This window comes from Phyllobates terribilis, unplaced genomic scaffold (assembly GCF_046119375.1).
Source record: "Phyllobates terribilis strain yellow unplaced genomic scaffold, ASM4611937v1 Scaffold_2__4_contigs__length_985480577, whole genome shotgun sequence".
In the NCBI taxonomy this organism is placed as follows: Eukaryota; Metazoa; Chordata; class Amphibia; order Anura; family Dendrobatidae; genus Phyllobates; species Phyllobates terribilis.
Genome location: NW_027362762.1, coordinates 306,316,802 through 306,460,980, shown reverse-complemented (window position 1 = coordinate 306,460,980; position 144,179 = coordinate 306,316,802).

Below are 144,179 nucleotides of genomic sequence, written 5' to 3'. Positions count from 1 at the left end.
AACCACTCAATCTATCCTTATGTTCACACCTTGATTTACCTTCTCCACGTAACTATCCTTAATTAACGTCCCACTCTTTAAAATTACTATAGGTAATATTTTAATTAATATCACTTTTTATTGCTTTTAATTTCGGTGGTCCATCTACAAAATCAGCCTTCAGCCCTGAAACACCTACCTATCTACCAGGTAACACCCACCATTCAACTTATATACTTGCCATACCTATCTCTACAAACCAATAACTCCACACCTCTCCGTCTCCACCAGGGAAGAAATTATTAATGATTTGAAACAGGCACTGCCTGCAAGATTTATCTACTCATACATTCATCTCAAGATACTTCTTTGCCACCACGCATCTGGGGAGACCCCCTCCCACCAACGCATGTTTCTGTGAACAGAGATGTATATCTGAAAAGTTTTATGTACTCTTTTATTCCTTTAACTATTTAATAAATATTTGCTTTTATTTCACCCAATTTTACCTCATTTTTGGTCAACTAGACCAGAGCGAATCAACTCCTTTTTGGTCAACCCATGTTTTTACATCATGTAAACTGTATTTTAGCAAAGCTCAACCCTTCTGCACTTCTCAACATGGCAGTTTGTAATAACTGGTCAGTGCAGAGCTGAGACACAAGCTGATCTGTTTTCATTGTCTGCAGCTGACAGTTCAGTGATGTTTAACTGCAAATTATGCTCTTTTGATGCATATTGCAGAGTAAGATCTTCTGCCAAATACATAAACAGAGTAGCATATGCAGTTTCACATCACTGAGCTGTTACTGAAGGCACATTACTCAGCCAGCACATGAAATGGCTTCAATTTTTCATGTGGGGAAAGCAAACTGCCCAGCAAGATGAGTAAAGCTCAAGCTGTTCTCCTTCCTCTCCTCATAATTTAATTTGCAGTCAATGTGTGCTAGGATGTTCCACCACTCAAGACGATACAGAGAACTTGCTATCATGACAAACAGCATTAGAGCTTTTAGGCACTGTTGAGTCCCCTACATCAGCAACAGTTATAGTTTCACCTGAACCAGAGCTTACCATATGTAGACACAGAGCCCAGGTATGTAATATGACATCCCCAGAAGAAGCTGGTGGTGAAACACGCGTCAGAGTGAGGGGACATTGGACCGGCTTCATAGGACAACTGTGACCCCCTTTGTGTCTTGTCTCCATTACCCACAAGTAATTTTGTATAGTCCTGAGGGACTACCATATGGGATTTCACTTGAGTTACATACCTGGGCTTTGTGTGTACATTTATACTTACCATTGTACTAACTTGTTTCCCTATTTGGATTTATTCCTGATTACCTTTACCCAGTAGCCAATTTGGGCTTTGGATTATCAATGTATACATATATCAACTGCTACTAAGTCTATTTTTTTCATTTTAATTGCATTTGCTTTGTTATCATTGATCAAAGGGTCCGCTATATTCAGTATTATTATTATATTATCGCTTTCTGTATATACAACCTCTTTATTTTGGCCGTCCCAGTTTCCCCTAAATGGTATTTTGCTGTTGTAATTGGTTTTAAAATTTTTCAGTAAAGATTGCTGTTTTTATCACATGGATTGCTTCCTCACTCAGTCTTCAGTACCAAAAGTCTGGGTTCGTTGGTGTTTTCCATAGTCATCCATATAGTATAATGCACAAACCATAGTAATCCATGTAGTATAATGCACAGCCCATGGTCATCCATGTAGAATAATGCACAAGCAAAAAATCATCCATGTAGTGTAATGCACAGCCCATAGTCATCCATGCAATATAATGCAGTCACATGCACGCCAACGTCAACTGCTGTCCTCTGTTTGGCCAGCAGTCTGTATTGCCGCTCTCAGAATCGATGGGTCTGTGTGCCACAAAACACTCTAGCTGAATGTGTGTCCGAGGATGCACATCCAGCTGGAACATTTGCTGGCATTGGCGGGCCCCTCATCCACAGGGCCTGGTTGCAGCCGTAGTTACGCCTTGCTGCCATGTTGTGATTTTTTACTCTGAAACGCTGAAACAACCGAGCAGCATGAGAGACTGGTCAGACAGGTGGTTCCCCACTCACTGCCTTGGATTGACAGGTCTCTCCCACTATACTTGTATAGTGAGAGACCTGTCACTACAGGGGTGTGGGTGGGAAGAAGCTATTGGGGACCTTCCTGTCCAACTAGGTTCCCAGCGGCTTTTAAATTGTGTTTTTCTTTGCAGCATTTCAGAGTCAAACATTCCTGGCTGAGATCATGCTGCCCATGAATCGGCTGCATGAATCAGCGGTCAGATTCTTTATAAGCAAGTGGATACAATTTTATAAGGCATTTGTTACTCGCCTATTGCAAAATAAGGACAGGCAAAATGATTGTTTTTTATGGGAGTCTCTTAGACAGTCGCATGTAAATAATGTAGGAAGTGAATGTCTCTTGATGAGTCGCTCACTTTAGGGGATACAAGACACAAGGAAATGTCTACCCAATCTAGAGAGACTAGGGGTCCTTTTTTCAAGTGTTTTATGTTTATGTGTTATTCTTTTCCTGATTTGTATGCATGGGTTTATCAGAATCTGAATTACTAGAGTGCACTTTACGTAATTTGCCATTTATAAGTATAGTATACATCAATATTTTCATACAATGCGTATGAATATGAAGTCTTTAAAGGGATTTTCCCATGAACAAAAGTTAATTTTAATCAATAGATCTTGGAGTAATATTAAGTTCCACAATTGGATGTGTTTAAATAAAATGTTCCTGTGCTGAGATAATCTCATAAATGTTCCCCTGTCTAATGGCTGTGTCTTACCGTGTACGGAACACAGTCTGATCATACCACAAGTCCTGGGCAGGGGAGAAAGCAAAAGAGTATACAGATATTACAGCAGGGGATCACACCTGATTGTTTTTGTGAGTTAAAACTTTTCACTCTCGATTTTTAAACAATGTTTTACTTCAAAGAAAGAATCAGCTGTGATCCCCTGCTGTAATATCTGTATAGTCTTTTGCTTCCTCCACTGCCCAGGAGATGTGGTATAATCAGACCGTGTTCTGTACATGGTCAGACACAGCCATTACACAGGGGAACATTTATAAGATTATCTCAGCACAGGGACATTTTATTTAAGCACATCCAATTGTGGAACTTATTATTATTCAAAGATCTATTGAATAAAATTAATTTCTGTTCATGGGAAAATCCCTTTAACTACATTGCTATTGCTAGAGAGTCAGATGATTTTTTTATCACTTTCTTGGTCAATGAATAGTGCAGAGCATGCTGAAACTAGTAGTCCAGATTATGAGAATTTAAGTTTAGCGCATTACATTTAGCAACAGATCTTTCGTTGACAAATTAATTATTATGTCTGTTCAGCTATTTTATCCAAATTATAACATTGTATACAGTTATATGAAAAAGATTGGGCACCCCTATTAATCTTAAGCTTAATGTTTTAGAAAAATTGGTGTTTTAGCAACAGCTATTTCAGTTTGATATATATGTAGTAACTGTTGGACACAGTAATGTTTCTGCCTTGAAATGAGGTTTATTGTACTAACAGAAAATGTGCAATCTGCATTCAAACAAAATTTGACAGGTGCATAAGTATGGGCCCCTCACCAGAAAAGTGACATTAATATTTAGTAGATCCTCCTTTTGCAAAAATAACAGCCTCTAGTCGCTTCCTGTAGCTTTTAATGATTTCCTGGATCCTGGATGAAGGTATTTTTGACCATTCCTCTTTACAAAACAATTCCAGTTGAGTTAAGTTTGATGGTCGCTGAGCATGGACAGCCCTCTTCAAAAGATCCCACAGATGTTCAATGATATTCAGGTCTGGGGACTGGGATGGCCATTCCAGAGCATTGTAATTGTTCCTCTGCATGAATGCCTGAGTAGATTTGGAGTAGTGTTTTGGATCATTGTCTTGCTGAAAGATTCATTCCCTGCGTGACTTCAACTTTGTCACTGATTCTTGAACATTATTGTCAAGAATCTGCTAATACTGAGTGGAATCCATGCGTCCCTCAACTTTAACAAGATTCCCGGTGCCGGCATTTGCCACACAGCCCCAAAGCATGATGGAACATCCACCAAATTTTACTGTGGGTAGCAAGTGTTTTTCTTGGAATGCTGTGTTTTTTTGCCGCCATGCATAACGCCTTTTTGTATGACCAAACTACTCAATCTTGGTTTCATCAGTCCACAGGACCTTCTTCCAAAAAGAAATTGGCTTCTCCAAATGTGCTTTTGCATACCTCAGCCGACTCTGTTTGTGGCATGCTTGCAGAAACGGCTTCTTTCGCATCACTCTCCCATACAGCTTCTCCTTGTGCAAAGTGCATTGTATAGTTGACCGATGCACAGTGACACCATCTGCAGCAAGTTGATGCTGCAGCTCTCTGGAGGTGGTCTGAGGATTGTCCTTGACTGATCTCACCATTCTTCTTCTCTGCCTTTCTGATGTTTTTCTTGGCCTGCCACTTCTGGCCTTAACAAGAACTGTCCCTGTGTTCTTCCATTTCCTTACTATGTTCCTCACAGTGGAAACTGACAGTTTAAATCTCTGAGACAGCTTTTTGTATCCTTTCCCTGAACAACTATGTTGAATAATCTTTGTTTTAAGATCATTTGACAGTTGTTTTGAGGAGCCCATAATGCCACTCTTCAGAGGAGATTCAAACAGGAGAACAACTTGCAAGTGGCTACTTTAAGTAGCTTTTCTCATGATTGCATACACCTGGCTATGAAGTTCAAAGCTCAATGAGTTTACAAAACCAAAAAAAGTGCTTTAGTAAGTCAGTAAAAAGTAGGTAGGAGTATTTAAAACAAGAAAATTATAAGGGTGCCCATACTTATGCACCTGTCAAATTTTGTTTGAATGCAGATTGCACATTTTCTGTTAGTACAATAAACCTCATTTCAAGGCAGAAACATTACTGTGCCCAAACTTTTTCATATAACTGTATATCATAAAATAGAGCGTAAATTTATCCTACCACGTAATATGATTTGTAAAACTTCTGAGTAAGGATATATAAATATGACAATTACCAAAGATATGACACAGGCAAATAAACTCCAAATTTGGCCTGAGAGTAGAAAATGTGAAAACTTAACTAACAAAAATAAATGTGTGCTAATTAACATTAATCATGAATTGTCAAAGCACATCCTCTTGTTTGTTTTATTAGGCTGACCTATTCCCAGAAGGTGCTAAATGTGAGTGTTCTCTCCATGTAACTACCTTATGCTTTTTGAATTCTTTTTTTAACTGATCAGTAGGCTGATAAGTGCTCAAGTTCCCTGATTTACTGAAGGCTCTTAATGTGAAGAGCAAATACCTCTCTTAATCTGATTTTCAGGAATTTTAGAACATATGTTTCATGGGAACAATCAACAACAATGCCATTAACTGCAGGTATTCTATAGGGCAAATGACAAATTCCTTGAATTTAGAGAAAGCTTTTAATATTACTACATATGTTCTCATACATATAATGTGTGGGGATATATATATATATATATATATATATATATATATATATATATATACAGTACACTCCAAAAGTTTGGGCACATCTTCTTATTTAAAGATTTTTCTGTATTTTCATGACTTTGAAAATTGTACATTCAAACTGAAGGCATCAAAACTATGAATTAACACTTGTGGAATTATTAGCCTCGGTCACTAGGTCAAGGCTTCCAGGTTTTCTAGAATCCGGAGGGTTCTGCGTATGCACCCACCAATGTCATGGTGTACAACATGACATCATGGGCTACAACTTTTTTTTTTTGATGGCCTTTTATGATTCAGAAAAATGGCAGCTGGTGGCCACCATTTTGCTAAATCTGCTCGGAAGCGAGTTACAAAAAATCAGCAGTTTAGCAAGCGCATTATTTGTAAATTTCTAGTAGACTTTAATTCCACTCTGATTTATTCACTCATCTGTAGTATGGTATAAAAGGACAAAGAGTCCACAAGATTATGAATCTCCGTGTTCTCCTGGGAAACTGCTGTGAGTAAAGCAGTTGTTGGGAGCTGTGCACTAGGGATAGCTCTCATGAGTTCGATTTTTCCTGGTTGCGGCCAGTTGCATTAAACTTGCCGGGTGTGAGCTGTGTCTTGGAGTACTTGCACGCATAAGATCCAGGAGACAGCAATCCTTTGAGTTAATCCCCTAACCTATCAAATATACAGTATATATGAATATATATATATATATATATATATATATATATATATATATATATATACAGTTGTGCTCAAAAGTTTACATACCCCCAGCAGAATTTTTCCTTTCTTGGCCTGGTTTCAGAGAATGTGAATGATAACAAAAAACCTTTTTCTCCACTCATGGTTATTGGTTGGGTGAAGCCATTTATTGTCAAACTACTGTGTTTTCTCTTTTTAAATCATAATGACAACCAAAAATATCCAAATAACCCTGAACAAAAGTTCACATACCCCTGTTCTTAATACCATGTATTGCCCCCTCTAACATCAATGACAGCTTGAATTCTTTTGTGTTAGTTGTGGATGATGCTCTGTAATTTCTCAGATGGTAAAGCTGCCCATCCTTCTTGGGCCTCCAGTTTCTGTAAATTCTTGAGTGACTCAATGATATTGATGTCAGGAGACTGAGATGGCCACTCCAGAACCTTCACTTTGTTCTGCTGTAGCCAATGAAAGGTCGACTTGGCCTTGTGTTTTGGATCGTTGTCATGTTGGAACATCCAAGTTAATCCTATGTGTAATTTCCGGGCTGATGAGTGAAAATTTGCCTCTAGTATTTGCTGATAACATGCTGCATTCATCTTTCCTTCAACTTTTACCAAGTTTCCTGTGCATTTATAGCACACACATCCCAAAAACATCAGCGATCCACCTCCGTGCTTTACTGTAGGAATTATGTTCCTTTCATCATAGGCCTTGTTGACTTCTCTCCAAATGTAACATTTATGGGTGTGGCCAAAGTTCAATTTTGTTCTCATCACTCCAAATTACCTTGTTTCAGATGTTTTGAGCCTTGTCTCTGTGCTGTTTGACATATTGTAGGCGAGATACTTTGTGGCATTGGCGAAGTAATGTCTTTTTTCTGGTCACTCGACCATGCAGTCCATTTTTGTTCAAGTGCCTCCTTATTGTGCATCTTGAAACAGCCACATCGCTAGTTTTCAGAGAGTCCTGAATTTCAGCTGATGTTATTTGTGGGTTTTTCTTTGCATCCCAAACAATTTTACTGGCAGCTGTGGCCGAAATTTTTGTTGGTCTACCTGACCGTGGTTTGGTTTTTACAGAGCCTCTGATTTTCCATTTGTTAATCACAGTTTGAATGCTGCAGACAGGCCTTATCAATTCCTTGGATATTTTTTTGTATCCCTTTCCTGTGTTATACAGTTCAACTACCTTTTCCCGTAGATCCGTTGAGAATTCTTTTGCTTTCCACATGACTCACAATCCAGAAACGTCAGTGGCTGGATGAAAGATGAAAGAGTCTGTCTGGATCCCAGAAACTCACTCAGCTTTTATGCACACACACTGATTACAAGCAAACAGGTCACAGGTGAGGATGTTACCTTTAGTAGCCATTAAAACCCATTTCTGTCAAATTCTGTGCATATTATCAGGCCAAAATCACAAGGGTATTTGAACTTTTGATCGGGGTCATTTGAATGTTTTTGGTTGTCATTAAGATTTTAAAAGAGAAAACACAGTAGTTTGACAATAAATGGCTTCACCCAACCAATAACCATAAGTGGAGAAAAAGTTTTTCTTGTTATCATTCATATTCTCTGAAACAATGCCAAGAAAGGAAAAATTCTGCCGGGGTATGTAAACTTTTGAGCCCAACTGTATATATATATATATGTATATATATATATATATATATATATATATATATATAGTACAGGCCAAAAATTTGGACACAACTTCTCATTTAAAGATTTTTCTGTATTTTCATGACTATGAAAATTGTACATTAACACTGAAGGCATCAAAACTATGAATTAACACATGTGGAATTATATACTTAACAAAAAAAGTGTGAAACAACTGAAAATATGTCTTATATTCTAGGTTCTTCAAAGTAGCCACCTATTGCTTTGCTGACTGCTTTGCACACTATTGGCATTCTCTTGATGAGCTTCAAGAGGTAGTCACCGGAAATGGTCTTCCAACAATCTTGAAGGAGTTCCCAGAGATGCTTAGCACTTGTTGGCCCTTTTTCCTTCACTCTGCGGTCCAGCTCACCCCAAACCATCTTGATTGGGTTCCGGTCTGGTGACTGTAGAGGCCAGGTCATCTGGCGTAGCACCCTATCACTCTCTTGCTTGGTCAAATAGCCCTTTCACATCGTGGAGGTGTGTTTGGGGTCATTGTCCTGTTGAAAAATAAATGATGGTCCAACTAAACGCAAACCGGATGGAATAGCATGCCGCTGCAAGATGCTGTGGTAGCCATCCTGGTTCAGTATGCCTTCAATTTTAAATAAATCCCCAACAGTGTCACCAGCAAAGCACCCCCACACCATCACACCTCCTCCTCCATGCTTCACGGTGGGAACCAGGCATGTTGAGTCCATCCGTTCACCTTTTCTGCATCGCACAAAGACACGGTGGTTGGAACCAAAGATCTCAAATTTGGACTCATCAGACCAAAGCACAGATTTCCACTGGTCTAATGACCAATCCTTGTGTTCTTTAGCCCAAACAGGTCTATTCTGCTTGTTGCCTGTCCTTAGCCGTGCTTTCCTAGCCGCTATTTTACCATTAAGGCCTGCTGCACAAAGTCTCCTCTTAACAGTTGTTGAAGAGATGTGTCTGCTGCTGGAACTCTGTGTGGCATTGACCTGGTCTCTAACCTGAGCTGCTGTTAACCTGCGATTTCTGAGGCTGGTATCTCAGATAAACTTATCCTTAGAAGCAGAGGTGACACTTGGTCTTCCTTTCCTGGGGCGGTCCTCATGTGAGCCGGTTTCTTTGTAGCGCTTGATGGTTTTTGCAACTGCACTTGGGGACACTTTCAAAGTTTGCCCAATTTTTCGGACTGACTGACCTTCATTTCTTAAAGTAATGATGGCCACTCGTTTTTCTTTACTTAGCTGCTTTTTTCTTGCCATAATACAAATTCTAACAGTCTATTCAGTAGGACTATCAGCTGTGTTTCCACCAGACTTCTGCACAACACAACTGATGGTCCCAACCCCATTTATAAGGCAAGAAATCCCACTTATTAAACCTGACAGGGCACACCTGTGAAGTGAAAACCATTTCCGGTGACTACCTCTTGAAGCTCATCAAGAGAATGCCAAGAGTGTGCAAAGCAATCATCAAAGCAAAAGGTGGCTGCTTTGAAAAACCTAGAATATAAGACATATTTTCAGTTGTTTCACACTTTTTTGTTAAGTATATAATTCCACATGTGTTAATTCATAGTTTTGATACCTTCAGTGTGAATGTACAATTTTCAAAGTCATGAAAATGCAGAAAAATCTTTAAATGAGAAGGTGTGTCCAAACTTTTGGTCTGTACTGTATTTGTATATAAATATATACAGAGTTGTCCAAAAGTAGGTGGACAGAAAGTGTAATAAGGTTATAAAGGGGGAGATTTATCAAGCATGGTGTAAAGTGAAACTGGCTCATTTGCCCTTAGCAACCAATCAGATTCCACTTTTCATTCCTCACAGACTCTTTGGAAAATGAAAGGTGGATTCTGATTGGTTGCTAAGGGCAACTGAGTCAGTTTTACAGATGTAGTTTTCACAGATAGATCTCCCCCTAATCTGTTTTCTTTTCAGATAATACAGATAACACATAATGGCAAATAATTTAAATACAGATTAAAGAAAATGGATTTTAAGAGAGTATTGGAAATCTCAAAATGCTGAAACCGTTAGAGCAAATTGGATTGAAACATTTGATACTCATGCCCCGAAGAGACAAACCATTTACCGCATTCGTGACAAATTCAATGCCACTGGCTCAATCCTTAATGCTCCAAAAACTGGTCGACCCAAAACAGTCTGTACAGAAGATAATAAACAACTTGTTGCTGAAACATTTGTTCAGAGACCAAAAAAGTCCACCAGAAGAGCCTCTTTGGAATTGGGAAATTCACGAGCTTCTATCATGCGAATCCTGAAATCTATTGGGTGGAAAGCTTATCGTCCACGTCTAATTCGTGGTTTATTGGAGGATGATCCAGACAGGCGGCTGCAAAATAGTGAGATTATGGTTAACGAAAATGATGAAAATCCAGTAATTTTAGATAACATTATGTGGAGTGATGAAGCTTCTTTCAAATTATCCGGCCATATTAACAGACATAATTGTATTTACTGGTATAAAGAGAACATGCATTTAACATTAGAGCAACAACTAAATGAGCATGGTGTCAATGTTTGGGGTGGTATTTCAAGTTTTGGTGTTAAAGGACCAATATTTTTTAATGGAACAGTCACAGGAGAAAAGTATCTCAAAATTCTAATGAATCAAGTTCTTCCCCATTTACAGCAACAGCCTAATTCAAATGACCTTTATTTCCAACAATATGGTGCCCCTCCACATTATTCAAGAGTAGTCCTCGAGTATCTTGATGAAACATTTCCTAATAAATGGATTGGCCGAAGAGGCCCACTTGATTGGCCATTCACCAGACTTGACCCCAATGGATTTTTTCTTTTGGGGAGTACTCAAGGACAAAGTTTATAGTCGAAAATCAAAAAGTGTCAGTGATTTGAAAAATTAAATAAGAGATTCATTTCAAGAAATTAATACCAAAAAGACTTGTGCAAAAAAGTTTGTCGAAGCGTAAGAGGCAGACTTCAAAGCTGTGCAAATTGTAATGGAAAACAGTTTGAGCACCTGTGTTGATAAAATTTAAGGGCTTTCGTATTATTGTTAAGAATAAAATGTAATTGTCAATGTTATGCTTGTGTTAGTAAATATAATTTTATATATAAATCAAAATAAATGTTATTATTTTCTGGCCGCCTACTTTTGGACCACCCTGTATGTATATATATATAAATATATATATATATATATATATATATATATATATATATACGAGGGTCAGTCAATTAGTAATGCCTCCTATTTTTTTCTCCTTTTAATTGGCAAGAAATTCAAATGCAATTACATAGGTTGAAAACCACAACATTAACGATTAATTTGTCATTTTCAATATAATCTCCATCCATTTCCACAGTCTTGGTCCAGTGTTTAACAAGGGCATGTATTCCAGCATGGTAAAAAGCATTCTTGGGACCCACCGTGCACAAACTTTTTGGTATCCCAGTTGTCCAATAATTTTCATCACACTGCCTTTACTGAGGCAGATAATGCCAGACTATTCATCTGCAGTCACCCGGCGGTCACCACGAATGATGTCATCGACTCGCTGAATGTTGCTTGGAGTCACTGCGGTTACTGGCCTGCCACTCCGCATTTTGTCAGCCAACAGTGATGGCCCTTCAGCTGTGTTACAGCGATGAACCCATCGTCTAACAGTACTGACATCCACTGTTGCATCACCGTACACATTTTTCAGTCTCTCATGAATTCAAATGGGCATTTCACCTTCTGCATGCAAGAATTCAATCACAGAACGTTGTCTAATACGAACATCGATGTCAGCCATTTTGCAAACAGATACAGTCCTGCCACCTGTTGGTGCAGGAAGTTGCAATTGCTGTGGATTGGAGAAGAAGGTCTGAGGAATTGTGACAAATTTGAATATTTAACATAACTACCTTATTTAAGGAGAAAAAAAATAGGAGGCATTACTTATTGACTGACCCTCGTATATATCTATATATATAGATATATGTACATACACATATATATATATATATATACATAAATACATATACACACACACACACACACACACACATCACACACACAAATACAGGTGCTTCTCACAAAATTAGAATATCATCAAAAAGTTAATTTATATCAGGGTCTGGTGTCTCTCATCTTCCTCTTGACAATACCTCATAGATTCTCTATAGGGTTAAGCGCAGGCGAGTTTGCTGGCCAATCAAGCACAGTGAAACTGTTGTTTTTAAATCAGTTATTGGTACTTTTGGCAGTGAGGACAGGTGCCAAGTCCTGCTGGAGAATGAATTTTCCATCTCCTAAAAGCTTGTCGGCAAAGGGAAGCATGAAGTGATCTAAAATTTCTTGGTAGACGTCTGTGCTGACTTTGGTCTTGATAAAACACAGTGGACCAACACAAGCAGATGACATGGCTCCCCAAACCATCACTGATTGTGTAAACTTCACACTAGACTTCAAACAGCTTGGATTGTGGGCCTCTCCCCTCTTCCTCCCGACTCTGGGACCTTGATTTCCAAATGAAATGCAAAATTTACTTTCAACTGAAAACAACACCATGGACCACTGAGCAACAGTCAAAGTCTTTTTATCCTTGGCCCAGGTAAGAAGCTTCTGGCGTTGTCTATTGGTCATGAGTGGCTTGACAGAAGGAATGCGACACTTGTAGCCCATGTCCTGGATACGTCTGTGTAGGGTCGCTCTTGAGGCAACGACTGCAGCAGCAGTCCACTCCTTGTGAATCTCCCCCAAATTTTTGAATGGCCTTTTCTTAACAATCCTTTCAAGGCTGCGGATATCCTGTTTGCTTGTGCACCTTATTCTACCACACTTTTTTCTTCCACTCAACTTTTCATCAATATGCTTGCATACAGCACTCTGTGAACATCCTGATTCTTGAGCAATGACTTTTTGTGGCTTACCCTCCTCATGGAGTGTGTCAATGACAGCCTTCTGGATATCTGTCAAGTCAGAAGTCTTTCCCATGATTGTGGAGCCTACTGAAACAGACTAAGTGACCTTTTTAAATGCTTCGGGAGACTTTGCAGGTGTTATTTGTTGATTATTCTAATTTACTGAGATAATGACCTTTGTGTTTTCATTGGCTGTAAGCCATAATCATCAAAATTAACAGAAATAAACACTTGAAATAGATCACTCTTTTTATAATGACTCTATATAATATATGAGATTCACTTTTTGAATTGAAGAACTGAAATAACTTAACTTTTTGATGATATTCTAATTTTGTGAGAAGCACCTTTATTTATATACATATTACATACAGTACAGACCAAAAGTTTGGACACACCTTCTCATTTAAAGATTTTTCTGTAGTTTCATAACTATGTAAATTGTACATTCACATTGAAGGCATCAAAACTATGAAATAACACATGTGGAATTATATACTTAACAAAAAAGTGTGAAACAACTGAAAATATGTCTTTTATTCTAGGTTCTTCAAAGTAGCCACCTATTGCTTTGATGACTGGTTTGCACACTCTTGGCATTCTCTTGATGAGCTTCAAGAGGTAGTCACCGGAAATGGTTTTCACTTCACAGGTGTGCCCTGTCAGGTTTAATAAGTGGGATTTCTTGCCTTATAAATGGTGTTGGGACCACCAGTTGTGTTGTGCAGAAGTCTGGTGGATACACAGCTGATAGTCCTACTGAATAGACTGTTAGAATTTGTATTATGGCAAGAAAAAAGCAGCTAAGTAAAGAAAAACGAGTGCTTCCAGTCACTTTGCCACCACCACCCTGTCTTCCACACGGTCAAGTCTCAGTAGCTGTGAGTCTGGACCACATATTCCACACCCTGATCCTCCTTCATCCCACCATGCTGAGTGCCCAGAGACATCTGATCCCACACTTGGACAATCAGAAGAGCTGTTCACTTTTCCATTTATAAATTCGGGGCCCTCGCTCGGCCAGCTTCAAGCGAGTGAAGAGGAGAACGCGTGTAGAGATGCCCAAATATTTAAGCAGCCAGGGTCACATGTAGTCAACAGTGTGAAAGTTCAATTATTGTGGCAAGAGGTGGATGATGATGATGAGACACAATTTCCAGAAATTCAGGAGGAAGACCATGGTGCGAACGTGGAAGACGAGGTGGAGGATGATATAGTAACTGACCCAACCTGGCCGGGGGACATGCAGAGCAAGGACAGCAGCACAAAGAGGGTGGGAGGTGTATCATCACAACAGGCAGGAAGAATCAGTGTGGTGGCCGCAGACACAAGGTGGGAACGTAACGTCAACATGACGAAAGTTGCCAGTACAACTGTTGTGTCTTCCCGAGTATGTTTTTTTTTTAAGACTCTGCAGATATCCCCAAAAAGGCCATTTGCACCACTTGCCAGGCCAGCATCAGCAGGGGTAGAAAAACTAGCAGCCTGACCACCACCAGCATGATCATGCACATGGCAGCAAAGCACCCGACTAAGTGGGCCAAACCCCAGGGTCCAGAAACAATGTCTGCGGATGACACCACTGCTTCTTCCGTTGTTGTGCATGCATGTCAATCCCCTGTCCATGGCGCATGCGAAGATGCCTCCCGCCATGCACCTGTCATTGCACACTCTCAACTAGCACCCACTATCAGCAAGCACGTCCATGTCCTTGTCCCAGTGCAGCGTTCAGTTGTCTCTACCCCAGTCCTTGGAAGACAAGCACAAATATGCAGCCAATGCCCAAAGGCCACACAACTAAATTCACACATTTCTCGAATGTTTGCACTAGAAATGTTGCCATTTAGGCTCGTGGAGATGGAAGCTTTCCTCAACCTCTTGGCGCGGCCATCCCTTTGGTACTCGATCCCCAACTGCCACTCTTTCTCCCAGTGTGCCGGCCTTGCATTCCACAACATTAGCCGTGCCTTCAACGATGCAATTACTGGGAAAGTCCACCTAACCACAGACACGTGGACAATTGATTATGGGCAGGGAAGGTACATCTAGCTGATGGCACATGGGGTTAAAATAGTGGAAGCCGGGACCTAGTCGGACCTTGGGACGGAAAAGGTCCATCCGACGCCGAGGATTGTGGGCCCTGGGTCAATCAGGGTTGCCCCTAACTTCTAAAGCTCCTGCACCTCCTCCTCCTCTTCAGCCTCCATCTCTGAAATGACCACATCAGTCACAAGCTGGAAGCACTGCAGTACTGCCTCGGCCAAGCGTCAACAGGCTGTGCTGAAGCTAATATGCTTAGGTGACAAACTGCACAATGCTGAAGAGCTGTGGACAGCTCTGAAAGAGCTGACACCATTGACCCTACTGCCAGGCATGGTCGTGTGTAACAATAGTCGGAACCTGGTGGCGGCTATGAGGCAAGCTCACACAAGTACCATGCCTGGCCCATGTGCTTAACCTTGTGGTTCAGCGGTTTTTAAAAACCTATCAGGATCTGCTTGTCAAAGAATGCCTCCTGTGTGCACATTTTTGAAAGTCAGCTACTGCTTCCGCAGCCCTTGCCATGCTTCAGCAGCGTTTGCAGCTTCCAGCTCACCGACTGATCTGCGATGTCCCCACGCATTGGAACTCTACATTGCAGATGTTGGGAAGGATTTGTGAGCAGAAGAAGGCAGTTGTTGACTACCAACATCAACAAGGCCGTCGGTATTCAGGTCAGACTACACACATAAGACCTCAGAAGTGGGCATGGATGTCAGACATCTGAACCTTCTTCCAAAACTTTGAGGACTCCACCAAGATGGTGAGCGGCGATGATGCCATAATTATCGTCACCATCCCGCTTCTCTGTCTTCTGAAACACTCTCTGCTCATAATTAAAGAGGATGCCTTGCAGGCAGAGTATGATGAGATGGAGCAAGGAACCATACAGAGTGATTCCACACAGCCCAGTCTCATCTCATCCCAAAGTGGATTGGGGGACAATGAAGAAGAGGAGGAGGAGGAAGAACAGAAGCTAGTTTCCTGCGCTATAGAAGACACAACCTGCACAACTGTCATACTGTCTGTTTAGCGTGGATGTGCTGAGGACAGGGAGGAGGAGGAGGATGAGGAGGAGAGCATGGTCAGTCGTCCTCTTGGTGAGGACATGGAAGTCTTGCATGTTAGCAATCTGGCACACATGGCTGAGTTTATGCCTTTTCCGTGACCCTCACGTCATCATTTTGGGTGACAGTCATTACTGGTTGGTGAAACTTCTAGACCTATTCTACAAAGATAACTTTCTGTCTCTTTTTCCTGCGCAGGACAGGACTAATAAAATGGGGCAATATGAAAAAAAACCTTTTTGCGGAATTATTTAAACAATTCCCATCTGAAAGCGCTGGTGCCAGAGGTCACAGTTCATTGAACAACCAAGGAGTACAGGCAAGACAGACACAAATGCAATCCAGCAGAAGCAGGGGAACACTGTCAAAGTTCTAGGACAGTTTTCTCAGATCCTCCTATCGCACAGGCCCTGAGATGAGGGGTACTCTCACAAGGAGGGAAAAGTTTCGGAACATGGTAAGGGAGTATCTTGATGACCGTACCAATATCCTCCGTTATTCCTCTGTGCCTTATACTTATTGAGTATCCAAGCTGGACACGTGGCATGAACTGGCTCTCTGTGCCATGGAGGTCCTGGCCTGCCCCACAGCTAGCGTTTTGTCAGAGTGGGTTTTTAGTGCCGCCAGTGGAATTAAAACCGATTTTCGCATCCGCCTGTCAACTGAAAATGCTGACAGGCTGACTCTCATAAAAATGAACAAGTGCTGGATTGGGCCAGACTTCTCAACACCACGGAATGATAGCAGCGTAGCATAAACTCAAATACACTGTCTTTTTTTTGCGTGGTCTAACTCTATTCCCATGCACCTCTTTCTACACACCCAGACATGGGTATACTCTTCCTGATTTTGCCTATTTGCTCTTGTCCTCCTCCTTCTCCTCATCCTCATCCTCCACCACCATATCACCACCATATCTACCATATCACCATATCTACGTCTCTTGCTAGGGACATTGGAGTGCCTCCAAATTTTTGGCAGCAGTTGCATTCACTGCATAGGCAAACAGTATGGAGACCCACTTACTAATAATGGAAAAATTGTTATCAGGAGGCCCTCCGACCTCTACGTCTTTTGCAAGGGACATTGGAGTTCCTCCAAAGTTTTGGCAGCTGTTGCATTCACTGCATAGGCAAGCAGTATGGGAGACCCACTTCCTAATAATGGAAACATTGTTTTCAGGAGGCACTCTGACTAATGATGAGTGAGCACTAAAATGCTCAGGTACTCATCGTTCGAGTCGAGCAAATTGGAATGCTCAAGTGCTCGGTCCGAGTAACGAGCCCAATGTGAGTCTATGGGAAACTCGAGCATTTTTATGGCGCCCCCCTTCTCCCCCGCAGTCTGCAGAGGGCCTAAAAATTGCCCAAATCGATGAGAACAGTGCTCAAATGGCATGAGAACAGCATGGGGAAGACCCCTGGAGGAATATCTGACTCCTAGGTCACTGCTGTCAACAATGTTGTCAGAGGTATTATGCCACTTTTACATACTCACAATAAAACATGCAAAAATGAAATAAAAATGGATTTTCCTGGGAAATATATTAAGGAACATCCTTTCCAGGGTAATGACTTGTATATAAGGCAAAATAAATAAAAAAAAATGCCTCTCCACACCTTCGGCTATGTTCACACGTAGAGTTTTCGATGCGTTTTTGCACTTTTGCTTTGCTTTCAACCAAGACAAATGCATTCACCTGGAAAAGTCATTTTAACATTTTACAACCTTATCTGGCCATGTGGTGTGTGAGACATGATCAGACACATGCATACAGTTCTGAAAAGACATGGGAACAGCATAGGAAAGACCCCTGGAAGCATCTCTGACTCCCAGGTCACTGCCTAAAAGTGTGCCCATCAGAAGTGATCCTTGGCACATGCGAAGATGCCTCCCACCATCAACCTGTCATTGCAGACTTGCAACAATCACCGTCCATGTCCTTGTCCCAGCACAGCGTTCAGTTGTCTCTCCCCCATTCCTTGAAATGCAAGCGCAAGTATGCAGCCAGCCACCCACAGGCTGCAGTAGTAAACTGCAAGTTTTCTGGCCAGCTGCTTGCACTTGAAATGTGGCCTTATAGGCTCATGGAGGCGGAAGCTGTCCCCAACCTTATGGCGATGGCGGCTGGGTGTCCATACTCGGTCCTCAGCCACCACTATTTGTCCCGATGTCATCTCTGCCTTCTAAAAGCACGGTTCCTACAACATTTCCTGTGCCCTCCCCAGTTCACTTACTGGGAAGGACCGCCTAACCACAAATACGTGGACAAGTGAATGTGGCCAGGGAAGGTATGGAGCCAGTCCACAGCTTGTCGGTGATTTGTATTTCACCACAGCCATATTCTTTAGCTTGGTGAAAGGACTTGGGAAACCGTATCTACTCCAGCTGTCATTTCTCCCAGGAAGTCCTCTAAAGCTACTTGCATTTGAAATGTGGCCTTTTAGGCTCGTGGAGGCGGAAGCTGTCCACAACCTCATGGCAGCGGCAGCTGGGGACCGAGTATGGACACCCAACAGCCACTGCCATGAGGTTGTGGATAGCTTCCGCCTCCACAAGCCTAAAAGGCCACATTTCAAATGAAAGCAGATCTAGAGGACTTCCTGGGAGAACTATTTGTCCTGGTGTCATCTCCGCCTTCCACCTTTCACGGGTCCCACAAACTTACCCGTGCCCTCCTTAATAGACTTAAGTGGGAAGGACCACCTAACCACAAACACGTGGACAGGTGAATGTGGCCAGGGATGGTACATTTCACTAGAGCCAAGTCCACAGTAAAAAAAAGCAGCCATAAAGTGTCCAGGAACCTTCCCACACACTTTTCCAAGCCAGCGCTGCTTCTCGGCAGGGTTGGACGGGCCCACCTGAGAACTGGAGACTCCTCCAGAGGGCCCTGGCTTCTCCTTCAGGAGAGTTCATAGTGCCGAGGTGAAGTCGTGATGATGATAGAGGCCACCATGTGCTTAGTTTTCTGTTACTTGGAATGCAAGCGCAAGTATGCAGCCAATCACCCATCCACCCATAGGCAGCAATACTAAACTGCCACATTACTGGACAGCTGCTTGCTCTTGAAATGTTGTCTTTTAGGCTCATGGAGGTGGAAGCTATTCACAACCTCATGGCGACGGCGGCCGCGTCTCCATATTTGGTCCCCAACCGCCACTATTTCTCCCGGTGTCATCTCCGCCTTCCACAAGCACAGGTCCTGGAACATTACTGCTGGTACTTTTTTGTGAGAATCTGCTTGCCTCCTACCAGCCTGGAATATTTCCAGTGAACTACGGTATGATGCCCATTGTCACACACGATCATGCCTGGCTGTTCGTTCAGCGGTGGGAGCCTCAGATCAGGCTGCTGTGTTAAAGCTTTCAACAACTCTGCAGCGGTGGCCGGTTTGTCACCTAAGCATTAAGTATGTTATCTTCAGCACAGCCTGTTGCCGTTTGGCCAAGGCAGTGCTGCAGTGCTTTCAGCTTGTGACTGATGTGGTCATTTCGGAGATGGAGGCCGAACTGGAGGAGGAGGTGCTGGAGCTGAACAATGTGATTACATTGAGGTTACATTGGCGAGTCTGGTTTTTATACTAAAGAACGATCCTACTGTATATTTATTTTATTTTTATTTATTTTTTTTACGTCTTTTCAAATGTGTATTGGAGTGCATCCTAATTTTTGTCAGTCCTTGAAATTGTTGCATTTGCAATTACAGTATAGGAGACACACTCCTTAATAATTAGAAGGACAATTCAAATAGATTCTATATTCTAGAATATTAACTGTCTTATCTGAATTTTTTTACAGGTGAGGTATCACAGTATGGATAGCGTATTACAATGATCCAGCCAGGTATTATTGCCTTATAATGCATGCTGCTGGTGCTGCCCAAAAAAAATTAAAATTTATTCTATTTCCTATCGATAACGCTGTTAGATGCATTTACAATACGAACAGGTACTGCTGCTAGGTGGTATCATCACCAGCTACAGATGAGTGTTCATTCTGGTCTCATAAATGTCTTCCACAGTCCATAACTTTATTTTTTTTATTTGTTTAGCCTTATATACAAGTCATTACCCTGGAAAGAATGTTTCTTAACATTTTTTCCATTTTACTTTGTCTTTTGTATGTTTTTTTTTTGTCAGTCCGCAAAAGTGGAGTAATACTCTGACAACATTGTTCACAGATATGCTGTTTGTCAGCTGCCAACTGAGAATAGGTTTTAAACCTCAACGGCAATACTTTAAATGGAGTATAATATTTGACACGCTCACAATAATTGCTGTATTATTAGGGAAGTCATATGGGATAACGTCTGATGGCCATGGTTTCAGGCAGTTGCCTAATAGTATGGTATTTGTCAGCGACCATTTGTCAATTAGTTCAACAAAACACAGGAGGCTGACTTTAAAAGGAGTGGAATATTTGGCACGCTCCACAAAATTTCTGCATTATTACAGCAGTCATATAGATCACATGCGTCCGATCATTGAAAAAAGTTCCTCTGCTTCCACAATACTGTAATAAAACAACAAAAATCTGGCTGTATTCTGCAAACAAGCAAATGGAGCTGTAAAATGGTGTACACTGACACACTGCTACAATCTATAAATGGAGAACAATATTTTCCACGTTCACTACAAATGGTTGGATTTGAACTGCAGTTATATGTGATACGTCTGACAGAGAACCACGGTTTTAAATAGCAGGCCTGTAATTTACTAATATTATTCTACACTGAGACCTACTTTGAGTAGCTTGACTGACACACTGCAACAGAATGGAAATGGGAGAAATGTCTGATTTTGGAACAGTCTTATAGGTGATATGTCTGACAGAGAACCACGGTTTTAAATATCAGGCCTGTAATTTACTAATACTATTTCTCACAGACACCTTATGTGATTAGCTTGACCGACACACTGCAACAGAATGGAAAAGGAGGCCAATATTTTCCAGGTTCAGTTCAAATTTCTGGATTTTTATCGCTGAAATATGAACAGATCTGGCTTTATTTTGCAGAAAGAACAAGTAAATGGAGCAGAAAAATAGTGTACTCTGGATTGCTTTTTAAGCAAATAACCAGGATTAAGATACAAAAAAACATTTGCCCTGGACCCTGATATCTGGGGCTATGTCTACAAATATCTGTAATTATTACAGCAGCAGCAGCAGCAGCAGAGAGTATTGAACAAAATAGGGTCCAAGCAGCATCTTGACCCTCGTCACCAGACCACGGGGTGAGGTGATCCTGATGAGACTCAGATTTCTGAGGCTCATGCGGACTGTACTATGCAGTCGGGCAGGAAGAGGAGGAGGGTGACTCTCAGGGCAAGGAATGAGATAGCACAGAGGATGATGATGAGGTTGTAGATCCCACTTGGTGTGAACCCAGAGGCACGCAGCTGAGTAGGTCACCTGAGGAGGTGGAAGAGGAGGAAGATGAAGATGTTACATTGCATCCTAAGGCACAGACATGGAGTGATGCAATCACGATGAACACTGCATCCTTGGCCAAAACCGTGATCAGCACCGGTCTCGGGTCTGCAGCTCACAAGGTCAGCAAGGGTTGCCTAGCCTGGGCCTTTTTTGACACCTCAAAGGATGAGCCAACTCACATTATCTGCCAATTTTGCAAAAAGAAACACAGTAGAGGGAAAAAGTTCAATAATTTGACTACTACATGCAAGAACCTTCACATGCAAAATCGACATGCATTACTCTGGCAATCTCACTGAGATAAAATGCGGACCAACGGATCTCAACAACCATCAGCCGCCCCATCAAACACATCTGCTGCTTCTTCCTCCTTCTCCTGTTACCGTGCCAAGTATTGTCAAGCAGGTCTCCGACCGCAGAACCTCCAGTTCTTTTCACCGCTCCAGTCAGGCTGAGAGAGAGCCTGTCAGCTGTAACGGAAGCAGACATGCCTGCTATTTTTGATCGATCTGAGAGAACGAGCACATCACAATTTTATTATTATTTATTATTATAGCGCCATTTATTCCATGGCGCTTTACATGTGATAGGGATATACAGTACAGACCAAAAGTTTGAACACACCTTCTCATTTAAATATTTTTCTGTATTTTCATGACTTTGAAAATTGTACATTCATACTGAAGGCATCAAAACTATGAATTAACACATGTGGAATTATATACTTAACAAAAAAGTGTGAAACAACTGAAAATATGTCTTATATTCTAGGCTCTTCAAAGTAGCCACCTTTTGCTTTGATGAATGCTTTGCACACTCTTGGCATTCTCTTGATGAGCTTCAAAAGGTAGTCACCGGAAATGGACTTCCAACAATCATGAAGGAGTTCCCAGAGATGCTTAGCACTTGTTGGCCCTTTTGCCTTCTCTCTGCGGTCCAGCTCACCCCAAACCATCTCAATTGGGTTCAGGTCTGGTGACTGTGGAGGCCAGGTCATCTGGCGTAGCACCCCATCACTCTCCTTCTTGGTCAAATAGCCCTTACACAGCCTGGGGGTGTGCTTGGGGTCATTGTCCTGTTGAAAAATAAATGATTGTCCAACTAAACGCAAACTAGATGGAATAGCATGCCACTGTAAGATGCTGTGGTAGCCATGCTGGTACTGTATGCCTTCAATTTTGAATAAATTCCCAACAGTGTCACCAGCAAAGCACCCCCACACCATCACACCTCCTCCTCCATGCTTCACGGTGGGAACCAGGCATGTAGAGTCCATCCATTCACCTTTTCTGCGTCGCACAAAGAAACGGTGGTTGGAACCAAAGATCTCAAATTTGGACTCATCAGACCAAAACACAGATTTCCACTGGTCTAATGTTCATTCCTTGTGTTCTTTAGCCCAAAAAAGTGTCTTCAGCTTGTTACCTGTCCTTAGGAGTTGTTTCCTAGCAGCTAATTTACCATGAAGGCCTGCTGCACAAAGTCTCCTCTTAACAGTTGTTGAAGTGATGTGTCTGCTGCTAGAACTCTGTGTGGCATTGACCTGGTATCTAATCTGAGCTGCTGTTAACCTGCGATTTCTGAGGCTGGTGACTCAGATAAACTTATCCTCAGAAGCAGAGGTGACTCTTGGTCTTCCTTTCCAGGGGCGGTCCTCATGTGAGCCAGTTTCTTTGTAGCGCTTGATGGTTTTTGCAACTGCACTTGGGAACACTTTCAAAGTTTTCCCAATTTTTCGCACTGACTGACCTTAATTTCTTAAAGTAATGATGGCCACACATTTTTCTTTACCTAGCTGCTTTTTTCTTGCCATAATACAAATTCTAACAGTCTATTCAGTAGGACTATTAGCTGTGTATCCACCAGACTTCTGCACAACACAACTGATGGTCCCAACCCCATTTATAAGGCAAGAAATCCCACTTATTAAAACTGACAGGACACACCTGTGAAGTGAAAACCATTTCCGGTGACTACCTGTTGAAGCTCATCAAGAGAATGCCAAGAGTGTGCAAAGCAGTCATCAAAGCAAAAGGTGGCTACCTTGAAGAACCTAGAATATAAAACATAATTTCAGTTGTTTCACACTTTTTTTTAAGTATATAATTCCACATGTTAATTCATAGTTTTGATGCCTTCAGTGTGAATGTACAATTTTCATAGTCATGAAAATACAGAAAAATCTTTAAATGAGAAGGTGTGTCCAAACTTTTGGTCTGTACTGTACATAGCAAAAACATTTACATAATCTTAACAAAACAAGTCAGCGACTAGTACAGGAGGAGAGAGGACCCTGCCCGCGAGGGCTCACAGTCTACAAGGGATGGGTGAGGATACAGTAGGTGGGGGTAGAGGAGGTCATGCAGTAATGTGGTGGGGCAGTGGTTACTGCAGGTTGTAGGCTTGTCGGAAGAGGTAGGTCTTCAAGTTTCTTTTGAAGGCTTCCACGGTAGGCGAGAGTCTGATGTGTTGGGGTAGAGAGTTCCAGACTAGGGGGGATGCACAGGAGAAATCTTGTATGCGATTGTGGGAAGAGGAGATAAGAGGGTAGTAGAGAAGGAGTTCTTGTGAGGATCGGAGGTTGCGTGCAGGTAAGTACCAAAGACTAGATCACAGATGTATGGAGGAGACAGGTTGTGGATGGCTTTGTGTGCCATGGTTAAGTTTTGAACTTGAGTCTCTGGGAAATTGGGAGCCAGTGAAGGGATTGACAGAGGGGAGAGGCTGGGAAATAGCGGGGGGAACAGGTGGATTAGTCAAGTAGCAGAGTTTAGGATAGATTGGAGGGGCGTGAGAGTGTTGGAAGGGAGGCCACAGAGCAGGAGGTTGCAGTAGTCAAGGCGGGAGATGATGAGGGCATGCACTAGTGTTTTTGCAGAGTCTTTGCTGAGGAATGCATGGATCCGGGAGATATTTTTGCGTTGGAGTCGGCAGGAAGTGGAAAGGCTTGGAAATGTGGTTTAAAGGAGAGTTCAGAGTCCTGGGTTACCCCAAGGCAGCGAGCTTGTGGGACTAGGGAGAGTAAACAGCCATTGACATTGATTGATAGGTCAGATGGGGGATATGAATGAGAGGGTGGAAAGACGATGAACTCTGTTTTATCTATGTTAAGTTTTAGAAATCTGGCAGAGAAGAAGGATGAGATGGCGGACAGACATTGTGGGATTTTGGTTAGTAGGGAGGAGATATCGGGTCCAGAGAGGTAGTTCTGTGTGTCATCAGCATAGAGGTGATACTGAAAGCCGTGAGACTCTATGAGGTGTCCCAGGCCAAAGGTGTAGATGGAGAAGAGCAGAGGTCCTAGAACTGAACCTTGGGGGACACCGACAGATAGGGGGCGAGATGAGGAGGTGGTGCGTGAGTGGGAGATGCTGAATGTCCTGTCTGTTAGGTATGAGGAGATCCATGATAGGACCAAGTCCGTGATGCCAAGAGATGAGAGAATCTGTAGTAAGAGGGAATGGTCGACTGTGTCGAAGGCAGATGACAGGTCCAGAAGGAGGAGTATGGAGTAGTGTTGCTTAGATTTGGCGGTTAGTAGGTTGTTGGTGACTTTGGTCAGGGCAGTTTCAGTCGAGTGATGCGGTCGGAAGCCAGATTGTAGGCGGTCGAAGAGGGAGCAGGAGGAGAGGTGGGAGGACATTTCAAGGTGGACATGTTGTTCTAGTAGTTTTGAGGCATAGGGGAGAAGTGATAAGGGGCAGTAGCTAGTCAGAGAGGATGGGTCAAGGAAGGACTTTTTGAGGATGGGTGTGATTGGGGCATGTTTGAAACATGAGGGGAAGACACAGGTTGTTAGTGACAGGTTGAAGAGGTGGGTTAGGGTTGGGATGAAGACTGTGGTAAGGTTAGGGATGAGGTGGGATGGGATTGGGTCAAGTTTGCAGGTGGTGAGGTGTGATTTGGAGAGTAAAGAGGAGACTTGACCTTCTGTAATGGTGGAGAAGTGGGGTTTGGAGGAGGAAGGTTGAGTAGATATGAGGAGGGGTTGTGCGGACTTTAGGCAAAAGCTTTGTCTGATGGTGTCAATCTTCTCCTTGAAGAATGAGGCAAAGTCTTCGGTTGAGATGAGAGAAGAGGGAGGAGGCGCTGGGGGACGAAGGAGAGAATTGAAAGTGTTAAATAGCTGTTTAGGGTAGTGGGACAGGGAAGATATGAGAGATGAGAAGTATGTTTGTTTTGCTGCAGTGAGTGTGGACTTGAAAATATTGAGGGATTGTTTGAATGCGATGAAGTGCTAGATGGAGTGAGACCTTTTCCATCTCCGCTCCGCATCCCTGGAGACCCTTCACAGTTCTTTAGTAAGGTCGGTGTTCCAGGGTTGCCGGTTGATTGTGCAAGCTTTGGTATGTGTGAGAGGGGCGATCAAGTCGAGAGCTGCAGCTATGGTGGTGTTACATAAAGCTGTAGCAACATCTGCATTGTGTAAGGAATTTATGTCTGTAAGAGAGAGGAGGGATTCAGACAGTGAGTGTAGGTCATGGTGTTTGAGGTTTCTGCGAGCGTGTGTAAGTTTGTGGAGTGGGGATTTTGCACCTGGAGAGGAGAGGGTAGAGAATGTGAGGAGGTTATGGTCAGAGAGAGGGAGAGGTGAGTTAGAGAGGTTAGATAGGGAACAGAGGTGGTTGAAGATGAGGTCCAGTGTGTGGCCATCTTTATGAGCAGCTGCAGAAGACCATTGAGCAAGGTCAATCCACTGTAACATTTCTGCCTGCACCTGCACGCAGTTTGTCCGGTTCACCATACTCAGCCCTTTCTCAGCACTGCTGCCAGCCATCATAGTTTTATCATGTGTAAGAGGAAACAAAGAGGTTGAACTCCACCATCTCCAATCTGTTGGCCACAAAAATGCTGCCTTTCTGCCTGGTAGATAGAGATGGTTTCTGAAAGCTTATGGCTGTTGCAGTCCCCCAATACCAGTTGCCCAGTCTCCATTACTTCTCTAAGAAAGCTGTGCCTGTGCTATACCAGCATGTCGCAGACAACATCACCCATTCCTTGACTAAATCTATGTCTGCCAGGGTTCTTTTCACCACAGACACCTGGATGAGTAAGCATGGCCAAGGGCGTTACATCTCCCTGACTGGTCACTGGGTGACTCTGGTGGGTGTGGGGGCAGGCAGGGAAAGGGCTGCTCTAGAAGACTTGAAATCCCCAAGACTTGCAGAACAAACCTCTGTATTTCACGCTTCCTTTACTGCTTTTGCCTCCTCCACCTCCTCTATGGCCTCCACCTGCGCACTCAACCACTGCATTAATGAGACACGCGTTCCAACAGTGCAGAGAGAATCCACACCACTCCCGTACTGTGCAGCCAGGGCTCATCGCAATCAAGCAGTGTTAAAATTAATATGCCTTGGAGATCACAGTTATGCAGCTGAAGAGTTGTGGACAGCTCTCCAGGTTGAGTTTGAGCAATGGCTGTCAATTCACATCCTGGAGCCTGGGAAGGCCATGTTCGATAATGGTGCGAACCTTGTGGTGGCCGTAGGCTGAGTCAAGCTCACAAGTGCCTTGCATGGCTCACGTACTCAACCTGGTGGTACAGAAATTTCTCTGCCACTATCCTGGCCTGGATGAGCTGCTGCAGAAAGCAGGGAAGCTGTGTGCTCTCTTCCGCCATTCGCACCCCTCAGGTCATCAAATTGCATGGATGCAGAGGTCTTTGTCCATGCCAGTAAACAGGTAGATATTAGTGATGAGCGAGCATGCTCATCACTGCTCACTACTCGCGCGAGCAGCTCACTGCTCCACATGCTTGGCGCTCGATGAGTATTTCCAGGATGCTCAGGCGGGAGCTTGGGTCCCCGCTAGTGATGGGCGAGCACTAAAATGCTTGGGTGCTCGATGTTTGGGTCGAGCACACTGGAATACTCGGTTTCTCAACCAGAGCAACGAGCCCAATGTAAGTCTATGGGAAACTAGAGCATTTTTCAGGTGGCTCCCCCCGGCAGTCTGCAGAGGGCCTAAAAATTCCTCAAATCGATGGGAACAGTGCTCAAATGACATGGGAACAGCATGGGGAAGACCCCTGGAAGCATTTCTGACTCCCAGGTCACCTCTGTCAACAACGTTGTCTCAGGTATTACGCCACTTTTACGGACTCACAATAAAACATACAAGAACGAAACCAAAATGGATTTTCCTGGGAAATATGTTAAGGAACATCATTTCCAGGGTAATGACTTGAATATAAAGCAAAATAAATAACCAAAAATAAAAATGCTCCTCCACACCTTGGGCTATATTCACACGTAACGTTTTTGATGCGTTTTTGCACTTTTGCATTGCTTTCAACCGTGACAAATGCTTTCACCAATAAATGTCATTATAACATTTTACAACCTTATCTGGCCATGTGGTGTGTGAGATATCATAAGACACATCATGTTTCATTTATGTAGCAGGGACTCTGAAAGTCACAAAGCCTATTTTTATAGGGCCATCAGGTGGCCTTTACTATATTTAAAGGGCCAGCAGTCGGCCCTCACTATTCTTAGATAGCCATCAGCCGTCAATGTTTTGTTGTTCCCATTACTAAACAGTGGGTCTCCTATACTGTTTTTGCATATGCAGTGAGTGGCAGAACTGCCCAAAATTTGGACTCACCCCAATACCACTTTGAAAATTGGGAAGCACCCCAATACCCCTTTGAAGAGACTTAGAGGAGGGCCTCCTGAAAACAATGTTCCCATTATTAGGAAGCGGATCTCCCATTGTGTTTGCCTATGCAGTGAATGCAAGGGTTGTCAAAAATTCAAAGGCACTCCATTGCCCCTTGGAAGAGACGTGGAGGTTAGAGGGCCTCCTGAAAACAATGTTCCCATTATTAGGAAGTGGGTCTACCATTGTGTTTGCCTATGCAGTGAATGCAAGGGTTGCCAAAAATTTGGAGGTACTCCAATGCCCCTTGGAAGAGACATGGAGGTCAGAGAGCCTCCTGAAAACAATGTTCCCATTATTAGGAAGTGGGTCTCCCATTATGTTTGCCTATGCAGTGAATGCAAGGGTTGCCAAAAAGTTGGAGGCACTCCAATGCCCCTTGGAAGACACGTGGAGGTCAGAGGGTCTCCTGAAAACAATGTTCCCATTATTAGGAAGTGGGTCTCTCATTGTGTTTACCTATGCAGTGAATGCAGGGGTTGACAAAAATTGGGAGGCATCCCATTGCCCCTTGGAAGAGACCTAGAGGAGGGCCTCCTGAAAAAAAAGTTCCTATTATTAGGATGTGGGTCTCCCATAGTGTTTGCCTATGCAGTGAATGCAAGGGCTGCCAAAAACTGGGAGGCACTCCAATGCCCCTTGGAAGAGACGTGGAGGAGGGCCTCATAAAAAATTGTTCCCATTAGAAAGGAGTGGGTCTCCTATACTTGTAATGCCCATGCACTAAGTGTATGGGCTGACAAACATTTACCCCTGGGGGGTATACATGAACATACTGTATAAAAAAATTTTTTTGCAGGCATCATAAACAACCTTTAAAAAATAATGTGGGTGTTGCATCACGGACCACGGTCACCATGGTGATATGGAGGTGGAGGATAAGGATGAGGAGATGGAGGAGGACAAGAGCAAATAGCTAAAATCAGGAAGCATATACCCATGTGTGGGTGTGAAGTGGTGCATGGGAATACAACTCCAAAAAAAGACACTGGATTTGAGTTTATATTACGCTGCTATCATTCGGTGGTGTTGAGAAGTCTGGCCCAATCCAGCCCTTGTTCATTTTTATAAGAGTCAGCTGTCAGCATTTTCAGTTGACAGGCGGGTGCACTTATCAGTTATTATTCCACCAGTAGTACTAAAAACCTGCTCTGATGAAACACTAGCGGCAGGGCAGGCCAGGACCTCCAAGACGTAGAGAGCCAGTTCATTCCACATATCCAGCTTGGATACCCAATAATTATAAGGCACAGAGGAATCATGGAGGATGTTGGTACGGTCGGCAAGGTAATCCCTCAGCATCTTCCCAAACTTTGCACTACTTGTGAGAGTACCCAGCGCCTCAGAGCCTGTGCGATGAGAGGGGCTGAGAAAATTCTCCAAGAACTTTGACAGTTTTCCCCTGCCTCTGCTGGATTGAAGTTGTGTCTCTCTTGCCTATAGTTCTTGGTTGTCCAATGAACTGTGTCCTCTGCTGCCATCGTTTTCAGATGAGAATTTTTTTAATAGTTCCGCAACAAGGGCCTTCTTTTACTATTCTCCTTGTATCGTGGGTCTAGAAGTGTTACCAACCAGTAATGACTGTCACCCAAAATTTTGAGAACGCTATGGTCATGGGAAAGGCAGCATAACATAAACTCAGCCATGCGTGCCAGACTGATAAAAGGCAAGATTTCTGTGTACTCACCAAGAGAATGACTGACCATGCTCTCCTCCTCCTCCTCTCTGTCCTCTGGCCATCCACACTGAACAGACAGTATGACAGTTGTGCAGGTAGTACCATCTAAAGCGCATGAAACTAGCTCCTGTTCTTCCTACTCCTCTTCCTCATTGTCACCCAATCCACGCTCGGATGAGATGAGGCTGGGCTGTGTGTAATCACCCTATATGGTTCCTTGCTCCATCTCATCATGCTCCGCCTGCAATGCATCCTCTTTGATTGTGAGCAGAGAGCATTTCCGAACATAGAGAAGCAGGATAGTGATAATAATTATGGCATCATCGCCGCTCACCATCTTGGTGGAGTCCTCAAAGTTTTGGAAGATGGTACATATGTCTGACATCCATGTCCACTCCTGAGGACTAATGTGTGGAGTCTGAACTGAATACTGATGGCCTTGTTGATGCTGGTACTCAACAACTGTCCTCTTCTGCTCACAAATCCACAAATCCTTCCCAACATTTGCAGTGTAGAGTTCCAATGCATGGGGACATCACACACCAGTCTGTGAGCCGGAAGCAACAAACGCTGCTGAAACACGGCAAGGGCGGTGGAAGCTGTAGGAGACTTTCTAAAATGGGCACACAGGCAGCGTACCTTTAGCAAGCAGATCCGGCAGCTCTGGGTAGAATTTGAGAAACCGCTGAACCACGAGGTTAAGCACATGGGCCAGGCATGGTTCGCGTGTGAGCTCGCCTCGCCTCAGAACCAGGTTCCGGCAATTGTCACACATGACCATGCCTGGCTGTAGGTTCAGCGGTGTGAGCCATGGATCTGCTTGCTCTTTCACAGCAGACCACAACTCTTCAGCATTGTGCGGTTTGTCACCTAAGCATATTATCTTCAGCACAGCCTGTTGCCGCTTGGCCAAGGCAGTGCTTCAGTGCTTCCAGCTTGTGACTGATGTGGTCATTTTGGAGATGGAGGCAGAAGAGGAGGAGGAGGCTGAGGAGGATGAGGTGCAGGAGGTGTAGACTGTGGGGGCAACCTTGATTGACCTAGGGCCTGCAATCTTTGGCGTCGGGAGGACGTGTTCCTTCCCAAGGTCCGACTGGGCCCCGGCTTCCACTATGTTAACCCAGTATGCCATCAGTGAGATGTACCATCCCTGCCCACAAGAACTTGTCCACGTGTCTGTGGTTAGGTGGACTTTCCAGGTAACTGCATTGTTGAGGGCACTGCTAATGTTTTGGGACACTTGCTAGTGTAATGTGGGGACGGCACACCGGGAGAAATAGTGGAGGCTGGGGACCGAGTACCGAGGGACGGCCGCCGCCATCAGGTTGCTTCCATCTCCACGAGCCTAAAAGGCAACATTTCAAGTGCAAGCAGTCGTGAAATGTGGGAATTTAGTATTGTGGCCTGTGGGGCGTTGGCTGCGTATTTGTGCTTGTGCTCCAAGGACTGAGGTATGGACAACTGAATGCTGCGCTGGGACAAGGACATGAACGTGCTTCCTGATGCTGCTACTTGAGAGTGTGCAATGACAGGTGCAGAGCAGGAGGCATCTTCGCATGCACCATGGAGAGGGGATTGGCTTGCATGCACAACAGCGGAAGAAGCAATGGTGCCACCCGCAGACATTGTTCCTGGACCCTGGGGTTTGGCCCACAAAGTCGGGTGCTTTGCTGCTATGTGCCTGATCATGCTGGTGGTGGTCAGGCTGGTACTTTTGCAAACTCTGCTGATGCTGGCTTGGGAGGTGGGGTTATCCACAGAGTCTTTAAAAAACAACCAGACTCGGGAAGACCTAACAGTTGTACTGGCAACTTCCTTCGTGTTGGTGTTATGGGGAACGGTTGCCTGCCTTCTGTCTGCAGCCACCACACTGCTTCTTCCTGCCTGTTGGTATGCTCTACCTTCCTCCCCCGGTGTTCTGCTATCCTCGCTCTGCATGTCCTCATGCCAGGTAAGGTCAGTTACTATATCATCCACCACCTCGTCTTCCACTTCCGCACCCTGATCCTCATCTTCACTTTCTGGCAATTGTGTCTCATCATCGTCCACCTCTTGTGACACTTTCCCACTGTCGCCTTTGTGTGACCGTGGCTGCTCAAATATTTGGGCATCGCTACAAGCGATCTCCTCTTGCCCCTCTTCAAGTGGAAAGGGCGAGAGGCCTGAATCTATAAATGGAAAAGTGAACAGCTCTTCAGAGTGTCCAAGTGTGGGATCAGTTGTCTCCGGACACTCGACATGGTGGGAGGAAGAAAGATCAGGGTGAGGAAATCGCAGTCTACTCTCACAGCTACTGAGACTTGACTGTGTGGAAGACAGGGTGGTGGTGGTGGTGGCTAAGTGACTGGAAGCATTATCCGCTATCCAACCAACAACCTTTTGACACTGCTCTGGGTTCAATATCGGTGTGCTGCGGTCCCCTAGGAATTGGGACAGGAAGATCGGGCGAGAAGATGTTGGTGTTTTTGTGGCACAATTTCGGCTTGCCCACGGCCTTGTCCTTGACCTCTGCACGCACCATTACCATCACGTCCAGTTCCCCGTCCCTTGCCACGTGCCTTGCCCATTTTAAATGGAGGACAGTATCTTCCACGCTCACTACAAATGATAAAAATTTTTTAATGGAGGCCAGAAATGGCAGTATTTTCTGTAAACGTATATGTAATCCGTGTGATGGTCAAACCACAGTTTTAAATACCTGGCCTGTAGGTAACTATTTTGAACAGCAAACCGGTGTCGAAAACTTTTCTGACACACTGAAAAAAAATTAGAATGGAGGCCAAAAATGGCAAAATTTTCAGAAAACCTATATGTGATCCGTGTGATGCACAAACCACAGTTTTAAACACCTGGCCTGTATGTAACTATTTTGAGCAGCAAACCAATGCCAAAAACTTTGCTGACACACTGAAAAAAAATTTGAATTGAGGCCAAAATGGCAGTATTTTCAGCGCAATTATATGTGATCCGTGTGACAGAGAAACCACAGTTTTAAATACCTTGCTTGTAGGTAACTATTTTGAACAACAAACCGGGGTCAAAAACTTTGCTGACACACTGAAAAAACTTTGAATAGAGGACAAAAATGGCAGTATTTTCAGCACAATTATATGTGATCCGTGTGACGGACAAACCACAGTTTTAAATAGCTGGATTTTTAGCGCTGTAATATGGAAAGAGCCTGGCTGTATTCTGCAGTGCCAACAAGCAAATGGCGCAGAAAAACGGTGTTCTCTGGATTGCTTTTTAAGCAAATAATGAGGATTAAGATTCAAAAGAAAATATTCTTGGCCCCTGAGACCTGTGTCTATGTCTAGAAATATCTAACAGCAGCAGAAGGCAGAACTGGAATGGAGCCTTTTATGCTATATGCACTGCCTGCCTGCCTATATACACTGCCTGCCTGATATCTCTGCAGACGGATTAGTCCTCAGAAGGACTGTTTGTTGAGTTGGATATGTGTAATGCACTTGTTTTCTCCCTACACTACCTAATGCACAGCCAAATATCTCCCTAGCTCAGCAGCACCTCTCCCTACACTGCTTGATTGCTGAGTAGACTGACGAGCACAGCGGCGCCAGGTCAGATATAGATCTGATGATGCTGTGCGGCCAGCCAATCACTGTAATGCCACAACCATCATGGCTGCAGCATTACAGTGAGTGGCAGGCAATCCCTGCATGTTGATGGGCACTCTAAAGAGTGGCAAACATGCAGGGAGGGGACCCGAGCATCCGCCCGAGCATCTCGCAAGTACTCGGCGAGCTCCGAGCATTTCAAGTACTGAGATGCTCGAGCGAGTACCAAGTACTTTGCGAGTATGCTCGCTCATCACTAGTCCCCCCCCTTCATGATTGGCGCTCTTTAGAGAGCCAATGGACATTCACAGATTGCTTGCCATGCACTGTAATGCCGTATCCATGTTGGCTTTGGCATTACAGTGATTGGCTGGCCGCATAGAGTCATCCAGTCTATATAAGACCTGGTGGCCCTTTGCTCGTCACAGTCTAACCCGGATACAGGCAGAGTAGGGAGAGATACTGCTGAGCTAGGGGGAGAATTGGCAGTGTAATAGTTAGATATAGGTATTCAATAGCATGATATATATTCATCTGAACTAACAGTTCTTCTGAGGACCAATCCTGTGGCATATATTAATCCTGATTGTAGGAGTTAGGCAGGCAGCGTTTGGGGCAATCTATACAGCACAATAAGGTCCATTGCACATTCTGTCTGCTGCTGCTGTTACAGTCCTGATTATTTGCTTAAAAAGCAATCCAGAGTACACCATTTTACTGCTCCATTTGCTTGTTAGCAGAATACAGCCAGATTTTTTTGATTATATTCGCATTACTGTATTGTGGAGGCAGAGAAACTTTTCAATCACACGTGATCCCATATTACTGCCGTAATAATACAGACATTTTGCGGAGCGTGCCAAATATTACACTACATTTAAAGTATGGCAGTTGTGTGTTTAAACCTATTTACAGTTGGTCTCTGACAAATACCAAACTATTAGGCGACTGCCTGAAGCCGTGATCATCAGACGTGATCCCATATTGCTGACGTAATAATACAGAAATTTTTGAGAATGTGTCAGATATTACACTGCATTTAAAGTCTGCCAGGTGTATGTTGTTCCAAACTATTGAAACTTGGTCTCTGACAAATACCATATTATTAGCCGACTGACTGAAACCATGGCCATCAGACGTGATCCAAAATTACTGCCATAATAATACAGAAATTTTTGGGAGCGTGTCAGATAATACACTCCATTTAAAGTGTGGCAGTTGTGCGTTCAAACCTATTCACAGTTGGTTGCTGACAAAGAGCATATCTGTGAACAATATTGTCAGAGAATTACACCACTTTATGGACTGACAATAAAACATACAAAAACCAAGCTAAAATGGATTTTCCTGGAAAAAATGTAAAGAAATATTCTTTCCAGGGTAATTACTTGCATATAAGGCCAAAGAAATAATAAAAACATAGCTATGGACTGTGGAAGAGCTTTATGTGACCAGAATGAACACTCACCTTGCACTGATGATACCACCTAGCACCTGTCCCTATTGTAAATGCATCTAACAGCATTATCGATATGAAATAGAATAGATTTTTTTTTTCAGCAGCACACAGTATAAGGCAATAATACCTGGCTCCTCCTCCTCCTCTTCGGCCTCCATCTCCGAAATGACCACATCAGTCACAAGCTGAAAGCACTGCAGCACTGCCTCAGCCAAGCGGCAACAGGCTGTTCTGAAGATAATATGCTTATGCTAAGGTGAAAAACTGCAAACAGCTACAGAGTCCTTTCACTGAGCTAAAGAATATGGCTGTGGTGAAATACAACTCTCACCGAGAAGCAATGTCAGACTGAAGAACATTGGGCCTACCAGATTGATTTGATTGAGGGCCCACCTTTCTCCCCTGCAGCTGCATAACAGCTGCAAGGTTTGCGCTATGAACTCTCCTGAAGAAGAAGCCAGGGCCCACCAGAGGATTCTCCTGCCGAGAAGCAGCCCTGGCTAAGAAAAGTCTGTGTGAAGGTTCCCGGACATTCTATGGCTGCTTTTTTACTGAGTGGGAAACCCACGCAAACATGGGGAGAACATACAAAATTCTTGCAGATGTTGTCCTTGGTGGGATTTTAACCCAGGACCCCAGCGCTGTAAGGCTACAGTGCTAGCCACTGAGCCACTGTGTTGCTCTCTCTGTTCTCCTTCTGATATCTAACATGCATAACAAACTTGCACCTACTGCCACTCAGTATCTTCAGCTCCTTTGTGAGAAACTAATGTTTGGGCAGCCACTCAGTCTATTAAATAAAATTCCTGAGAAGGAAATTGTGGATGGATTTGCTTCTGTTACTGGGTGCCAATATCAAACCATTAGGAAATATTTCTGGCTGGTTGGAGCCAAGCTGATTCCCGCAGAAAAGTACCAGCAGCAAGATAAGAAGATGGTGGCCTCTGTCATCATCACAACCTGCATGGTTTGCACTATGAACTCTCCTGAAGGAGAAGCCAGGGCCCTCCAGTCTACCAAATAAAATTCCTGAGAAGGAAATTGTGGATAGCTTCACTTCTGGTACTGGGTGCACTGCTAATACCATGGCGTGCCATAATTCGCTGGAAATATTCCTGGCTGGTTGGAGACAAGCTCATTCCCACAGAAAAGTACTAGAAAACTAAGGAGATGGTGGCCTCTATAATCATGAATAACTTGCACGTTGTCTAGGAGACCGACCACTGCTGCTGTCTACCTTGTGAACATTGTGTTGAAGGTTGATTGACACAGGGCACATGACCCAATGCATCGGGAAGACATATTCCATCACAGGGTCCGACTGGATCCCGGCTTCCACAATATTAACCAAGTGATGCGTCAGTGAGATGTACCATCTGTGGTCACAAGCTCTTGTCCATGTGTCTGTGGTTAGGTGGTCCTTCCCACTAACTGTGCTGGTGAAGGTACAATTAATGTTCTGGGACCCGTGCTTGTATAAGGCGGGGATGACACCGGGAGAAATAGTGGTGTCTGGGGATCGAGTACCGAGGGCCAGCCGCTGCTATGAGGTCATGGAAAGCTTCAGCCTCCACAAGGCTAAAAGGAAAAATTTCTAGTGCAAGCAGTCGAGAAATGTGGCAGTCTAGTATTGTGGCCTGTGGGTGGATGGCTACGTATTTGCGCTTGCGTTCAAAGGACTGTGGTAGAGACAACTGAACGCTGCGCTGGGACAAGGACATGGACGTGGTTGCTGAAGGTGATGTTTGCAAGCGTGCATCGACAGGTAGGAGGCATCTTTGCCTGCGCCATAGACAGGGCATTGATGTGCACGCACAATAGGGGAAGAGGCAGTGGTGTCACCCTCTTCCAACAAGCGTACAATCTGCAGTAACCCTCGCTCCACCATACCGCAGCACGACCAGCGCTACCCTCACCTGCTGTATCCTGACCCATCCCTTATAGACTTTTTGTGCACCATCTCAGGCAGAGTTCTTTCTCCTCTTGTACCAGTCAGTGACCTCTTTTCAGATGTAAAGCTCCATGGAATAAATGGCGCTATAATAATAAATAATATTAATTATACTACTGGTACTCTGGGTCAGTTGATGGCACTTTCCTGGTGTCTGCCCCTAATTTGCTGTGTTTTGGCAGCTTTTGGTCCCATTTGAAGGTGTTGTGTATGCTTTTTGTTTTGGACCTAATTGAATCCAATGGCGTTCGGCAATGTTTGCCAAATATTCGACAAATGCATAGGCGAATATTTCAAAAACAGGGATCGTAATTCAAAACGAATATTGAAATATTCGCTCGTCTCTAATCATAAACACCCTTAAAAAAATGATGTGGGCATGGCATGATGGTCACCCTGGTGATATGGTGTTGGAAGATGAGGAGAAGGAGGAGGGCGAAATAAAATAAAAGAATTCCTGAAGATTATAACCATGTCTGGGTTTGAAGGATTACATAGGAATAGACGCCCCCCAAAAAAAGCACTGGATTTGATTTTATGTTCCGATTCTATCATCTAGTGGTGTTGAGAAGTCTGGCCCAATCCAGCTCTTGCTCATTTTGATAAGAGTCAGTCTGTCAGCATTGTCAGATGACAGGCGGATGTGACTATCAGTTATATCAGTTATAATGCCCCCGGTGGCACTAAAAACCATATCTTACAAAACACTAGTGGCCATGACCTCCAAGCCATACAGAGACAGTTCATGCCATGTGTCCATCTTGGATACCCAAAAGTTGTAAGGCACAGGGAGGAATCATGAATGACGCTGGTATGGTCACCAAGGTAGTCCTTCAGCATCTTCTAAAACTTTTCCCTCCTTATCAGAGTATCCCGTGTATCAAGGCCTGGGCACTGGTAGGGTCTGAGAAAACTGTCCCAGACCTTTGACAGCATTCCCCTGCCTCTCCCTGCCTCTGCCGCATCTGGTTTTTGTCTTCCTTGCTTGTACTCCTTGGTTTTTCAATGAACTGTTTGTGACCTCTTCCGCCAGAGTTGTCAGAAGGGAATTTTTTTTTTTATAATTCTTCAACAATCACCCAATCCACGTTGAGATGAGATGATGCTGGAGTGAGTAGCATCGCCCTGTGTAATTCTTTGCTCTGCCTGCAATGCCTCCTCTTTAATTTTGAGCAGCGAGCGTTTCAGTAGACAGAGAAGCGGGATGGAGACGCTAATTATGGCATCATCGCTGCTCACCATCTTATTGGAGTCCTCAAATTTTTGGAGGAAGGCACAGATGTCAGACATCCTTTCCCACTCATCAGCTTTAATGTGCGGAGGCTGACCTGAATGCTGACGGGCGTGTTGAAGCTGGAACTCAACAACTGCCCTTTGCTGCTCAAAATCATACTAAGTTGAGCACATGGGCCAGGAATGGTATTTGTGCGAGCTTGCCTAGCTTCAGAGCCGCCACCGAGTTCCGGCCATTGTCACACACGACCATGCCTGTTTTTTTATTCAGCAATGAGAGCTACAGATCTTCCTTCTCTGTTACAGCTTTCAACAACTCTGCAACAGTGTGTGGCTTGTTACATAAGCAAACAGTCCTGCTCATTGTTATGGATCCTGGCGTTTGGCCAAACTAGTCGAATGCTTTGCTGTCATGTGCCTGAGCATGCTGGTGGTGGTCAGGCTGGAAGTTTTCCTGCCCCTACTGATGCTGGCATGGCAGATGTTGCAAAAGGCCTTTTTTGGATTAACTGGACAGTCTTTAAAAATGAGCCAGACTCAGGAAGACCTAACAGTTGGACAGGAAACTTCCCTGGTATTGGTGTTTTGGGGAACAGTTGCCCGCCTTGTGTCTGTGGCCATCCCATTGCTTGTTCCTGACTGTTGTGGTGCTATGCCTACCTCCCCCTCTGCCCTGCTGTCCTTTCTATTCATGTCACCTTGCCAGGTTGGGTCGGTGACTTCATCGTCCATCACCTTGTCTTACACTTCCGCACAAAACAGCTCTTCTGAGTGTCCAAGTGTGGGATCAGTTGTTTCAGGGCACTCTTAATGGTGGGACAAAGGAGGATCAGGGTGAGGACTATACCGACTCCAAGTAAAAAAATCTCACGGATCCGCACATTCCTCAAACAAGAATCTGCAAAAACACTAGTGCATGCCCTCATCATCTCTTGCCTCAATTACTGCAACCTCCTGCTCTGTGGCCTCTCTTCTAACACCCTTGCACCCCTCCAATCTATCCTAAACTCTGCTGCCTGACTAATCCACCTGTTCCCCTCGCTATTCCCCGGCCTATCCTCTCTGACAAATCCCTTCATTGGCACCCCATTGCCCAGAGATTCCAGTTGAAAACCCTAATATTGGCATGCAAAGCCACCCACAACCTGTCTCCTCCATACATCTGTGACCTAGCCTCCCAGTACTTACCTGCATGCAACCTCCGATCCTCACAAGATCTCCTTCTCTACTCCCCTCCTATCTCCTTTTCACACAATTGCATACAAGATTTCTCCCGTGCATCCCCCTACTCTGGAACCCTGTACTCCAACATGTCAGACTCTCGCCTACTGTTGAAACCTTCAAAAGGAACCTGAAGACCCACCTCTTTCGACAAGCATACAACCTGCAGTATCCCTTGCTCCACCCTACCACTGCACAACCAGCTCTACCCTCAGCTACTGTATCCCCGCTAGAGATGAGCGGTGTTCAACTAGAACTGTTCGCCAATCTCAAATTCGAGCTGTTTTGAGCGGTGTTCGAGTCGTTCGACGAACGCGAACGATTTGCAAAAAATACTGCTGTTCAAGGATATGTTCGATAACTGTTCGTGAACCAAAAGCGTGTCCTGCATGTCTGGCGCTATTTAGAGCACCAATCATGCAGGGATTGTCTGCCACTCACTGTAATGCCACAGCCATGGTAGTTGTGGTATTACAGTGGTTGCCCAAATCGATGGGAACAGTGCTCACAGTGTAACATGAAAAGCCGGCAATTCAGCAACGGCATACACCGGTACCCGACAATTTAGAACAGAAAGAATAGAGCATCACACATAGATTAGATATATAGAAACATGTCAGTCACATATATAAGAAGTACAGTGACAGTGTTGGTTACTGTACTTGTCATTTAGTGTTAAAGGATTTATTAAAAAAAAATAATAGTGTTTTCATGCACCTGTCTCTTTAAAAAAGCTGGCCGGCAATTCAGCATCTGTACCCGACAATTTAGAATAGAAAGAATAGAGCATCACACATAGATTAGATAGATAGAAACATGTCAGTCACATATATAATAAGTACAGTGACAGTGTTGATTACTGTACTTGTCATTTAGTGTTAAAATAAAGGATTTATTAAAAAAAAAATTGGCGTGGGGTTCTCCGTAATTTTAGTCTCTAGTGGAGGTTAAGCACACGGCTGGGGCAGATGTTTGAAGCCTTGGAAGGGGGTAATACCCACGGAGCTTCCCAGGCTACTAATATCAGCCCCCAGCTGAATACCTAGCCTTTACTAGCTATTAAAATGGGAGACCAAAAAAAAATGACGTGGAGTTCCTCCTATTTTAATAGCTAGCAAAGGCTAGGCAGACAGCTGGGGGCTGATATTAATATCCCAGGAAGGGTGTCATGAATATTGGCACCCTCCAAGGCTAGAAACATAAGCCGTCAGCCGCCCCAGAAATGGCGCATCCATAGGATGCGCCAATTCTGGCACTTAGCCTCGTTCTTCCCACTGCCCTGTAGCGGAGGCAGTGGGGTAATAGGGTTGGGGTTGATGTCAGCTTATAATGCCAGCTGACATCAAGCCCAGGTTAGTAATGGAGAGGCGTCTATAAGACACCCCCATTACAAACCCCATAGTCAAAGTTAAAAAAAAACACAAACACCAAGAATAAAGTCCTTTAATTGAAATAAAGACACAGTTCTTTATTATTCTAAATTAAACCATACTTACCATCACGCCCATTCCAGCTGAAGCCAATGTCTTCTGCAATAAAAGTAAAATAATAAACCAACATCATCCTTACCTTTCCTTGGTTCCCACGACGGCTCCAGCTCTGCTACATTGACATGACAGGCTGGATCGCAGCCGAAAGCTGCCATCCAGCTTGCCATGCCGCAGACACTGAGAAGCGCAGGCATGCTTGCGCTCCACAGTGTCTGGCTGTGACGGCATAAAGATGAGCCGAGGTCATGTCCAATGAACTCAGCTCACCTCATGCACGTCACTGACAGAGTGGGAAAATTCTCCTGCGCTTGCAGTGAGCGTGAGAGAATTCTCCTGCTGAAGCGCTGAGCGCTGGAGAATTTTCCCACGCTGTCAGTGACGTGCATGAGGTGAGCTCATATCCAATGAACTCAGCTCACCTCATGCATGTCACTGACAGCGTGGGAGAATTCTACTGCGCTCAGCGCTTCAGCAGGAGAATTCTCCTACGCTGGGATGGCATTGAGATGACAGGCTGGATCGCAGCTGAATGCTGCCATCCAGCTTGTCATCCTTCAGAGACACTGCTGGGCGCAAGCATGCCTGCGCTCTGCAGTGTCTATGAAGGATGGCATGCTGGATGGCAGAGCTCAGCTGCGATCCAGCCTGTCATCTCAATGCCATCCCAGCGTGGGAGAATTCTCCTGCTGAAGCGCTGAGCGCTGGAGAATTCTCGCACGTTGTCAGTGACGTGCATGAGGTGAGCTGAGTTCATTGGACATGACCTCAGCTCATTTGGATGTCGTCACAGCGGACACTGAAGAGCGCAAGCATGCCTGCTCTTCTCAGTGTATGAGGCATGGCAAACTGGATGGCAGCTTTCGGCTGCGATCCAGCCTGTCATGTCAATGTAGCAGAGCTGGAGCCGTCGTGGGAACCATGGAAAGGCAAGGATGAGGTTGGTTTATTATTTTACTTTTAATGCTGAGGACATTGGCTTCAGCTGGAATGGGCGTGATGGTAAGTATGGTTTAATTTAGAACATTCAAATATTGTGTGTTTATTTCAATTAAAGGACTTTATTCTGGGTGTTGTGTTTTTTAAATACTTTACTAGAAATTCATGGTGGTCATGTCTAATATTGGCGTCACCACTAGAGATGAGCGTTGTTCTACTCGAACTGTTCGCCAATCTCAAATTCAAGCTGTTTTGGGCGGTGTTCGAGCCGGTCGGCGAACACGAACAATTTGAGAAAAATTCGGCTGTTCGAGGTTATGTTCGATAACTGTTCGTGCACCAAAATCATAACTGGATTTTTTCTCAGTAATGATGAAAATTAATGTTAATACGCAGTTTGAGTGTACAGCGGGGCGGGGGGAGGGGCAGGGGATGGATCTCTGCAGGAACAATGAAGATCTCCATTTTTTTTTCTCTTTACCGCATTTGCAGTGGGGAGGTGCAATCTGTCAGCCTATCAGCAGCGCACACACGGAGCGAAGTGCTTTTTTTCACACAAGCAAGGGCATGTGTGATTGGCAGTGTATGTCACATGTCCTTGCCCTATAAGACCAAGCCATTTTCCCCGTCGCCACCATTTTCTCACTGCTGCAGCTGCGTGTTAGACGGCACCGCTGTTGCTGTGTGCGCTATACCTTGTTAATTTCAAGCCAATTTTCGCACAAATATACAGATAGCTTGGGAGTAGGGAATAGTTGTGATTGCAGTCCTTTTAAGGACTAGGTTACAGCATTTCCTACGACTTTTATCAGGCAGGTCTGTGCTCTTAAATAGATAGATTGTGGGAGTAAAGACTAATTGTAATTGGAGTCCTTTTCAGGACTAGGTTACATCAGTTCCTATCAGTTTTTGCCAGGCAGGTCTGTGCCAGTGCTGTGCAAGTTTTTTTCACAGCATTTGGCTGAATCTAGCAAAGCTAATCCTTTTTGGCCTATTGCAGAGTGTGTTAGTCAGTGGAGTAGCCTATCTGTGTTGCAAGATATACCACCTGTGTATAGAATACCAATTTTTTTACTGCACCTAGTGAAGTAAAATCTTTTGGGCATAGCATCATTCTATTAGTCCATCTATACTGACCTCCATCAGGTTGCAAACTGAATATAATTTTTTTCTGCATCTAGCTCTGAAAAAATATTTGGGCTTCTAGCAGTGTGTGGGACTTGGTCTATTAGTCCATCTATACTGACCTCCATCAGGTTGCAAATTAAAAATAATTTTTTTCTTCATTTAGCTCTGAAAAAATATTTGGGCTTCTAGCAGTGTGTGGGACTTGTTCTATTAGTCCTTCTATACTGACCTCCAGCAGGTTGCAAATTGAATATAATTTTTTTCTGCATCTAGCTCTGAAAAAATATTTGGGCTTCTAGCGGTGTGTGGGACTTGGTCTATTAGTCCATCTATACTGACCTCCATCAGGTTGCAAATTAAAAATAATTTTTTTCTGCATCTAGCTCTGAAAAAATATTTGGGCTTCTAGCAGTGTGTGGGACTTGGTCTATTAGTCCATCTATACTGACCTCCATCAGGTTGCAAATTAAAAATAATTTTTTTCTTCATTTATCTCTGAAAAAATATTTGGGCTTCTAGCAGCGTGTGGGACTTGTTCTATTAGTCCATCTATACTGACCTCCATCAGGTTGCAAATTAAAAATTATTTTTTTCTGCATCTAGCTCTGAAAAAATATTTGGGCTTCTAGCAGTGTGTGGGACTTGGTCTATTAGTCCATCTATACTGACCTCCATCAGGTTGCAAATTAAAAATAATTTTTTTCTGCATCTAGCTCTGAAAAAATATTTGGGCTTCTAGCAGTGTGTGGGACTTGGTCTATTAGTCCATCTATACTGACCTCCATCAGGTTGCAAATTGAATAAAAAAAATTTCTGCATCTAGCTCTGAAAAAATATTTGGGCTTCTAGCGGTGTGTGGGACTTGGTCTATTAGTCCATCTATACTGACCTCCATCAGGTTGCAAATTAAAAATATTTTTTTTCTGCATCTAGCTCTGAAAAAATATTTGGGCTTCTAGCAGTGTGTGGGACTTGGTCTATTAGTCCATCTATACTGACCTCCATCAGGTTGCAAATTAAAAATAATTTTTTTCTGCATCTAGCTCTGAAAAAATATTTGGGCTTCTAGCAGTGTGTGGGACTTGGTCTATTAGTCCATCTATACTGACCTCCATCAGGTTGCAAATTGAATAAAAAAATTTTCTGCATCTAGCTATGAAAAAATATTTGGGCTTCTAGCGGTGTGTGGGACTTGGTCTATTAGTCCATCTATACTGACCTCCATCAGGTTGCAAATTAAAAATAATTTTTTTCTGCATCTAACCCAGCCAATAGTTTTGGCCTAATACCACAGTTTGGCCACTCAGCTCTGCTCGGTTACCATCCATTGTTTTTTTGTGCAAACAACTCCAGAGTTGTGAATTAGTTAACCACCAAAATGAGTGGAAAAAGGCCTGCTGCTGGTGGAAAGGGGAATAGGCGTGTTGGGAAGGGGAAAAAAGGTTGTGTCCGTGGGGTAGGTGCAGAAGAAAGACCATCTTCCAGCCAAACTAAAATGTCTACTTCTTTTAGTGGACAATGTGATAAGATCCCTTTCTTACGGCCACGCCAATCGCTACAAATTCCAGATGAGGCACAAAAACAGCAGGTGCTTCAACGGATATCAAGTGCTCCTTTAAGTGGGCTCTCCTCCACATCAACTTCAACATCACAAATACTCCAGTCCTCAAAGGTGTCACCCAAATCGCACTTGCTTCCTCACAGCTCCCAAATCTCCAGCTGCCCGTCTGAGTATGAGGTAGAACAGATGGTTGAGTCTGCAGAGCTGTTTACTCATACTATAGCCTGGGAATCAGAGGTCGACTTCAGCGCTTCTGTGAATCCAGACGAGGAAATGATCTGCACTGATGCCCAGAATCTTTATGAGTCGGATCCAGGACCAGACGCAGAAGGTTCTGACCATAATGTAGACCCTCATTCCCAAACTGTAACTCCTGTTGGTGGAGACAATGAGGAAGACGATGATAAGACTCAAATACCTGATTAGAGCGACAACTTTAGTTTTTTGTCAGGGCAGGAACAGGTTGGCTCTGAGGACGACGGGTGTGATAACGCACAGGTTGATGATGATGAGGTCGGAGATCCCACTTACTGTCAACCCACAGTCAGCCAAGAGATGAGGTCAGCAGAGGAGGTGGAGGAAGATGCTAGTGACGACAAGGTCAGGTTGCGCCTTCCTGGACAGAGACGTAGTACTGGAAGCACGTCAACAACTGCATCCTCAAACACAACTCTGCCTCTCACCACAAGTCGTGGTGGCTCTTCAGGTCGCATGGGTGCTAAGCCTTGCATAGCCTGGGCATTTTTTCAGATCGATAAAGATGACCCAACTCGTGTTATCTGTAACATTTGTCAGCAAAAGCTAAGTAGAGGCCAAAAAATACATAGTTTGAGTACTTCATGCATGAACCGGCACATGGACATGAAGCATAAGTTGCAGTGGGAAGCTCAGTGTGCTACAATGCGGTCTAGCCGGCCGGGCCAACTACCGTCTGCCATATGTTGTGCATCCGCGGCCTCTTCATCCTCTGTGACTGGGGGGACAGCAGTCACACCTGTTTTGGGGCGCAGACCTGCCACCTCTTTACCCGCAACAGCCAGCGTGATTGGCAGGTCATCATTTTCTTTGGAGGTGGTAACACCAGCTGGTCTTGAGCGCTGTCCGACATCGATAGCACCACCTTTGGATCAAGGCAACCTAACATGTCCGCCTGCATCTTCCTCACAGACCGGCAGTTTGCCGGGGACACCCTTATCAACCCCGTCTAAGCACAATAGCCAGCCCTCGGTCCCTCAGATGTGGACAAGTAAAAGACCATTTCCTCCTAGCCATGAGAAAGCTAAGAGGTTGAATTTCACCATCTGCAAGCTCTTGGCTACAGAAATGCTGCCTTTCCGCCTGGTGGACACAGAGGATTTTCGAGACCTTATGTCCGTCGCAGTGCCCCAGTACCAGATGCCCAGTCGGCACTACTTCTCAAAGAAAGGTGTGCCTGCGCTCCACCAGCATGTCGCACACAACATCACCGCTTCTTTGAGAAACTCTGTGTGTGACAGGGTGCATTTCACCACAGACACTTGGACGAGTAGGCATGGACAGGGGCGTTACATGTCGCTGACTGGGCACTGGGTAACTATGGTGACAGCAGGACAAGGGGCTGCTGTCCAAGTCTTGCCGTCCCCACGAGTTGTGCGTCAATCCTCTTTATGTCATTTTTCCTCCACTGCTTCTGCCTCCTCAACCTCCTCTCGGTCTTCCACCTGCACCCAAAGCCTGTCTGGTCATGCCACAAGCTTTCTAACTGCGCAGAAGGGATCCTGTACACCTCCTTACTATGCTGGCAGTAGGGCTCAACGTCATCAGGCGGTTTTTACATTGAAATGTCTGGGAAATGTGAGTCACACAGCTGAGGAGTTGTGGTCAGCTCTGGAGAACCAATTTCATGAATGGTTGTCTCCACTGGACCTGAAACCAGGTAAGGCCGTGTGCGACAATGCTGCAAACCTGGGTGCGGCCCTTCGCCGGGGCAATGTCACACACGTGCCTTGTATGGCTCACGTGTTGAACCTGGTTGTCCAGCAATTTTTAGCCCACTATCCCAGACTAGATGGCCTTCTGCAGAGGGCACGGTCGCTGTGTGCTCACTTCCGCCGTTCGCATCCCGCAGCTCAGCGACTTACATCTCTACAGAAGTCGTTGGGCCTGCCACTTCACCGGCTAAAATGCGATGTGCCTACCCGGTGGAATTCAACTCTGCACATGTTGCAGCGACTGTGGCAGCACCGACAAGCCCTGGTGCAATACGTTCTGACGTATAGCCTGGGCCAACGAGATTCAGAGGTGGGGCAAATCACGCTGGAGGAGTGGTCTCAGATCAGGGACCTATGCACCCTTCTGCACAGTTTTGAAATGGCGACGAAGATGTTTAGTGCTGACGATGCCATTATCAGCATGACTATTCCGGTGATTTACATGCTGGAGCACATGTTAAACAGAATTCGGAGTCAGGTGGTGGCACAAGAGGAGGTGGAGGAAGTAGAGGAGGAGGAGTTGTATGCGGAAGGGCTAACATCTGCAAGGTCCAGACGGTCGGCAGCACCAAGGCGGCAGGCATGTGAGGGTGGGGGAGATGATTTTACCAGGGCGCATGGTAGCAGCCAAACTAGTGAGGAAGGTGCAGGAGCCCAGGAAGAAGTGGAGGACGAACTGATGGAAGACTCATCAGATGAGGGAGACCTTGATCACATTTCTGTTGTGCGAGGTTGGGGGGAGAGGACAGAGGAAGGAAGCATGATTGCTACCTCGCCACCAACACAACAGGGACTTGGTGCTCCTGGATGCGCAACACACATGAGTGCCTTCTTGCTGCACTACCTGCAACATGACCCTCGAATTGTGAGAATTAGAAATAATCCTGACTACTGGGTTGCCACACTGTTAGATCCCCGGTACAAAAGTAAATTTGCAGAAATTATTCCTGCCATAGAAAGGGATGCACGCATGCAGGAGTATCAGCAGAGACTGTTGCAGAATCTTACATGTGCTTTTCCACAAAATACCAGTGGTGCACGTAGTGAATCTCACAGTTCCAACTTGCCAACCGTGGGACCGTCAAGTGTTCAGCACTCAAAACGTAACAGAACCACAGTATCTGCTGGTAACATCAATTTTGCGGAATCATTTCACCACATTTTTAGCCCATCCTTTGCAAGGCCACAGGAGACAAGAAGCCTGACACATAGTCAACGCCTAGAGACGATGGTACAGGAGTATCTCCAAGTAAACATTGAAGCCACGACTGTGTCACTGGACCCTTGCTCTTTTTGGGCTTCCAATCTGGATAAATGGCCGGAGCTAGCCACTTACGCCTTGGAGATCTTGTCATGCCCCGCAGCCAGCGTTCTGTCTGAACGTGTGTTCAGCGCTGCTGGTGGTGTGCTGACAGATAAGCGCACGCGGCTCTCCACTGATAATGTAGACAGACTCACGTTCATAAAGATGAACAAATCATGGATCCGAAACGACTTTTCTACCCCTGTGTCATCCTGGGGGGAGTAAAAGCTTGATGATTGGTTAAAATCACCCTACCAACCGTTTTAAGCTTTCAAATTACTAATCATGTTTATCTGTATCTTGACTGGAAAATAATTTGGGCTTTGTAGCAGTGTGCAGCACTGATCCTATTAGGCCATCTATAATAAGCTTCACTAGATTTAAAATTAAAAATAATTTTTAGCTGCATCTAGCCCGGAAAATAATTTTGGGGCTCCGAGATACGCAAGACACATAAGTGCCTTCTTGCTGCACTACCTGCAGCATGACCCTCATATTGTCAGAATTCGAAGTAATCATGACTACTGGGTTGCCACACTCTTAGATCCCCCAAACTTTTCGATCAACCTTTTCATTTTAATAAAGACCAAAAAAATGGTCATTTTTGAAATTATAAGCATTAGCAGGTTGTTAGAAACTGAAGTCAAACAGTTTTCAACTCAAAACTTTATTCTAGGTGATGTTACATTTTCACATAGGACCCCTTGTTCGAAAGGAGCTTCTGAACTCTCTCGTCCATTGAATTTGTCAGGTTTTGGATGGTTTCTGCTTCAATTGTTTTGCATGAGGACAGAATACCCTCCCAGAGCTGTTGCTTAGATGTGAACTGCCTCCCGCCATCATAGACACTCCTTTTAATGATGCTCCAAAGGTTCTGAATGGGGTAGAGGTCAGGGGAGCATGGGGGTCACACCATAAGTTTGTCCCCTTTTATGCCCATATCAGCCAGAGATGCAGATGTTTTATGTGCAGCATGAGATGGTGCATTATCATGCAGAAAAATGATCTTGCTGTGAAATACACGGTTCTTCTTCTTGAACCATGGCAGGAAGTGCTGTTTGAGAAAATCCACATACATTATGGAGTTCATCTTTAGCGCCTTCAGGGATCCTAAAGGGGCCGACAATCTCTCTCCCCATGATTCCAGCCCAAAACATTACTCCACCTCCTCTTTGTTGGCGCTGTAGCCGTGTTTGCGTGGGGTGTCCATCAACCAGCCATCCTCCACTCCATTCATCTGGACCATCGAGCGCTGCACGGCACTCATCCGTGAACAAAACAGTTTTGAAATCAGTCTTCATGTAATGTTTGGCCCACTGGAGCCGTTTCTGCTTGTGTGAAGTGGATAGAGGAGGTCGACAGGATGGCATATGCACAGCTGCAAACCTCTGAAGGACCCTGCATCTTGTTGTTCGGGGGACGTTGGAGGCACAAGCAGCTTCAAAAACTTGTCTGCTGCTATGACAAGGCTTTTTTGCCGCTGCTGTTTCAACCTGACGTAATTGCCTGTAGGAAAGAGTCCTCAATTTGCCCTTATCAGCACGCACACGTGTGTACTGTGAATCAGCTACATACTTCTTGATTGCCAAGACACTTCATCCTGATCATCGCACAATGTTGATTGTAGTCATGCCTTGACCTAAACACTCCACAATTTGTTGCTTCTCAGCAGCCGACACATCCTTTTTCTTTCCCATTTTGGCAGAAAATGTAGGCTGCTTAATAATGTGAGAGAGCCTTCTTAAGTAGTCTTGCCTTTCATTGGACACACCTGCCAAACTAATTAGCACAGGTGTCTGCAATTGCTTACAGTGATATAAAGAGCCCTGACACACATCACCATCAATGAGTTTAACTGACAAACAAACAAATTCTTCCCTTATCACTCCTAAACACTTTTTGCATAATAATTTGGAACGCGGTGTACATGTGCTTTTCCACAAAACACCAGTGGTTCACGTAGTGAATCTTACAGTTCTAACTTGCCAACCGTGGTCTGTATGGAATTGTTCAATAAAGGGCCCAAAATTAAGATAACATAGATGGGAGAGGTCTCTATGAATAGGAATTCCTAAGTATTGGATACCCTGTGAGGGCCAGGCAAAGGGAAAGTTGGACTGGATGGAATCCTATATGGATTTAGGGAGGGAGACATCGAGGGCCTCAGACTTCGCTGCATTGATTTTAAAATTTTACCATGTAACAAAGTGATCTATTTCAGCCATAACAGCAGGGATGGATATATGTGATTGAGTGTTATATACTAGGACATCATCAGCAAATAGAGAGCACTTGTACTCGGTGCCTCCCACCTCAATCCACCTAATATTGGGGTTATGGCGAATTGATGAGAGCAGGTGCTCCGTCACTAGGATGTATAAGAGAGGGGACAGAGGACATCCCTGCCTTGTCCCATTGGTGATTGTGAAAGGTGATGAAAATGTTCTGACGCACCCCCTGGGCCTTGGGACACCCGGAGCCGGACCCTTTTTGGTGGATGCTGGTGGTTGTAGTCTTCGTGGCGGCGATCCGGTTCCGTGGCTCAGGGCGGTCAAACCAGTGGCGGAACTATTTATGTGGTTTTGATGTTTAAATGTCCGACTACGCCACCCGTGGATTGCGGTCAGAGTGAACCGCCGCTACAGGGCAGACCGCTAAGGCTGGTGTTGTGGGTGCAGCAGAGCGTAGCATAACTCCCCACGGGAGGAGTATAGCCTCAGGGCAGTGTATGCGGAGGATGGGGGTGATGGTGCAGGGCAGCAGCAGTAACGACACGGAGTCAGTGATGCAGTTCAGGGCCTTTACTCACAGTTCTTATTATCCAGACCACGTCTGCAGGTAACGGCTGCCCACGTCGTACTGTGCTCACCAGGTGAGGGGCTCAGCCAACTCCCAGATAACTTTGGAGCGCTTCACAGGCCCCCTTTGTGTGTCCTTTGTCTGGCCTTTCTTACCAACACTTCTGTCCGGCTGCCTCGGGCCTCCTCTTGGTAAACTTGGCGCCAGTTTCCCTGACCCTATGTGGTGCCTTCCTAGCGGGTGGAGCAAGGGGCTGCGCCACTTAAAATGTCAGAGCCTCCGGTTTCTAGCTGAGGGTCGTTTCCTGCCTCCACTAGTTCGGGGACCGGTCTCCCCCTTTGGCCTGACCCCTCCACGCAGGTGGATTCGGGCGTGCGGTGGCGACTCGCCCGTCCGCACCCCTGGGATCCCTTCATTCCTCGTTCCTGGAGCCTTCTCCGCTCCTCTTCCTTCCTTCTCCCTCTTGCAGGCCTGGGCCTCTGTTACTAGGCCCGCCTCCAGAGCAGAGCTCATGCAGAGCCCCTGCTCCCTGCCACTTCTGCTCAGACTTCTCTGCACTGAACTAAGATGGTGCCCACCTTTTATACTCCCTTCTCAATGCACCCAGGAACTGCTTCCTCCCTGCTCCTGCACTGCAGGGTTCCCCTTCCTCAGTGTTCCCTCCCCCCACTCCAGCCAGGGACAGGGACTGTCGTGCCCATCTCAGGGGCATATTGGTCGCCCTGCCCCACGGCAATGTGGTGTAATGCATGCAGGTGTCGGGTCCTGATCCACACTCCATCCTTATCTGAGAGTGAGATATCACACCTCTGGGTGAGGTGCAATACGTCTGTAGCAACCGAGCCCTCGGTGCTACAGTTCCATTTATCTTCAGCCTAGGTGACGTATTGTGATACAGGGCCGTGATTTTGGCTATAAAAGGGTCCCCTAGACCCCTACCCCAAGCTTTTTAAGAGAATCATATATGGCGTGCCAGGAGACTCTATGGAATGCTTTCTCAGCATCCAACGAGAGTATCTACTTACAAATTTTTAACTGCATCTAGCCCAGGAAATACTTTGTGCCTAGTAGCAGTGTCTGCTAGTCAGCGGATTATCCCGGCTGTTAAGCAAGCTACACCACCTGTAGTTTGGACACTTAATTTTTTCAAAGGAAATGCTTCGGGACCACGGGATACTTAGTGAAGAGCATTAGGAGGCACCCCAAGGCATAGGGGCTGGGACTGGCACTAGGATGCCTTGCGGTGGACAGCCGAGCTCGATCCTTATAAAAGCTTTTTAACTGCAGCAGCTTTAGTGGACGCTACTGGAGCTGGAATTACGCGGCTGCTGGCATGAGACTTGCCCTCCAATAGATCCTTGTAAATGGATTTAAAGTGTATTCATTCAAATTAGAGGGACAATTTAAATTAAAAAGCTTAGAGCTGCCTCCACCACAGGGGGGCTCTCTCGACCCACCAGCGGACAGGCACCAGTATTGGGAGAGGGGGGCTGGCCGTCAGGGTTCACCGCGGCTCTGGCACAAACCCGGCGACACGGAGGTGGCACGGGCAGGAGCGGACTGGCCGTCTCGGCTTCTCACTTTTTGGATTTTAGAAGGGCATGACATGCCTATATCTGTGTCTCCCCCTCCTTTTACTCCTCCACCTCTTTTCTTTTCGCATGACTATATGTACTTGTCACTTTTCCATGTGTTAGTTGTGTCTTCTGAGCAGTTTGTCAGCTTTTGGACACCTTTGAAGGTGTTTTCTATGTGTTTCTATGTGTTTTTGTTTGCCTGCCATTGGTTTTAACGGTGTTTGAAGGTGTTCGACGAACAGTTCGACGAACAGTTCGGCGAACACACGGGTGTTCGACGAACCGAACTCGAACACTACGGGGGTGGCTCAACACTAGTCACCACATGAATTTCGGGCTTAGGGCCAGCTGATAATGCCAAGCTGGCCCTAACCCCTTTATTACCCAGTGAGCCACCGCACCAGGGCCCTGGATGAGTTTGGTACAGCGCCAGAAGATGGCGCTTCAATGAACGCGCCATTTTCTGGGGTGGCTGCGGACTGCAATTTGCAGTGTGTGGGGCCCAGAAAGCTTGGGCCTCCCTGCGCTGCGGAATCCAGCCCCCAGCTGCCTAGTTGTACCTGGCTGGACACAAGAATAGGACGAAGCCCAACGTATTTTTTTTTAATTATTTCATGAAATTCATGAAATAATTAAAAAAAAAAGTGCTTCCCTATATTGTTGTGTCTGGCCAGGTACAAATAGGCAGCTGGTGGTTGGGGGCAGCCCGTTCCTGCCTGCTGTACCTGGCTGGACACAATAATAGGGCGAAGTCCCGCATATTTTTTTCTTAATTATTTCATGAAATTCATGAAATAATAAAAAAAAAAGGGTTACCTATATTGTTGTGTCCGGCCAGTTACAAATAGGCATCTTTTGGTTGGGGGCAGCCCGTTCCTGGATGCTGTACCTGGATGGCATACAAAAATATGGCGAATCCGACGTCAACATTTTTTGGAAAAATTAATTAAAAATAATAAAAGAAAATAATAATTTGGGGACTGCATCTTTATTAACCCCTCATGTCGTGTGGTTAATAAAGATGCAGTCCCTAAATGTGTTTTCTTTTAAATTTTTTATTGAATTTTTCACCAAAAATTTGACGTGGCCTTCGCCATATTTTTGTGTCCAGCCAGGTACAGCAGGCAGGAACGGGCTGCCCCCAACCCCCAGATGCCTATTTGTACCTGGCTGTAAACAAAAATACAGGGAAGCCCTTTTTTTAATTATTTCATGAATTTCATGAAATAATTTAAAAAAAATTGCCGTGGGGCTCCACCCTATTTTTGTGTCCAGCCAGGTACAGCAGGCAGGAACGGGCTGCCCCCAACCACCAGCTGCCTTTTTGTACCTGGCCAGACGCAACAATATAGGGAAGCCCTTTTTTTTAAAATTATTTTATGAAATTCATGAAATAATTTAAAAAAAAAATACGTTGGGCTTCGCCCTATTTTGTGTCCAGCCAGGTACATTTAGGCAGCTGGGGGCTGGAATCCACAGCGCAGGGAGGCCCAAGCTTTCTGCACCCCCCCCCGCTGCAAATTGCTGTCCGCAGCCACCCCAGAAGCGCCTTCTTCTGGCGCTTTACCCAACTCATCCACGGACCTGGTGCGGTGGCTCATTGGGTAAGAAAGGGGTTAGGGCCAGCTTGGCATTATCAGCTGGCCCTAAGCCCGAAATTCATGGGGTGACGCCAATATTGGACATGACCGCCATGAATTTCTAGTAAAGTATTTAAAAAAACACAACACCCAGAATAAAGTCCTTTAATTGTAATAAACACACAATTTTTTAATGTTCTAAATTAAACCATGCTTACCATCATGCCCATGCCAGCTGAAGCCAATGTCTTCTGCAATAAAAGTAAAATAATAAACCAACATCATCCTTACCTTTCCATGGTTCCCACGACGGTTCCAGCCCTGCTACATTGACATGACAGGCTGGATCGCAGCCGAAAACTGCCATCCAGCTTGCCATGCCACAGACACTGAGAAGCGCAGGCATGCTTGCGCTCTGCAGTGCCTGGCTGTGACAGCATCCATATGAGTCGAGGTCATGTCCAATGAACTCAGTTCACCTCATGCATGTCCCTGACAGCGTGGGAGAATTCTCCTGCGCTCAGCGATTCAGCAGGAGAATTCTCCCTCACTGGGATGGCATTGAGATGACAGGCTGGATCGCAGCTGAGCGCTGCCAACTAGCATGCCATCCTTCATGGACACTGCAGAGCGCAGGCATGCTTGCGCTCTGCAGTGTCTCTATAGGATGAGAAGCTGGATGGCAGCGTTCAGCTGCGATCCAGCCTGTCATCTCAATGCCATCCCAGCGTGGGAGAATTCTCCTGCTGAAGCGCTGAGCGCAGGAGAATTCTCCCACGCTGTCAGTGACATGCATGAGATGAGCTGAGTTCATTGGACATGTGCTCACCTCATGCACGTCACTGACAGCGTGGGAAAATTCTCCTGCGCTCAGCGCTTCAGCAGGAGTATTCTCCCATGCTGGGATGGCATGAGATGACAGGCTGGATCGCAACTGAGCGCTGCCAACCAGCATGCCATCCTACATAGACACTGCAGAGCGCAGGCATTCTTGCTCTCTGCAGTGTCTCTGAAAGATGACAAGCTGGATGGCAGCATTCAACTGCGATCCAGCCTGTCATCTCAATGCCATCCCAGCATGGGAGAATTCTCCTGCCGAAGCGCTGAGCGCAGGAGAATTCTCCCACGCTGTCAGTGACGTGCATGAGGTGAGCCAAGTTCATTGGACATGACCTCGTCTCATCTTTATGCCGTCACAGCCAAAAATTGAGGAGCGCAACCATGCCTGCTCTTCTCAGTGTCTGCGGCATGGCAAGCTGGATGGCAGCTTTTGGCTGAGATCCAGCCTGTCATGTGAATGTAGCAGAGCTGGAGCCATTGTGGGAACCATGGAAAGGTAAGTATGATGTTGGTTTATTATTTTACTTTTATTGCAGAAGTCATTGGCTTCAGCTGGAATGGGCATGATGGTAAGTATAGTTTAATTTAGAACAATAAAGAATTGTGTGTTTATTTCAATTAAAGGACTTTATTCTGGGTGTTTGTGTTTTTTTTTTAACTTTGACTATGGGGTTAGTAATGGGGCTGTCTTATAGATGCCTCTCCATTACTAACCTGGGCTTGATGTCAGCTGGCATTATAAGCTGACATCAACCCCAACTCTATTACCCCACTGCCACCGCTACAGGGCAGTGGGAAGAGTGAGGCTAAGTGCCAGAATTGGCGCATCCTATGGATGCGCCATTTCTGTGGCAGCTGATGCCTGGTGTTTCTAGCCTGGGAGGGGGCCAATATTCATGGCACCCTTCCTGGGCTATTAATATCAGCCCCCAGCTGTCTGCCTAGCCTTTGCTAGCTATTAAAATAGGGGGGACCCCACGTCATTTTTTTGGGGTCCCCCATTTTAAAAGCTAGTAAAGGCTAGGTATTCAGCTGAGGGCTGATATTAGTAGCCTGGGAAGCTTCGTGGGTTACCCCTTTCCCAGGCTTCAAACATCTGCCCCAGCCGTCTGCTTAAACTCCGATAGAGCCAAAAATTATGGGGAACCCCACGCCAATTTTTTTTTTAATAAATCCTTTATTTTAACACTAAATGACAAGTACAGTAATCAGCACTATCACTGTACTTCTTATATATGTGACTGAAATGTTTCTATGTATCTAATCTATGTGAGATGCTCTATTCTTTCAATTCTAAATTGTCGGGTACCGATGCTGAATTGCCGGCAGGCTTTTTTAAAGAGTCAGTGGATGAAAACACTATTATTTTTTTTAATAAATCCTTTAACACTAAATGACAAGGACAGTAAGCAACACTGTCACTGTACTTCTTATATATGTGACTGACATGTTTCTATCTATCTAATCTATGTGTGATGCTCTATTCTTTCTGTTCTAAATTGTTGGGTACCGGTGTATGCCTCTGCTGAATTGCCGGCCGGCTTTTTTAAAGAGAGTGTCTTCTGAGCAGTTTGTAAGCTTTTGGACACCTTTGAAGGTGTTTTGCTATGTGTTTTCTATGTGTTTCTATGTGTGTTTGTTTGCCTGCCATTGGTTTTAACGGTGTTCGACGGTGTTCTAAGGTGTCCGACGAACAGTTCCACGATCATCCCCGCGTTCGACGAACCGAACCCGAACACTGCGGGGGTGGCTCAACACTAATCCCCACCCATCCTTTGTATACTGTGAGCCCTACCGGGCAGGGTCCTATCCTCTCCTGTACCAGTCACCATCACAGTTTTGTTCAAAATTATTGTAATTGTTTTTGTGATGTATACCCCTTTTTCACATGTAAAGGGCCATGGAATAAATAGCGCTAAAGTAGTAATAATAATAATGTGGTCCAAACTCACCGCTACTGAGACTGGACCATGTGGAAGACAGGGTGGTGGTGGTGGCAAAATGACTGGAAGCATTATCTGCTCTCCAACCAACAACCTTTTCACACTGCTCTGGCTTCAATAGTTGTGTTCTGCGGCACCCTAGAAATTGGGACAGAAGGTAGTTTGACATGATGTGGGTGTTTGTTGTGCTCCCTCAGCAGGCACAGTTTCATCTTGCCCACGGCCTTGGCCTCTGCGTGCACCATCACCATTATATCCACTTCCCATCCATTGCCACGAGCCTTGACCATTTTAAATGAAGTTTAATATTTGTCACATTGCCAAAAATCTCTGTATTTTTACCACAGTAATATAGGATCACGCCTGATGACCATTGTTTTAGGCAGTGACCTGGGAGTCAGAGATGCTTCCAGGGGTCTTCCCCATGCTGTTCCCATGTCTTTTCAGCACTGTATGCATGTGTCTGATGATGTGTCACACACCACATGGCCAGATAAGGTTGTAAAATGTTAAAATGACATTTCCCAGTGAATGCATTTGTCTTGGTTGAAAGCAATGCAAAAGTGCAAAAATGCATGAAAAACGCTATGTGTGAACATAGCCCAAGGTGTGGAGGAGAATTTTTGTTTTTGGTTATTTATTTTGCCTTATATACAAGTCATTACCTTGGAAAGGATATTCCTTAACATTTTTCCAAGGAAAATTCATTTTGGTTTCCTTTTTGTATGTCTTATATTGAGAACATAAAAGAGGCGTAATACTCGAGTTTCCCATAGACTTACATTGGGCTTGTTTCTCGGGTCGAGCACCCAACCATTCCAATTTGCTTTACCCGAGCAACGAACACTCGAGCATTTTAGTACTCGCTCATCACTAGTTGATATGCGATGTGCCAACACGGTGGAATTCCACTCTTCTCATGTTGCAGTGACTGTGGCAGCAGCAATGAGCCCTGATTCAGTATGTCATGAAGTATGGTCTAGGAAGAACGGACATGGGGCAAATGACGTTTATGGAATGGGCACAGATTAAGATCCTCTGCACCCTTCTGCACAGTTTAAAAATGGCTACTAAGATGGTTAGTGTGACAATGTCATCATCAGCAGCACTATTTCGGTCATCTACATGCTGGAGCAGACTTTGAATAACCTGCAGGAGGAGTTGCTGGTCCCAGAGGAAGAGGAGGATGCGGAGGGGATAAGAATGTCTCAAAGCTCCAGACTGTCCTCACACAGGCGGGTGCCAAGGGAGGGTGGATTACTGCAATCGATGAGGCTGGTGATACCAGACAAAATGTTAATGAAGGTACAACAGCCAAGGAACACATGGAGGAGGAAGGGGTGATGGGTGAGCAACAGTCAGGAGATGAAGAGAATAATCATCCCCTCTCTTTTGTTCATGGTTGGCAGGAGGGGACAGAGGAAACAAGCATCAGTGTTACCCAACTACCAACACAGCATTTTCTTGGCCTTCATGGAAGAGCCCGACATATGAGTGCCTTCTTGCTGCATTATCTGCAACATGATCCCCGTATATTTAGGATTTGAAATAATGCTGACTACTTGGTTGCCACTCTATTAGATCCACGTTATAAGAATACATTTTGCCAGATGTTTCCCACCTTGGAAAGGGACCCGCGAATGCTGGAGTATCGAAACAAGTTTTTAACAACCTTAAGAGAGGTTTTCCCCAAGACAGCAGTGAGGCACACGGTGTGCATTGCAGCTCTAGACTTTCAACCTCTGACACATCAATTCAACAACGCCAAAACATTAGCAGCAGCAATGTAAGTGGCAGAAGCAATTTCTGTGAGTCCTTTCACACATTTTTTAGACCACATCGTGCACCAGCACAACAGAGTATAAGTCTGACACGTGGTGAACGACTGTAGAGGATGGTCAGGAGTATCTAGAGCTCAATATGAATACCACCAGGGAGGATTTGGACCTTTTAACATTTTGGTCTTCAAAAATGGATGAGTGACTGGAGCTTGCCTGTCATGCCTTGGAGGTTTTATCATGCCCGGCAGCCAGAATTCTCTCAGAACAAGTCTTCAGCGCTTCTGGTGGTGTCCTCATGGATTAGCGCAGCCAGCTGTCCACTGAAAGTGTAGACCGCCTAACTTTCATCAAGATGAACAAGTCATGGATCTCCAAGGGCTTTTGCACCCCAATCGCAGGCTCTACAGACTAGACGATGTAGTAGTTTTTAGTGTGCTGCATTGATCTCGTTTAATTGCAGTCTATGATATCTTTAGCTTGGCTTCTGTGCCTGCTGCTACAGATGTTAACACTAATTTTTGGAAATGTGAACACTCCTGATTGGGTCTCCATCTGGTGTGTTTCCTGTAGTGGAAGAGGTGTCGGTCCTAATTATACTATTTCTACTCTCGTGAAATTTATGCCACTTTTGTGGTGTCAGCCCCTAATTTTTGGAAAGGTGGAGACTCCTGATTGGTTCTCCATCTCTTGAGTTAGTTGTAGTGAAAGAGGTGTCAGTCCTAATTATACTATTTCTACCTTACTGAAATTGATGCCGCTTCAGTGGAGTCTGCCTCTTATTTAGGGAAATGTGAACACTTCGGATTGGGTCTCCATCTGCTGGATTATCTGTAGTGGAAGAAGTGTCAGTCCCCATTATACTAGTTCTACTGTACTGACATTGATGCCACTTCAGTGGTGTCAGCCACTAATTTTTGGAAGTAGGGAGACTCCTGGTTGGGTCTCCTTCATGTGCGTTGCCTGTAGCAGTAGGCCTCCCAGACCGGCAGGCCTCCACTTACTTTTAGTCAACTACCTTTGTTTCTATCATTAAATTTTTGTACCAATACTAATCTATGAAACAGATTTTTCTGCCATCTGAGTGTGGCTGAGCATAAAAGCAGGTTGAGCTGTTGCATGAGGTATCAAGGCTCCCAGCGAAGCAGACGTACACCCATCCCTCAACAACCTCGTCATGATTTGAAGTTTAATTCAAAGCTGTAAATGCTGACCCAGACACTGATACCTCATACATGGCCCATGGCTGATTACTGCTGTGTCATTATAAAATCTTTACTGTGGGTCAATTGAGGCCACTTTCGTGGTGTCTGCCCCTAATTTGATCTGTTTTGGCAGATTTTGGGCCCTTTTTTAAGTGTTGTGTATACGTTTGGCTTTGCCTCCCATTGAATCCAATGGGGTTCGGTTATGTTCGACGAATGTTTGACAAATTAATTGGCGAATATTACAAATTTGACGATCGTAAACCGAACCGAACGTTGAAATGTTCGCTCATCTTTGGTCACCACGCATTGGAACTCATTGTTGCATATGCTGGGAAGGATTTGTGAGCAGCAGATGGAAGTTGTTGAGTACCAGCTTCAACACGCACATCGATATTCAGGTCTGCCTCTGCAGATAAGAGCTGATGAATGGGCATGAATGTCTGGCATCTGTGCCGTCCTCCAAAACTTTGAGGACTCCACCAAGATGGTGAGTGGCGATGATGCCATAATTAGCATCACCATCCCGCTTCTCTGTCTACTGAAATGCTTGCTGCTCACAAATAAAGAGGAGGCATTACAGGCATAGCACGAGGAGCTGTTTTCCTGCGCTTCAGGCGATATTACCACACAACAGTCATACCGTCTGTTCAGCGTGAATGGCCTGAGGAGAGGGAGAATGAGGAGGAAGACCAGTAGGAGGATGAGAAGGAGGATGAGGAGAGCATGGACAGTCATCCTCTTGCTCAGGACAGGGAAGTCTTGGCTGTTGTCAGTCTGGTACACCTGGCTGACTTTATGTTCCGCTGCCTATCCCATGACCCTCGCGATGTACACATTTTGGCCAACACTAATTACTGGTTGGTCACACTTCTAGACCCACGCTACAAAAAGGACTTTCTATCTCTCCTTCCCATGGTGGAGAGAACTAATAAAATGTTGTATTACAAGAAGGCCCTTGTTGAAGCATTATTAAAAAAACTTCCCATTTGAAAATGTTGGCAGCAGAGGTCACAATTTGTTGGACAACCAAGGAGTACAGGTGAGGGAGACACAACTACGATGCAGCAGAGGACAGGGGAACACTGTCAAAGGTCTGGTACAGTTTTCTCAGTGTCCAGGCTCTGATGCGCTGGGTACTCTGACAAGGAGGGAAATGTTTTGGAAGATGCAAGTACCTTGCCGACCATACCAACATCCTCAATGATTCCTCTGTGCCTTATAATTATTGGGTATTCAAGCTGGACATGTTGCATGAACTGGCCTTAGAGGTCCTGGCCTGCCCTGCTGCTAGCATTTTAGCAGAGCGTGTTTGTGCCACCGGGGTATTATAACTCATAGGCGCATCCGCCTGTCAACTGAAAATCCTGACAGGCTGACTCTTATCAAAATGAACAAGGGCTGGAATGGATCAGGCTTCTCAACACCACCGGATGATAGCAGCAGAACATGAACTCAAATCCAGTGTTTTTTTGGGGGGGGTTTATTCCCATGCACCTCTTCACACCCAGACATGGGTATACATTTCTTGATTTAGTCTATTTTCTGTCATCTTCCTCCTTCTCCTTCTCCTCATCCTCCATCATCATACCACCACCATGTCTACCATATCACCATATCTACAGTGCATTGTGAAAGTATTTGGCCCCCTTGAACTTTTCTACCTTTTGCCACATTTCTGGCTTTAAACATAAAGATATAAAATTCTAATTTTTTGGGGAAGAATCAATAACAAGTGGGACACAATCGTGAAGTGGAATGAAATTTATTGGATATTTTAAACTTTTTTAACAAATTAAAAACTGAAAAGTGGGGCATGTAATATTATTCGGCCACTTTACTTTCAGTGCAGCAAACTCACTCCAGAAGTTCAGTGAAGATCTCTGAATGATCCAATGTTGTCCTAAATGACTGATAATGATAAATAGAATCCACCTGTGTGTAATCAAGTCTCCGTATAAATACACCTGCTCTGTGAAAGTCTCAGGGTTCTGTTTCAAGTGCAGAGAGCATCATGAAGACCAAGGAACACACCAGGGAGGTCCCAGATACTGTTGTGGCAAAGTTTAATGCCGGATTTGGATACAAAATGATTTCCCAAGTTTTAAACATCTCAAGGAGCACTGTGCAAGCGATCATATTTAAATGGAAGGAGTATCAGACCACTGCAAATCTACCAAGACCCGGCCGTCCCACTAAACTTTCATCTCGAACAAGGAGAAGACTGATCAGAGATGCAGAGATCAGAGGTGGGAGAGTCTGTCCATAGGACAACAATCAGTCGTACACTGCAAAAATGCACAAATCTGGCCTTTATGGAAGAGTGGCAAGAAGAAAGCCATTTCTCAAAGATATCCGTAAAAAGTCTTGGTTGAAGTTTGCCACAAGCCACCTGGATGACACACCAAACATGTGGAATAAGGTGCTCTGGTCAGATGAAACCAAAATCGAACTTTTTGGCCACAATACAAAACGATGTTTGGCGTAAAAGCAACACAGCTCATCACCCTCAAACCACCATCCCCACTGTCTAACATGGTGGTGGCAGCATCATGGTTTGGGCCTCATTTTCTTCAGCAGGGACAGGGAAGATGGTTAAAATTGATGGGAAGATGGACGGAGCCAAATACAGGACCATTCTGGAAGAAAACCAGTTGAAGTCTGCAAAAGATCTGAGACTGGGACGGAGATGTATCTTCCAAGAAGACAATGATCCCAAACATAAAGCAAAATCTACAATGGAATGGTTCAAAAATAAACATATCCAGGTGTTAGAATGGCCAAGTCAAAGTCCAGACCTGAATCCAATCGAGAATCTGTGGAAAGAGCTGAAAACTGCTGTTCACAAATGCCCTCCATCCAACCTCAATGAGCTCAAGCTGTTTTGCAAGGAAGAATGGGCAAGAATTTCAGCCTCTCGATGTGCAAAACTGATAGAGACATACCCCAAGCGACTTGCAGCTGTAATCGCAGCAAAAGGTGGCGATACAAAGTATTTATTCAAAAGGGCCGAATAATATTGCATGCCCCACTTTTCAGTTTTGAATTTGTTTAAAATATCCAATAAATTTCGTTCTACTTCACAATTGTGTCCCACTTGTTGTTGATTCTTCCCCCAAAAATTAGAATTTTATATCTTTATGTTTGAAGCCAGAAATGTGGCAAACGGTAGAAAGGTTCAAGGGGGCCAAATACTTTCACAATGCACTGTACATCTCTTGCAAGGGGCATAGGAGTTCCTCCCAATTTTTGGCAGCCGTTGCATTCACTGCATAGGCAAACAGTATGGGAGACCCACTTCCTAATTTTGAGAACATTTTTTTCAGGAGGTCCTCCAACCTCTACGTCTCTTGCAAAAGACATTGGAGAGCCTCCAAATTTTTGGCAGCAGTTGCATTCACTGCATAGGCAAACAGTATGGGAGACCCACTTCCTAATAAAGGGAACATTGTTTTCAGGAGGCCCTCTGACCTCTACTTCTCTTGCAAGGGGCATTGGAGTGCCTCCAAATTTTTTGCAGCCATTGCAGTCACTGCATAGGTAAGAACAGTATGGGAGACCCACTCCTTTCTAATGGGAACATGTCGTTACTGTAGCCCAGCTCTATGTGTCTTTAAATTGTTATTGGTGTTTTTCCTAAATTTTGGTAGCCGCTGGACTCAATGCATTCCCTATAACTGTATAGCTGACCCTCTCTTTTCTAATGGGAGCATGTCGTTACTGTGGCCCAGCTCTGTGTGTCTTTAAATTGTTATTGGGGTTTAACCTAAATTTTGGAAGCCCTTGCAGTCACTGAATGGGCATTACAACTATAGGAGACCCACTCCTTTATAATGGGAAAAATTTTTTTACTGAGGCCCTCCTCTATGTCTCTTCAAAGGTGTATTGGAGTGCATCCAAATTTTTGGCAGCCCTTGCTGTCACTTCATACGCAATAGCAGTATAGGAGACCCACTCTTTAATAATGGGAACAGCAAAGCATAGCCAACTGCTGGCCCTTTAAGAATATTAAAGGCCGCCCGATGGCCCTATAAAAATAGGCTTTGTGAATTTCAGAGTCCCTCCTTTATAAATGAAACAGGATGTGATTGATGATGTCTCACACAATACATGGCAAGGTAAGGTAGTAAAATGTTAAAATTACACTTACTGGTGAAAGTGCAAAAACACATCAAAAACGCTATGTGTGAACAAAGCCCAAGCTGTGAAGGAGCTATTTTGTTTTTGTATATTTATTATGCCTTATATACAAGTCATTACCCTGGAAAGGATATTCCTTAACATCTTTCCCATGAAAATCCATTTTGGTTTCGTTTTTGTATGTTTTATTGTGAGTCCGTAAAAGTGGCATAATACTTCTGACAACATTGTTGACACCAGTGACCCTGGAGTCAGAGATGCTTCCAGGGGTCTTCCCCATGCTGTTCCCATGTCATTTGAGCACTGTTCCCATCGATTTGGGCACTTTTTAGGCGCTCTGCAGACCGCCGGTGGGGGGGGCCACAGGATAAATGCTCGAGTTTCCTATAGACTTACACTGGGCTCGTTGCTAGGACCGAACACTCAGCATTCCAATTTGCTCGACCCGAGCAATGAGTACCCGAGCATATTAGTGCTTGCTCATCAACACTGGCTAGAAACAGAAAACATTTATTTTTACTCTGAAAACAGATGAATTTCAATGCCACTAAAGGACTAGGTGGCTTTTAATAGACTGTATCACGTTTGAGACAGAAAAAAAATGTTTTTGTTCTCTGGCTAGCAACAGAAAAAGCATATTTTTTTTTACTGTGCATGTACATTAGCAAATGAAAAAAAAATATTTTTGTGCTCTGCATTCAGGATGAGCTCTGCATACAGCTGAATTTCAACCCCACAAAATGAAAACGTGGGCTAGTAGGGCTTGCTTTATCACATTAGGAAGTGAAAAAATAAATTGAAGGGATACTCATGCATGGAGCACAATCGAAGCAGTGCACAACAGAGCTCTAGGACATCCACCCTGATTTTTTTGTCTGGACCTCAGTAATAGCATAAGAAAAAAAATCTGCTGGAAGGTCGATTTAACAGACACACAGGATACTAGTTAACTAAACTATCGGACTTTCAAATCAACCGCCTATCTATCTAGCTTAATTCTCTCAGTACACAGAAGCAGGGTCCGGCAGCAGCGTCTGTGACCAGTTACATGCATAAAATGGTGCTCAGAGAACATGACCACTCTTTACATAGAGAGGACTTGTGGTTTCAGCAGCCAATGGCACAAGCCTGAACCCCGATTGGCTAGCTGCGATTTGCTTACAAAGTTAGAGAAAAAAAAAATTAGAAGCAGGGTGCTGCTCTCAGCTTGTGTCTGCTCTCTCTCCAGCCACTCCCCTCATTAAACACGTCCCCTTGCTCATCATACACAAGCAGTATGCTAGACAAAATGTTAAAAGCACTGTAGTTGCACTGCAATAATTTTCCCGCACTTTGTCGCCGAATGTTACAGATTTTTGCAGATTTAAGAAAAAATGCTTGAATTTCCGATTACGAATCCGAATGTGCCATATTTGTGTCAAATTTAACATTTGAGTTTGGATTTCGAACATATTCGCTCATCACTACTCATTACCTATATTAATTGCACCTGTTTGAATTTGTAACCTGTATAAAAGACACCTGTCCACATACTCAATAATACAATAACCTCTCCAACATGGCCAAGAGCAGTGTAAGGACACTAGGGACAAAATTGTAGACCTGCACAAGGTTAGGATGGGCTACAGGACAATAGGCAACAGCTTGTTGAAAAGGCAACAACTGTTGGCACAATTATTAAAAAATGGAAAAAACACAAGATGACTATCGATCATCCTCGGTCTGGGGCTCCATGGAGGGTCCCGCCTCATGGTGTAAGGATGATTCTGAGAAAGGTCAGGAATCAGCCCAGAGCTACATGGGAGGACCTGACCAATGACCTGAAAAGAGCTGGGACCACATTCTCAAACATTACCATAAGTTACACACTGCACCGTCATGGATTAAAATCTTGCAGGGCATGCAAGGTCCCCCTGTTCACGACAGCACATGTCCAGGCCCATTTGAGGTTCATCAATGACCATCTGGTTGATCCAGAGGAGGCATGGGAGAAGTTCATGAGGTCAAATGAGACAAAAATAGAACTTTTTTGGTATCAACTCCTCTCGCCGTGTTTGGAGGAAGAAGAAGGATGAGTACCACCCCAAGAACACCGTCGAAACCGTGAAGCATGGTGAAAGAAACATCATAGTTTGGGGATGCTTTTCTGCAGAGGGGACAGAACGACTGCACGATACTGATAGGAGGATGGTTGGGGTCATGTATTGTGACATTTTGGCCAACAACCTCCTTCCCTCAGTTAGAGCATTGTAGATAGGTCGTGGCTAGGTCTTCCAGCATGACAATGACCCGAAACACACAGCCAGGACAACTAAGCAGTGGCTCCGTAAGAAGCATTTCAAGGTCCTGTAGTGGCCTAGCCAGTCTCCAAACCGGAACCTAATAGAAAATCTTTGGAGGGAGCTGAAACTCAATGTTGCACAGTGACAGCTCCGAAACCGGAAAAATCTGGAGAAGAGCTATGTGGAGGAGTTGGCTAAAATCCCTGCTGCAGTGTGTGAAAACTCGGTCTAGATTTACAGGAAACGTCTGACCTCTGTAATTACAAACAAAGGTTTCTGTGTCAAATATTAAGTTCAGCTTTTCTATTGTACCAAATACTGATTCCATGCAATAAAATGCAAATTAATTATGTAAAAATCATACAATGTGATTTTCTGGATTTTTTTTAGATTCTGTCTCTCCCAGTTGAAGTATACCTATGATACAAATTACAGATCTCTCCATTCAATGTAGGTGGGAAAACATGCAAAATCACCAGAGTATCAAATACTTATTTTCCCCACTGTATGTAAGTATGTATGTATATATATATATATATATATATACTAGTTATTGAGCCCGTTCTACACCCGAATGGTGAGCATTTTTATTGGTATATGGTCTCCCAAGCTGCTATGTGCTGCCCCCATGATGGTATTTGTGCTCCGCAATCCTGTTCCTCCATCCTGTTATGTGCTGCCCTCATCCCAATCCTGGCATGCATGGCACCCCTCACCACTAATCCTGGTATGCATGGCACCCCTCACCCCCAATCCTGGTATGCATGGCACCCCTCACCCCCAATCCTGGTGTGCATGGCACCCTTCATCCCCAATTCTAATATGCATGGCACCCCTCACCCCCAATCCTGGCATGCATGGAACCCCTCACCCCCAATCCTGGTGTGCATGGCACCCCTCACTAGAGATGAGCGGTGTTCGACTTGAACTGTTCGCCAATCTCAAATTCGAGCTGTTTTGGGCGGTGTTCGAGCCATTAAGCGAACACGAACGATTTGAAAAAAATTTGGCAGTTCGAGGTTATGTTCGATAACTGTTCATGCACCAAAATCATAACTGGATTTTTCTCACTAATGATGAAAATTAATGTTAATACGCAGTTTGAGTGTACAGCGGGGCGGGGGGAGGGGCAGGGGATGGATCTCTGCAGGAATAATGAAGATCTCCATTTTTTTTTTCTCTTTCCCGCATTTACAGTGGGGAGGTGCAATCTGTCAGCCTATCAGCAACGCACACACGGAGCGAAGTGCTTTTTTTCACACAAGCAAGGGCATGTGTCAATGGCAGTGTATGTCACATGTCCTTGCCCTATAAGACCCAGCCATTTTCCCCATCGCCACCATTTTCTCACTGCTGCAGCCGCGTGTTAGACGGCACCGCTGTTGCTGTGTGCACTATACCTTGTTAATTTCAAGCCAATTTTCGCACAAATCTACAGATAGCTTGGGAGTAGGGAATAGTTGTGATTGCAGTTCTTTTAAGGACTAGGTTACAGCATTTCCTACGACTTTTATCAGGCAGGTCTGTGCTCTTAACCCTCCGTCACATACAATAGGCCTGACAGGCACATCTCTTTTACTTTCATTTCTCCTTCCTCACCAGATTGTGAGGAAATCCCCTCCCTCCACGTAGTCTCCTGTCTCTAGCAGCTCGGTGAAACCTCATACCACAGTTGGATTGCAGAGCTTCAGGAGGACAGATATAACTGCGCTAATCTCTCAGGCTCATTGTATGTGAACACGTCACACTCAATAAGGTTGGTGTTTTATGTTTTTATTCATCACAATTGTTTATTTAGCTTGTTTTATGAATGTATAGCACAAAGTGTGAGGATATTTCATAGAAATAAGGCAGATTAAAAAAGAAAGCGTGCTGCTCAGGCATATACAGTAGTTCCCTAACACATATTCCTTCTCTTGCTTCAGATTATCTGCTGAAATGGAGAGGAAAATGTACAATTTATCAAAAAACCTTGATGTTGAGGAAGTAACAAACATGCTGTTAGATGATGCAGACCCCACACTGAATGAGGATTTAGGAGAGGAAAGTGAGATTGATTCTCATGATGAGGTGGAAGTATGTGAAGTGGATTCTGAAACAGAGCAAGATGGTGACAGTGATGAGGATGAAGATGTAGAATCTTATTATATGGGAAAAGATAAAAAAAATCCAATGGAACAAGAAGCCACTCCAGAAAAAACGTAGGGAACCTCAAAACATTATTTCTCACCTTCCTGCAGTTATAGGAACTGCAAGTAATGCAAAAACTGCAGTTGAATGCTGGAATAGTTTATTCACAGATGACATTCTGGACTCTATTGTCACATTTACCAACCAATATATAGACATTATAAAGGACAAGTTCATCTGCAACAGAACCATCAAGGCCACAGATGAAATAGAACTGCGTGCTTTTTTTGGATTATTATACCTTGCAGGAGCTTATAGGGCAAATAAACAAAGTTTGGAGGAACTTTGGAGTAAAGATGGGGATGGAGTTGAAAAATTTGGACTTGTTATGTCCATAAACAGATTCAAGCTTCTAATTGGTTGCCTTCGGTTTGACGACAGAACTACCCGAACCGAACGTAAAACACATGACCGACTTGCTCAAATTCGTGATATATTCCAAAAATTTGTTGAAAACTGTAAAAAAAGATATTGCCCTGGGGAGAATCTCACTATTGACGAAATGCTCCCTGGTTTTCGTGGTAAATGTGCCTTTCGTCAATATATTCCATCACAGCCTAACAAATATGGAATAAAAATGTATGCCCTTGTTGACGCCAGTAAGACCTACACTTACAACCTGGAAGTTTATGCAGGAAAACAACCAGAAGGTCCTTACTGTGTCAGCAACAAACCCCGTGATGTTGTAAAAAGACTGGCTGAGCCCTTATTTGGATCGGGTCGCAATATAACAGCTGACAATTGGTTTTCAAATTGGTATCTGATTGATTATCTGAAAATGCAGAAGCTTTCATATGTCGGAACTGTAAGAAAAAATAAAAAAGAATTGCCTACACAGTTTGTAAGTGTGAAAGGGAGACAACAGTACAGCAGTATGTTTGCATTCCATAATGGAAAGGTTTTGGTTTCCTATGTACCACAAGCAAAAAAAATTGTAATTCTTCTATCAACACTTCATGATGATGATGCCATCGATCCTGGGACTGAGGCACAAAGAAACCCGGAGATAATTACATTTTATAATGCAACCAAAGGGGGTGTTGATACAGCTGATCAGATGTGCTCAACTTTCAACGTCAGCAGAAACACCAAACGCTGGCCAATGGTCATATTTTTTGCTATGTTGAATTTGGGTGGTATAAATTCACAAGTCATTTACCTTGAAAACAAGCTTGAACCACTCCATAGACGATTCTATCTGAAAAAATTGGCCCATGAACTAGTGCTTGGAGAGCTACGCAGGAGAAGTATGAAAACAATCGGTATCCCCTCTCGCCTTCAAGTTCAGCTCAAAAGATTCCGCCCAGAAGATGACAGTGAAAATTCAACACCTGCACCACGGAAAGCGGAATCAGAAGGCTTTCTAATTATGAATGTCACAAATGTCATAATGCAATCTGCCTGACACATGCAAAAATGATGTGTAATTCTTGCTCTTTGCTCTGCAAGTGTAATTTTTCTGGGGAAACTTCAGGATCTAATTCTGATTGAATATGTGTTTAATAGTACTTAAGGTACCTTAAAATTAAGTTTGTTTCCATAAATTTTCTTTGTAGAGTTTTTTGACAGAGTCGAACTGGGGACTATTTGGCGGGAGTTTTGAAATGTTTGTTTTTCAGAGTTATTAGTTTTATGTTAAGTAAATGGTTTTTTTTGCACCTAATTATGTGTAGTCTCTTTTATTACATCCCTATGAAGGTCACTGATCACGTTTAGAGCACTGAAATTGCAAACATTAGATATTATAGGTATTTTTCTAGGCTGCGCCTGACAGTCGCATTGTATGTGAACTCGTTAGTAGTGTTGAGCCACCCCCGTAGTGTTCGAGTTCGGTTCGGTTCGTCGAACACCCGTGTGTTCGCCGAACTGTTCGTCGAACTGTTCGTCGAACACCTTCGAACACCGTTAAAACCAATAGCAGGCAAACAAAAACACATAGAAACACATAGAAAACACCTTCAAAGGTGTCCAAAAGCTGACAAACTGTTCAGAAGACATAACTAACACATGGAAAAGTGACAAGTACATATAGTCATGCGAAAATAAAAGATGTGGAGGAGTAAAAGGAGGGGGAGACACAGATATAGGCATGTCATGCCCTTCTAAAATCCAAAAAGTGAGAAGCCGACACGGCCAGTCCGCTCCTGCCCGTGCCACCTCCGTGTCGCCGGGTTTGTGCCAGAGCCGCGGTGAACCCTGACGGCCAGCCCCCCTCTCCCAATACTGGTGCCTGTCCGCTGGTGGGTCGAGTGAGCCCCCCTGTGGTGGAGGCAGCTCTAAGCTTTTTAATTTAAATTGTCTCTCTAATTTGAATGAATACACTTTAAATCCATTTACAAGGATCTATTGGAGGGCAAGTCTCATGCCAGCAGCCGCGTAATTCCAGCTCCAGTAGCGTCCACTAAAGCTGCTGCAGTTAAAAAGCTTTTATAAGGATCGAGCTCGGCTGTCCACCGCAAGGCATCCTACTGCCAGTCCCAGCCCCTATGCCTTGGGGTGCCTCCTGATGCTCTTCACTAAGTATCCCATGGTCCCGAAGCATTTCCTTTGAAAAAATTAAGTGTCTAAACTACAGGTGGTGTAGCTTGCTTAACAGCCGGGATAATCCGCTGACTAGCAGACACTGCTACTAGGCACAAAGTATTTCCTGGGCTAGATGCAGTTAAAAATTTGTAATTAGATACTCTCGTTGGATGCTGAGAAAGCATTCCATAGAGTCTCCTGGCACGCCATATATGATTCTCTTAAAAAGCTTGGGGTAGGGTCTAGGGGACCCTTTTATAGCCAAAATCACGGCCCTGTATCGCAATACGTCACCTAGGCTGAAGATAAATGGAACTGTAGCACCCTGAGGGCTCGGTTGCTACAGACGTATTGCACCTCACCCAGAGGTGTGATATCTCACTCTCAGGTAAGGATGGAGTGTGGATCAGGACCCGACACCTGCATGCATTACACCACATTGCCGTGGGGCAGGGCGACCAATATGCACCTGAGATGGGCACGACAGTCCCTGTCCCTGGCTGGAGTGGGGGGAGGGAACACTGAGTAAGGGGAACCCTGTAGTGCAGGAGCAGGGAGGAAGCAGTTCCTGGGTGCATTGAGAAGGGAGTATAAAAGGTGGGCACCATCTTAGTTCAGTGCAGAGAAGTCTGAGCAGAAGTGGCAGGGAGCAGGGGCTCTCCATGAGCTCTGCTCTGGAGGCGGGCCTAGTAACAGAGGCCCAGGCCTGGAAGAGGGAGAAGGAAGGAAGAGGAGCGGAGAAGGCTCCAGGAACGAGGAATGAAGGGATCCCAGGGGTGCGGACGGGCGAGTCGCCACCGCACGCCCGAATCCACCTGCGTGGAGGGGTCAGGCCAAAGGGGGAGACCGGTCCCCGAACTAGTGGAGGCAGGAAACGACCCTCAGCTAGAAACCGGAGGCTCTGACATTTTATGTGGCGCAGCCCCTCGCTACACCCGCTAGGAAGGCACCACATAGGGTCAGTGAAACTGGCGCCAAGTTTACCAAGAGGAGGCCCGAGGCAGCCGGACAGAAGTGTTGGTAAGAAAGGCCAGACAAAGGACACACAAAGGGGGTCCTGTGAAGTGCTCCAAAGTTATCTGGGAGTTGTCTGAGCCCCTCACCTGGTGAGCACAGTACGACGTGGGCAGCCGTTACCTGCAGACGTGGTCTGGATAATAAGAACTGTGAGTAAAGGCCCTGGACTGCATCACTGACTCCGTGTCGTTTCTGCTGCTGCCCTGCACCATCACCCCCATCCTCCGCATACACTGCCCTGAGGCTATACTCCTCCCGTGGGGAGTTATGCTACGCTCTGCTGCACCCACAACACCAGCCTCAGCGGTCTGCCCTGTAGCGGAGGTTCACTCTGACCGCAATCCACGGGTGGCGTAGTCGGACATTTAAACATCAAAACCACATAAATAGTTCCGCCACTGGTTTGACCGCCCTGAGCCACGGAACCGGGTCGCTGCCACGAAGACTACAACCACCAGCATCCACCAAAAAGGGTCCGGCTCCGGGTGTCCCAAGGCCCAGGGGGTGCGTCAGAACATTTTCATCACCTTTCACAATCACCAATGGGACAAGGCAGGGATGTCCTCTGTCCCCTCTCTTATACATCCTAGTGACGGAGCACCTGCTCTCATCAATTCGCCATAACCCCAATATTAGGTGGATTGAGGTGGGAGGCACCGAGTACAAGTGCTCTCTATTTGCTGATGATGTCCTAGTATATATCACTCAATCACATACATCCATCCCTGCTGTTATGGCTGAAATAGATCACTTTGTTACATGGTAAAATTTTAAAATCAATGCAGCGAAGTCTGAGGCCCTCGATGTCTCCCTCCCCAAATCCATATAGGATTCCATCCAGTCCAACTTTCCCTTTGCCTGGCCCTCACAGGGTATCAAATACTTAGGAATTCCTATTCATAGAGACCTCTCCCATCTATGTTATCTTAATTTGGGGCCCTTTATTGAACAATTCCATACAGACCACGGTTGGCAAGTTAGAACTGTAAGATTCACTACGTGAACCACTGGTGTTTTGTGGAAAAGCACATGTACACTGCGTTCCAAATTATTATGCAAAAAGTGTTTAGGAGTGATAAGGGAAGAATTTGTTTGTTTGTCAGTTAAACTCATTGATGGTGATGTGTGTCAGGACTCTTTATATCACTGTAAGCAATTGCAGACACCTGTGCTAATTAGTTTGGCAGGTGTGTCCAATGAAAGGCAAGACTACTTATGAAGGCTCTCTCACATTATTAAGCAGCCTACATTTTCTGCCAAAATGGGAAAGAAAAAGGATGTGTCGGCTGCTGAGAAGCAACAAATTGTGGAGTGATTAGGTCAAGGCATGACTACAATCAACATTGTGCGATGATCAGGATGAAGTGTCTTGGCAATCAAGAAGTATGTAGCTGATTCACAGTACACACGTGTGCGTGCTGTTAAGGGCAAATTGAGGACTCTTTCCTACAGGCAATTACGTCAGGTTAAAAGAGCAGCGGCAAGAAAGCCTTGTCATAGCAGCAGACAAGTTTTTGAAGCTGCTGGTGCCTCCAACGTCCCCCGAACAACAAGATGCAGGGTCCTTCAGAGGTTTGCAGCTGTGCATACGCCATCCTGTCGACCTCCACTATCCACTTCACACAAGCACAAACGGCTCCAGTGGGCCAAACATTACTTGAAGACTGATTTCAAAACTGTTTTGTTCACGGATGAGTGCCGTGCAGCGCTCGATGGTCCAGATGGATGGAGTGGAGGATGGCTGGTTGATGGACACCCCACGCAAACACGGCTACAGCGCCAACAAGGAGGAGGTGGAGTAATGTTTTGGGCTGGAATCATGGGGAGAGAAATTGTCGGCCCCTTTAGGATCCCTGAAGGCGCTAAAGATGAACTCCATAATGTATGTGGATTTTCTCAAACAGCACTTCCTGCCATGGTTCAAGAAGAAGAACCGTGTATTTCACAGCAAGATCATTTTTCTGCATGATAATGCACCATCTCAAGCTGCACATAAAACATCTGCATCTCTGGCTGATATGGGCATAAAAGGGGACAAACTTATGGTGTGACCCCCATGCTCCCCTGACCTCTACCCCATTCAGAACCTTTGGAGCATCATTAAAAGGAGTGTCTATGATGGCGGGAGGCAGTTCACATCTAAGCAACAGCTCTGGGAGGGTATTCTCTCCTCATGCAAAACAATTGAAGCAGAAACCATCCAAAACCTGACAAATTCAATGGACGAGAGAGTTCAGAAGCTCCTTTCGAACAAGGGGTCCTATGTGAAAATGTAACATCACCTACAATAAAGTTTTGAGTTGAAAACCGTTTGATTTCAGTTTCTAACAACCTGCTAATGCTTATAATTTCAAAAATGACCATTTTTTTGGTCTTTATTAAAATGAAATGGTTGATCGAAAAGTTTGGGGGATCTAAGAGTGTGGCAACCCAGTAGTCATGATTACTTCGAATTCTGACAATATGAGGGTCATGCTGCAGGTAGTGCAGCAAGAAGGCACTTATGTGTCTTGCGCATCTTGGAGCCCCAAAATTATTTTCCGGACTAGATGCAGCTAAAAATTATTTTTAATTTTAAATCTGGTGGAGCTTATTATAGATGGCCTAATAGGATCAGTGCTGCACACTGCTACAAAGCCCAAATTATTTTCCAGTCAAGATACAGATAAACATGATTAGTAATTTGAAAGCTTAAAACGGTTGGTAGGGTGATTTTAACCAATCATCAAGCTTTTACTCTCCCCAGGATGACACAGGGGTAGAAAAGTCATTTCGGATCCATGATTTGTTCATCTTTATGAACGTGAGTCTGTCTACATTATCAGTGGAGAGCCGCGTGCGCTTATCTGTCAGCACACCACCAGCAGCGCTGAAAACACGTTCAGACAGAACGCTGGCTGCGGGGCATGACAAGATCTCCAAGGCGTAAGTGGCTTGCTCCGGCCATTTATCCAGATTGGAAGCCCAAAAAGAGCAAGGGTCCAGTGACACAGTCGTGGCTTCAATGTTTACTTGGAGATACTCCTGTACCATCGTCTCTAGGCGTTGACTATGTGTCAGACTTCTTGTCTCCTGTGGCCTTGCAAAGGATGGGCTAAAAAAGTGGTGAAATGATTCCGCAAAATTGATGTTACCAGCAGATACTGTGGTTCTGTTATGGTTTGAGTGCTGAACACTTGACGGTCCCACGGTTGGCAAGTTGGAACTGTGAGATTCACTACGTGCACCACTGGTATTTTGTGGAAAAGCACATGTAAGATTCTGCAACAGTCTCTGCTGATACTCCTGCATGCGTGCATCCCTTTCTATGGCAGGAATAATTTCTGCAAATTTACTTTTGTACCGGGGATCTAACAGAGTGGCAACCCAGTAGTCAGAATTATTTCTAATTCTCACAATTCGAGGGTCATGTTGCAGGTAGTGCAGCAAGAAGGCACTCATGTGTGTTGCGCATCCAGGAGCACCAAGTCCCTGTTGTGTTGTTGGCGAGGTAACAATCATGCTTCCTTCCTCTGTCCTCTCCCCCCAACCTCGCACAACAGAAATGTGATCAAGGTCTCCCTCATCTGATGAGTCTTCCATCAGTTCGTCCTCCACTTCTTCCTGGGCTCCTGCACCTTCCTCACTAGTTTGGCTGCTACCATGCGCCCTGGTAAAACCATCTCCCCCACCCTCACATGCCTGCCGCCTTGGTGCTGCCGACCGTCTGGACCTTGCAGATGTTAGCCCTTCCGCATACAACTCCTCCTCCTCTACTTCCTCCACCTCCTCTTGTGCCACCACCTGACTCCGAATTCTGTTTAACATGTGCTCCATCATGTAAATCACCGGAATAGTCATGCTGATAATGGCATCGTCAGCACTAAACATCTTCGTCGCCATTTCAAAACTGTGCAGAAGGGTGCATAGGTCCCTGATCTGAGACCACTCCTCCAGCGTGATTTGCCCCACCTCTGAATCTCGTTGGCCCAGGCTATACGTCAGAACGTATTGCACCAGGGCTTGTCGGTGCTGCCACAGTCGCTGCAACATGTGCAGAGTTGAATTCCACCGGGTAGGCACATCGCATTTTAGCCGGTGAAGTGGCAGGCCCAACGACTTCTGTAGAGATGTAAGTCGCTGAGCTGCGGGATGCGAACGGCGGAAGTGAGCACACAGCGACCGTGCCCTCTGCAGAAGGCCATCTAGTCTGGGATAGTGGGCTAAAAATTGCTGGACAACCAGGTTCAACACGTGAGCCATACAAGGCACGTGTGTGACATTGCCCCGGCGAAGGGCCGCACCCAGGTTTGCAGCATTGTCGCACACGGCCTTCCCTGGTTTCAGGTCCAGTGGAGACAACCATTCATGAAATTGGTTCTCCAGAGCTGACCACAACTCCTCAGCTGTGTGACTCACATTTCCCAGACATTTCAATGTAAAAACCGCCTGATGACGTTGAGCCCTACTGCCAGCATAGTAAGGAGGTGTGCAGGATCCCTTCTGCACAGTTAGAAAGCTTGTGGCATGACCAGACAGGCTTTGGGTGCAGGTGGAAGACCGAGAGGAGGTTGAGGAGGCAGAAGCAGTGGAGGAACTTTGACATAAAGAGGATTGACGCACAACTCGTGGGGACGGCAAGACTTGGACAGCAGCCCCTTGTCCTGCTGTCACCATAGTTACCCAGTGCCCAGTCAGCGACATGTAACGCCCCTGTCCATGCCTACTCGTCCAAGTGTCTGTGGTGAAATGCACCCTGTCACACACAGAGTTTCTCAAAGAAGCGGTGATGTTGTGTGCGACATGCTGGTGGAGCGCAGGCACACCTTTCTTTGAGAAGTAGTGCCGACTGGGCATCTGGTACTGGGGCACTGCGACGGACATAAGGTCTCGAAAATCCTCTGTGTCCACCAGGCAGAAAGGCAGCATTTCTGTAGCCAAGAGCTTGCAGATGGTGAAATTCAACCTCTTAGCTTTCTCATGGCTAAGAGGAAATGGTCTTTTACTTGTCCACATCTGAGGGACCGAGGGCTGGCTATTGTGCTTAGACGGGGTTGATAAGGGTGTCCCCGGCAAACTGCCGGTCTGTGAGGAAGATGCAGGCGGACATGTTAGGTTGCCTTGATCCAGAGGTGGTGCTATCGATGTCGGACAGCGCTCAACACCAGCTGGTGTTACCACCTCCAAAGAAAATGATGACCTGCCAATCACGCTGGCTGTTGCGGGTAAAGAGGTGGCAGGTCTGCGCCGCAAAACAGGTGTGACTGCTGTCCCCCCAGTCACAGAGGATGAAGAGGCCGCGGATGCACAAGATATGGCAGACGGTGGTTGGCCCGGCCGGCTAGGCCGCATTGTAGCACACTGAGCTTCCCACTGCAACTTATGCTTCATGTCCATGTGCCGGTTCATGCATGAAGTACTCAAACTATGTATTTTTTGGCCTCTACTTAGTTTTTGCTGACAATTGTTACAGATAACACGAGTTGGGTCATCTTTATCGATCTGAAAAAATGCCCAGCCTATGCAAGGCTTAGCACCCATGCGACCTGAAGAGCCACCACGACTTGTGGTGAGAGGCAGAGTTGTGTTTGAGGATGCAGTTGTTGACGTGCTTCCAGTACTACGTCTCTGTCCAGGAAGGCGCAACCTGACCTCGTCGTCACTAGCATCTTCCTCCACCTCCTCTGCTGACCTCATCTCTTGGCTGACTGTGGGTTGACAGTAAGTGGGATCTCCAACCTCATCATCATCACCCTGTGTGTTATCACACCCGTCGTCCTCAGAGCCAACCTGTTCCTGCCCTGACAAAAAACTAAAGTTGTCGCTCCAATCAGGTATTTGAGTCTTATCATCGTCTTCCTCATTGTCTCCACCAACAGGAGTTACAGTTTGGGAATGAGGGTCTACATTATGGTCAGAACCTTCTGCGTCTGGTCCTGGATCCGACTCATAAAGATTCTGGGAATCAGTGCAGATCATTTCCTCGTCTGGATTCACAGAAGCGCTGGAGTCGACCTCTGATTCCCAGGCTATAGTATGAGTAAACAGCTCTGCAGACTCAACCATCTGTTCTACCTCATACTCAGACGGGCAGCTGGAGATTTGGGAGCTGTGAGGAAGCAAGTGCGATTTGGGTGACACCTTTGAGGACTGGAGTATTTGTGATGTTGAAGTTGATGTGGAGGAGAGCCAACTTAAAGGAGCACTTGATATCCGTTGAAGCACCTGCTGTTTTTGTGCCTCATCTGGAATTTGTAGCGATTGGCGTGGCCGTAAGAAAGGGATCTTATCACATTGTCCGCTAAAAGAAGTAGACATTTTAGTTTGGCTGGAAGATGGTCTTTCTTCTGCAGATGTTACTGTTGCTTTAACACCTACCCCACGGACACAAGGTTTTTTCCCCTTCCCAACACGCCTATTCCCCTTTCCACCAGCAGCAGGCCTTTTTCCACTCATTTTGGTGGTTAACTAATTCACAACTCTGGAGTTGTTTGCACAAAAAAACAATGGATGGTAACCGAGCAGAGCTGAGTGGCCAAACTGTGGTATTAGGCCAAAACTATTGGCTGGGTTAGATGCAGAAAAAAATTATATTCAATTTGCAACCTGATGGAGGTCAGTATAGATGGACTAATACAACAAGTCCCACACACAGCTAGAAGCCCAATATTTTTTCAGAGGTAGATGCAGAAAAAAATATATTCAGTTTGCAACCTGATGGAGGTCAGTATAGATGGACTAATACAACAAGTCCCACACACAGCTAGAAGCCCAAATATTTTTTCAGAGGTACTGTAGATGCAGATAAAAATTATTTTGAATTTGCAACCTGATGGAGGTCAGTATAGATGGACTAATAGAGAAAGTCCCACACACTGCTAGAAGGCCAAATATTTTTTCAGAGCTAGATGCATACAAAAAATTATTTTGAATTTGCAACCTGATGGAGGTCAGTATAGGTGGACTAATAGAACAAGTCCCACACACTGCTAGAAGGCCAAATATTTTTTCAGAGCTAGATGCAGAAAAAAATTATATTCAGTTTGCAACCTGATGGAGGTCTGTATAGATGGATTAATAGAACAAGACCCACACACAGCTAGAAGCCCAATATTTTTTCAGAGGTAGATGCAGAAAAAAATATATTCAGTTTGCAACCGGATGGAGGTCAGTATAGATGGACTAATACAACAAGTCCCACACACAGCTAGAAGCCCAAATATTTTTTCAGAGGCACTGTAGATGCAGATAAAAATTATTTTTAATTTGCAACCTGATGGAGGTCAGTATAGATGGACTAATACAACAAGTCCCACACACAGCTAGAAGCCCAAATATTTTTTCAGAGGTACTGTAGATGCAGATAAAAATTATTTTTAATTTGCAACCTGATGGAGGTCAGTATAGATGGACTAATAGAGAAAGTCGACACACTAGTAGAAGGCCAAATATTTTTTCAGAGGTAGATGCAGAAAAAATATATTCAGTTTGCAACCTGATGGAGGTCAGTATAGATGGACTAATACAAGTCCCACACACAGCTAGAAGCCCAAATATTTTTTCATAGGTACTGTAGATGCAGATAAAAATTATTTTTAATTTGCAACCTGATGGAGGTCAGTATAGATGGACTAATAGAGAAAGTCCGACACACTACTAGAAGGCCAAATATTTTTTCAGAGCTAGATGCAGAAAAAAATTATATTCAGTTTGCAACCTGATGGAGGTCAGTGTAGATGGATTAATAGAACAAGACCAACACACAGCTAGAAGCCCAATATTTTTTCAGAGGTAGATGCAGAAAAAAATATATTCAGTTTGCAACCTGATGGAGGTCAGTATAGATGGACTAACAGAGAAAGTCCCACACACTACTAGAAGGCCAAATATTTTTTCAGAGCTAGATGCAGAAAAAAATTATATTCAGTTTGCAACCTGATGGAGGTCTGTATAGATGGATTAATAGAACAAGACCCACACACAGCTAGAAGCCCAATATTTTTTCAGAGGTAGATGCAGAAAAAAATATATTCAGTTTGCAACCTGATGGAGGTCAGTATAGATGGACTAATACAACAAGTCCCACACACAGCTAGAAGCCCAAATATTTTTTCAGAGGTACTGTAGATGCAGATAAAAATTATTTTGAATTTGCAACCTGATGGAGGTCAGTATAGATGGACTAATAGAGAAAGTCCGACACACTGCTAGAAGGCCAAATATTTTTTCAGAGCTAGATGCAGAAAAAAATTAGATTCAGTTTGCAACCTGATGGAGGTCAGTATAGATGGACTAATAGAGAAAGTCCCACACACTGCTAGAAGGCCAAATATTTTTTCAGAGCTAGATGCAGAAAAAAATTAGATTCAGTTTGCAACCTGATGGAGGTCAGTATAGATGGACTAATAGAGAAAGTCCCACACACTGCTAGAAGGCCAAATATTTTTTCAGAGCTAGATGCATACAAAAAATTATTTTGAATTTGCAACCTGATGGAGGTCAGTATAGGTGGACTAATAGAACAAGTCCCACACACTGCTAGAAGGCCAAATATTTTTTCAGAGCTAGATGCAGAAAAAAATTATATTCAGTTTGCAACCTGATGGAGGTCTGTATAGATGGATTAATAGAACAAGACCCACACACAGCTAGAAGCCCAATATTTTTTCAGAGGTAGATGCAGAAAAAAATATATTCAGTTTGCAACCTGATGGAGGTCAGTATAGATGGACTAACAGAGAAAGTCCCACACACTACTAGAAGGCCAAATATTTTTTCAGAGCTAGATGCAGAAAAAAATTATATTCAGTTTGCAACCTGATGGAGGTCTGTATAGATGGATTAATAGAACAAGACCCACACACAGCTAGAAGCCCAATATTTTTTCAGAGGTAGATGCAGAAAAAAATATATTCAGTTTGCAACCTGATGGAGGTCAGTATAGATGGACTAATACAACAAGTCCCACACACAGCTAGAAGCCCAAATATTTTTTCAGAGGTACTGTAGATGCAGATAAAAATTATTTTGAATTTGCAACCTGATGGAGGTAGGTATAGATGGACTAATAGAGAAAGTCTGACACACTGCTAGAAGGCCAAATATTTTTTCAGAGCTAGATGCAGAAAAAAATTAGATTCAGTTTGCAACCTGATGGAGGTCAGTATAGATGGACTAATAGAGAAAGTCCCACACACTGCTAGAAGGCCAAATATTTTTTCAGAGCTAGATGCATACAAAAAATTATTTTGAATTTGCAACCTGATGGAGGTCAGTATAGGTGGACTAATAGAACAAGTCCCACACACTGCTAGAAGGCCAAATATTTTTTCAGAGCTAGATGCAGAAAAAAATTATATTCAGTTTGCAACCTGATGGAGGTCTGTATAGATGGATTAATAGAACAAGACCCCCACACAGCTAGAAGCCCAATATTTTTTCAGAGGTAGATGCAGAAAAAAATATATTCAGTTTGCAACCTGATGGAGGTCAGTATAGATGGACTAAAACAACAAGTCCCACACACAGCTAGAAGCCCAATTTTTTTTCAGAGGTAGATGCAGAAAAAATATATTCAGTTTGCAACCTGATGGAGGTCAGTATAGATGGACTAATACAACAAGTCCCACACACAGCTAGAAGCCCAAATATTTTTTCAGAGGTACTGTAGATGCAGATAAAAATTATTTTTAATTTGCAACCTGATGGAGGTCAGTATAGATGGACTAATACAACAAGTCCCACACACAGCTAGAAGCCCAAATATTTTTTCCGAGGTACTGTAGATGCAGATAAAAATTATTTTTAATTTGCAACCTGATGGAGGTCAGTATAGATGGACTAATAGAGAAAGTCCGACACACTACTAGAAGGCCAAATATTTTTTCAGAGCTAGATGCAGAAAAAAATTATATTCAGTTTGCAACCTGATGGAGGTCAGTATAGATGGATTAATAGAACAAGACCCACACACAGCTAGAAGCCTAATATTTTTTCAGAGGTAGATGCAGAAAAAAATATATTCAGTTTGCAACCTGATGGAGGTCAGTATAGATGGACTAACAGAGAAAGTCCCACACACTACTAGAAGGCCAAATATTTTTTCAGAGCTAGATGCAGAAAAAAATTATATTCAGTTTGCAACCTGATGGAGGTCTGTATAGATGGATTAATAGAACAAGACCCACACACAGCTAGAAGCCCAATATTTTTTCAGAGGTAGATGCAGAAAAAAATATATTCAGTTTGCAACCTGATGGAGGTCAGTATAGATGGACTAACAGAGAAAGTCCCACACACTACTAGAAGGCCAAATATTTTTTCAGAGCTAGATGCAGAAAAAAATTATATTCAGTTTGCAACCTGATGGAGGTCTGTATAGATGGATTAATAGAACAAGACCCACACACAGCTAGAAGCCCAATATTTTTTCAGAGGTAGATGCAGAAAAAAATATATTCAGTTTGCAACCTGATGGAGGTCAGTATAGATGGACTAATACAACAAGTCCCACACACAGCTAGAAGCCCAAATATTTTTTCAGAGGTACTGTAGATGCAGATAAAAATTATTTTGAATTTGCAACCTGATGGAGGTAGGTATAGATGGACTAATAGAGAAAGTCCGACACACTGCTAGAAGGCCAAATATTTTTTCAGAGCTAGATGCAGAAAAAAATTAGATTCAGTTTGCAACCTGATGGAGGTCAGTATAGATGGACTAATAGAGAAAGTCCCACACACTGCTAGAAGGCCAAATATTTTTTCAGAGCTAGATGCATACAAAAAATTATTTTGAATTTGCAACCTGATGGAGGTCAGTATAGGTGGACTAATAGAACAAGTCCCACACACTGCTAGAAGGCCAAATATTTTTTCAGAGCTAGATGCAGAAAAAAATTATATTCAGTTTGCAACCTGATGGAGGTCTGTATAGATGGATTAATAGAACAAGACCCCCACACAGCTAGAAGCCCAATATTTTTTCAGAGGTAGATGCAGAAAAAAATATATTCAGTTTGCAACCTGATGGAGGTCAGTATAGATGGACTAAAACAACAAGTCCCACACACAGCTAGAAGCCCAATTTTTTTTCAGAGGTAGATGCAGAAAAAATATATTCAGTTTGCAACCTGATGGAGGTCAGTATAGATGGACTAATACAACAAGTCCCACACACAGCTAGAAGCCCAAATATTTTTTCAGAGGTACTGTAGATGCAGATAAAAATTATTTTTAATTTGCAACCTGATGGAGGTCAGTATAGATGGACTAATACAACAAGTCCCACACACAGCTAGAAGCCCAAATATTTTTTCCGAGGTACTGTAGATGCAGATAAAAATTATTTTTAATTTGCAACCTGATGGAGGTCAGTATAGATGGACTAATAGAGAAAGTCCGACACACTACTAGAAGGCCAAATATTTTTTCAGAGCTAGATGCAGAAAAAAATTATATTCAGTTTGCAACCTGATGGAGGTCAGTATAGATGGATTAATAGAACAAGACCCACACACAGCTAGAAGCCTAATATTTTTTCAGAGGTAGATGCAGAAAAAAATATATTCAGTTTGCAACCTGATGGAGGTCAGTATAGATGGACTAACAGAGAAAGTCCCACACACTACTAGAAGGCCAAATATTTTTTCAGAGCTAGATGCAGAAAAAAATTATATTCAGTTTGCAACCTGATGGAGGTCTGTATAGATGGATTAATAGAACAAGACCCACACACAGCTAGAAGCCCAATATTTTTTCAGAGGTAGATGCAGAAAAAAATATATTCAGTTTGCAACCTGATGGAGGTCAGTATAGATGGACTAATACAACAAGTCCCACACACAGCTAGAAGCCCAAATATTTTTTCAGAGGTACTGTAGATGCAGATAAAAATTATTTTGAATTTGCAACCTGATGGAGGTAAGTATAGATGGACTAATAGAGAAAGTCCGACACACTGCTAGAAGGCCAAATATTTTTTCAGAGCTAGATGTAGAAAAAAATTAGATTCAGTTTGCAACCTGATGGAGGTCAGTATAGATGGACTAATAGAATGATGCTATGCCCAAAAGATTTTACTTCACTAGGTGCAGTAAAAAAATTGGTATTCTATACACAGGTGGTATATCTTGCAACACAGATAGGCTACTCCACTGACTAACACACTCTGCAATAGGCCAAAAAGGATTTGATTTGCTAGATTCAGCCAAATGCTGTGAAAAAAACTTGCACAGCACTGGCACAGACCTGCCTGGCAAAAACTGATAGGAACTGATGTAACCTAGTCCTGAATTCGGAGTCAGGTGGTGGCACAAGAGGAGGTGGAGGAAGTAGAGGAGGAGGAGTTGTATGCGCAAGGGCTAACATCTGCAAGGTCCAGACGGTCGGCAGCACCAAGGCGGCAGGCATGTGAGGGTGGGGGAGATGGTTTTACCAGGGCGCATGGTAGCAGCCAAACTAATGAGGAAGGTGCAGGAGCCCAGGAAGAAGTGGAGGAAAAACTGATGGAAGACTCATCAGATGAGGGAGACCTTGATCACATTTCTGTTGTGCGAGGTTGGGGGGAGAGGACAGAGGAAGGAAGCATGATTGTTACCTCGCCACCAACACAACAGGGACTTGGTGCTCCTGGATGCCCAAGACACATGAGTGCCTTCTTGCTGCACTACCTGCAACATGACCCTCGAATTGGGAGAATTAGAAATAATCCTGACTACTGGGTTGTCACACTGTTAGATCCCCGGTACAAAAGTAAATTTGCAGAAATAATTCCTGCCATAGAAAGGGATGCACGCATGCTGGAGTATCAGCAGAGACTGTTGCAGAATCTTACATGTGCTTTTCCACAAAACACCAGTGGTGCACGTAGTGAATCTCACAGTTCCAACTTGCAAACCGTGGGACCGTTGAGTATTCAGCACTCAAACCGTAACAAAAACACAGTATCTGCTGGAAACATCAATTTTGCAGAATCATTTCACCACTTTTTTAGCTCATCCTTTGCAAGGCCACAGGAGACAAGAAGTCTGACACATAGTCAACGATTAGAGACGATGGTACAGGAGTATCTCCAAGTAAACTTTGAAGCCATGACTGTGTCACTGGACCCTTGCTCTTTTTGGGCTTCCAATCTGGATAAATGGCCGGAGCTCGCCACTTACGCCTTAGAGATCTTGCCATGCCCCGCAGCCAGCGTTCTGTCTGAACGTGTGTTCAGCGCTGCTGGTGGTGTGCTGACAGATAAGCGCACGCAGCTCTCCACTGATAATGTAGATAAACTCACGTTCATAAAGATGAACAAATCATGGATCCGAAACCACTTTTCTACCCCTGTGTCATCCTGGGGAGAGTAAAAGCTTGATGATTGGTTAAAATCACCTCACCAACCGTTTTAAGCTTTCAAATTACTAATCATGTTTATCTGTATCTTGGCTGGAAAATAATTTGGGCTTTGTAGCAGTGTGCAGTACTGATTCTATTAGGCCATATATATTAAGCTCCACCAGATTTAAAATTAATAATAATTTTTAGCTGCATCTAGCCCGGAAAATAATTTTGGGGTAAAAATGCACAAGACACATAAGTGCCTTCTTGCTGCACTACCTGCAACATGACCCTTAGATTGTCAGAATTCAAAGTAATCCTGACTACTGGGTTGCCACACTCTTAGATCCCCCACACTCTTCGATCAACCTTTTCATTTTAATAAAGACCAAAAAAATGGTCATTTTTGAAATTATAAGCATTAGCAGGTTATTAGAAACTGAAATCAAACAGTTTTCAACTCAAAACTTTATTCTAGGTGATGTTACATTTGCACATAGGACCCCTTGTTCGAAAGGAGCTTCTGAACTCTCTCGTCCATTGAATTTGTCAGGTTTTGGATGGTTTCTGCTTCAATTGTTTTGCATGAGGACAGAATACTCTCCCAGAGCTGTTGCTTAGATGTGAACTGCCTCCCGCCATCATAGACACTCCTGTTGATGATGCTCCAGAGGTTCTGAATGGGGTAGAGGTCAGGGGAGCATGGGGGTCACTCCATAAGTTTGTCCCCTTTTATGCCCATATCAGCCAAAGATGCAGATGTGTTATGTGCAGCATGAGACGGTGCATTATCATGCATGAAAATGATCTTGCTGCGGAATACACGGTTCTTCTTCTTGAACCATGGCAGGAAGTGCTGTTTGAGAAACTCCACATACATTATGGAGTTCATTTTTACCCCTTCAGGGATCCTAAAGGGGCTGACAATCTCTCTCCCTATGATTCCAGCCCAAAACATTACTCCACCTCCTCCTTGTTGGCGCTGTAGCCGTGTTTGCGTGGGGTGTCCATCAACAAGCCATCCTCCACTCCATCCATCTGAACCATCGAGCGTTGCACGTTACTCATCCATGAACAAAACAGTTTTGAAATCAGTCTTCATGTAATGTTTGGCCCACTGGAGCCATTTCTGCTTGTGTGCAGTGGATAGAGGAGGTCGACTGGATGGCGTACGCACAGCTGCAAACCTCTGAAGGACCCTGCATCTTGTTGTTCGGGGGACGTTGGAGGCACCAGCAGCTTCAAAAACTTGTCTGCTGCTATGACAAGGTTTTTTGCCGCTGCTCTTTTAACCTGACGTAATTGCCTGTAGGAAAGAGTCCTCAATTTGCCCTTATCAGCACGCACACGTGTGTACTGTGAACCAGCAACATACTTCTTGATTGCCAAGATACTTCATCCTGATCTTCGCACAATGTTGATTGTAGTCATGCCTTGACCTAAACACTCCATAATTTGTTGCTTCTCAGCAGCCGACACATCCTTTTTCTTTCCCATTTTGGCAGAAAATGTAGGCTGCTTAATAATGTGGGACAGCCTTCTTAAGTAGTCTTCCCGTTTATTGGACACACCTGCCAAACTAATTAGCACAGGTGTCTGCAATTGCTTACAGTGATATAAAGAGCCCTGACACACATCACCATCAATGAGTTTAACTGACAAACAAACAAATTCTTCCCTTATCACTCCTAAACACTTTTTGCATAATAATTTGGAACACAGTGTACATGTGCTTTTCCACAAAACACCTGTGGTTCACGTAGTGAATCTTACAGTTCTAACTTGCCAACCGTGGTCTGTATGGAGTTGTTCAATAAAGGGCCCAAAAGTAAGATAACATAGACGGGAGAGGTCTCTATGAATAGGAATTCCTAAGAATTTGATACCCTGTGAGGGCCAGGCATTGGGAATTTTGGACTGGATGGAATCCTATATGGATTTGGGGAGGGAGACATCGAGGGCCTCAGACTTCGATGTATTGATTTTAAAATTTGACCATGTAACAAAGTGACCTATTTCAGCCATAACAGCAGGGATGGATATATGCGATTGAGTGATATATACTAGGACATCATCAGCAAATAGAGAGCACTTGTACTCGGTGCCTCCCACCTCAATCCACCTAATATTGGGGTTATGGCTAATTGATGAGAGCAGGTGTTCCGTCACTAGGATGTATAAGAGAGGGGACAGAGGACATTCCTGCCTTGTCCTATTGGTGATTATGAAAGGTGATGAAAATGTTCTGACGCGCCCCCTGGGCCTTGGGACATCCGGAGCCGGACCCTTTTTGGTGGATGCTGGTGGTTGTAGTCTCCGTGGCGGTGACCCGGTTCCGTGGCTCAGGGCGGTCAAACCAGTGGCGGAACTATTTATGTGGTTTTGATGTTTAATTATCCGACTATGCCAACCGTGGATTGCGGTCAGAGTGAACCGCCGCTGCAGGGCAGACCGCTGAGGCTTGTGTTGTGGGTGCAGCAGAGCGTAGCATAACTCCCCACGGGAGGAGTATAGCCTCAGGGCAGTGTATGCGGAGGATGGGGGTGATGGTGCAGGGCAGCAGCAGTAATGACACAGAGTCAGTGATGCAGTGCAGGGCCTTTACTCACAGTTCTTATTATCCAGACCACTTCTGCAGGTAACGACTGCCCACGTTGTACTCTGCTCACGAGGTGAGGGGCTCAGACAACTCCCAGATAACTTTGGAGCGCTTCACAGGACCCCCTTTGTGTGTCCTTTGTCTGGCCTTTCTTACCAACCCTTCTGTCCGGCTGCCTCGGGCCTCCTCTTGGTAAACTTGGCACCAGTTTCCCTGACCCTATGTGCTGCCCTCCTAGCGGGTGTAGCGAGGGGCTGCGCCACATAAAATGTCACAGCCTCCGGTTTCTAGCTGAGGATCGTTTCCCGCCTCCACTAGTTTCGGGGACCGGTCTCCCCCTTTATCCTGACCCCTCCACGCAGGTGGATTCGGGCGTGCGGTGGCGACTCGCCCTTCCACACCCCAGGGATCCCTTCGTTCCTCGTTCCTGGAGCCTTTTCCGCTCTCTTCCTTCCTTCTCCCTCTTCCAGGCCTTGGCCTCTGTTACTAGGCCCGCCTCTGGAGCAGAGCTCATGCAGAGCCCCTGCTCCCTGTCACTTCTGCTCAGACTTCTCTGCACTGAACTAAGATGGTGCCCACCTTTTATACTCCCTTCTCAATGCACCCAAGAACTGCTTCCTCCCTGCTCCTGCACTACAGGGTTACCCTTCCTCAGTGTTCCCTCCCCATACTCCAGCCAGGGACAGGGACTGTCATGCCCATCTCAGGGGCATATTGGTCGCCCTGCCCCACAGCAATGTGGTGTAATGCATGCAGGTGTTTGGGTCCTGATCCACACTCCATCCTTACCTGAGAGTGAGATATCACACCTCTGGGTGAGGTGCAATACCTCTGCAGCAACCGAGCCCTCGGGGTGCTACAGTTCCATTTATCTTCAGCCTAGGTGATGCATTGCGATACAGGGCCGTGATTTTGGCTATAAAAGGGTCCCCTGGACCCCTACCCCAAGCTTTTTAAGAGAATAATATTTGGCGTGCCAGGAGACTCTATGGAATGCTTTCTCAGCATCCAACGAGAGTATCTAATTACAAATTTTTAACTGCATATAGCCCAGGAAATACTTTGTGCCTAGTAGCAGTGTCTGCTAGTCAGCGGATTATCCCGGCTGTTAAGCAAGCTACACCACCTGTAGTTTGGACACTTAATTTTTTCAAAGGAAATGCTTCGGGACCTCGGGATACTCAGTGAAAAGCATCAGGAGGCACCCCAAGGCATAGGGGCTGGGACTGGCGGTAGGACGCCTTGCGGTGGACAGCCGAGCTCGATCCTTATAAAAGCTTTTTAACTGCAGCAGCTTTAGTGGACGCTACTGGAGCTGGAATTACGCGGCTGCTGGCATGAGACTTGCCCTTCAATAGATCCTTGTAAAAGGATTTAAAGTGTATTCATTCAAATTAGAGAGACAATTTAAATTAAAAAGCTTAGAGCTCTCTCCACCACAGGGGGTTCGCTCGACCCACCAGCGGACAGGCACCAGTATTGGGAGAGGGCGGCTGGCCGTCAGGGTCCACCGCGGCTCTGGCACAAACGGAGGTGGCACGGGCAGGAACGGACTGGCCGTGTCGGCTTCTCACTTTTTGGATTTTAGAAGGACATGACATGCCTATATCTGTGTCTCCCCCTCCTTTTACTCCTCCACCTCTTTTCTTTTCGCATGACTATATATACTTGTCACTTTTCCATGTGTTAGTTATGTCTTCTGAGCAGTTTGTCAGCTTTTGGACACCTTTGAAGGTGTTTTCTGTGTGTTTCTATGTGTTTTTGTTTGCCTGCCATTGGTTTTAACGGTGTTCGAAGGTGTTCGACCAACAGTTCGACGAACAGTTCGGCGAACACAAGGGTGTTCGACGAACCGAACCGAACTCGAACACTACGAGGGTGGCTCAACACTACCCCTCACCCCCAATCCTGGTATGCATGGCACACCTCACCCCCAATCCTGGAATGCATGTCACCCCTCATTCCCAATCCTGGTGTGCATGGCACCCCTCACCCCCAATCCTGGTATGCATGGCACCCCTCACCCCCAATCCTGGAATGCATGGCACCCCTCATCCCCAATCCTGGTATTCATGGCACCCCTCATCCCCAATCCTGGCATGCATGGTGCCCCTCATCCTGGTATGCATGGCTCCCTCATCCCCAATCCTGGTATGCATGACACCCCTCATCCCCAATCCTGGTATGCATGGCACCCCTCATCCCCAATCCTGGTATGCATGGCACCCCTCATCCCCAATCCTGGTATGCATGGCACCCCTCATCCCCATTCCTGGTATGCATGGCACACCTCATCCCCAATCCTGGTATGCATGGCACTCCTCATCCCCAATCCTGGTATACATGGCACCCCTCATCTCCAATCCTGGTATGCATGTCACCCCTCATCTCCAGTCCTGGCATGCATTGCACCCCTCATCCTGGTATGCATGGCTCCCTCATACCCAATACTGGTATGCATGGCACTCCTCATCCCCAATCCTGGTATGTACGGTACCCCTCATCCCCCAATCCTGGTATGCATGGCACCCCATCCCTCATCCCTATCCTGGTATGTATGGTAGTCTTCATCCTGGTATGCATGGCTCCTTCATCCCCAATCCTGGCATGCATTGCGCCCTTCAGCCTGGTATGCATGGCTCCCTCATCCCCAATCCTGGTATGCATGGTACCCCATCCCTCATCCCTATCCTGGTATGTATGGTACCCCTCATCCTGATATGCATGGTACCCCTCATCCCTATCCTGGTATGCATGGCACCCCATCCCTCATCCTGATATACATGGAACCTCTCATCCCTATCCTGGTATACATGACCCCTCATCCGAATCCTGGTATGTATGTCTCCCCCAGATCCCTATTTTGGTACGCATGATACACCTCATCCCTATCCTGGTATGCATGGTACCCCTCATCCCCAATCCTGGTATGTATGGCACCCCTCATCCCCAATCCTGGTATGCATGGCACTCCTCATCCAGAATCCTGGTTTGCATGGCACCCCTCATCCCCATTCCTGGTATGCATGATACCCCTCATCCCCAATCCTGGTATGCATGGCACCCCTCATCCCCAATCCTGGTATGCATGGTCCCCTCATCCCCCAATCCTGGTATGCATTTGTCCCCTCACCTTCCAATCCTGGTATGCATGGTCCCCTCACCTCCCAATCCTGGTATGCATGGTCCCCTCATCTCCCAATCCTGGTATGCATGGTACCCCTCATCCCCCAATCCTGGTATGTATGGTACCCCTCATCCCCCAATCCTGGTATGTTTGGGCCCCTCATCCACCAATCCTGGAATGTATGGTACCCCTCATCCCCCAATCCTGGAATGTATGGTACCCCTCATCCCCCAATCCTGGTATGTGTGGGCCCATCATCCCTCAATCCTGTTATGTGTGGCCCCCTCATCCTCCAATCCTGTTATGTGTGGCCCCCTCACCCCCAAATCCTGGTATGTGTGGCCCCCTAATCCCCCTATCCTGGTATGTGTGGCCCCCTCATCCCCCAATCCTGGTATGTGTGGCCCCCTCATCCCTTTCACGCTGCACACATACAAAAAAATAAACAGTTATACTCACCTTTCTTCTCTGTGCTCCAGCGCTGCAGTGTCCTGTTCTGCTGGAGGCCGGGGAAGGAGTGTGGTGCCAAAGTACGCGCATTCCCATACCGCGCTGTCCAGCGCCATTTTGCTGAAGACACACTGCATGCGCTGACTCCGATGCCTTAACTCCTGCCCCAGTCTCCGGCGAGAAGAGAGGCGCCGCGGCTACACTCCTCCCGGTCAGGTAAGTATGTAAGTATGGTGCCGGAGATCGCGGTATGCGTTCAGTGTCTACGCATACCGCAATTTCCGGCGCCATACACCCCTCTTACCTGTAACGGCTCCATGCGTTCTTCTGTCTGGAGCCAGACTACGCGTCGCTCATTCGCAGTCTATAGAGGCTTCAGACAGAGGGATGCTTGCAGCATTATATTATAGATATATATATGTATATGTATTTGACAGGCTATGGGATTAGCTTTATATATAGTATAAAAATCTAAACTTTGACGTACAATTATGTGGATATAGATAAATGATTTCTTAATGGCTTGGTTTCATATTTTTATTATGTATCAACCCATAAAAGTGAGAATTATTGATTATTACTGTAAGGGTATTAATATATTTTATGAGTTAACATCTACATACAAATGTTCCTTGTTTCATGAAGTCTTTAGCTATCCTATATTATCATTATTAATTACAATTTGAAACTTAGCATAGATTTTGGTGAACTGAAATTAGTTTAACACTGCCACAAATGTAGTTATGAAATTCTAATTAATTCAGACATGCTCCATGACCCAAGAGTCACTGATTTAGTCTGAAATTCCATTAAAAATCTGCAGCACTCCAAGATATGCAACTTCGTACTGAAGAAAAGCGTGGTTAATTGACATGGAAGAAAATGTGAAAGCCAGCTTCACAGGCAACTTAAATATGAGTTTTTTTACTTGCAGAGTGTTATCATGTATAACAATTCTGATAAGACTTACTAGCTTAACCCTTTCATGACCGATGACATCTATATACATCATCAGTCGTGTCTCTGCATTTGATACGGGCACCTGCGCTGAGTTTGTATCTTTCCCTGTCCTTGATGTCTGATTTAATCTCTCATCAAATGCCTCTAACAGCAGTTGGCGGATCCAAGATCTACCCGCGGTTGTTAACAGCTTAAATGCCGCTGCTAATCACTGAAGGTGCATCACAAGTCACGCCCATCAGTGCCTCTGCACATGATTGTGGGTTTCCAATGGGTTGTCATGACAGCTGAGGTTCTGCAGAAGACTCCCGTGCCTGTCATTTTCAGTCTCCTGTTCATAATTTTAGCAATGCTATGTATAGCGCAAGCTATTGGATAATCCCTGCTTCAAGTCTAAGGGGACTATTAAATACAGTAAAAAGTGAAAGAAAAAGTTTAACATTTTTTTAAAAAAATAAAATAACACAAAATTTCAAATCACTCTCTTTTGCCCCATTAAAAATAAAACAATTAAAAAAAAGTAAAAATACACATATTTGGAATCGCTGTCTTCAGAAATGTCCGATATATAAAAATGTAAAGTAAATAATCAGATCGGTTAACGGCGTAACGAGAAAAAAAATAAAAACACCAGAAAGAAGATTTTTTGGTCACTGCAACATTGCAATAAAATAACAGGTGCTCAAAATATTATATCTACACTAAAATGGCATCAATACAAATGTCAGCTCAAGCCACAAAAAATAAGCCATCACTCAGCAGCCCAAGATCAGGAAAAATGAGAACATTTCTCATCTCGGCAAAAGGTGACAAACGCAAAAACTTTTTTCAGACAAATTTCGTAATTTTTTTTCACCACTTAAATAAATAATAAACTATACATGTTTGGTATGAATGTACTCATACTGACCTGGCAAATCATATTACCAGGTCAATTATGAACATGGTAAAGAAAACAAAAAAAAAAAACAATTGTGGAATTGCACTTTTTTGCAATTTCACTGCATTTGGAATTTTTTTTTCCATTTTCCAGTACGCTATATGGTACAATCAATGATGTCATTCAAAAGTACAACTCATCCCACAATTTAACAAACCCTCATAGGGCCATATTGACAGAAAAATTAAAAGTTGTGGCTATTGGAAGAAGTTCAGGAAAAAATGAAAAGGAAAAATGGAAATTCTCCCAGGGTGAAGGGGCTAAAAATAAACCATACCAACCTTAATTACTTAATTTCTAGTGTGGGGCAAGCACTAAAATACTCGGGTGCTCGTTGCTCGGTTCAACCACATTGGACTACTCGGGTGCTCGACCCGAGCAACGAGCCCAATGTAAGTCTATGGGAAACTCGAGCATTTTTCAGGCGGCTCCCCCCGGATGTCTGCAGAGGGCCTAAAAATTGCCCAAATCGATGGGAACTGTGCTCAAATGATATGGGAACAGCATGGAAGCATTTCTGACTCCCAGGTCACTGCTGTGAACAACATTGTCAGAGGTATTACGCCACTTTTACGGGCTCACAATAAAACATACAAAAACGAAACCACAATGGATTTTCCTGGGAAATATGTTAAGGAACATCCTTTCCAGGGTAATGACTTGTATATAAGGCAAAATAAATAACCAAAAACAAAAATACTCCACCGACCTTGGGCTATGCTCACACATAGCGTTTTTGATGTGTTTTTGCACTTTTGCATTGTTTTCAACTTTGACAAATGCATTCACCGGTAAATGTCATTTTAACATTTTACAACCTTATCTGGCAATGTGGTGTGTGACATGATCAGGCATGATTAGACACATCCTGTTTCATTTATAAAGGAGGGACTCTGAAAGTCACAAAGGGTATTTTTATAGGACAATCAGGCAGCCTTTAATATTCTTAAAGGGCCATCAGTCGGCCCTCACTATTCTTTGAGAGCCATTAGCCGGCTATGCTTTGTTGTTCCCATTACTAAAGAGTGGGTCTCCTATACTGTTATTGTGCATGCAGTGAGTGGCAGGGCTGCCCAAAATTTGGATGCACCCCAATACCCCTTTGAAGAGACTTAGAGGAGGGCCTCCTGAAAACAATGTTCCCATTATTAGGAAGTGGGTCTCCCATACTGTTTGTCTATGCAGTGAATGGAAGGGCTGCCAAAAATTTGGAGGCACTCCAATGCCCCATTGAAGAGACATGGAGGTCAGAGGGCCTCCTGAAAACAATGTTCCCATTATTAGGAAGTGGGTCTCGCATTGTGTTTGCCTATGCAGTGAATGCAAGGAATGCCAAAAATTGGGAGGCACTGCAATGCCCCTTGGAAGAGACATAGAGGGCATCATGAAAAAATGTTCCCATTGTTAGGAAGTGGGTCTGCCATAGTGTTGGCCTATGCAGTGAATGCAAGGGCTGCCAAAAATTGGGAGGCATTCCAATGCCCCTTGGAAGAGACATAGAGGGCCTCATGAAAAAATGTTCCCATTGTTAGGAAGTGGGTCTCCCATAGTGTTGGCCTATGCAGTGAATGCAAGGGATGCCAAAAATTGGGAGGCACTCCAATGCACCTTGGAAAAGACGTGGAGGAGGGCCTCATAAAAAAATGTTCCCATCAGAAAGGAGCGGGTCTCCTATACTTGTAATGCCCATGCACTAAGTGTATGGGCTGACAAACATTTACACCTGAGGGGTATACATGAACATACTGTAAAAAAAAATTTTTTTACAGGCATCATAAACACCCTTTAAAAAAATTATGTGGGTGTTGCATCACGGACCACCATCACCATGGTGATATGAGGATGAGGAGAAGGAGTAGGACAAGAGCAAATAGCCAAAATCAGGAAGTGTATACCCATGTGTTGGTGTGAAAAGGTGCATGGGAATACACGTCCCAAAAAAAGACATTGGATTTGAGTTTATGTTACGCTGCTATCATTCGGTGGTGTTGAGAAGTCTGTCCCAATCCAGCCCTTGTTATTTTTTATAAGAGTCACCCTGTCAGCATTTTCAGTTGACAGGCGGATGTGTTTATCAGTTATAATTCCACCAGCGGCACTAAAAACCCGCTCTGATAAAACGCTAGCGGTAGGGCAGGCCAGAACCTCCAAGGTGTAGAGAGCTAGTTCATTCCACTTGTCCAGCTTGGATACTCAACAATTATAAGGCACAGAGGAATCATGGAGATGCAAGGTACTCCCTCAGCATCTTTTCAAAGTTTGCACTCCTTGTGAGAGTACCCCGCGTCTCAGGGCCTGTGCAATGGAAGGGGCTGAGAAAACTCTCCTAGAACATTGACAGTTTTCCCCTGCCTCTGCTGGATTGGAGTTGTGTCTCTCTTGCCTGAATTCCTTGGTTGTCCAACGAACTGTGACCTCTTTCACCAGCGTTTTCAGATGGGAATTTTTTTAATAGTTCCGCAACAAGGTCCTTCTGATACTGCCCCATTTTTGTAGACCTGTCCGCCTCAGGAATAAGAGATATAAAGTTCTCCTTGTAGCGTGGGTCTAGAAGTGTCACCAACCAGTAATGACTGTCACCGAAAATTTGGACAACGCAAAGGTCACAGGAAAGGCAGCATAACATAAACTCAGCCATGCGTGCCAGACAGATAACAGGCAAGACTTCCGTGTCCTCACCAAGAAGATGACTGACCATGCTCTCCTCCTCCTCCTCCTCCTCCTCCCTGTCCTCAGGACATCCACGCTGAAAAGATGGTATGACAGTTATGCAGGTAGTACCGTCTATAGTGCATGAAACTAGCTCCTGTTCTTCCTCCTCCTCCTCTTCCTCATTGTAACCCAATCCTCCTTGGGATGAGATGAGGCTGGGCTGTGTGTAATCACTCTGTATGGTTCCTTGCTCTTTCTCACCGTGCTCCGCCTGCAATGCATCCTCTTTGGTTGTGAGCAAAGAGCGTTTCAAAAGACAGAGAAGCGGGATGGTGACGCAAATTATGGCATCATCATCGCTCACCATTTTGGTGGAGTCCACAAATTTTTGGAGGATGGTACAGTTGTCTGACATCCATGTCCACTCCTGAGGTCTTATGTGTGGAGTCTGAACTGAATACCGACGGCCTTGTTGATGCTGGTAGTCAACAACTGCCCTCTTCTGCTCACAAATTCTTCCCAACATCTGCAATGTAGAGTTCAACGCGTGGGGACATCACACGCATGGCAAGGGTGGTGGAAGCTGTAGCTGACTTTCTAAAATGGGCACACATGCGGCGTTCTTTGACAAGCACATCTGGCAGATTTGGGTAGATTTTGAGAAACCGCTTAACTACTAGGTTGAGCACATGCTTTGCCTTGCTTCACAAACACCACTAGGTTCTGGCCATTGTCACACACAACCTTGCCAGGCTGTAGGTTCAGCGGTGACATCCACAGATCTGCCTGCTCTTTTAGAGCTGTCAACAGCTCTTCAGCAGTGTGCGGTTTGTCATCTAAGCATATTAGCTTCAGCACAGCCTGTTGCCGCTTGGCCGATGCAGTGCTGTAGTGATTCCAGCTTTCGACTGATGTTGTCATTTCGGAGATGGAGGCTGAAGAGGAGGATGAGGTGCAGGAGCTGTAGAATGTGGGAACAACACTAATTGACTCAGGGCCCGCAATCCTCAGCATTTTGAGGAAGTGTTCCATCCCAAGGTCCAACTGGGTCCCGGCTTCCACTATAAGAGCCCAGTGTGCCATCTGTGAGATGTACCATCCCTGTCCACAAGCACATATCCACATGCCATGGTTAAGTGGACTTTGCCAGTAACTGCATTGTTGAGGGAACGGCTAATTTTGTGGGACATGTGCTTGTGTAACGCGGGGACAGCACATCGGGAGAAATAGTGGCGGCTGGAGACTGAGTACTAAGGGACGGCCACTGCCACCACGTTGTGGAAAGCTTCCGTCTCCAAGAGCTTAAAAGGCAACATTTCGAACGCAAGTATTCATGAAATGTATGAGTTTAGCAGTATGGCCTGTGGGGTGTTCACTGTGTATTTGCGCTTGAGTTCCAAGCACCGGGGTATGGACAACTAAACACTGCGCTGGGACAAGGACGTGGATGTGGTTGCTGATTGTGGTAGTTGTGAGTGTGCAATGAAAGATGCAGGGCGGGAGGCATCTTCGCATGCGGTATGGACAGGGGATTGGCGTGCACGCATAACAGCGCAACAAGCAGTGGTGTCAGCCACAGACACTGTTTCGGGACCCTGGCGTTCGACCCACCTTTGCTTTGCTCTCATGTGCCTGAGCATTCTGGTGGTGGTCAGACTGATACTTTGGCTTCCTGTGCTGATGCTGGCATGGCAGTTGTTGCAAATGGCCTTTTTGAGGTTATCTACAGAGTCTTTAAAAATAGGGGAGAACGGTTGCACACCTTGTGTCTGTGGCCACCACAATGCTTGTTCCTGCCTGTTGTGGTGCTATACCTCCCTCCCTATGTGTGCTGCTGTCCTTAGTCTGCAGTTGGGTCAGTGACTTCATCATCCACCACCTCATCTTCCACTTCCGCACCCTGGTCCTCCTCTTGACTTTCTGACAATTGTGTCTCATCATCACCCACCTCTTTTGACAGTAATTGCACTTTCCAACCTTTGCCTTCGTGTGACCGTGGCTGCTCAAATATTTGGGCATCGCTACATGCATTCTCCATTTGCCCCGCTTGAAGCAGTCTGGGCGAGAGGCCAGAATCTATAAATGGAAAAGTGAACACCTCTCTGGAGTGTCCAAGTGTGGGATCAGTTGTCTCTGGGCACTCAACATGGTGGAAGGAAGGAGGATCAGGGTCAGAGTCAAGGTGATCAGGGCGAATATGCGGTCTAGACTCATGGCTATTGAGACTTGACCGTGTGGAAGTCAGGGTGGTGGTGGTGGTGTAAAAGTGGCTCGAAGCATTATCTGCTATCCAACCAACAATCTTTTTACACTGCTCTGGGTTCAATAGTGGTGTTCCACGGTCCCCTAGTAATTGGGACAGGAAAGTCAGGCAACAAGATGTGGGTGCTTGTTGTGGCACAATTTCAGCTTCCCCACGGCCTCGGCCTCTGCATGCACCATCACCATCATGTCCACTTCTCCGTCCCTTGCCACGTACCTTGCACATTTTAATTGGAGGATAATATTTTGCACAGTCCCTACAAATTGCTGATTTGAACCGCAGTTATATGAGATACGTCTGATGGACGCCCACGGTTTTAAATAACGGCCTTGTAGTTTACAATTATTGGCATCAACCACGTGTGAATAGCTTCACCGAAATACTGTTGCCTAACTGCAAAAGGAGGATAATATTTTGCACGATCCTTACAAATGGTGGGATATGTACCGCAGTTATATAGGATATGGCTGACGGACGCCCACAGTTTTAAATACCGGCCTCGTAGTTTGCTATTACTGGCAGCGACCACGTGTGAATAGCTTCACTGACACACTGTTGCCTAACTGTAAAAGGAGGATAGCATTTTGCACGGTCCCTACAAATTGCTGGATTTGTACCGCAGTTATATGGGATACGTCTGATGGACGCCCACGGTTTTAAATACCGACCTTGTAGCTTACAATTATTGGCAGCGACCATGTGTGAATAGCTTCACCAACACACTGCTGCCTAACTGTATAAGCAGTATAATATTTTGCACGGTCCCTACAAATTGCTAGATTTGAACCACAGTATTATGGGATCATGTCTGATGATGGAAAAGATCTGGCTGTAGTCTGCAGTGCTAACGGAGCAGTAAAATGTTGGACACTATTACTTTTTTAGAAAATAATCAGGATTAAAAGCAAAAAAAAAAGCCCTGATATCTAGTCCAATGGCTGTCTGTAAGAGGCAGCAGCAGCAAACAGAACATGCAATGGACACTATTGTGCTGCATAGTGCTCAGAAACTTCTCTGCCTGCTTAACTCTTGCTGTCACCACTGAATATATGCTGCTGGATTAGTCCTCAGAAGGACTGTTAGTTCAGATGGATATGTATCTTGGTGTGGAATAGCTATACCTAACTATTACACCGCCAATTCTGTCCCTCACATAGCAGCACCTCTCCCTACTCTACCTGTCTGAAGGTTAGACTGTGATGAGCATAGCGTCACCAGGTCTTGTATAGACCTGATGATGCTATGCGGCCAGCCAATCACTGTAATACCACAACCAAGATGACTGCGGCATTACAGTGAGTGGCAGACAATCCCTACATGCTCATTGGATCTCTAAAGAGCACCAAACATGCAGGGCGGGGACCTCAACATCCCAGTAATACCTGCAAAGCATCTCGAGCAGTGAGATGCTTGGGCGAGTACTGAGTAGTGACGAGCACGCGCGCTCATCACTAGGTCTGACTCAACCAATCAAGATGAACTATATTAGCCTGTATAAAGATGGAGACCACCCAAGCAATGCAACATTTTGCTTTTCAAGTGAAGGGATAAGAATTCAGAGCACACAGCTCATTGCAGCTATGGACAGAGAAAGGGCTAATCTGGTTAAGGGCTATGGTGTATTACTTCAGCGCTAAATCACATTAAAATGGGTGTGCAGTCTCTTTATTTCAATAATAATCCAAAGATTCCAGTAATATAGGGAAGTGCTGTATCTGCATAGTCACTCAGTGTAACTGTGAATTGATAGATCTGTGATATAGTGCAGTAACAACTCCTTAATTACCTATATCTACTCTTCACATGCTGCAATCCAGGAGAGCAGTAGTAAATCACAAAGAGCTAATTTTTCTGCTAAACCAAAATCCTGAAACCAAGGCTCATATGTCACTGAAAGTGTGCTACTTGCATTGTAAAACAAGCAAGCCATATTTTTTTAAAAGCCAAAAGGAAAAATGTCCAGAATCCAGAAATATAAACACAATTGCCTTCCTTACAAAGTGTGCTTGTTGGAAAAAAATATAGTCCTCTAATATTAGACCTGTATATGCTACCCAAATACTGCTGTTGGTTAGCACTGATTACCATCTGGTTATCTCTAGCCAGATAGGTTGAGGGCACTTAGACATTAATAGGGTTGTTTTCATATAAAAGAGCTGAAAATAGGTTCATTACACTCTTAAAAGTACTCTGAATGTAATACTTATATTTCCCAGTCAATTACAGACATTTCAGAATTGCAATCATATTTTGGGGAATTCTGCAAAGTTGCCGATTTTGAATTTCAAACAATTTGTCCATTTCTATTTGTGACTGAAAGTTTAAAAATTTTGTTGCAAATGTACTTCAGTCTCCTTGGAGTGACTTTATTTACACCAAAAAAATGGTTTGTGCAATTTTGCAATATATTGAAAAATGCTCGTTTTTTTTGAGCAAAACAATTGCAAGAAAGAATAAATATTATTATTATTTATTATTATTATAGCGCCATTTATTCCATGGCACTTTACATGTGAAAAAGGGGTATACATTAGTGATGAGCGAGTATGTTCGGTTAACCCTTTCACCGAGTATACTCGGCCGAGCACCGAGTATTTATAGAATACTCGGGCTTTAAGTTTTCGTCGCTCCGTGAACATGACTTCCGACTGTTTGACTGATTTAATACATGTGAGGAATGAATATTTTTCCAGCATTCGTCACATGTATTAAATCTGTCAAAAAGTTACAAATCATGTTCACAGAGCGACGAAAACTTAAAGCCCTAGCATTCTATAAATACTCGGTGCTCGGCCGAGTATACTCGGCAAAAGGGTTAACCGAACATACTCTCTCATCACTAGTATACATACAAGAACAATTACAATAATCTTGTACACAATGTGACAGCGACTGGTACAGGAGGAGCGAGGACCCTGCCCGCGAGGGCTCACAATCTACAAGGGACGGGTGAGGATACAGTAGGTGGAGGTAGAGCTGGTCGTGCAGCGGTGGTTACTGCAGGTTGTAGGCTTGTCGGAAGAGGTGGGTCTTCAGGCTCCTTTTTAAAGTTTCCACAGTCGACGAGAGTCTGATGTGTTGGGGTAGAGAGTTCCAGAGTAGGGGGAAGCATGGGAGAAATCTTGTGTGTCATTGTGGGAGGAGGAGATAAGAGGGGAGTAGAGAAGGAGATCTTGTGAGGATCGGAGGTTGCATGCGGGTATGTAACGGGAGACTAGGTCAGAGATATATGGAGGAGATAGGTTGTGAATGGCTTTGTATGTCATGGTTAGGGTTTTGAACTGGAGTCTCTGAGCAATGGGGAGCCAGTGAAGAGATTGACAGAGAGGAGAGGCCGGGGAATAGCGGGGGGACAAGTGGATTAGTTGGGCAGCAGAGTTTAAGATGGATTGGAGGGGTGCGAGAGTGTTGGAAGGGAGGCCACAGAGCAGGAGGTTGCAGTAGTCAAGGCGGGAGATGATGAGGGCGTGCACTAGTGTTTTTGCAGATTCATGGTTGAGGAATGTGCGGGTCCGGGAGATATTTTTGAGTTAGAGTCGGCAGGAAGTGAAAAGGGCTTGGATATGTGGTTTGAAGGAGAGTTCAGAGTCCAGGGTTACCCCAAGGCAGCGAGCTTGAGGGACTGGGAGAGTGGACAGCCATTGACGTTGATAGATAGGTCAATTGTGGTGGTGAATTAGATGGCGGAAAGATGATGAATTCTGTTTTGTCCATGTTAAGTTTTAGAAATCTAGCAGAGAAGAAATCTAGGAGAGAAGAAAATACAAAATAAAGATGACTTGTGACTTCATGCAAAATTCATGAACTTTGTGCACCATTTTGAATAACTTGAAGCAATAAAACTGCAACAAATACTACAAAGACTACAAATAAAAAAATAAAAGTGACTTGCAAAATCCCCTCACAAATAATGAATCGAGGCCTACTTACTCCACATATAAATATTTGAAGGACTAAGTAATGAAGCAAAATTACAGTTAATAATTATTGAATATTAACTATGTTCTTTACTATTATTAATTTAAACAGTTTGGTAAAGCTTGAAAAGTAACTGTAATTTTATTATTTTTTTCCAAAAATCAACTGTACACATGAAAATAAGAAATATTGCCATAACTCTTATGAGAACAATCTGCTTCTTATTCCTACTGAACTGATTCTAATATCCTATATTCCCAGGTAAAATATGTCTCCAGTGAATAGACATTTGCATTACTGAGGTAGGAGATAGCAGTTGATGCTCATAAAGTTCTACAGAGAGGTGAGGATGAAGATGGAGAGATGAAGACACAGACATTTGGCAGCAAGTTCTCCTGAAATGGAAGTTGCGCTTGAAAGCTATGTTAGAAAACAAAAAAAAAATAAAAAATTCAACTAGGAGATTTTTGATACAAAGAGATTGAGGTCCCGATTCAATATTTCATTTGAGCCTTTCTTGTCTATTTCTTGATGTTTTTTGCTTGTTTTTTTATTTGCATTCATTTTTCTTTTAATTTGTACCTTTTTAAAAGTATATGTGTTCGCCGGGTATTTTTTATGCTGACCATTGTGGTCAGGGCTTGTGGTTAACAGATGTTTTTGGCTGATTCATCAATTGCAGCTGTTTGAAAAGTCAAAAAATCTGGAGCAAATGTAATTCATTGATTTTATGCACTATTTATTGAATCAAGCTTCTTTTTGCATTAAAAAAGTGGCAAAACAGATCAAAGACAAAAATAAAGAGTATTTTTGATTTTGCAAAAAAATCTTGAGCCTTGTGTATTGTTTTGAAGACTTTGAAATAAAAATACATTATTGAGAACCACAGGACAAAATAAGAAAAGTGACTAAAAACATGCAAATCATAAATCAGACCTATAGAATTTTAATGTACATTGTAAGCACTTAGATGGCTTCCATAAGTGTAACCTTAAATTAGAAAAAAAAAGAACAACATTAAACATTAATCAGTTACATTGAAAATGATCTCTTTATTTTAAACAAATGTTAATGTTTATACCATGTATTTTATGCAATTTACCAGTAATCCTCTAACAACCTAAGAATGGGCCTTTTCTTTTGAAGCAACAAGGTAAGCACATATGGCATATGATATGTTAAGCAATAAACAAGAGAGGGGTAAAATAAGCTCAAAGTACTGCAAACTTTTGTGTAAATTATAACTCTAAATACCTCAAGGAATAAGGGGTCATTTTGTAACCATTTGATCTCCTTCAGAGTAGAGTTTGTTTGAAATTGTACATTAGATAAATTAAGCTTCATTGAAAAGCAGAAGACATATAAAGCCGGTCAGGTATAATAATTGAATCATGGCAAAGGGACTTGGTGACATGTAAACACCAAGCAGATGTTGAACAGATGTTTTTGTCTATCCTGGCCGCCTCTAATTCAACAGTAGACAATTAAACATAGTTATATGATACACTGGATGTTGTCCTCTCTCACTTTGGAATACCTTATGTAAACTAAACAAGGAATTTGGCATATTTTATATCTTTGAAAACCTAAATAATGTAGACTATTTGTCGATCTAGACTATTTTTTATAATTTTACTTGACCTTAATTAAAATTTTTCAATCCAAGCCAGTTTCTCCAATACATAAATATTGATGCCATTAGAAATGTTTTGTCTAAAAATGTCTAGTGTTAATTTGCTGCTGTTTCATAATGATGAAGTATTAAGAGGTTTTCCAGAATAAAACTCAAAATGGCTGCAATGGATTAAATGTAATTTAAAAAATGATGTGCACCCTCGCCAATCACTCGAAGATTTTGTTTTCAATGCTCACATTATCTCTGTGTCTGTGCTTCCTGATCTCATCTTCAAAAGAAGGGGGAACCCCCTCAGCCAATTAATACCTGAGAGATATAGCATGAACAATCAAAGAAGGTGGGTATGAGTAAGGCCTTACAGAAAAAATATTTGGTGCTGATTCATCGTTTCCATTTGGCATTCAACTAAAAGAAAAAATGTTAACTGATTGAAGAACTGATCCCATTGTTTCAAATTGGATTATTCCCACCTGTATGATGTATCAGCTGTTGAGCATGTTAGGTGCAGATGGAAACCCTGTGGCCAGATTACATAATTTCATATAACGTTTTGATCTGACTACAAACAGTGAGTGTGAGTAAAATGATTTAAAGCCTGATGGTAATTGATGCATTTCTACATCAGTTTTGTAATCAATTGTGGGTGAGTTTCACCTAACTAAAAATCTGATCCTAGTGACATAGATATATTTGAACCCATCTTTAGTGGATTATGGAGCTCACACAACAGGCAACTTTTAAAAAATCTATTTGTTTTATGGGATTTTGTACATCTTTTGTAATTATACAGTCTTCAAAGATTTCTTTTACCAAAATTAAAAGATAAGTGTATAATTTAGCTAATTCTCTACCAGAAAAGCTTTAACCATAACTGAATGAGTTGGATGAGAACTTACCCATTTCTTTCCACCATCTGGCAAACAGTATATCCGAACAACATATGTAATTTAAAAAATATCACATACTGTACTCCCAAATACTATGGCAAATTTATTTAGCATGAAAATAACAAGATGACTTTACATTCCGTCTCAGTAAGAGGTTGATCTTGATAGCTGAACTCTCTAGCTGTATAGGAGAATCCCTCCTTCCATCTCCTTTTTCAATACATAAATGTGCAATAAACATATATAAAGTTATCAAAAATAGAATCAATCAATATTAACCCCTTTACAACCCAAGGTTGTTTGATCGTTAATGACCAGGACAATTTTTACAATTCTGACCACTGTCACTTTATGAGGTAATTACTCTGGAACTCTTCAACGGATCCCCCTGATTCTGAGAATGTTTCTTCGTGACTTATTTTACTTCATGATTGTGGTAAAATTACTTCGATATCACTTGCGTTTATTTGTGAAGACAACGGAAATTTGGCAAAAATTTAGCAATTATCAAAATTTGAATTTTTATGCCCTTAAATCAGAGAGATATGTTACACAAAATAGTTAATAAATAATATTTCCCACATGTTTACTTTACATCAGCACAATTTTGGAACCCAAATTTTTTTTATTAGGGAGCTATAAGGGATAAAAATTGAACAGCGATTTCTAATTTTTCCAACAAAATTAACAAAACCATTTTTTTAGGGACCACATCACATTTGACGTGACTTTGAGGGGCCTTCATGACAGAAATATCCAAAAGTGACACCATTCTAAAAACTGCACCTCTCAAGGTGCAAAAAGCCATATTCAATAAGTTTATTAACCCTTCATGTGCTTCACAGGAACTGAAGCAACGTGGAAGGAAAAAATGAACATTTAACTTTTTTTTACAAAAATGTTACTTTAGACCCAATGTTTTTTATTTTCTCAGGGGTAGCAGGAAAAAATCAACCACAAAATTTGTTCTGCAATTTCCCTTGAGCACGCAGACACCCCAAATGTGGGGAAAAAACACTGTTTGGGCACATGGCAGGGTTCGGAAGGAAAGGAGCGCCATTTGACTTTTTGAATGTAAAATTTGCTTGAATAATTAGCGGACGCCATGTTGTGTTTTGGGAGCCCCTGATGCGCCTAAAAAGTAGAAAACCCCCACAAGTGACACCATCTTGGAAACTAGACCCCTCAGGGAACTTATCTAGTTGTGTGGTGACCACCTTGAATCCCCAGGTGCTTCACAGAAGTTTATAACATTGAACGGTTAAAATAACATTTTCACATTTTTCCCACAAAAATGTTTATCAGCCCCCAATTTTGCATTATCAGAAGGGTAACAGTTGAAATTGCACCATGCAGTTTGTTGTGCAATTTCTCCTGAGTAAGCAAATACCACATATGTGGGTGAAAACCACTGTTTGGGCGCACGGCAGGGTTCGGAAGGGAAGGAGCACCATTTGACTTTTTGGTTGTAAAATTAGCTTGAATAACTGGCGGACGCATGTTGCGTTTGAAGAGCCCCTGATGTGCCTAAACAGTGGAAAACCCCCCACAAGTGACATCATTTTGGAAACTAGACCCCTCAGGGAGCTTATCTAGATGTGTGGTGAGCACCCTGAACCCCCCAAGTGCTTTACATTAGCCGTGAAATAAAAAAATCAAACTTTTTCCACAAAAATGATGCTTAAGCCCCAATTTTTTTTATTTTTACAAGGGTAAGAGGAGAAAATGGACCCCAAAAACTTTTGTTAAATTTCTCCTGAGTACGCCAATACCCCATATGTGGGGAAAATACAGTCTTTGGGCACACGGCAGAGTTCAGAAGGGAAGGAGCACTGGCTGGAATCGAAAGCGAACGCCATGTCGCGTTTGGAGAGCCTCTGATGTGCCTAAATAGTGGATACCCACCACAAGTGACCCCATTTTGGAACCTACACCCCTCAAGGATTTTATCAAGGAGTATAGTGAACATTTTGAACCCAGATGTGCGTCACAGAATTTGATAACATTAGGTCATCATATTGAATAAGTTGTCATTAGTCTTGAGCGCAAGTGCTCGCTACTTGACTTTGCATCGGGTACTCAGGTATGCACCATGTATCGCAGGTGCTTGAGTGACATGCTCGAGTCCTCGCCCGCATGTTTCACAGTTATTAGACACCCCAAAAAAACATGCGGGGATCGCTCATGCATGGCAGGCAATCCCCAAGAGATTTTGTTAGCCGCGAAGCATATGGGGCGGAGACTCGAGCATGTCACTCCAGCACCCGCGATACTCAGTGCATACCCAAGCACCCAATGCAAACTCAAGTAGCGAGCACTTGCGCTCAACACTAGTCGCCATATCGTCATCTTTTTTTTTTACTTTTGAAAAAAGTCCCAATCCTAACCCTAGCCGAACCCTAACCCTAGAAAAACCCTAACCCCAACCCCTACCTCAACCCTAACCCTAGCCCAACCCTAGCCCAACCTTAACCCTAGTCCAACCCTAACCCCAACCCTAGCCAAACCCTAACCCCAACCCTTACCCCAACCTAATCCTAGCCCAACCCTAGCCCAACCCTAACCATAGCCCAACCATAACCCCAACCCTAGCCCAAACCTAACCCCAACCCTAACCCTAACCCCAACCCTAACCCTAACTCTTGCCCAACCATAACCCTTGCCCAACCCTTACCCTAATATCAACCCCAACCCTAACCCTAGCCCAACCCTAACCCTTACTCTAACCCCAGCCTTAACCCTAGAACAACCCTAACCCGAGAGTTTATTTTTTACACCGTTCCTCGTGCGGTATAAGTGATTAGATGACTTTATTCTTCGGGTCGGTGTGATTACAGCGATACCAGAATCATATTGGGTTTTTATGATTGACAGCTGTCACACACTAAAAGACGCATTTTTTTGTAAAATCTTCTTTTTGCATCGCCATATTTTGAGAGCTGTAATTTTTCCATATTTTGGCCGACAGTCATTTGATGGCTTGTTTTTTGCGGGATGAGTTGACGTTTTTATTGGTGCCTTTTTCAGGCATGTGACATTTTTTGATCGCTTTCTATTCCGATTTTTGGGAGACAGAATAAACAAAAACCAACAATTCAGGAATTGTTTTTTTTTTTCAATTTTTTTATGCTGTTCCGCGTGTGGTAAAATTGATAAGGTAACTTTATTTTTCGGGTCAGTACGTTTACAACGGTATCACATTTATATAGTTTTTTTATGTTTTGGCGCTTTTACACAATAAAAGCTGTTTCATAGAAAAAAATATTTTTTGCATCGCTTTATTTTGAGAGCTATAACTTTTTTATTTTTTGACTGATGGAGCTGTATGGTGGCTTGTTTATTGTGGGACAAGATGACGTTTTCAGCCGTACCATCTTTATTTATATTTGTATTTTTGATTGCGTGTTATTCCATTTTTGGTTTGGCGGTGTGATGATAAAGCATGTATTTTTGCTTCGCTTTTTATTTATTTTTTGTACCTTGTTCACTAAAGGGGTTAACTAGTGGGACAGTTTTATAGATCAAGTCGTCGATACCAAATATGTGTACTTTTATTGTTTATTTATTTATTTATTTTTCATAATAATATTTATTGATGGGTGCATTATATTTTTATTTTTGGTGGATTATTTATTTATTTTTTTTTTCATATTTTTACAATTTTTTTTTTCACTTCCTGACACATTTTTTACTTTTATTTTTTGTCCCACTATGGGAATTTTTTTTATTCTGATCGCCTGTTTAGCATTGGGATGGAGCACCATCCCTGTGCTATGCAGGCTGTCAGCGCTGCAGATGCAGAAGATACTTTGGTCATGCACTGCGCATGACAAAAATATCTTCCTGCTGTCTGGTGACCCGGATGTTGTCATGACGACATCGGGTCGTCATGGCAACATCCGGGAAGCTGCGGCAGACAGTGCTGGAGGTTGGCAGGAAAGGTGAGAATCCCGATCACCTCCGCTTGACACTGCAATGCTGCGATCGACTTCGATCGCAGCATTGAGGGGGTTAATGTGCCAGGAGTGGTGCGGGACCACTCCCAGCACATAGCACCGGGTGTCAGCTGTAACAATCAGCTGACACACGACTGCGATCGCCCCCGCACACAAGCGCAAAGACGTACTAATAAGTGTCAGGCTCTTAAATCCCAAGGAACAGATACGTATTAGTACGTCTTTGGCTTTAAAGGGGTTAAACACAACTAATAATTCAATAAGAATGGAGAAGGAGCAAGAGAAAATACTTGGAAGGCAAGAGGCACACAGAATAGCAATACATAAGTACAAAAAGAGGTAGTAGATGAAGAAGGAAATATTTTTTTTAAATATACAACTGTATATATCTTTAGATCAGGGGTCTTAAACGCGGAAGGGTAAAGATGCTGCATATAAAAAAAATTTTGGCCACATTCCTTGCGGGATGATATGACGATTTCAGTGATAATATTTTTATTTCTATGCAAGTTTTTCATCCTTTTTATTCCATTTTTTATGTGTCAGTTTAATTCAACAGCTACATTTTTGGTTTGATTTTTTTATGGTGTTCAATGTATGCATTATGATGCAATTTTATTGTTTGGGTCTGATAAAGAAAATAATCAATACAGCCATGTTATATTACTTGTTATATGCCAGCTATACATTAGGTTTATACAATTGTGTTTTGTTTCAGTAAAAGCAAATGAGGATAAGCCTTCAGATATTGTTAGTACACTGCTCAAAAAAATAAAGGGAACACATAAACAACAGAATATAACTCCAAGTAAATCAAACTTCTGTGAAATCATACTGTCCACTTAGGAAGCAACACTGATTGACAATCAATTTCACATGCTGTTGTGCAAATGGAATAGACAATGGATGGAAATTATTGGCAATTATCAAGACACAATCAATAAAGGAGTGGTTCTTCAGGTGGGAACCACAGACCACATCTAAGTACTAGTGTTGAGCGAACATGCTCGACACTGCTCGGTACTCGCCCGAGCATCACGCTACTCGGGATGTTCGGTGAGCACCGAGAATTTCTGGGTTACTCGGGCGGGAGCTCGGGTCTCCGCCCTGCATGTTTGGCGCTCTTTACAGAGCCAATGAACATGCAGGGATTGCCAGCCAGTAACTGTAATGCCGCAGCCATGTTGTTTGTGGGCATTACAGTGATTGGCTGGCCGCACAGCGTCACCTCGAGTATTTAAAACCGGGCGCCGCCATCTTGGACACAGTCGCTCCAGATCAGACAGTGTAGGGACAGCGCTGCTGATTTAGGGAGAGATATATCCTGCAAAATAGTTAGTGTAGGGTCTGTAAAGGCTGCCAGATCAAACAAACAGTCCTTCTCAGGACTAATATCCATCCCAGGTATATCAGGCAGGCAGGCAGGTTGTATAGGAGACGCAGTGGTTATACCAGCAAACGCTGCATTACAGTCCTGTGTGCTGCTCCTGTTGCTGAAATTGCTGGACTTAGCTCCAGGTCCTGGGGGCCAGGAAAAATCCATTTTTTTAATTTAAATCCTCTTTTTTTTTTTCCTCCTTCACATTGTACAAATACCCATTTTATTAACCTTTTGGTGCCCCCCCCCCCAAAAAAAAGTGTGCCTCTGATTTTTCAGACACAAATATATCTGTTGAAAATAGTCTGGTGTAGGCCAGAGAAATAGAAGTGTGGTTTTGCAGTTCCATGGGCCATTTGTATCTAAAAAAAACAGTTTGAGTGTGTCGCTCACTGTTCAGCCGCATATATATATATATATTTTAAAAAGCCTGGTATACACCAGTAAATTATTACTGTGGTTTTGATGTTCCACGGTAAAACATCTCTATTATCCTGTTTTTGGCATTTTTTGCTGTATAAAAATAATAAGTGTCTCCCTGATTTTTCAGTCACAAATATATCTGTTGAAAATAGTCTGGTGTAGGCCAGAGAGACAGAAGTGTGCTTTTGCTGTTCCACGGTAAAAAATCTCTATTATCCTGCTTTTTGCATTTTTTGCTGTAAAAAAAAAAAAAAAATAGTGTCTCCCTGATTTTTCAGACACAAATATATCTGTTGAAAATAGTCTGGTGTAGGCCCGAGAAATACAAGTGTGGTTTTGCAGTTCCACGGTACAAACGTCTGTATTATCCACTTTTGGGCCATTTGTATCTAAAAAAAACAGTTTGAGTGTGTCGCTCACTGTTCAGCCGCAAATATATATATATTTTAAAAAGCCTGGTATACACCAGTAAATTATTACTGTGGTTTTGATGTTCCACGGTAAAACATCTCTATTATCCTGTTTTTGGCATTTTTTGCTGTATAAAAATAATAAGTGTCTCCCTGATTTTTCAGTCACAAATATATCTGTTGAAAATAGTCTGGTGTAGGCCAGAGAGACAGAAGTGTGTTTTTGCTGTTCCACGGAAAAAAATCTCTATTATCCTGCTTTTTGCATTTTTTGCTGTAAAAAAAAAAAATACTGTCTCCCTGATTTTTCAGACACAAATATATCTGTTGAAAATAGTCTGGTGTAGGCCCGAGAAATACAAGTGTGGTTTTGCAGTTCCACGGTACAAAGCTCTGTATTATCCACTTTTGGGCCATTTGTATCTAAAAAAAACAGTTTGAGTGTGTCGCTCACTGTTCAGCCGCAAATATATATATATTTTAAAAAACCTGGTATACACCAGTAAATTATTACTGTGGTTTTGATGTTCCACAGTAAAACATCTCTATTATCCTGCTTTTGGCAATTTTTGCTGTATAAAAATAATAATAGTGTCTCCCTGATTTTTCAGACACAAATATATCTGTTGAAAATAGTCTGGTGTAGGCCAGAGAGACAGAAGTGTGCTTTTGCTGTTCCACGGTAAAAAATCTCTATTATCCTGCTTTTTGCATTTTTTGCTGTAAAAAAAAAATAAATAGTGTCTCCCTGATTTTTCAGACACAAATATATCTGTTGAAAATAGTCTGGTGTAGGCCCGAGAAATACAAGTGTGGTTTTGCAGTTCCACGGTACAAACCTCTGTATTATCCACTTTTGGGCCATTTGTATCTAAAAAAAACAGTTTGAGTGTGTCGCTCACTGTTCAGCCGCAAATATATATATATTTTAAAAAACCTGGTATACACCAGTAAATTATTACTGTGGTTTTGATGTTCCACAGTAAAACATCTCTATTATCCTGCTTTTGGCAATTTTTGCTGTATAAAAATAAAAATAGTGTCTCCCTGATTTTTCAGACACAAATATATCTGTTGAAAAAAGTCTGGTGTAGGCCAGAGAGACAGAAGTGTGCTTTTGCTGTTCCACGGTAAAAAATCTCTATTATCCTGCTTTTTGCATTTTTTGCTGTAAAAAAAAAAAATAGTGTCTCCCTGATTTTTCAGACACAAATATATCTGTTGAAAATAGTCTGGTGTAGGCCCGAGAAATACAAGTGTGGTTTTGCAGTTCCACGGTACAAACCTCTGTATTATCCACTTTTGGGCCATTTGTATCTAAAACAAACAGTTTGAGTGTGTCGCTCACTGTTCAGCCGCAAATATATATATATTTTAAAAAGCCTGGTATACACCAGTAAATTATAACTGTGGTTTTGCTGTTCCACGGTAAAAAATCTCTATTATTCAGGTTTTGGTAGTTTTTTCTGTAAAGAAAAACAGTAGTGTCTCCTGACTGTTGTGACACAAAAATATATCTGTTGAAAATAGTCTTGTGTAGGCCCGACATCCCAGTGTGGTTTCGCAGTTCCACGGGTCAAATCGCTGTACTATCCAGTTTTGGGCCTTTGGTATCTAACAAAAACGCAGTTTGAGTGTGTCGCTCACTGTTCAGCCGCAAATATCTCTATTTAAAAAAGTGTGGTATACCCCAGTAAACAATAACTGTGGTTTTCCTCTTCCACGGTTCTAATCTACTCTTTATTACCCTTTTTCCATTGATAGTGCAAGTGTAAGCTTTTTTACTTAATTTACAATGGGCAAGGCGCGTGGCAAGGGACGTGGAAGTGGACGTTCTGGTGATGGTTCGTGCAGAGGACGGGGCCGTGGCCAAGGTGAAAATGTGCCACAACCAACAGCCACATCTTCTCGCTCCCACTTCTTGACCGAATTACTAGGGAAGCACAGAACAACACCAGTATTGAGAACTGATCAGTGTGAACAGGTTATTAATTGGATAGCAGACAATACTTCCAGTTACCTGGGCACCACCACCTCTGGTCTGTCTTCCACACTGTCAACTCTTAGTAGCCGTGAGTCTTGACCGCATACTCGTCCTCACCCTGATGCTCCTTCCTCCCAGCATGCCGAGTGTCGTCAGACAGCAAGTGATCCCACACTTAGACACTCTGAAGAGCTGTTCACTGGTCCATTTCCATATTTGGGCCCCTCGCCTGATACGCTTGTAGTGGTGGAAGAGGAGATCCCATGTTGCGATGCCCAAATATTTGAACAGCCACGGCCACAGGAAGTCGACGTTGGCAATCTGTCACAAGAGGTGGACGATGACGAGACACAATTGCCAGGAAGTGAGGAGGAGGATCGTGGTGTGCAAGTGGAAGAGGAGGAGGTGGTGGATGATCTAGTATCTGACCCAACGTGGAAGGAGGACATGCAGAGTGAGGCCAGCAGCACCCAGGGGGAGGGAGGCAGAGTACCCCAACAGGCAAGAAGAAGCAGTGTGGTGGCCGCAGACAGAAGGCAGGCAACCGTTCCCCGTAACACCAACACGAGGGACGTTGCCAGTACAAGCGGTAGGTCTTCCAGAGTCTGGAATTTTTTTAAAGACTCTGCTGATAACCCCAAAAAGGCCATATGTTCCACCTGCCATGCCTGCATCAGCAGGGGTGACAAAACTACTAGCCTGACCACCACCAGCATGATCAGGCAAATGGCAGCAAAGCACCCGACTTTGTGGGGCGAAACCCAGGGTCCACGACCAGTGTCAGCGGGTGTCACCACTGCTTCTTCCACTGTTGTGCATGCAATAGAACCACCTGTTGTGTGTGCAAGGCAATCCCCTGTCCATACTGCATGTAAAGATGCCCCCTCCTCTCAGTCTTCACTTGTTATGGCAGTTTCTCAAGAAACAGCATCAACGTCCACGTCCACGTCCCACCGCAGCGTTCAATTGTCCATATCCCAGACCTTTGAACGAAAGCGGAAATTCGCAGCTAACGCCCCACAGGCCACAGTCCTAAATTCGCACATTTCACGACTGCTTGCATTGGAAATGCTGCCTTTTAGGCTGGTGGAGACGGAATCCTTCCGCAATCTTATGGCGGTGGCCGTCCCTCGGTACTCGGTCCCCAGCCGACACTATTTTGCCCGGTATGCCATCCCTTCACTACACAAGCACGTGTCCCAAAGCATCTGCCGTGCCCTCAACAGCGCAGTTACTGGGAGAGTCCACCTGACAACGGACACGTGGACAATTGCTTGTGGCCAGGGACGGTACATCTCTCTGACGGCACACTGGGTAAACATAGTGGAAGTCGGGACCCAGTCGGACCTTGGGACGGAAAACATCCTCCCCACACCGAGGATTGCGGGCCCTATGTCAGTCAGAGTTGCCCCCACAGTGTACAGCTCCTGCGCATTCTCCTCCTCCTCATGTTCAGCCTCCATCTCAGATATCACCACATCAGTTACAAGCTGGAAGCATTGCAGTACTGCCTCAGCCAAGCGGCAACAGGCTATGCTGAAACTCATAAGCTTAGGTGATAAACCTCACACTGCTTGTGAGTTGTGGACAGCTGTGAAAGAGCAGGCAGATCTGTGGCTGAGACCGCTGAACCTACATCCCGGCATGGTCGTGTGTGACAATGGCCGTAACCTGGTGGCGGCTCTTAGGCGAGGTGAGATCACACACGTACCATGCCTGGCTCATGTGCTTAACCTCGTGGTTCAGCGGTTTCTTAAATCGTACCCCGAGTTGCCAGATATGCTCGTCAAAGTACGCCGCCTGTCAGCTCATTTTCGCAAGTTGGCTACAGCTTCCGCCGCCCTTGCTGTGTTGCAGCAGCGTTTGCAGCTTCCGGCACACCGACTGGTGTGTGATGTCCCCACACGTTGAAACTCTACCCTCCACATGTTGCAGAGGATTTGTGAACAGAAGAGAGCAGTTGTAGAGTACCAGCTGCAACAAGGCCGTCGATATTCAGGTCAGACTCCGCACATAAGACCTCAGGAGTGGACCTGGATATATGTACCATCCTGACAAACTTTGAGGAGGCCACCAAGATGGTGAGTGGCGATGACGCCATCATTAGTGTCAGCATCCCACTTGTCTGTCTTTTGCAACGCTCTCTGCAGAGAATTAAAGAGGAGGCATTGCAGCCAGAGTATGATGAGATGGATCAAGAAGCCGTAGCGGGCGATTACACACAGCCCAGCCTCATCTCATCCCAACGTGCATTGGGGGACAATGAGGGAGAGGAGGAGGAGGAGGAGGAGGAAGAACAGGAGCTGCTATCATGCGTTGTAGACGGTAGTACCTGTACAAGTGTCATACCGTCGGTTCAGCGTGGGTGGCCTGAGGACAGGGGGGTGGAGGAAGAGGAGGAGGAGGAGGAGGAGAGCATGGTCAGTCGTCATCTTGGTGAGGACACGGAAATCTTGCCCGTTACCAGTCTGGCACGCATGGCTGACTTTAAGTTACGCTGCCTTAACCGTGACCCTCGCGTTGTCAAAATGTTGGGTGACAGTTATTTCTGGTTGGTGACACTTGTAGACCCCCGCTACAAGGAGAACTTTCACTCTCTTATTCCTGAGGTGGAGAGGTCTACAAAAATGGGGCAATACCAGAAGGCCCTTGCTGCAGAACTCTTAAAAAAATTCCCATCTGAACACGCTAGCGGCAGAGGTCACAGTTCGTTGCCCAGCCAAGGCGTACAGGCGAGAGAGATGCAAATCCAATCCAGCTGAGGCAGGGGAACACTGTCAACATTCTGGGACAGTTTTCTGACACCCGCCCAGCTTACAGGCCCTGAGGCGCGGGGTACTCTCACAAGGAGTGGAAAGTTTCAAAAGATGGTGAGGGAGTACCTTGCCGATCGTACCAGCATCCTCCGTGATTCCTCTGTGCCTTTTAATTATTGGGTATCCAAGCTGGACACTTGGAATGAACTCGCTCTGTACGCCTTGGAGTTCCTGGCCTGCCCTGCCGCTAGCGTGTTATCGGAGCGTGCTTTTAGTGCCGCTGGTGGAATTATAACTGATAAGCGCACTCGCCTGTCAACTGACAATGCTGACAAGCTGACCCTTATCAAAATGAACAAGGGCTGGATTGGGCCAGACTTCTCATCACCACCAAATGACAGCAGAGTAACATGAAGTCAAATCCACTGTGTTATTTCGGGAGGTGTATTCACATGCACCGCTTCACACCCACACATGGGTATACGCTTCCTCGTTTCGGCTGTTTAATCTTCTTCTCCTTATCCTCAGCCTCCACCACCACTATACCACCAGGGTGCCAGCATTGCAAGTTCCTCCGTCCTAATTTTTGGCAGCTTTTGCTGGGAAAGCATAAGCAAATACCATGGGACACCCACTCCCCAATAATGGGACTTATGTTTGTAATATGCTGTACTGCATGGCTCTTGTAAGGGGCATTGCAAGTTGCTCCGTCCTAATTTTGGGCAGCTTTTGCTGGGAAAGCATAAGCAAATACTATGGGAGACCCACTCCCCAATAATGGGACTTATGTTTGTAATATGCTGTACTGCATGGCTCTTGTAAGGGGCATTGCAAGTTGCTCCGTCCTAATTTTTGGCAGCTTTTGCTGGGAAAGCATAAGCAAATACTATGGGAGACCCACTCCCCAATAATGGGACTTATGTTTGTAATATGCTGTACTGCATGGCTCTTGTAAGGGGCATTGCAAGTTGCTCCATCCTAATTTTTGGCAGCTTTTGCTTGCAAGACATAAGCAAATAATATGGGACACCCACTCCCCAATAATGGGACTTATGTTTGTAATATGCTGTACTGCATGTGACGCGCCCCCTGGGCCGTGTGTACACGTGTGTGGGATACCCGGTGCCTGGTCTCTGGGGTCTGTAGTCTCCGTGGCGGTGACCCGGTCCCGTGGCTCAGGCTAGTCAAACCAGTGGCAATCTTTCTTAGGTTTTGAGGTTAATTGTCCGACTGCGCCACCCGTGGATTGCGGTCAGGGAGTACCACCGCTGGGAGGCAGACCCCTGAGGCTGGTGTTGTGTGCGCAGCATAAAATGGGATAACTCCCCTCGGGAGGAGTATAGCCTCAGGGCAGTGAGTGTGGATGATGGGGGTGATGGTGCACGAGCACAGCAGGAATGACTCAGAGTCTTTGCAGTGCAGTTCAGGGTCTTTACTGATGATTATAAGGTAGACCCTCCCGGGAGTACTGGCTAGCATAAGAGGCCTGGTCAGTCTGTGAGCAAGCAGGAGTTCCCCTGGCCAGGTGGAGTTGTAGGCCTCCCCGTCTGTCTGCACTCTTCCTGGCTACCTTGCTGTAAGCGGGTAGAAGTAGCCCACGTCCCTGAGTGTACCGTGCAGTGCTCACCCGTATGGCTGGTGACTTGGGGCCTTCTGTTAGCCTCCGCTCCACGACGGCGGTGCTGGTCCCTTGCTTGTGACTGAGCCTCCGGGCTTCTATGGCCAGAGGACCTGAAATCCCCTGCCGGCTGGTTTCTGCTGCTGGATATATAAGTCCTCACAGCTTCGGACTCCTGTGTCCGGTTCCTATTGTCTTCTGCCAGGGTGAGCTCTGCTCAGCTTCCAGCCACTCGTCTTTAGCTCCTAGCTCCTACAGAGCTCCTTGCTGTTACTTTCCCTTGCTCTCACTCTGACTCTGACTGTTCTCTGTTCTCTGACTCACTCAACCCCACCCCAGATCCCATTTATAAGGGCAGAATTCTCCCCTCCCAGGACTGGGGCAGGAGGATGTTGCATGTTTAAGGGATCCTGACCAGGAAACCTCCCACTTGCTCTCCGACGTAATCTCTATTACTGTGGTGACCAGACCCCTGGGGTGCCACACATGGCTCTTGTAAGGGGCATTGCAGTACCTCATAATTTTTGGAAAGCATTCCATTCACTGCTTAGGCCAACAGTGCACAGGAGACCCAGTTGCTATAAATGGAAAAAAAGGTTTAGTTAACGCCCTCTGACCTCCATGTCATTTCCAAGGGGCATTGGAGTGCCTCGAAATTTTTGGTAGGCATTGCACTCACTGTATGCCCTATAACTGTGTAGCCGAACCGCTCCTTTTGTTACAGAAACATATCCTACAAGACATATCTGGTTGACTGGCCTGATATCGATGTGAATGGTCCCTGTTCCTCCAGCTCTTTCTCCTTTGCCACTACCTCATCCATCATTTATCACCTGAAGCTTTGTTTTAACGGGAGTCATAGAACTTGGATAGTAGCAGGAAAACATCCAGCAATCCCCGGAGGAGGTAGGATATGCGCCAAAACGCTGACCTCCTCAGGCCTAGCCGCTACTACATACATGCGCTTGCATTACAACAAAACAAAGCAGATGCTAACTTCTATCATCCTCATCATGCTCCTCACCTTGGCACTCTCAACTCCCCTGATGGAGAAGCCAGGGCCCACCGGAGGAGTCTGATAGTCCGGTGGGCTAGGCCTATGCTGCCCTAAAGCAGGCCAGGCTAAGAAAAGTATTGGAAAGGTTACCGTTACAAATAGGGGTGGCTGGGGACCGAGTATGGACACCCGGTCACCCCCTGGAGGCTGGGGAGCAAGCGGGGACACCCGGCCACCAGGCGGCTGGGGACTGAGAATGGATACCAGGCCGCCGACACAGCCATGGCGTGGTGGCCAGATTCCGCCTCCACATGCCTAAAAGGCCCAATTTAAAGTGCAAGCAAGCAAGCAGTATGGTATTGCAGCCTGGGGGTGGGTGGGTGGCAGGCTGCATACTTGCGCTTGCATTGCAAGGAATGGGAGAGGTACAATTGAACACTGCCCTGGGACAAGGACTTGAATGGGGATAGTTGCAAGTCTGCAATGACAGGTGCAAGGTGGGAGGCATCTTCGCATGTACCATGAACAGGGGTTTGGCATGCACACACTACAGCGGAATAGGCTCTCCTTCCCACTAAATGCACTGGGGAGGGCACAGGTAATGTTTTGGTATACGCGCTTAATCTTATGTATAAGGCACACCAGGACAAATAGGGGCGGCTGGGGACTGAGTATGGATACCTCGCTGCCGAAGCAGCCATGAGGCAGTGGCCAGCTTCGGCCTCCTCTGAACTAAAAGGCCCCATTTCAAGTGCAAGCTAGCAGTATGAATTGCAGTCTGGGGGTGGGTGGGTGGCAGGCTGCACACTTACACTTGCATTAAAAGAAAACATAGCAGATGCTAACTTCTGTCATCATCATCATGCTCCTCACATTGGCACTCTCAACTCCACCGATGGAGAAGTCAGGGCCCACCGGAGGAGTCTGGTTCTCTGGTTGGCTCGTCCAATGCTGCCTAAAGCAGGCCGGGCTAAGAAAAGTGTGTGGGGGGATGTTCCAAGGAGAAATGGGGGTGGCTGGGGACCGTTTATGGACACCCGACTGCCCCCAGGCGGCTGGGGACCATGTGGACACTCGGCCGCGGGGTGGCTGGGGACTGAGTATGGACACTCGGCCGCCGGGTGGCTGGGGACTGAGTATGGATTCCAGGCCGCCAACACAGCCATGACGTGGTGGCCAGATTCCGCCTCCACATGCCTAAAAGGCCCAATTTCAAGTTCAAGCAAGCAAGCCGTATGGTATTGAAGCCTAGGGATGGGTGGGAGGCAGGCTGCATACTTGCGCTTGTATTGCAAGGAATGGGGGAGGTACAATTGAACACTGCCCTGGGACTAGAACTTGCATGGGGATAGTTGCAAGTCTGCATCTTCTGATGCGGCAAGGATCACTTATGATGGGCACACTTTTAGACAGTGACCTGGGAGTCAGAGATGCTTCCAGGGGTCTTCCCCATGCTGTTCCCATGTCTTTTCAGCACTTTATGCATGTGTCACACAGCACATGGCCAGATAAGGTTGTAAAATGTTAAAATGACATTTCCCGGTGAATGCATTTGTCATAGTTGAAAGCAATACAAAAGTGCAAAAAAGCATAAAAAATGCTACTTGTGAACATAGCCGAAGGTGTGGAGGAGTATTTTTGTTTTTGGTCATTTATTTTAACTTATACACAAGTCTTTTCCCTGGAAAGGATGTTCCTTAACATATTTCACAGGAAAAAAGTTTCACTTTCGTTTTATTGTGAGCCTGTAAAAGTGGCTTAATACCTCTGACCACGTTGTTGACAGCAGTGACCTGGGGGTCAGAAATGCTTCCTGGGGCGATCCCCATGCTGTCCCCATGTTATTTGAGCACTGTCACTATCGTTTTGGGCACTTGTTAGGCTTTTAAAAGACTGCCGGGGGTGCCACCGCAAAAATGCTCGAGTCTCCCATAGACTAACATTGGGCTCTCTTGCTCGGGTCGAGCACCCGAGTATCACGGCGAGCTCGGCCCGAGCTTCGAGCACCCGAGCATTTTAGTGCTCGCTCATCACTACTAAGTACCAATGCTTTCTGGCTGACAGAACTTGCTCAGGTAGTGCAGCTCATCAAGGATGGCACATCAATGTGAGCTGTGGCAAGAAAGTTTGCTGTGTCTGTCAGCGTAGTGTCCAGAGGCTGGAGAAGCTACCAGGAGACAGGCCAGTACACCAGGCGATGTGGAGGGGGCCGTAGGAGGGCAACAACCCAGCAGCAGGACGACTACCTCCGCCTTTGTGCAAGGAGGAACAGGAGGAGCACTGCCAGAGCCCTGCAAAATGACCTCCAGCAGGCCACAAATGTGAATGTGTCTGCACAAACGATTAGAAACCGACTCAATGAGGGTGGTATGAGGGCCCGATGTCCACAGATGGGGGTTGTACTCTGAGCCCAACACCGTGCAGGAATCTTGGCATCTGCCACAGAACACCAGGATTGGCAAAGTCGCCACAGGCGCCCTGCGCTCTTCACAGATGAAAGCAGGTTCACACTGAGCACATGTTACAGACGTGACAGAGTCTGGAGACGCCATGAAGAGCAATATGCTGCCTGCAACATCCTTCAGTGTGCCAGTAATGGTGTGGAGTGGCATTTCTTTGGAGGGCCGCACAGCCCTCCATGTGCTCACCAGAGGTAGCCTGACTGCCATTAGGTACCGAGATGAGATCCTCAGACCCCTTGTGAGACCATATGCTGGTGCTGTTGGCCCTGGGTTTCTCCTAATGCAGGACAATGCCAGACCTCATGTGGCTGGAGTGTGTCAGCAGTTCCTGCAAGATGAAGGCATTGAAGCTATGGACTGGCCATCCCGTTCCCCAGACCTGAATCTGATTGAGCATATCTGGGACATCATGTCTCGCTCCATCCTCCAACGTCACATTGCACCACAGACTGTCCAGGAGTTGGCGGATGCTTTAGTCCAGGTCTGGGAGGAGATCGCACAGGAGACCATCCGCAACCACATCAGGAGCATGCCCAGGCATTGTAGGGAGGTCATACAGGCACATGGAGGCCACACACAATACTGAGACTCAGTTTGACTTGTTTTAAGGGGACATTACATCAAAGTTAGATCAGCCTGTAGTGTGTTTTTCCACTTTAATTTTGGGGTTGACTCCAAATCCAGGCCTCCATTGGTTAATAAATTTGATTTCCATTGATGATTTTTGTGTGATTTTGTTGTCAGCACATTCAACTTTGTACAGAACAAAGTATTCATTGAGAATATTTCATTCATTCAGCTCTAGGAAGTGTTATTTGAGTGTTCCCTTTATTTTTTGGAGCAGTGTATGTTCTGTAAGATGTTGTACTATAGATAAGACATTCTCACAGAAACAAGACACTTGAAGATCTCCTCTTCCAGAATTATCCTTCAAAACTAATAATTGTTTACTTTCCTTAAATTGTTTAATTTTTCGTTATGGGCATGCTTAGAAACTCCATAACTTTAAGCCTTAATTTTGATTTAAATACTGCACTCTTTTGTAACAGGAACCAATATATAAATCCGACAAAGAGGTCAATTGTATTCAATAAAAAAGACCTTTATTATGACAAATAGGGTACATGGTGGCAAATAGAAAGAGCACACACACATGGTGATACCATATTATAATTAAAAGTATTAATTAATATTATATGTAGAAAAGACACCAGAGCTACAGTAAATGGCAGTAACTCAACTCTAATTAAAAATTCAATATAAATGCCAATGTTACGTCCAAACTGCTACAGTAGCAAGCTATCAATCCAAGGTGTTAACAACTTATAGCCAAATATAGGCATAACCAAGGACATAACTGACAGTATATGCCCCTATCAAGGGATAAGTTCGATTTAAATTAATTAATAGTTAATGGCGAGTTGCACTACATGCTCGTCATAACCATATATGTGTCATTATATAGTGTTCTAATAGTTTGTACCTGATTTATGAGACATAGATGTTTTGAAGTGGCTCTGGGCTCAATGGTCCTACTGCTGGTATGGCGCTCACCCCAAGGGATAAGTTCTGATTTATGAGACATACATGTTTTGAAGTGGCTCTGGGCTCAATGGTCCTACTGCTGGTGTGGCCCACACCCCGACGCGCATTTCGGTGCGTCCTTCATCAGAGCCCTATCTCTAATAATGAGCTGTACGCTCTGACTTTCTCTCCCTAGGCTAGTAAACCCTAAAATGGCTATTGCTTTCCATGCCTCATTTTTTTTATAGTAGCTGTGATAGTCTTCCCTGATTGACCGTGCCGGACCATGTGATGTGACAGCTGTAAGTCATTATGGTGAAGCCCCTGCAGCCACACTTGAGTCCCTGTGAACCTACTCACTGAATAATTAAATCTTCAGGAAATGTGTGAAATGGCACCAAGCTGTTTTTCAGCAATTCGCACAAATGAAATTCTAAATTGTTTGAATGTCGTTAGGATCTTTGAATTTCCTAAAACTTGTCTTGAAATTAAATTTGTAGCAGGTCCATTCGATTTTCTGTACATATTAGCAATGGACAAAATTTATTGGAAATTATATACTGAGCGTAAAAGTATGAGAAAAGTAACTTACACTTCTCTGACATGATGTTACAGTACCCTCATGATGTCATCAGATTTTTGTAAATATGATCAATATATTAAAAGACAGCCGCTCTATTTTACACTTGAAGTCAGCAAGGATAATTGCTGATGTCTAGAAATAACAGCAGCAAGAAGATCAAGCAGCTCTCCAAAATTTTAGCTAAAAGCTTTTTACGAGTCTGTGATTATATTATAGTCCCTGTCAAAGAATATTTGATGAGGAAGCTGTTTATATCAGTGTCAGGACAATGAACCACAGTTCACAGTGAGCAAAGAATGATGATGAGGATGATCTGTCTATTGAATATATTTTCTGACAAACAGATTGCTTTGGCGTTCCAATTTTTACAGGATTACCCATATTTGTATTATTAAACGCAGGTGCTAACTAACCTGAAATTTACATAACCTTGATAACCTTGATAAAAATGATTTGAACAGGAGTCTTACCTCCTTTTACTGGAAATAAAAGCTAGCTATAAGATGTAAACGTATTGACTGACATGAAAGATATATTCAGTTTTAACTTATTTAATGTATGTCATTACTTTCACATGTTTTAATATACCCCACATTTTTGCATGCCACTAATATACAGAATAAATCGTAAACCGCTGATATGGGCTTTACGAAAGTCAAAAGTATAGACAAAAAGGCTAAAATGCTGCTTCTCTTAAAGGAACTAAATATCAAACATGAGTCTCAATCAGACTGGATAGCACATAATTCCCTGCTTTTCTTTCTAAGAAAACTGAGAAATCAGTTTTTAACAAAATAGTTTTATCCATGTTTCTTATTGATAGAACTTTTACCTATTATAGTCTATGGGAATGTTCACATGTCAGTTTATTTTTTGCAGCCAGAGTGGTCTACACAAATTCATGAGACACGTCCAAAATAGATGAGAATCATCAATGCAAGTCTGTTGGTCTGTGAAAAAGCAGTTTGAGAGGACAAGTGCCACTGGAAATGTTTGTAATGAGACAAAGTTAAGATCTGCTGTACTGTGCTAGTTCTGATCTCACTGCAGGGCTGTGTGTGATTATGAGAGCAAAGTGACAGTTATTACTTTGTTCACAATGGTCATGCCCCAGTTAATTTAAAAATTTAAAAAAATCTTTGGAGCCAGATTCTCATTCAGATGTGTGACAGGCCCATAGTTCGTATGAGGTCATTTACATATAAGAAAAATGTGTATTTCTCTGGAATTATATATCAGATTACAGATATCAAGGAATCATTATATTCAACTTTATATGACCTACATACCCATATAGATGGCTTAGGAGAGTTGATCTTACATATACGATAAAACCCGAAAATGTGCAAGAACGAGGAAAAATGGCCTGGTCATGAACTGGTTAAAGAAAACCATACATAGTATGTCTTGTGAAATATTTTTTACTGAACCTATATTGCGTAAATCAATCTATATAGTACCTCAAGCCTCACACATGACATAACTAACCAGTAAACAGCATTCCTATAAATATTAGTTTCACTTAATAAATAGTTGCCGTCTTTGTGTGTGATAGGTCTACAGTACTCTAAAACCAGTTTGTGTTACAATATAATGTGGAGATTCTGTACTGCATGCAGGATACATTGTTGTAATCTGAATTTAAATGCTCTGAATTTTCCAAGTTAATTGCTGATTCAATGCATTTAAAGGTCTATTCCAAATTTAAATAAAAAAAAAAAAATACTATTTATTTTGATATGTTTTTTTTACAAATATTTAAGTTAACAAATGTCTAGCTCCTTTAAGAACAGCAATAGCACTAACAAAGAGAGAGTTATAGGTGCAGTATATTTGTTCTTGTTTTATTATATCAAAAATCTAGGCAAGAAAATACCTATAATATGCAACTTTAATGACTAGCATTTTAAAAGCAATGACATTTCCTTTATGAAGGTTAGCCATGTTCCAAAGTTCTTCTCTTTCTTAAGTATGCAGATAACTATTCTTTCATTTTCCAATTACAGCCATTTTGCTTCCTTTTCTGCAAATTCTAATACATGTGGATATTTCACTTCACTAGCTAATTTGGCTGTTGTATCTGCTGCTTTACAGATAACAGTATGTAAACTTAAGCACACCTATATGACCGGGCAGTAAATTCTACTGGAACTGGCACACCGCTACTAAATCAACCAAATAAGATTACCCAGTGTTCAGTGCTGAGTATTTCATTTCTTTCTCAGCTTTTGCAATCAGAATGGATTGCGCTGTAAGTCATGCCTCTATCACAAATACCAGACACTCTGTAATACAGAATGTTGCCTTGTCAATGTACTTTGCACATGATAAATTGCCTATAAAACTATGTGACTGACTGTCTAATTTTATACTGCCGGGCACATAGATGATACCTTCCTAGCAAGGCAGTTACATGTGTAGTAACATTGTATATAATAACATATAATCATGTGAACGTAGTAACAGTAAGAACTTTTTTTTTCATTTGTATTATATACAGTCAAGGCCAAAAGTGTTGGCATCCTTGACATTGTTGCAAAAAATGAAGTATTTCCACCAGAAAATGATTGCAATTGCACATGTTTGGTTGTACACGTTTATTTCCTTTATGTGTATTGGAATAACAAAAAAACAAAGAGAAAAAAGGCAAATTGGACATAATTTCACACAAACCCCCAAAAATGGGCTGTGCACAAATTTTTGGCACCATCAACTTAATATTTGGTTGCACACCCTTTAGATAGCTAACTGTGTCAGTGTACTGTGTGTGCTAGGTCAAAGGCTTCACATACTCCTGCTGTGGGGTTGATTTGCCCTTGGAGGTTCCTAGTGCGCTTTGGACGCATATCATTATAGAATTTATTAATGATCTTCCTGTGTCCGAGGGTTTTACTGTCATCTGGGTGGTTGTGGACCGTTTTAGTAAGATGTGTCATTTGGTTCCATTCATTAAGTTTCCCTGCGCCAAGACACTTGCTAAGGCATTTGTTAAGGAGATTGTCAAGCTCCATGGCGTTCCCACGGATATTGTTTCTGATAGAGGACCTCAGTTTGTGGCTCACTTTTGGCATGATTTTTGTGACAGGTTGGGAGTCCATTTGTCATTTTCATCTGGTTATCATCCTGAGTTGAATGGACAGACTGAAAGAAAGAACCAGGATGTTGAACAGTTTTTGCGTTGTTTTGTGGCGGACAATCAAGAGGTGTGGTCTGAGTTTCTGCTTCTCGCAGAATTTGCTCTTAACAATTATACATCCTCCTCTGCTGGGTGTTCTCCTTTTTTTTGTTGTACTGAGAGACATCCGTCTTTTGGTTCGTTCTCCAAATTGGTGTCGGCGGTGCCCGAGGAGGAGAATTTTTCCGGTGATTTGGAGAGAGTTTGGACTATTGTACGTGGTAACCTTCAAGAGGCTAACAAGAAGTCCAAGAAGTATTTTGACAGGAAACGTAAAGAGGTTTTGTTTGCTGTGGGTGACATGGTTTGTTTGTCCTCAAAGAACCTGCGGTTGAGGATTCCCTCTAAAAAACTGGGTCCTAAGTTTATGGGTCCTTTTAAAGTGCTTCAGGTTGTTAACCCTGTGCTGTTAGGTTGAATGTCCTTACTTCCTGGAAGATTAATCCTGTTTTTCATGTTTCCTTGTTGAAAAAGGCTGACGTATCTGATAGGGACGCCACTGTCACAGTTCCTGCTGTGGTGGAAGATGGCGAATATGAAATTTCTCGCATCTTGAATTCTAGATGGCATAGAGGGAGATTACAGTATCTTGTCTCCTGGAAGGGTTTCGGTCCCGAAGACAACTCCTGGGTAAGGACGGATGATGTCTTTGCTCCTAGGCTTGTTAAAGCTTTCCACAGGAGGTTTCTAGATAGGGCTGGCCCTGGAGGATCTGGAGGATCCTCATAAAAGAGGGGGTACTGTTAGAACCCTCCTGTTTTTTTTTTTCTATCTTGTGTTTGCGGTCACGTGACCATCTGCCTTTATATTCCAGCTCCGCCCTTCTGGCTGTGCTGGACTTCAGTGTCTTATTGTCTCTCTTGCCTGGTGCTTCAGTGCCTTTCTCTGTCAAGTTCGCTTGGTCCTCTGGGACCTCAAGTCCTTTTTTCAGTTTGTCTTTTGTGTTCTGCAACAACTTCTGTTTAGGAGGTGTCCCATTTTTGTTCCAGTCCTTAGTTCTTTTAGGGACCCCTCCCTTAATTCTATAGGTCTTTGTTCAGACTAGCCAAGGACTAAGGTGGGTCTGTTCACTAGGAACAGGCAGCCGGCTACATCGTAGGGATTCAGCTTAGTCTTACAGTAGGGACAGCTTTCCCCTATCTTTCCTTAGTACATGTTGCAGATCATAACATCAATGGGATTTAGAACTGGACTAATTGCTGGCCAATTCAAAACTCTCTAGCACTTTGTTTCTATCCATTTCTGGTTCTTCTTGAGGTATGTTTGTCGTCATTGTCCTGCTGGAAGACCCATGACCTAAAATGAAAACCCAGCTTTGTGACACTGGCCACTACATAGCTACCCAAAATCATTTGGTAATCTCCAGATTTCATGATGCCCTGCACACAATCAAAGCACCCAGTATCAGAGGCAGCAAAACAATCCCAAAACATCCTTGATCCTCCACCATATTTGACTGTAGGCACTGTGTTCTTTTCTTTGCAGTCCTCATTCCATTTTTAGTAAACAGTAGAATGATGTGCTTTACCATCAAACTCTATCTTGTTCTCATCTGCCCACAATATTCTATACCAGATGGAATTTGGCTTACTCGTGTACATTTTGACAAACTGCAGTTTAGATTTTCATGCCTCTGTGTCAGCAATGCGGTCCTCCTGGTTCTTCTGCCATAGCATTTCATTTCATTCAAATGTTGATGGATAGTTAGCACTGACACTGATGCACCCTGAACCTGCAGGACAGCTTGAATTTATTTGGAACTTGATTGAGGTTGCTCATATAAAGCTGCCATATAATTGTAGACCAGCAGCCCAGGAGAGGATTCACATTAGGATAGGTCCTAGCAGAGGGAATCGCCTTATTGTGGCAAACAATTTATGCACTAAGTATTCTCATTGTTTCCTATTTTCTAGTGCAGCAATGCAATTCAGATTTCATATATTTCATGTTTGTATTCTATAGCGCTACAGAGTGCTACTTTATTTATTAGTTATACTGTATGTGGGCATGGCTAATCTAAGTAAACAACTGTACACACCAATTTTCTGTTTGGAAGTGACTGTCAATCTTTTGATATATGTATACATCTGACTGAGTACTCCACTTATCAGCTTCTGGCAGTTTTAATCACAGCAGAATCCTACCTTCCCATATAATTAGAGGCCAGCAGCACAGGAGAGGATTCACATTAGGATAGGTCTAAGCAGAGAGAATTGCCTTATCGTGGCTTCCGGGTACACATGAATTGGTCAATTTATGCGCTAAGTGTTCTCATTGTTTCTTATTTTCAGACTGTTACTTTATTTGTTAGTTATACTGTATATAGGGGGTTGTGAGTAGTGTTGAGCCACCCCCGTAGTGTTCGGGTTCGGTTCGGTTCGTCGAACACCGGGATGTTCGAGGAACTGTTCGTCGAACTGTTCGTCGAACACCTTAGAACACCGTCGAACACCGTTAAAACCAATGGCAGGCAAACAAAAACACATAGGAACACATAGAAAACACCTTCAAAGGTGTCCAAAAGCTGACAAACTGCTCAGAAGACGCTTTCTTTAAAAAAGCCGGCCGGCAATTCAGCAGCGGCATACACCGGTACCCGACAATTTAGACATGAAGGAATAGAGCATCACACATAGATTAGATAGATAGAAACATGTCAGTCACATATATATGAAGTACAGTGACAGTGTTGCTTACTGTACTTGTCATTTAGTGTAAAGGATTTATTAAAAAATACAATAGTGTTTTCGTGCACCGTCTCTTTAAAAAAGCCGGCCGGCAATTCAGCAGCGGTACCCGACAATTTATAACAGACAGAATAGAGCTTCACACATAGATTAGATAGATAGAAACATGTCAGCCACATATATACGAAGTACAGTGACAGTGTTGCTTACTGTACTTGTCATTTAGTGTAAAGGATTTATTAAAAAATATAATAGTGTTTTCGTGCACCGTCTCTTTAAAAAAGCCGCCGGCAATTCAGCAGCGGTACCCGACAATTTATAACAGACAGAATAGAGCTTCACACATAGATTAGATAGATAGAAACATGTCAGTCACATATATATGAAGTACTGTGACAGTGTTGCTTACTGTACTTGACATTTACTGCAAAGGATTTATTAAAAAAAATAATAGTGTTTTCATGCACCGTCTCTTTAAAAAAGCCGGCCGGCAATTCAGCATCTGTACCCGACAATTTATAACAGACAGAATAGAGCTTCACACATAGATTAGATAGATAGAAACATGTCAGTCACATATATAATAAGTACAGTGACAGTGTTGGTTACTGTACTTGTCATTTAGTATTAAAATAAAGGATTTATTATTAAAAAAAAATTGGCGTGGGGTTCCCCGTAATTTTAGTCTCTAGCGGAGGTTAAGCAGACAGCTGGGGCAGATGTTTGAAGCCTGGGAAGGGGGTAATACCCACGGAGCTTCCCAGGCTACTAATATCAGCCCCCAGCTGAATACCTAGCCTTTACTAGCTATTAAAATGGAGGACCCCCCCAAAAAAATGACGTGGGGTCCCCCCTAATTTAATAGCTAGCAAAGGCTAGGCAGACAGCTGGGGGCTGATATTAATAGCCCAGGAAGGGAGCCATGAATATTGGCCCCCTCCCAGGCTAGAAACACCAGCCGTCAGCCGCCCCAGAAATGGCGCATCCATAGGATGCGCCAATTCTGGCACTTAGCCTCGCTCTTCCACGCTGCTCTGGTGCGGTGGCAGTGGGGTAATAGGGTTGGGGTTGATGTCAGCTTATAATGCCAGCTGACATCAAGCTCAGGTTAGTAATGGAGAGGCGTCTATAAGACACCCCCATTACTAACCCCATAGTCAAAGTTAAAACAAAAACACAAACACCCAGAATAAAGTCCTTTAATTGAAATAAAGACACAATTCTTTATTGTTCTAAATTAAACCATACTTACCATCACGCCCATTCCAGCTGAAGCCAACGATCTCCTGCAATAAAAGAAAAATAATAAAGCAACCTCATCCTTACCTTTCCATGGTTCCCAGGACAGCTCCAGCTCTGCTACATCGAGATGACAGGCTGGACCGCAGCAGAACGCTGCCATCCAGCTTGCCATGCCGCACACACTGAGAAGCGCAGGCATGCTTGCGCTCCTCAGTGTCTGACTGTGACGGCATCCAGATGAGCCGACAATGAACTCGGCTCACCTCATGTACGTCACTGACAGCGTGGGAAAATTCTCCTGCACTCAGCGCTTCAGCGTGAGAATTTTCCCACTCTGTCAGTGACGTGCATGAGGTGAGCTGAGTTCATTGGACATGACCTCGGCTCATCTGGATGCCGTCACAGCCAGACACTGAGTAGCGCAAGCAAGCCTGCGCTTCTCAGTGTCTGCGGGATGACAGGCTGGATGGCAGCGTTCTGCTGCGGTCCAGCCTGTCATCTCGATGTAGCAGAGCTGAAGCTGTCGTGGGAGCCATGGAAAGGTAAGGATGATGTTGCTTTATTATTTTACTTTTATTGCAGGAGATCATTGGCTTCAGCTGGAATGGGCGTGGCGGTAAGTATGGTTTAATTTAGAACAATAAAGAATTGTGTGTTTATTTCAATTAAAGGACTTTTTTCTGGGTGTTTGTGTTTTTTTTAAATACTTTACTAGAAATTCATGGTGGTCATGTCTAATATTGGCGTGACCCCATGAATTTCGGGCTTAGGGCCAGCTGATAATGCCAAGCTGGCCTTAACCCCTTTATTACCCAGTGAGCCACCGCACCAGGGCCCTGGATGAGTTGGGTACAGCGCCAGAAGATGGCGCTTCTATGAACGCGCCATTTTCCGGGGCGGCTGCGGACTGCAATTTGCAGCGGGTGGGGCCCAGAAAGCTTGGGCCTCCCTGCGCTGCAGATTCCAGCCCCCAGCTGCCTAGTTGTACCTGGCTGGACACAAAAATAGGGCGAAGCTCCACATATTTTTTTTTTAAATTCATGAAATTCATGGAATAATTAAGAAAAAAAGGGCTTCCCTATATTGTTGTGTCCGGCTAGGTACAAATAGGCAGCTGGTGGTTGGGAGCAGCCCGTTCCTGCCTGCTGTACCTGACTGGACACAAATATAGGGCGAAGCCCCACATCAATTTTTTTTTCATTATTTCATGAATTTCCTGAAATAATTTAAAAAAAATTGACGTGGGGCTTCGCCCTATATTTGTGTCCAGTCAGGTACAGCAGGCAGGAACGGGCTGCCCCCAACCACCAGCTGCATATTTGTACCTGATTGGACACAACAATATAGGGAAGCCCTTTTTTTCTTAATTATTCCATGAATTTCATGAAATAATTTAAAAAAAAATGCGTGGGGCTTCGCCCTATTTTTGTGCCCAGCCAGGTACAACTAGGCAGCTGGGAGCTGGAATCCGTAGCGCAGGGAGGCCCAAGCTTTCTGGGCCCCACCCGCTGCAAATTGCAGTCCGCAGCCGCCCCAGAAAATGGCGCGTTCATAGAAGCGCCATCTTCTGGCGCTGTACCCAACTCATCCAGGGCCCTGGTGCGGTGGCTCACTGGGTAATAAAGGGGTTAAAGCCAGCTTGGCATTATCAGCTGGCCCTAAGCCCGAAATTCATGGGGTCACGCCAATATTAGACATGACCACCATGAATTTCTAGTAAAGTATTTAAAAAAACACAACACCCAGAATAAAGTCCTTTAATTGAAATAAACACACAATTCTTTATTGTTCTAAATTAAACCATACTTACCGTCACGCCCATTCCAGCTGAAGCCAATGTCTTCTGCAATAAAAGTAAAATAATTAAGCAACCTCATCCTTACCTTTCCATGGTTCCCACGACAGCTTCAGCTCTGCTACATCGAGATGACAGGCTGGACCGCAGCAGAACGCTGCCATCCAGCCTGTCATCCCGCGGACACTCAGAAGCGCAGGCATGCTTGCGCTCCTCAGTGTCTCGCTGTGACGGCATAAAGATGAGACAAGCTCATGTCCAATGAACTCGGCGCACCTCATGCACGTCACTGACATCGTGGGAGAATTCTCCTGCACTCAGCACTTCAGCGTGAAAATTCTCCCACGCTGTCAGTGACGTACATGAGGTCAGCTGAGTTCATTGGACATGAATGAGCTCACCTCATGCACGTCACTGACAGCGTGGGAAAATTCTCCTGCACTCAGCGCTACAGCGTGAGAATTCTCCCACGCTGTCAGTGACGTGCATGAGGTGAGCTCATTCATGTCCAATGAACTCAGCTGACCTCATGCACGTCACTGACAGCGTGGGAGAATTCTCACGCTGAAGTGCTGAGTGCAGGAGAATTCTCCCACGCTGTCAGTGACGTGCATGAGGTGCGCCGAGTTCATTGGACATGAGCTTGTCTCATCTTTATGCCGTCACAGCGAGACACTGAGGAGCGCAAGCATGCCTGCGCTTCTCAGTGTCTGCGGGATGACAGGCTGGATGGCAGCATTCTGCTGCGGTCCAGCCTGTTATCTCGATGTAGCAGAGCAGAAGCTGTCCTGGGAACCATGGAAAGGTAAGGATGAGGTTGCTTTATTATTTTTCTTTTATTGCAGGAGATCGTTGGCTTCAGCTGGAATGGGCGTGACGGTAAGTATGGTTTAATTTAGAACAATAAAGGAATGTGTCTTTATTTCAATTAAAGGACTTTATTCTGGGTGTTTGTGTTTTCTTTTAACTTTGACTATGGGGTTAGTAATGGGGATGTCTTATAGACGCCTCTCCATTACTAACCTGGGCTTGATGTCAGCTGGCATTATAAGCTGACATCAACCCCAACCCTATTACCCCCTGCCACCGCACCAGGGCAGCGTGGAAGAGCGAGGCTAAGTGCCAGAATTGGCGCATCCTTTGGATGCGCCATTTCTGGGGCGGCTGACGGCTGGTGTTTCTAGCCTGGGAGGGGGCCAATATTCATGGCTCCCTTCCTGGGCTATTAATATCAGCCCCCAGCTGTCTGCCTAGCCTTTGCTAGCTATTAAATTAGGGGGGACCCCACGTCATTTTTTTTGGGGGGTCATCCATTTTAATAGCTAGTAAAGGCTAGGTATTCAGCTGGGGGCTGATATTAGTAGCATGGGAAGCTCCGTGGGTATTACCCCCTTCCCAGGCTTCAAACATCTTCCCCAGCTGTCTGCTTAACCTCCGCTAGAGACTAAAATTACGGGGAACCCCACGCCAATTTTTTTTTAATAATAAATCCTTTATTTTAATACTAAATGACAAGTACAGTAACCAACACTGTCACTGTACTTATTATATATGTGACTGACATGTTTCTATCTATCTAATCTATGTGTGAAGCTCTATTCTGTCTGTTATAAATTGTCGGGTACAGATGCTGAATTGCCGGCCGGCTTTTTCAAAGAGACGGTGCATGAAAACACTATTATTTTTTTAATAAATCCTTTGCAGTAAATGACAAGTACAGTAAGCAACACTGTCACAGTACTTCATATATATGTGACTGACATGTTTCTATCTATCTAATCTATGTGTGAAGCTCTATTCTGTCTGTTATAAATTGTCGGGTACCGCTGCTGAATTGCCGGCCAGCTTTTTTAAAGAGACGGTGCACGAAAACACTATTATATTTTTTAATAAATCCTTTACACTAAATGACAAGTACAGTAAGCAACACTGTCACTGTACTTCGTATATATGTGGCTGACATGTTTCTATCTATCTAATCTATGTGTGATTCTCTATTCCTTCTATTCTAAATTGTCGGGTACAGATGCTGAATTGCCAACCGGCTTTTTTAAAGAGACGGTGCATGAAAACACTATTATTTTTTTTGATAAATCCTTTACACTAAATGACAAGTACAGTAAGCAACACTGTCACTGTGCTTCTTATATGTGTGACTGACATGTTTCTATCTATCTAATCTATGTGTGATTCTCTATTCTTTCTGTTCTAAATTGTCGGGTACCGGTGTATGCCGCTGCTGAATTGCCGGCTTTTCATGTTTCACTGTGAGCACTGTTCCCATCGATTTGGGCAATCACTGTAATGCCACAACCACCATGGCTGTGGCATTACAGTGAGTGGCAGACAATCCCTGCATGATTGGTGCTCTAAATAGCGCCAGACATGCAGGACACGCTTTTGGTGCACGAACAGTTATCGAACATAACCTCGAACAGCCGAATTTTTTGCAAATCGTTCGGGTTCGTCGAACAACTCGAACACCGCCCAAAACAGCTCGAATTTGAGATTGGCGAACAGTTCTAGTCGAACACCGCTCATCTCTAGTTGTGAGGACATCATACTAGGTATATGGGGCTGTGAGGACATCTTATTGTATATAGAGGGTTGTGTGGACATCATACAATATATAGGCAGCTTTGGGGACATCATACCATTTATAGAGGCTGTGGGGGACATCATTCTGTAAATAGGGATCAGTGGGGACATCATATTGTATGTAGGGATGCTGTGGAGGCCATAAAATGTGTATATGAGAGCTGTGGGAGCCATCATACTGTGTATAGGGAACTGTAGGAGCATTATATATAGGCAGCTGTGAGACCCAATTCTTTATAGTGGATCTGTAAGAGTGATGTTACTGCATATTAGAAACTTTTAGGGCCATCATACTGTACTTCGGGGGATTTGGGGACCATCAAACAGTAAATAGGAAGCTGTGTGTCATCACACTGTATATAGGGGACTGTGCAGATCATCATACTGTAGCTGGGGGCTGTAAGGGAACTCAGAGGACATTATTTGCTTTAAATGGATTCATTATTTGTTTTGAGTGTGGCATTTAGGGGATGTTATTACTTGATACTTTAAGAGCATTCATTGCTTGAAGGTGGCACTTGGGACATTATAACCTTCAAAAGAGCAAACCGGGATTTACTACTTTCTGGGTATCACATTGGGTGTATCAATATGTTCTATGGGACAATATTATCTTTAGAAATGTCCTCTACCTAGTAAACTGCATTTGTAGCATTATTTTTGGAGGGTAGAGGGGTAACCATAGCAATGAAACAATTTTTTAAGCATTGGAGTCATTGTTTAATGCCACAGGTGCATGTCTCATGAGGATTAATTGGGAGGGGGTTGGGAATGGGTGCGGAAGCTGTTTTTATTTATTTATTTTTTATTTAGTAACAGTTTAACCCCTTAGTGACCAAGCCAATTTTAACTTTAATGACCCGGCCAAATTTTTTCAATCTGACCAGTGTCACTTCATGTGGTAATAACCCTGGAACGCTTAAACGTATTCCAGGGATTCTGAAAATGTTTTTTCATAACACATTGCACTTTACAGTATAGAACAAAAGTTTGGACACACATTCTCATTTAAAGATTTTTCTGTATTTTCATGACTTTGAAAATTGTACATTCACACTGAAGGCATCAAAACTATGAATTAAAACATGTGGAATTATATACTTAACAAAAAGTGTGAAACAACTGAAAATATGTCTTATATTCTAGGTTCTTCAAAGTAGCCACCTTTTGCTTTGATGACTGCTTTGCACACTCTTGGCATTCTCTTGATGAGCTTCAAGAGGTAGTCACCAGAAATGGTCTTCCAACAATCTTGAAAGAGTTCCCAGAGATGCTTAGCACTTGTTGGCCCTTTTGCCTTCACTCTGCGGTCCAGCTCACCCCAAACCATCTCGATTGGGTTCAGATCTGGTGACAGTAGAGGCCAGGTCATCTGGTGTAGCACCCCATCACTCTCCTTCTTGGTCAAATAGCCCTTACTCAGCCTGGAGGTGTGTTTGGGGTCATTGTCCTGTTGAAAAATAAATGATGGTCCAACTAAACGCAAACCGGATGGAATAGCATGCCGCTGCAAGATGCTCTGGTAGCCATGCTGGTTCAGTATGCCTTCAATTTTGAATAAATCCCCAAATACTTTTCTACTGATTTTTTTACTCTGAGGCCTGAGACGGGGACAAGGGGGCATCAGAAGGTTTAATCATAATCACAGAAGCGGATTCTTTACTATAAGAGCAGTGAGACTATAGAACTCTTTGCCGCATGATGCTGTAATGAGTGATTCACTTCTAAAATTTAAGAAGGGCATGGATGCCTTTCTTGAAATGTATAATATTACAGGTTATATATACTAGATTCCTTGATAGGGCATTGATCCAGGGAACTAGTCTGATTGTCGTATGGAGTCAGGAAGGAATTTTTTTCCCCAATGTGCAGCTTAGTGTTTGTCACATGGTTTTTTTTTTGCCTTCCTCTGGATCACCATGTTAGGCTATGGGTTGAACTAGATGGGCTTAGTCTTTCTTCAACCTTAAAAACTATGTTACTATGTTACTATAATGAGCATTTTGAACTTAAAGGCACTACAGAGAATTTGATAACATTAGGTCGTCATATTGAACAGTTTCATTTTTTTCACGAAAATGATGCTTTAGCCCCACATTTTTTTACTTTTTTAAATAGTAACATGAAAAAATAAGCCAAACAGTTCATTACCTACTTTCTTCTGAGTGTGGCAATACCCCACACCTAGTCAAATATTTCTGTTTGGACACACGGCAGGGCTCAGAAAGGAAGAAGCGACATTTGTTATTTGGAATGAAAATTTGCAGGAATGGAATAGATTGCCGACACCATGTCTCATTTGCAAAGTATCTGAGGTACCAAAACAGCAGAAACTCTCACAAATGACCCCAATTTGGAAACTAGACCCATCAAGAAATTCACTTGGGGAATGTTGAGCTTGTTGAACCCAGGTTTACAGAACTTTTTAAAAAGTGGATGTGAAAAGTTTTAGCCCAAAATTTGCAATTTTCACAATGGATAATAGGAAAATTCTGTCCTCATAGCTTGTTATGAAATTACTTATGAACAGAGATATGAAGATACCCCATATATGATCAAAAACTGCTGTTTGGGTACTTAGAAAGAAAAGCGCTATTTGATTTTTGGAGCATAAATTTGTCTGTGATTTGTGATTGCCATGTCACATTTGCTGACCCCCTGACTTGCCATAACAGCACAAACTCTCCAACAAGTGACCCCATTTTGGTAATTAAACCCCTCAATAAATTAATCTAGGGGTATGCTGAACATTTTTAACTTACAGCTGACTCTTTAGCAAAACTTTAGAACATTTAAATGTGAATACAAAAAATTACAGTTTTCCACTAAAATACTGTTTTAGCACCAAATTTATAATTTTCATGAGGAGTAATAGGAGAAAATGGATCCCATAACTTGATATGCAATTTTTACTGAACGTGGCAGTACCCCATATGTGGTTGTACCCTACAGTTTGAGCACATGACAGGGATCTTATAGGAAGGAGCAATACTTGGCTTTTAGAATGCAGATTCCATTTGAATAGATTGTGGGCTCCATTCACATTGGAAATGTCACTGCATAAGAATTTCATCTAGGGATATAGTGAGGTGAGAATTTTGAACTCACAAGTGCATCACAGAATTTTATAACATTGGGACGTGAAAATATTTTAATGGTAAAAAAATTAAATTACATTTTTGTGTTTGCTGCAAATTTTTCAGTTACACAAGGGTTGATAGGTGAAATTGGACCTCACAATTTTTTGTGCAATTTCTCCCAAAGATGGTGATGCCCCATATGCTGTCAGAAACTACTGTTGAGCCACACATCAGGGCCGAGAAGGACGGAGTGCTATTTAGATTTGGAGCACATATTTTGCTTGAATAGTTTGCAGCTGACATTTGCGGAGCCTCTAAGGTGCCAGAACAGCAGAAAGAAAAAAAAAGTGACCCCATTTTAGAAAATTGTGAAGTAGAAAAGAAAAAGTAGCACTCACCAGTTCTTTAAAATCCAAAGTCTTTATTTACGACATTTAAATCCTGTGGCAGAGAGGGAGAGAGCACAGAAAGAGGACGACGTCCGTTTCGTGCTGGTGTGCACTTCAACGGGTTCTGAGATTGAAGCACACGCCAGCGCGAAACAGCCGTTGTCCTCTTTTTGTGCTCCCTCCCTGCCGCAGGTTTTAAATGCCGTAAATAAAGACTTGGGATTTTAAAGAACCGGTGAGTGCTACTTTTTCTTTTTTACTTCACAATTGATGACTGTTTTCATGAGTAAGCATCCGGTTTCTTTTTGCTTATTTCTTTGTTCTTATAAACAATACGGTCAACAACAGACATGCGGGTTTTATAGTGCGGGCTTGTTTCCATACATTGTGTACCCATACAGTGTAGTGCAACATATATTGTAGTGCCCTCAATACATTGTGCCCTGCTTCTGCTTCTGGAGACACACACCCCGTAAATTGTTAATTGGGCTCTCCCTGCTACAGTAATGCCAGAAGGAGGGATGCATTTGGAATTGGAAGTGCAAATTTCACTGGATTATAATTGAGGTGGTGGAAGCTGTGTCAATTTTCCTCAGTCTTTGTTCTATCAGTTACTTGGGAATCCCTATGTTTCCAGTGACAGATGACGGACCTGAGTGGGGGCTGTTTTTTTGCAGGATAAATTAAGGTTTTTATTGGTAACATTTTGGGGTACATAACATCTTTGATCACTTCCATAAAAGGCTGGGATCACATTCTTGTGTTCTATGCTGAGACCTTATGTCAGGGTTTCTGTGTAAACCCTTCAAAAATGCAATTCAGTCCCCCAAGGGAACCACCCACCATAATGAGGCAGGTGAAGACACATTGGAATCCATTTGGCGTCTGTTCCAGTGGTTTTCATCTTTTTAGGCGTTCACAGAACTGTGCTCGTCCACAATTGTGCACTACAAAGATGTGACACTGCCGGAACAGAGACCTGATGGAATCCAAAGGGTCCCCATCTGCCTCATAAGTGAATGGTTCCATCGGGGGCTTTGTTTGAATCGCGATTTTTGGGATTTACATGGAAACTCCGATTTCAGCTCTCAGGGAAAAGCACAGAATACATGTTACCCGAGCCTTATTCTGATTTTTTGGATGGCAGAATAAACAAATAGACAGCAGTACAGGAATCGTTCTTATTTTTATTTGTGCGCAGTTCATCATGCAGTAAACGTGATTAGACGTCTTTATTTTTCGGGTCGGGGCAATTATAGCGATAACAGATTTATATGTTTTTTTATATTTTGCTGCAAAGTAAAAATGCTTTTTTTAAAAAAAAAAAAAATTGTTATTTCATCGACATATTCTGAGAGTGGAAACTTTTTTATTTTTTTGACAAACATAGTTGTATGAGGGGTAATTTTTGCAGGACCAATTGGACATTTTTTGGTACCATTTTGGGGCACATAACATTTTTTGATCGCTATTGATTCAGATTTTTCAGACACATAATGAACAAAAACCGTAATTGTTTTTATCTACTTTTCTTTTTTCGCCATTCACTGTGTGGTAAAAGTGATCAGACCGATTTATTCTTTGGGTCAGTACGATTACAGTGAAAACAGACTTACAGTGGTGGCCAAAAGTATTGGCATCCCTGCAATTCTGTCAGATAATACTCGGTTTCTTCCTGAAAATGATTGCAATCACAAATTCTTTGGTATTATTATCTTCATTTAATTTGTCTTCAATGAAAAAACACAAAAAGAATTGTCCTAAAGCCAAATTGGATATAATTCCACACCAAACCTAAAAAAGGGGGTGGACAAAAGTATTGGCACTGTTTGAAAAATCATGTGATGCTTCTCTAATTCGTGTAATTAACAGCACCTGTAACTTACCTGTGGCACCTAACAGGTGTTGGCAATAACTAAATCACACTTGCAGCCAGTTAACATGGATTAAAGTTGACTCAACCTCTGTCCTGTGTCCTTGTGTGTACCACATTGGTCTTCTTTCTTTTCTCCATGCTCAAAGAACTGTCTGAGGACTTGAGAAACAAAATTGTGAGGAAGCATGAGCAATCTCAAGGCTACAAGTCCATCTCCAAAGACCTGAATGTTCCTGTGTCTTCCGTGCACAGTGTCATCAAGAAGTTTAAAGCATATGGCACTGTGGCTAACCTCCTAGATGTGGACGGAAAAGAAAAATTGACGAGAGATTTCAACGCAAGATTGTGCGGATGGTGGATAAAGAACCTCGACTAACATCCAAACAAGTTCAAGCTGCCCTGCAGTCCGAGGGTACAACAGTGTCAACCCGTACTATCCGTCGGCGGCTGAATGAAAAGGGACTGTATGGTAGGATACCCAGGAAGACCCACTTCTTACCCCGAGACATAAAAAAGCCAGGCTGGAGTTTGCCAAAACTTACCTGAGAAAGCCTAAAACGTTTTGGAAGAATGTTCTCTGGTCAGATCAGACAAAAGTAGAGCTTTTTGGGAAAAAGCATCAACATAGAGTGTACAGGAAAAAAAAAAGAGGCATTCAAAGAAAAGAACACAGTCCCTACAGTCAAACATGGCGGAGGTTCCCTGATGTATTGGGGTTGCTTTGCTGCCTCTGGCACTGGACTGCTTGACCGTGTGCATGGCATTATGAAGTCTGAAGACTACCAACAAATTTTGCAGCATAATGTAGGGCCCAGTGTGAGAAAGCTGGGTCTCCCTCAGAGGTCATGGGTCTTCCAGCAGGACAATCACCCAAAACACACTTCCAAAAGCACTATAAAATGGTTTGAGAGAAAGCACTGGAGACTTCTAAGTTGGCCAGCAATGAGTCCAGACCTGAATCCCATAGAACACCTGTGGAGAGATCTCAAAATGGCAGTTTGGAGAAGGCACCCTTCAAATATCAGGGACCTGGAGCAGTTTGCCAAAGAAGAATGGTCTACAATTCCAGCAGAGCATTGTAAGAAACTCATTGATGGTTACCGGAAGCGGTTGTTCGCAATTATTTTAGCTAAAGGTTGTGCAACCAAGTATTAGGCTGAGGGTGCCAATACTTTTGTCTGGCCCATTATTGGAGTTTTGTGTGAAATGATCAATGATTTGATTTTTGCTTCATTCTCTTTTGTGCTTTTTCCTTGCAAGCAAATTAAATGAAGATAATAATGCCAAAGAATTTGTGATTGCAATCATTTTCAGGAAGAAACTGAGTATTATCTGACAGAATTGCAGGGGTGCCAATACTTTTGGCCACTACTGTATATAGTTTTCTATGCGTTGCTGCTTTTACAGACTAAAAAACAATATTTTACAAAAATGAATTTGTTTTTGCATCGCCATATTCTGAGAGCTGTAACTTTTTTAACATTTTTTCTGAATGAGCCATTTTAAGGCTTGTTTTTTTGCGGGACATTTTGGCATTTTTATTAATGCCATTTTTTTTTACATATGATTTTTTGATTGCTTTTATTACATTTTTTTATATTTTTATTATTTTTTTACAGTATTTACCAAACGGAATAAATAACATGCCAGTTTCATAGATAAGATCATTCCCGATGTGGCAATACCAATTATGTGTACTCTTTTTTAGTCATCTTTGTTTTATCACAAACGCTGTGTTTTTAGTGGCAAAATGGCTTTTTATGATTTTTGTGCGCTTTTTTTGTGTTTTTTTACACATTTTATTTAACTTTTTTTTTTTTTTTTTCAGTTTTTCACTAAGTCCCACTGTGGGATATGCCGAATTTTGACTCTGATCGTTGGTCTCATGCATTGTAATATTGGTCTTTCTTCAGTGTGTTTTAGTCTTAGCAGATATGGATTACGATATTTATATACAGTACAGACCAAAAGTTTGGACACACCTTCTCATTTAAAGACTTTTCTGTATTTTCATGACTTTGAAAATTGTACATTCACACTGAAGGCATCAAAACTATGAATTAACACATGTGAAATTATATACTTACCAAAAAAGTGTGAAACAACTGAAAATATGTCTTATATTCTAGGTTCTTCAAAGTAGACACCTTTTGCTTTGATGACTGCTTTGCACACTTTTGGCATTCTCTTGATGAACTTCAAGAGGTAGTCACCGGAAATGGTTTTCACTTCACAGGTGTGCCCTGTCAGGTTTAATAAGTGTGATTGCTTGCCTTAAAAATGGGGTTGGGACCATCAGTTGTGTTGTGCAGAAGTCAGGTGGATACACAGCTGATAGTCCTACTGAATAGACTGTTAGAATTTGTATTATGGCAAGAAAAAAGCAGCTAAGTAAAGAAAAACGAGTGGCCATCATTACTTTAAGAAATGAAGGTCAGTCAGTCTGAAAAATTGGGCAAACTTTGAATGTGTCCCCAAGTGCAGTTGCAAAAACCATCAAGTGCTACTAAGAAACTGTCTCACATGAGGATTGCCCCAGGAAAGGAAGACCAAGAGTCACTTCTGCTTCTGAGGACAAGTTTATCCGAGTCACCAGAGACACATCTCTACAACAACTGTTGAGAGGAGACTTTGTGCAGCAGGCCTTCATGATAAAATAGCTGCTAGGAAACCACTGCTAAGGACAGGCAACAAGCAGAAGAGACTTGTTTGGTCTAAAGAACACAAGGAATGGACATTAGACCAGTGGAAATCTGTGCTTTGGTCTAATGAGTCCAAATTTGAGATCTTTGGTTCCAACCACCGTGTCTTTGTGCAACGCAGAAAATGTGAACGGATGGACTCTACATGCCTGGTTCCCACCGTGAAGCATGGAGGAGGAGGTGTGATTGTGTGGGGGTGCTTTGCTGGTGACACTGTTGGGGATTTATTCAAAATTGAAGGCATACTGAACCAGCATGGCTACCTCAGCATCTTGCAGCGACATGCTATTCCATCCGGTTTGCGTTTAGTTGGACTATCATTTATTTTTCAACAGGACAATGACCCCAAACACACCTCTAGACTGTGTAAGGTCTATTTGACCAAGAAGGAGAGTGATGGGGTGCTACGCCAGATGACCTGGCCTCCACAGTCACCAGACCTGAACCCAATCGAGATGGTTTGGGGTGGGCTGGACGGCAGAGTGAAGGCAAAAGGGCCAACAAGTGCTAAGCATCTCTGTAAACTTCTTCAAGATTGTTGGAAGACCATTTCTGGTGACTACCTCTTGAAGCTCATCAAGAGAATGCCAAGAGTGCGCAAAGCAGTCATCAAAGCAAAAGGTGGCTACTTTGAAGAACCTAGAATATAAGACATATTTTCAGTTGTTTCACACTATTTTGTTAAGTATATAATTCCACATCTGTTAATTCATAGTTTTGATGCCTTCAGCGTGAATGTACAATTTTCATAGTAATGAAAATACAGAAAAATCTTTAAATGAGAAGGTGTGTCCAAACTTTTGGTCTGTACTGTATGTATATATTATTTTTAAAGTAGCAGGGGTGGGGTGGAGGGGGTCTATGGACAAACATGTACTTTGAGGCTTGGGCCCCTATCCTTTTAAAGCTAGCAATGCCACTACATCCTATCTAACAACTAGCAAGATAATAAACATTCACATATTCTATCATGGCGATAAGATTGAGGAAATCATTTACTAAATGCACTTGGCATAAGGCAGTCATTTATGGTGAAAAGCTTCCTTTTCTGTTCCTAGAATTTCATACTTTCCCTCCTAAAAAATTGACTATAACAGGTCACATACTCCTTACCACTAAATTCATAATTACAAGACATTCAAAGTCTCCAGATACTCTGCCACCCCAGCCTGTCCAGTACAACTTCTTTCTAAGATACCACCTACATATTTAGGTAATTTTTTCATATAGTGTTTTTTGAAGAGTAAAATTTAACCATTGTGCCCCAATTGTCAGCCTAAACATAATTGGCAAGCGGGTGCCCGTATGGATTGCAATGAATCCCATATGCTCTCTAATTCTCTTCCTAAAGTAACTGATCACTCTCCAGACTTCATTGGTTTAGCATGTGCAAATTGACAGGTTCCCTGACTTTTTTGCTCTAAGGCCTAAATGTAGACACATTAGCATGGCATGAAATAGGACTTAGCACATGTGTCACGGGTGTGTCAGAGGTGACAGAAAGTCACCCTGCAGTTGGTTGCAGGAGATCTCTACATTTGGCATTACAGACATCTTCTTAGAGGCTGGCTGTCTCTAGGACTCAGCGGCTACCTCCCTCTGGCTAATTAGCTCCCTGGCCTGAGTGTATAAATACCTGGTGTGTCTGAGAGGGAGGTGCCAGCGATATTATCAAGAGCAGTACTTCATCCTCTCTGGAGCCTGAGGCTGCTGGAGTCATCTAAAGCTAAGAATTCCCCCTGTTTGTCTACCCTTGTTGTCTATAGAGTTTAGTGGAGATAGACTAATGCTCATCTCCTCCCTTCCCTAGCCTTAGCCATACGCCAGGGAAAGTCAGGGCGAGGCATGCACGCGGCGATTGGTGAAGAGCCAATACAGGGACGGTAATTGAGACAAGGTGACACTAGACAAGGAGGTCTCCACTCCCCCCTTTCTCTAGTGTCTGGGCTCCCTTTCCCTCTTACGTCTGTGTTGCACCAAGTCTTTCCCCCACCCCGCATGACAACATGAGACTGATAGAATGAGTACTTGGTATATAACTATGTAGAATTTAGTATCACTATGTAAGGTCACTATTAGTGTTGAGCCACCCCCGTAGTGTTCGGGTTCGGTTCGGTTCGTCAAACACCGGGATGTTCGAGGAACTGTTCGTCGAACTGTTCGTCGAACACCTTAGAACACCGTCGAACACCGTTAAAACCAATGGCAGGCAAACAAAAACACATAGAAACACATAGAAAACACCTGCAAAGGTGTCCAAAAGCTGACAAACTGCTCAGAAGACACTCTCTTTAAAAAAGCCGGCCGGCAAATTCAGCAGCGGCATACACCGGTACCCGACAATTTAGACAAGAAGGAATAGAGCATCACACATAGATTAGATAGATAGAAACATGTCAGTCACACATATAAGAAGCACAGTGACAGTGTTGGTTACTGCACTTGTCATTTAGTGTAAAG